The following is a 144,179-nucleotide window of genomic DNA, read 5'->3' as shown; positions in this document are numbered from 1 at the left end:
CCCTCTTATGGTAGACAGAGCTTTATTTCTCTAGCACTTTAATTTTGCTTCTCATTTTTTTTAAAAAAATGGGGGCACAATCTGCATACAGTCAGATGCACTGACCTTAAAGTACAGTTTGACAAGTTTGCACAAACACAATATGCTCCAGGAAGTCACCCAGTCAGGACACAGCACATTTGCATCAGCCCAGAGAATTCTGCCCTTCCAAGCTGTCTTGCTCCTGCTTAGATTCTGTCTCCTCTGGTTTTTCTTTTGAGGCATATGAACACCCACTGCCTTCACTTTGGAAAGAGGGAACACAAATATGATGATACCCATCATATGGACAAGAGAACTGAGGCTCAGAGACCGCAAAAGTTTCCAAGTTTGGAAAGCTTGGTAGTGGTAGAGCTGGAACCATCCAGATGCTGATCACGAAGCTTCTTCTCCATCTCAAGCCATCTGCTGAACTGAATACCTCGATTGGGCTTCATGCTCAGGCCATAAGCAGGGAGGGTCCACCCATCTTTAAGTCCTCCCAGAGAAAAGCCATTGTGTGGCTTTCTGGGCTGGGCCACCCCAGCAGACAGGACCTTCTGCTCCTCAGGCCTCTGTCCATCCCTGTGGCAGCAGCCCGGCTCAGGGGGCGCCAGTCCCCCGTCTCCAGCCTGCCTGTGTGTGGCTGTCTGCCGGTCTCTGGCTGCTTGTGTGTAGACAAACTGCATCTGACCCCCGAGACACAGCGCCTGTCTCCCTGAGCTGCAGAGCAAGAGAACATTGACCAGGTTCCCAGGCTGGGTTTCCTGGGGAAACATTTTCCAGAGCCTACAACAATGTTGTATTTGATTTGATTTTTCCCCCCTTTACAGGCGATTGTGTGGTTTGGGGTGTTTTGCTGCTAGTTATAATCCAATAAAGAGCAGCTGCTGAGATTTTTCCAAGAGGGCCGCTTTCAACCGCCCTCGTTGAAAATGCTCTAATTTATTTCAGTCGCTTGTGGGGAACCAGCCTGAGCTCAAAACAAAGGCGTCCTGTGCTGATGTAATTGCCCCATGAGTTTCTCCCCAGCTCAGGGCCTGCTGATACTCTGGGGGAGGCCCAGGAAGAAGCCTCCTTGCTCAGTGCCTGAGGCTATCCAGAGCCATCTTGCTGCCCTCTAAGCCTCCCAGGACAGGAACCAAGATGTTCTTCATGGCTGGCCCAGTTCCGCTGACTCACAGGGCTGGGACATCAGTCAATCACACCTGAGTGTGAATTAATTGGATCATTCTTCTCTGTAACATGTAGTGGAGCCCTGCCCACCAGGGGGCTGGGAATTTGGATGAAAGGGTTGATGGAGACAGAATTTCAGCTAAATGGACCTTCAGTGGGTGCAGGCTTGATGGAACCTCTAATCGGTCTGGGTTCTTTGGGGATGGGGGGAAGGGAAGACACTCTAGGGAGAGAGAGGTATGGTAAGAACTGGAGTCAATATGCTCTTGATAATCCCAGTTCACCTATTCCGTCTCCCACTGTGTCATGAAGCCCCTCCAGCAGGGACTGAAATGGTTAAAGGTGCTTAGGCATCTTTGATTCGCCTCAGCACCTTTCTTCTTGGTAGCACAAGGGCCTCCTGGACTCTAAATTCCGAAATGGTGGCCCCATGGCACAGGATTTGTGAAGAGTTCTTGCTACTTGTCAGCTCACAGATACGCCTCTGATGGGATCACACCGACACACCACCTGTGTGGCTATAACTGTGTTTCCAGGTGAGGGACTCCAAGGGCCCACTGAGCAGTCCTCCCCAACACCATTTTCCATTTCATTTGCAAAGTGATTTCCCTAGAGCCATGGGGATCTATTTCTTTCCAAGTCAGAGGAAGTCACATGCCAGGGAACATTTGCCTGGGAGATATCCTGAGGTGCCACAGCTTCCCCTCCATCCCGAGTCCCACCTCTGCTTAGAACCACCTGGAAGAACAAAGGAGTCAGTGGGCAGAGTCTTACTGGGCGGAAGCGGGGTCTCTTGGGTCTTTCTCTGGGCAGTTATGCACCCTGGCACAGTGTGCATGCAGAAGGGTTCCAGGCTCTGAAAATCCAGATTTTTGGGGTTCACAGCTTTCCAAGATTCTACCTTAGTTCTTCTGATGTGGGACTCAAGCGTCTTCATTTTTATTTCAAAAAATCTTTAGTATGAATGCTTATGTGGACAATTTAAGGAAATACCAAGCACAGTGTCCTATTGGCAGTTCCAGAGTCCACTGAGCATTTTTGCACCTTTCCCTCCTGTATTTATTTTGTGTGCATTTCCATTTGGGCCAGAACTACATACCTAGTGTTGTGTTTTTTTTCTTTTTTGAATATCATGCATATTTCCCCATGACTTTTTTTTCTTTTTTTTTTTTAAGAGGCTATTTATTTTTTAGTTTCAGGTAGACACAATATTTTTTATTTCTATGTAGTTCTGAGAATCGAACCCAGTGCCTTATGCATGCTAGGTGAGCGCTCTAGCACTGAGCCACAACCCCAGCCCTCCCCATGACTTTCATGACTTTTTGAGCGAATGGTCTGTATGGGCTGTGCATGGGGGAATCTCTGCACTTCTGATTACTTCCTTGAGATGGGTTCCCGTGTGTGTGAGAAACCCCACAGTAGACTTTTAAATGCTTAGTTTATGTCTTGGGCTGGGTTCCACCTCTGCAGTGCACCTACCTCCTGTTTTCTGCTAATAGGGAGAATTTGCCATTTTTTCCCTTAGTTTTAAAATTACAGAAGCAGCGTATGCTCAAGGGGGACCAATCAAGTCACACAAAGGTGCGTGAAACCAAGGCACACAGTTGTCTCTTTCCACCTCCATGTCCACCGCTCCCCTCCCAAGGAACCATTCTTTTGGGGTGTATCCTTGCATACTGTTCTCTTCAGTCTTGTTTGTATTTTTAATAAACTCCCCAGGTGCTGCATGGGAAGATTGGGAATGACTGGTACAGGGTAAAAGGACTGGGAATCAGAGACCCTGAAGCCCCGAGAGCCAGTCGACTCACCAGCTCTGGGAAGTGAGCACAGTAAACCCCGAGGCCTCTCTCCTGGCTGCAGAATATGGATAATGATATCTTTATTGCATGTTCCTAAGATTGTTCTGAGATTAGATTAGCCTAAAACAAACAAACAAATGATGTAAAACTAAACAGGATGCCTAGTTAAATTTGAATTTCAGATAAACAATGAATAATTTCAGCTGGGGCCATAATTCAGTGGTAGAGCACTTGCCTAGCACATGCAAGGATCTGGGTTCCAGCCCCAGGACCACAAAAGAAACCCCCAAAGAGCAGATTTAAGAAAACAATGAATACTTTTATCGTTTTGATTTCATTTGATCTGGCAGCCTACATGAGCAGGGACATGGGGAACTGACTGTGAAATGGGCCCCCGTTGACCCTCCTCTTAGGCAGAGAGGGCTTTAGGGGAGATCAGGGTTTATCCATCCCTGGACTTGAGGCAGCCCCCAAGCACTGACAAGTGGCAGGAAACAGGAGTCCCTGAAGCAGCAGGAGTCAGGTGGTGTTTATTGAGCACCTGCTGTGTGCCAGGCCTTTGGTGAACACCCAAGTCTCTGTGCTTGTCCTGCTTGCTGGTGCTGACCCTGCCCTGACTCCCTTGCCTTCCCAGTCCTTTGCCCAGGTTCCATTTCCAATTTCTGCTTCATCTGGCAGCATATTTGGAAATGCTTCTTGGACTTGAGCCCTTAACTTTCTATATAGGTCCTGGAGTGACCTGACACAGAGGCCCTGGGCAAAGAGTGAGTTCCCCCCCAAAATCCTGTCCTTTCAGTAGGACTGGCCCATCTGACCTCCTCTTGGGTTCCTCTGCCTTCTCTCAAGTTTTTCATTTGGGTGTGAGTGGGTGGCATGGGTGGTACATTTGGGGAATCCTGGGACCCCTCCTCTGGCCTCCCTGTTATAGTTTGGGTCTTAATGTCTCCCAAGGCCTGTGTGTTGAAGACTTAGATCCCAACTTGGAACTGTTGAGAAGTGGTAAAACCTTAAGAGGTGGGACCTAGCAGGAGCTTTTCTGGACACCGGGCGCATGTCCTTGAAGTGGGTAGTGGGACTCTGGCCGCTTTTCTTTTTCTTTCTCCTCCTGGCCATGAGAAGTTCGCTTCCCCATGGGCTCTCCACCATGATGTTCTGCCTCCCTGCCGGCCCAGGAGAGTCAGGGTCAATTGACCATGGACTGAAAGCTCCAAAACTGTGAGCCAAAAAATAAACCTTTTCTCCTCATACATGATCTCAGGAACTTGTCACAGTAACAGAAAGCTCACACGCTCCCTTTCCTTGAAAGGGAAAATAAGCTCTGTGATTACACAGAGCTTATTTTGGGGTATCACTGGACAGAGGCAGAGAGGTAGAGAGGTCTGGCTGTTACCCTTCATTTCCTGGGGATACTTCATTTCCTGGGGCTGCCCATCATCGTGCTCTCCTTGCAGTGCCCTTGACCCTTTGGCAAGTCTCACATGGTGTCCCCACCCCACCAGGTCCTCCACCAGCTACTGGATCCCCACAAGACAGAAAAATATTCTGCTCAAGACAACTGAGCTCAGTACAATCTTGTTCTAAATAGTATGCCATTTCAATCTGTATTGGACTAGAGACCAGTGGCATTTCACCAGAGACAGAAGCCCACTAGAGGGGATGCTGATGTTGGAAAACGTTCTCCCCTCCATGAGCCGTGTCACTGGAACAGCCACCCTCCTCCTTCTAGGAGCTGAGTTTAAGAACCTTCTGGGCCTCATGCTGTCCTCTGGTCTCCACTGTCTCGGTCCTGGGAGATTAGAAATGCAAACTTTTGGAGGTGTTATTTCTCACAGATCAAATCACTAGCACTATGATGTCTATTTACAAATAATGGTAGTAATAATATCTCAAACAGCATGTACATTTTTCAATTTTAATAAGATTTCAAACAACACTGAGAAGACAACACCCTCTTCCCAATTCATCTCTTCATCTCCCAATTTGCCACGATGAGCAGTTTGGGTCATAACCTTCTAGACTTTTCTATACATGAATTTCTTTCTTTTTTGTTTCTTTTTCTTTTCTTTTTTTAGGGGACGTACGCTACACATGTTGTTCTGTAATCACACTTTTTTATACTCAGCCATATGTCATAAGCAGACCACTTTCGCTGATCCTTTGAATTGTGATGACCTGTGGTTGGTTCCAGTCCTCATGGCCTCTACTCCTGATTGACAACTCATTCCTACCTGATATTTGATGTGAGTAGGTCCATCCACTTTAAGGCTGAGCACAGCTGGGCAAAAGGCTGCTGTGTCCACACAGCTAGGAAGGAGCAGAGCCACTTGCTCTTGAGGCCTGACTCAGGTCTTCTCCACTTCCTCACCACCACCTCCTCCAGGGGCGGAGTGCTTCAGAGCCACACTTTGCAGTATGTCCATGTGAACCCAGTGCCCTGAGGATGGTGTTAACTGCAGACTCTGGGTGGGCCTGAGGCTGCCTTCTTAACAAGCTCCCAGGGGATGCTCATGCTATTGGTCTGGACCCCACTTTGAGCAGTGAAGCTTTAGTTAAAATGCAAAGTGTCCAGAGGCTTTTTAAGGAGTAAGGGGCAAGTTAAGGGGGAGACATTTGTGGTGTGTGTGTGCTTTCACTGACCTCCTATCTGATGGTCTCTTGGATCACAAACACCGTAAGCATCTGGGTTAGATGAGCCCCCAGACCCCACAGTGCTAGAGCTGAAGGGCCACAAGGGACTGGCTGGTCAGAAGCCTGGGCCCATCCAGGAGCCTGACTTGCCCCAGGCCTCTGGGAGGCACGGCTGAGCCCAATGACGTGACAACAGAAACTAGCCAGAACTTTCTACCTGGGCAAGCTCAAGGGCGCTGGGAACTGGATATTACACATGGGCATTAGCGGCTCCTGTTCCCCATCCTCATCCAAGGTCCTGCTTCCTGTGCCTCATCATTAGGGTTGCAGAGCTGCACTTGAAGAGCTGACTGGGATGATGGAGTGTGTGGTTTTCTGTGTGGAAATGCTGTGTCCAGCTTTAGCCCTTTGGCAGTGCCCCACTCTCTGGCTCCATCCACAGGAAGGGGCCACTCATGGGGCTCAGCAATCAAAGTCCTTTATCCCCTGCCTTCCAGCACACCTCTGTCGCCTGTTAGCCATGGAATATCCATTCATTCATCTTCCACTCAACGAAATGTCTGTGTATCTCTTACCAGGTGCCAGGAATAGCCCTCGAGGCTGTGGCAGGATTGAATGGTAAGTGAACCAGGGTCCTTGCCCTGAAGAGGGAGAGGACTTTGCTAACCCAAAGTCCTGGCTTTGGGTTAACAGTCTTGAATGGCTCAGTTAAAGGTCAGTCCCTCCCTAAGCTGGTGGTTCTCCAGTAATGTCCCAGATGTGTTTTGAGGGTTATGCATGAAGGTCTTAGCAGGTGCCAGGCAACCGGGTGTTGTGAAGATTCTGTGGACTGTTGGGGGGGGGGAGGCTGCTGACGTGATGCGTGGGAGTGTTGGTCATGGGTGGTGCCTGCCCCCAAGATGTAGGTTGGTAAAGGCAGTGGCAAGAACGGGTACACTGAGGCAAGCCTTGCCCCCCTCGCTGGTGCTACCCACTGTCTTTGCATGTGTGGTGGAAGTTTGGCTGTGTTGGTGGGAGCCAGTGGAGGGCGGAGTGATTTATTGCTGTAGGCGTCCCACCTCTCCAAACTTCTCTGGGAGCCAGAGGTGATGTCGCAGTGGGTAAGACCAGCTAAGTACCTGGTAGATCCCAGACGTGCTCTTTAGCCCTGAGTCTAAGCTGCGAGGTGGGGTGCAGGGTCCTGGCTTGGCCCAGGTGGCTCCTGCTCCCTGGAGGAAGGCCAGGCAGAGCTTCTGGTCCTACTCACTGTTTAATGAAAATCAGCACATGGTGGCCCCAGGGTTTCTCCCACGCCTCTGAGCCTGGCACCTTGGACGCCTGGAGTTGCTGGGGCTCCCAGCAATACTAACACTTGGAAAACAATCCGGGTCTTCTCTCTCCTCCTTAGTATGGGTAATAGTCCTTTATCGAGCACCTACTGGATCTCCACTGGTGCACACTGCTAAGGCCTTCACATACCTGCCCAGACTTGAATCTCCTTGTTTTATAGGCAAGGAAGACAAAGCTGAGGGGCCCAGAACCTGCCCCTGTTCACACAGCTGAGATGCCCACAGGGACTCTCCAAGTCAGCTCACACAGCTCATGCTCTCCTGCCTTGTTTTGTTTTTAAATATATATTTTTTAGTTGTTGATGGACCTTTATTTATTTATTTGTATGTGGTGCTGAGAATTGAACCCAGAGCCTCATGCATGCTAGGCAATCAGTCTTCTACTGAGCTGAAACCCCAGCCTCCTCCCCTTGATTTAACTTGCAGGATTTAGGTTAGATGATGAAAAAAAAAATGTCCCCAAATCCACGTGTCTGGCTCAGTGCTGTCATCTGCTGCTTTTTGGGTGTGTAAAGATCAGATCCTGTTTGGGCCAAGGAGGGGAAAGGGGAATGGAGGAAGGAGAAAGGAAGAAGGCGGGGGAGGCTTCGTTCTTCTCCTGCCCCTCCGTGGCTTGCTTCCCTAAGCCTCAGGCTCCTTGGAGGGAGAAAACAGGAACTATAAAAGTGACCCCCTCCTCCTGCTTGTTAGCACTAGGGACAACTGGGGCCCTGAGATGATCCCCCCTCCCCCCCAGCAGCTTCGTTTGAGAAGATCTAGCTCCAGGTTAGTCCTGTCTGACTGACTTGCTGGTTGGGCGAACTTTGTGTAGGACCTAAATGTGGTGGTAGTAGGAGGCAGGGCCTCTGGGGGTGATTAGGTCATGACAGTGGGGCCCTCAAGGATGAGATTAGCGTCCAGCTCTCTTTCTACCACATGAGGACCCAATGGGAAGTGGGTAGTACACAGCAGAAGAGGGTCTCTCCAGAACTCGACCTCGCTGGCCCCTGATCTTGGTCTTTTAGCTTCAGAGCTGTGAGAAATATACTTCTGCTATTTATGAGCCACCGTGTCTTTGACAATTTGTTACAGCAGTCTAAACTGCTATACCCTGATGGCCTGAAGAAGGGTATATTTTGCTGTGTCCAATAAGCATGTCCAAAACATAAATGTGTGTGTGCTATTAGATTGTCTGAATGCCTGTAACTTAGATGCACTGGGAGGACAGGGATGGTGGGTGGGGCTCCTGCAGAGGTGATTTGCAAAGAAAGGAATCCTTTGGCACTGGGGGTGGAAGTTGGATACACCTTCTCCAAAGTGACCTCTAAAGGAGACTTTCAAAAAGGGGTTAGCATTCTGGGTGTGGTGGCACATGCATGTAATCCCAGAGGCTCAGGGGGGCAGAGGCAGGAGGATCACAAGTTCAAGGCCAGCCTCAGCAATTTAGCAAGGTTCTAAGCAATTTAGTAAGACCCTGTCTCAAAAGAAAAAGAACTTGGGATGTGGCTCAGGGGTTAAGAACCCTTGGGTTCAATTCCTGGTACCAAAACAAACAAACAAACAAACAAACAAATAAATAATATAAAGAAAGAAAATAAAAATAAAAAAATAAAAAAGGTGTTATCTTAACATGGGGGTCTCCTAGACAATAAGAGGGTCTCTTGTAATTAGGGAGACATGGACTACTATGAACCAGAGGTCCTGGGTTTGGTATCGGACCTCTTCCTGGGTTGACTCATGTCACTCTGGGCCTCAGACAGCTCCTCTGAAGTGGGGCAGGGAGGCCAGCCCTTCCCAGCTTTTACTTACTGTGCACACGGATGGCCAGGGGACCTTGAAAAAATGCAGGTTTTGTCTTGGTGGATCTGAGGAGGGGCTTGAAATACCGTATTTTTAGCCAGTGCCCGGTGATGCCGGTCTGCTGGTTACAGACCCCACGGGGAGCAGTGATGCTCTAGAGAATGTCCGAGAAGCCCTTCCATCCTGAACATCCCGGACTGCGGTTTTGAGGTGGGAAGACAGAAACTGGGTTCCTCATGTTGGAGGGTTTCCTGAGGAAACCCAGTTCTGGCCTCGAGGTCTCTCTCTCTCTCTCTCTCTCTCTCTCTCTCTCTCTCTCTCTCTCTCACACACACACACACACACACACACACACACTCCTCTAGGGGAGAGGAGGTAGAGAGAAGGAAAAACCAGGCTGGGGGCTGACACAAAGTGGGCTGCAGAGGAGGGGAAATGACAGGAAGAGAGACTCCAGGGTGGACAGACAGGGAGACAGGGAGACAGAAGGAGGAAGACAGAGGGGGCGAGCAGACGTGGAGAGGGGAGAGGAATGGGGGAACAAAGGAAGAAAGAGAGGCCCCCAGCTCTGCTGCAGCCCAGGGCAGGCGTGTGGATGGCAGCCTTGCCTGAGCACCCGGGGTCCAGCTTTAATCAGCTCTGCTCAGCCCTGAGGGGTCCCATTAGTTTACTTCTCAGGTTCATATTTGAAAAAAAGCACCCCCCCCCACCAGACTCTATCCACCACCCCAGGCCTGAAGGGGAAGGAAGAAGCCCCCGCCCCCATCAGAGCAGAGGCGCGTAATGGCGGTGAGCGAGGGCGCTGGAGCTACTGTCTGATTGAACATTAGTCATGCTGCACGTTACATTCTCTAATGAGAAAATTATTCCAGATTGCCTCTAGGGATGGTTGTGATTAAACTATTTGCCTTGACTTCCTCTGCTAAATTGAACATGTATGAGTGTGTGCGTACACACACACACACACACACACACACACCATCATCCCCACCAAATCTGCTCACCCAAGGGCTTGGAACAGCCTCTAGAGGGTTTGGTACAGCCTCTGAATTCCAGAGGGTTCAGCTCCCAACCTGTTCACAGCATGTCTTTTCTATCTGCAACTCAAAGATGGCCAGGCCCCCAGATGGAAGAGGAGAGCCCTTAGTGGGGTCATGTCAAGTCCTGTCAATCAGCCCCTCCTCCTGGAAGATCCTCACTGCCCACATTCAGATTATATGGATGTGTTTCTCCAGGACATTAGATGTCTGTCTCTTAAAGAGAAGCATTTTTTTTTTCTTCTTTTTCAGGAACTAATCTGGAGCTATTTCCAGATCCCTCTTTATTTTCTCTGGTGTGAAACTCCAATTTTATTTGGATCTCCTATGCGTAAGCTGGGCCAAGCCATTAATATTCAGCCCCTATTTGCCATTACAGGTTTTTGAAGTATATTTCAAAAGAGAACCAAGCATACTATTAAAGGAGTATTCTTAGGAACTAAAAAGTTCTTATGCAGAATTTATAAAAAAAGGAACCTAAAAATACATGGTCTTGATTATTAGGGTATTAACCTACTGTCTCCCCAATTGCCTTCTCTTTAAGACCCAGCCACACTTCAAAGTCTTGTACAGATGATTCCTCCTCTGGAGTCCCTCTCTGACCATCACCTCAGTCATAATTCACCCCTCCAATTCTGGGCTTTTACCACTTTTTCTTGAGTGTCTACAGTTTCGCAAGAGTGTAATGAGTCATCAGTCAGCCTTTGCTTGGTTGTGCTGTGTTAACAAACAGCCCCAACAACTCAATAGCTGTGATACTGCCTAATCTTTCTGGAATCCAGCAGCTCCCATCGGGAACATGCCATTCTCAAGGCAGAGGGAACAAGAATAATCATGGAACCATGTGTGTCTCTAAAATCCCTGCTTAGATGCAGTATATTTCACTTCCCTCCACATCCTACTGCCTACTGCAGATCACATGGCCATGCCTGATGTCAGTGGGGTGGGAAAAATAATCCTCTGACTAGAGACTCTACCATAAGCATCTCCATTTGCCAATGTGATGTGTCTTGGGTATTCACAGATAAGTTCAGTATCTTCAGGCTCATTATTTGGTACAATTTGATGTCTATTCTTAGCACTGAATCAAAAATTTCTTCCTGTGTTCATTAGGGCCTTTCACCTATCCTTTACCTTCATTGGGGAATCTCTTTTGCATTGGGGAATCTCTTCTCTTGAATTGATTTCAACTTCTGATTCTATCTCTAGGACCATAAATTTGTTTTCTCTGCTGAAACTCATCTTCCACTCATGTAGCAGATTAAATATGGCTACACTTTCTTTGAAATGCTTCCTATTAAGAAGTGGAATCTATTTCCTCTCTCTCTGAATCTGGGCTGCCCTTGTGACTTGCTGTGACCAATGGGATGTGACCGAAGTGGCATTGTGAGTTCTGGAGCCCAGGTCTTAGAGAAGCTAGCCCTGGTGTGGTGAATCTGGTGGCGATGAGCTTCAGTGCCTAGGGAACAGCCAGGCCATCTCCTGGCTCAAGGGTGAAACTGGCTTGGACCTTCTATCCCAGGATCCTCCACCTACAGGCAGACAAATGAGGGGTTCAGGCAAAGTCAGCAGAAGCCCTACCTGCTAACTCTGAATAATGAGCAATAAAAAATATTTGTTGGCTTAAGATACTAGGTTTTGGAGTGGAGTGATTTGTTATGGGAAAAAGGTAAATGAAGTATCCTCTATCCCCCAAAGTAGTTAATAGCATTCTCCCTATCAAGTTTTCCAATCTCTGAAACTGTCAGTCACCTCATCTTCTCCCTCTGCCTCAATCCCACACATAGTAGGTCTATAAGACCTATCAAAGCAATCTAAGGGTAAATGGGGAATTATTTAATGGGTATAGAATTGCTGTTTAACAGGATGAAAAATTTGTGGAAATTGGTTGCATAGCAATGTGAGCATACCTAGGGAGCAGGCTTGCGTTTTTCAGCAGCTAGAGAAAGGCCTGGGGGTGGGGTGGGGGAGCCTCCCTCTGTCTGCTCCAGGTAGGGGCCTGGGTGTTAAGGCCTGTGCACACACATGCCCACAGACACCTTTCTGATCTACCTACAGCTTGAAGGCTGGTTGCAACTGCAAACCTTCCTAATAAATCCCTGTGAACTCGGATGGAAGGAAAGCTTTTAAAGTGACCCTCCATTTAAGCCCCGAGTCAAAGCCTTGTGTGTTTTCTTTCCTTTTCTTAACTGGAAGGTTATGTGTTTCTTAGCTACTGGTCAGACTGGATGAGACTGCCAAAAAGCTTTCAGGGAATTTCCTCACCATGTAACAAATTTATGAGTCATATGAAAAACTGGGAAACGCTTCAACCAGCTGCCTCTCCTTGACTTGGGGCCTTTTTTACAACACCTTGGTGCTGGGGCCTTGGATGGAGCCAGCCAAAGGGTTTATTATGACTGCAAATGGCCACTGTTGCCTGGGCAGGAGCTGTCCTAATCCCTCCTTATCTCCGTTCTCCTGTCCTCCCCTGCAGAAAGCTATAAAATTTTCTGAAGCTGTTCAGCCACTGAATGGGCAACTGGCAGATGGGTGGGTGGACAAAGTAGATGTTGGGCTGTTTTTTCCATTTCTGTCTAGATGCCCAATGGCACCTCAAACCTAACACACCTAAACCTGAGCTCTGCTCTCCCCCAACTTGCTCTACACTGTCGCTCCCACCTTAGCATCCATCCATGCCTAATGGCAAAGACACCACAGTAGTATCCCTCGTCCCCCACACTTCTCTGTAATGTGGACTTACCACTTCCCCATCAAGAGGCAGGGTTATCTTTCCAGAACCTTGAAATAGGCCCAGGCCCTATGACCATCTGGAGCAATGGACCGTGGTAGACGGGACACCGTGCCATTTGGAGGCACGGTCCTTAACTAGTCTGGTGGCTTTTACTTCCTGCCTCATGGAGCCATCTGCCATGTAAGAAGTGTGACAACTGAAGGACCCCCCAGGCTATGAGAAGCCCCAGCCCACGCGGATGGTCCCTGTAGGACGCGACACAGACAACTAGGATGCTGAGAAGCACAGAGGCGCTGACTGTGAGTGGACGAGCCACCCTGGAAGCACAGCCTTGCTTGCCAGCCTTCCAGATTGATGTTGGATGGAGATGAGACAAATGATCTGCCCAGCTTGTTCCTAATTCCTGACCCGCAAAACCTGAGTAAATCAAATGATCCTTTGAAGCATTAGGTTTTAGGGGAGTTTGTTACGCAGCAGTTGGTAACACAGACACCTTCTTCCCAGTCGCCAGACCGAAAACTTCCCCGAGTCGCCCTGACTTTTCTCTTCCTCTCGCAATCACATTCAGTCTGTGAATCCTGTGCAATTCATCCTGACACAGCATCCACCCTCTGACCACTTGTCACTCTCACTGCCATTGCTCCTGGTGGAGCTTCCACCTTCCTCTCTCAGCCTCTTCAACTGCTGCCTTTTGTCTGCCTGGGGGTCCTGCTAATGCCCCGGGACCCCCTGTCAAACCTCTGCTCAGAACTCTCCAAAGGCCCCGACTGCCCTTGGCTGTGTTACCTCTGCAGTGTCACTTCCTGTTTCCTTCCTCTTGCTCACTTTACCCCAGGCTCCCGGGCTTCCTGTTGCTCCTCTGTGAAACCTCAGCCCTACCTTTGTGCTGTGGAGTCTTTTTGCTGAAACACTCTTCCCCAGATGGCCGTGTGGCTCACACTCTGGTATCTGTATGATCTTGAGTCAGTGGGCACCATGGTGGAACCCTGCTTTTGGCCCCACCTGTCCTGTCACATCCTTAACACTCTTCTTTGCGTTTGCAAAGAGGCTGCTATTCTTCATAGCTTTTGTCAGCCAATGCGCCACCAGTTCCAGTTATTCAGATCTTATCTCTCTCCTCTGTCAGAACATTGGATCCACGGGGAAGAGGGCTCAGACATTTCCCCAGAGCCTAGAACAGGGCCAGGCACGTAATAGGAGCTCAGAAAACATTCACTCGATGTCTGGGTCTTTTTCGGGCCTCACCTTCTGACCTCAAAAATGAGGAAAATTATAGTTGCTTTCAGGGAATTGTGAAAATTCCACGTAAAATTTATGTATAGCACAGGGCATCAAGCCTGATGCTCACTACAGCTGAGGTCCTCTGTCCACACCCCGACTCTCAACAGCCAGCTGCTTTAAGAATCTATTCTGAAAATGTGAGAAGAAATTACATACGATATATAAAAATTATGTATTTACGTAACTATCAACATAAAATATTAATATTCCTAAAATATGCTAAAACATATTATATATATTTGTCACGTATCTATAAAAAGGCATGGGTAAAAAATAAATTCATTTCGAATAAATAGTTGGTGGATGTGTCTAACTTGTTTGTTCTGCATTATGTTATGGGTCTCTCCCATCTTTTGGAGTTAACCACTGATTAAAGTTCAAAGCCTACTTGATAGAGAGTTGGACAGGCTCTGTCAGGCACCATCAGACTCAGCTGAGATTCTGGATGGAGCATCTGATTGGTCCAGCTTGTGTCAGTTGTCCACTCCTGGTTCAATCAGTCATAGCAGGGGGCGGGAGAGAGGGATGTAAGCACAAACCAGCCCTCTGAGCCTCATCTCCAGCAGAGGTTATGAGGAGGGGCAATTCCCAGAGAAGGGGGCTGGGACAAGGAGGGACCCCAAGTTGTGACATTTATATGATGATTCCTCACGTTTGTCACAGGCCTGTGCTACGCTGAGGGGCCATTTTCTCCTGATTGCATATTCCAAGGTCTGGGGAGCAAGTCTGTGACCTTTCAGATCAGTGCATTTTGGTGGTGAGACCTCGAGTTGTCACCCCTTCTCCTCCCTCAGGGAGGCTCATGTGTTTATTTGGCCTCTGACGTACCTGGCCATTCCCTCAGTCCCAGTTGAGAGTTGAGGTTGGTGTTTTCTTGGGGGGAGGTGAAGGGCTTGTGCCTGGCCAGGGCTTGTGTGGGCTGAACTGAGACTGGTCCTAGCACAAGAGCAGAGAGGGCACTAGGTACTGGCACCTGGACAGAGAGTCATCTGGAGAAGCAGTGGATGCAGGCACAGGGAGGCAAGCAGGTGACCAGGCCCCCAGTCTCACGCTCTCCTTTCTTGTGCTGGGGTCTCCCATTGGCTGAGCTGAAACAGAAGCCAGAGGACAAGCGGGTCATTGGCAGAGCCCATGGTGGGCTTCCCATGCTGGATCAGGGAAAGGTGCAGAGGGGATGGGCGTTACCAGTGACGTTTGCCCAACTGCCAGCCTCGGCACCTCCTCCAGCTCTTTTAACCACAAAGTCCTGCCCGGAACCCTGCATTCCAGCCCTGATGGTCCCCTGGGGGCTAGGATCAGCAGATGGTCTAATTTCCAGTACTCCTTTAATAATGTCTCACTTTTAGGGCAAAGAACATATTTCTCATTACCATTAGGAATTATTGAGTCATACTGATGATTGATCAGTTGATCCCTGCTGCCTAGGGATCAAGTGACATGGACAGTTGTGGAGAGTGGGGCTTGGGAGGCTTCTCTTCCTTTTTTGCCTCATTTAATTGTTGGCTCATACAATCTGGTAGTTATTGGGCGATAGCTACGTGTCACACACAGTGAAGACTGGCTCAGTTCCAGGTTGTGGCAGTCATTACCGGAACTCACACACATTGAGCTCTTTTCTCTGCTGTGCTCATAGAAGACTCATGGATACAGACCCCAGATCTAGCTCAGTCACCAACTTGCCATGTGTCTCTGAGCAGGTCACTTTCCTTCTCTGTGCTTCACAAAGGGATTAGGTAGGAATCATCTCTGAGGTTCTAAAATTTGACGTTTCAGCTCAGTGAGTTCATCTCCTGAGATCTGGGTTGATGCTTCTTGCCCCAGTTGGTGCTGGGCCTTCTCCTGGGAGTCATCCCAGCCTGCATGACCTTGGTGGATGAGGGCTGATTGCACCTGGGCAGAAAGCAAAGAGAGAGAAATAGTTGCTATCCAGGCTTCTGACTTCCAAAACAATAGTCACAAAAGCCAAAACAGATTTGCTGTCTGGGTTTTGTGGAGAAAAGGCTTTTCAAAACCATTTAGAGGGGCTGGGGATCTAGCTCAGTTGGTAGAGTGCTTGCCTCGCATGCACAAGGCCCTGGGTTCAATCCCCAGCACCACAAGCACAAATATATATACCTGGAAGGTTCAGGAAACTTCCCCTTCCCTTTTCCCCTCTGTTCTTCTTCCTCACACCCTCTACCCAGGGAAGTAATGGCACTCCCCTGCTGGTTGAGTTGAATGAAGAACCTGGCTTCTGAGAGCCTCAGATTCCTCCTGAGCAAGATGGGACCATGGAGCCGTCTTCACTGCTGGGCACAGGTTTTGGGGTGGGGAATGGGTGGGCAGCACCTGCGTGGGCATGCTCCATCATGGACACTGCCTGCCTCAGTGGGACCTCTGCTCCCAGCCTTTCCTGCTGTTCCTGTAGCACCCAACTTCCAGCTCAGCCTCTCCTGGGAGGGACACACTCCTCTTCTGGAGTTTGGCCTCTGTCATAGCTTTTCCCAGGCCTCAGACCCCAGCTCAGCTCCACTTACCAGCCCCTACCTTCTCTCACACGGACCAGAGGTAGCTGTTGTGTGGACCTAGCAAGGAGCACCTTCTTGGATTTTGCTTTGTAGGTACCTCTCTTGCCTCCCACGACTCCTGGCCTGTCTTACAACCCTGTGTGGCTGGTTTTCCTGAAGAGGGACAGTCTTCAAGGTGGAGGTTCCCATCCTTTTCTGGGCTTCAGGAGCCCCTGGAGGGGGGCTTGTTAAAACACAAATTGCCAGTGGGAACCCCAGTATCACCAAGTCAGAAGGTCTGGTGCAGGGTCCAGGGGTTTACATTTCCAGCAAGTTCTTGGTTGATGCTGACGATGCTGGTCTGGGGTCCACCCTTTGAGAACCATTTTCCTGGAGAATCACAGAGTGGTCTGGACCTTTCTTGAGGATGGCTGAGGGAAATTCAGGGGTCAGCTACTCTCATCCCCCAAGGCCAGGCTGGCCTGGCATTGATCCTTTCTGTTTTGGGGTCTCTGTTGCTCTGGTTGCCTATGCGGCTCCTTGTGAGGGGCTCCTGAGCCCAAAGATGTTTGCCTAATTTATGGGACTTGGCAGACCCTCAGAATCTGAGCAGGACAGAACCTTCTAACGTGCAGCACACTGACATTTTGGGGTTTTTTATTGCTCATTGGGGAGAATATACACGTAGAGGCCAGTTCCCTTTCTTGCTATAAAGTTTGGTAATGGAGAGAAACAGATTAGACAGCATCCAGACTCTTGCCCACCCTGGAGCAGTGAGAAAGGGTCTCCCTGAAGATACTGGGGCTGGCCCTCAATGGCAGCTGGCTGGGATTTGTGTGCACGGTGGGCTGTTCAGTGCCATTGTGAACAGATTTCTCCCTGCTCTGCCCATTTGGGTGGTCCATGCAAGGAATTGCCATTTGGGTCACATATGGGTGCTGATTGACTCATGGGGCCTGACTCTTCATCTGACAGGTGCTGTAGACATCCCAGGTCCAGCTCCTTTCTCTATCTAGCTTGATAAAGACCTCTCTAGGTGCTGAATGGTGAGAGCCACTCTTCACTTGTCACCTGCTGCTCATCTCAGCTCCTTCTATCCCCAGTGAGGAACCAGGAGGCCCTCGCTCAAGTGTGGGCTCAGCCATTTTTTTTTTTTATTACTGGGGATTGAACTCAGGGGCACTCGGCCACAGAGCCATATCCCCAGCCCTATTTTGTTTTATTAGAGACAGGGTCTCACTGAGTTGCTTAGTGCCTTGCTTTTGCTGAGGCTGGCTTTGAACTCGTGATCCTCCTGCCTCAGCCTCCGAGCCCCTGGGATTACAAGCGTGTGCCAGACTGTGCCTGGCCCGTTTTTTGTTGGTTAGGGAAAGTGACCATCCCGAAGCTGAACTTGCTCTCTTCCAAGTCCAAACTACTCCGGCAGGTTTTTTTTACCCAATGCCAACAGTTACCCAAGCCAGGATCCCAGGATCCTGCCTGCAGGTGTGGCTGAGGGTGAGCAGGAAAACTAAGAATGTTGTAGGGACAAAGGAGGCAAGGCACAGAAGATAGCAGGAAACAGCTTTATTTGGCTGCAGCCAGGTTCAGAGGGCACAGCTTTTGCTTTAATCAATTAATCCCCTGAACCCTGAGTTCAGGGAGTTTCAGAATTTTATACCCAGCATGTAACGGGAGGGGCTCAGAAGTTCACAGTCTGCAGAAGTTCACATAAAAGCAGCTTTTTCTTTCACTGTTTTGGGCAAATTAACTCTTCAAGGAAAACACCTGAGAAGGGGAGAGCTTCTTCCCCCTCTCTTTCCTCCCCCTGCCAGCTGTTACCATGGAGTCCCATTGTAACATCTTAAAAATGTAGACATCTTTGTGAAACCCCAGCTCAAGGCCAGAGGCCTTGTTTGCACATTTCTACAAATTACTATACTGGATACATGTTTGTGAAAAACTAGTAAGGGGGGGTTCAGCACCTGGAGTGCTGGTATCTTCTCGGCCAGTGGCCAAGTAAACAGGGCGACATGAAAATAGGAAGTTTGTCTACAATGGACTCTTTTGGTGACAGTCCTGAAATCAGCCATGGTGAAGAGGGCCTTTCTGTGGAGAAAGGGGGTGCCACTTCAAGAAGATAAATGACCAGGCCGTCAGCTATGTGTCCCTCTGCAGGGGTGGAGGTGGTGGTGGTGGTACCTCCTCCCACTCTGCAGAGAGCTGCAGAGCCCACCAGCATGCCTCTTGCTGGGAGTTGGAGTTGTGACTTGGTTGGGGCTGATAATTTTCTCTTTCATAAAACAAGCACAAGACAGTTTGGAAACCAACTCCCAAGAGGCCAAGGAGGAACAGGTGGGGACTGTCCCCTTTCCCTGTCTTTGGGCTTTCCTAAGTCTCAGCACTGAGTCACACTGCCAACTGCCCTCTTTCACATTCCAGACACAGCATGGGGTTGGGGGAAGGACACTTTTCAGTTTCCTACTCAGTAGGAACCTTTTGGACCTTTCTGAAGGAACTTTAGAGATAAAGTCAATCTCTTTGCAGCACAGTGAAAAAATAGCAGTCAGCACTAACAGGTGCTCTCTTCAGCTTTTCACCTCTACAAACTCATCTAACCCTCCTAAAAGCCTAAGATGGAGATGCTTTATTTATTTCCATTTTGTAGATGAGGAAACTGAGGCTCAGAGAGGTTAGATGGGTATGCCAAGTTTACACAGGTAGAAAGTGGGGAGTCGGGATTTGAACTCAGGCAGTTTGGCTCCTGTCAAGTTCAGCCCATCTGTTCCTCCACTTTCATCTTCCTGCTCTTCTCCCAACTTCTCTAGAATCTAAATCTAGGATTTCTTTCCATTTTCTGAAGATGCCAGGCGTTTCTAGGCTTTCTGACCTTTGCACATCTTGGATTCTGTGCTGGCGTGGCCTGTTTGCCTGAGTCCCTCCTTGCCAAGTGGCCTCCATACCTATTTAGGACCAGTAGAACTAGGTCCTTTGGGGACAAACTTCTTGACCCTGGTGAGTGTTGGCCACCTGTCCTCTGTGCTTCTAGAGGCTTTCCACCCACTTGGGGTACATCTAGTAGTAGTGACAGTGACTGTCTCCTTCAGTGGCCTGTGAGACTTGAGGGAAGAGACTTAGGCTGGCTGGCAGCCTGATCCCTGGGCCTGGGGTTTTGTACCAGCATTTGGTTCTCTTCTCTCCAGTAGCCACGTGGCCTTGGTGGTAGTGATGGCTCCATATTCCCCATTATCCATTCCTACCTTCTTCCATTCCCTGTTATCCATTCCTACCTTCTTCCATTCCCTGTTATCCATTCCTGCCTTCTTCCTGGGTAACACAGTTCATTGTCACAGAACTTTTGGCTGGACTCGTGGCACCCAGACTAGAGATTCAATTTCCCAGCTTTCCTTGTAGCCAGGCACATCCACATGGTCAAGTTCTGCCCATGGAATGTGGGGAGAAGGGATGTGTACAATTTCCGGGTCATGCCCTTAGAAGGAGCCAGGGTGTGTCTCTCCCTGTCCCCTGTGGGTTGGATTACAGATGTGGTGGAGAGCTTTCTGGACCATGTGAGTGGAGGTGACATTCTATAGATGGTAACAGAACAAGATGGGAGCAGGTTGGACCCACAATCGCTTTCCCAGCTCAGATTGCTTACTTCAGAGAGAAATGAAGGTCACCCATGTTTAAGCTACTATTAGGTGAGGCTTCTGTCAATCCTGCCTAAGTCCATATGTAAAATGAAGGCCCCTTAAGGAGCATTGGCTTATTTGGGGAGCTGGTTTTCAATCCCTCTGAGCAATTGGAAGTCAGATGAAGTTCATCTCCTTCCTGCTCTGAGGATCCTCTGCCATCTGAAAAGTGCAGTCTTATTATGACCAGAGTGAGAGCCGCAGGTCCTAAACCTGGTCATGCATCATCAACACACAGAAGATTGGGCCCACCCAGTGTCTGAACCTGACAGGGTTAGATTCTTTGTGTAGGAAACCCAAATTGGTGCTTTTAATGACTCCCCAGGTGACATGGCTCCTGGGGTTTAGGAAACAGTTTGTTAAGTCCGTTTATGCTTTAGTTCCTCCACAAACAAATATTTGTTTCATTCAAAAAAACATTGCTGCTGGAGATACAGGCAACATCCCTCTTGCATGGATCTTACTTTCTAATGGGGGAGACAGTCAAGGAGCAGCTGAACCCAGCAGGTGCCATGACAGGTGGGGTAGGTCTTTGAAATGAAGGGACGCAGGGCAGTGTGCTGAAATCTTCCTTGAGCAAGTGACATCTGAGATGGATGAAGTCTGGATGATGTGAGGGGATGGGCAGTGGAGGTTGTGTGAGTTATAGATCCTCAATATCACCAGGCTTAGAGAAGAAGATGCTTATTAATCTCTCTTGTGATCCTTCAGAGTGGCGAAGTGGGCTGGTGGGATGGCTGTCTTCTGCATAGATATCCAGGGACCCAGCTGATAGCTGCTCCATCCTCTTCAAAGGTAACCACCAAGGTCACCTTGGCTGGAAGGGAAAGGAGCTTGGAGGAACATTCTGGGTGTTTCCTATGGGTCAGATATCACTTGTGTTCATGTTCCATTGCAGTGAATTTGGTGACATGGTCACATCACCTACAAGAGAGTCTGGGTAACAAAGTTCAGTTGGGTGCCCCAAATTTTGGTGGACTCTTTGTGGTCTCTACCAGAGGCAGAGGTGGGTTGGGTGTGCTCAAGCATCAGTGAGGAGGCCAGTGGCTGGGGTAGAGTGAGACTGGGGAGGAGGGGTGGCGGGTAAAGATGGAGAGGGAGGCAAGGTCCATAGCCCAAGGAGTTCTCCCCCTTCTGCCCACCTTCATAAAGATTGAGCAATTGTAATCTTTTTGAGTAGAAAATTTCCCCAATGTTATAGAATAACATGATAATCTCCTGGATACCCATCAGTTTATCACTGCTTCACCAAATCAATTATAATTTTAAAAACAATGTGCAAATCTGTCAAGTGACAAGAAGAGGGTTAAGCCTCTCACAGGTCCCTACTGACCTGGCAAGTCTCTCAGGGAAAATTATGAGAGATATTTGAAAGCATTTTTGACTTTTAGAGGAAAAAGTAGCATAACAATCCTATGATTAGTATTACCTTTGTAAGAGATTCTAATATTATATCATGTAATCTTTTTAGAGATGATGTTAGTTATCTTTTGCTATGTAACAAATTACCCTAAAGCTAAGTTGTTGTAGGGACAAACGAGGCAAGGCACCGAAGATAGCAGGAAACAGTTTTATTTGGCTGCAGCCAGGTTCAGAGGGCACAGTTTTTGCTGTAATCCCCTGAACCCCAAGTTCAGGGAGTTTCAGAGTTTTATACCCAGCGTGTAAGAGGAGGGGCTCAGAAGTTCACAGTCTGCAGAAGTTCACATAAAAGCAGCCTTTTCTTTCACTGTTTTGGGTAAGTTAACCCCTCAAGGACAACACCTGAGAAGGGGAGAGCTTCTTCTCCCCTTTCTTTCCTCCCCCTGCCAGCTGTTACCATGGAGCCCATTTGTAACTTATCTTAAAAATGTACACATCTCTGTGAAGCCCAGCTTAAGGCCAGAGGCCTTGTTTGTGCATTTCCTTCAAAGCACTATACTGGATTTGTTTGTGAAAAACTAGTAAGGGGGTGTCCAGCACCTGGAGTGCTGGTATCTTCTTGGCCAGTGGCCAAGTAAAACAGGGTGACACGAAAATAGGAAGTCTTTCAACACTGAACTCTTTTGCAGAGACTCTTTTGCTGACAATCCTAAAATCAGACTGGGTGAAGATTTCTGGAGAAGCCCAGTTAAGTCTTTTCTGTGGAGAAAGGGGTGCCTTCAAAGTGGCTTAAACTGACAAAAATATTTATTATTGTTCATAGTCTCTGTGGCTCAGGAATGTGAGCTGGGTGGTTCTGGCTTGGAGTCTTTCATGAGGATGTGGTCATGGTATTGAGCAGGGCTATGATCATCTGAGTCTCTGCTTCCAAGGTGGCTCACTCATGAGTTGACAATTGTGCTGGTCAGAAGCAGGAGACCACAGTCCTTCCTTCATAGGAAACTTTCCTCGGTGCTGCATGAGCATCCTTACAACATGGCCGCTGACATTGTTTGGAGTGAGTGATCCAAGAGGCCAAGGAGGAATCCACACTGCTTTTTATAACCTAGCTTCTGAAGCCACACACCATCATTTCTACAGTATTCTGTTGGCCACACACATGGGTCCTGATTCAGTATAAGAACTTTGTGAGGGTGGGTATGTCGCTGTGGAGACTGGCAACCACAGAGTCCTCTGCTAGGCTTGTTATGATAATCTTTTTGAGGGCTGGGGATGTAGCTCAGTGGTAGAACACTTGCCTTGTATGTGTGAGGCACTGGGTTCAATTCCCAGCACCAAAACAAAAACAAAAATCTGTTTGAGATGTAACCCACTCAGTAAGCTCTGTAGTATCTTTAGGTCTAGGAACTGGTGCCCAAACATGAATAAACAGAGATTTCTAATGGCTGGATAATAGAATTGGGGGATTTTATAGTTATGGGGGAAAAAAGAAGTAATTTATTTCCATACTTCCATTTTATAGTGGAGGAAATTGCTTCCAGAGAGACAAAGTATCTTGTTTGCAGCTGAATAAAGATTAAAGATCAAATCCTTTAGCTCTTGGTTCTGTGGTGCAGAAAAGAACCCAGGATCTGGAGTCTGGAGATCTGGCCATGGGTCTCTGAAGAGGTGACCATTTCCCCCTGAGATGGATCATCTTCTGGATAAAAATGTCATCCTTTTGGAGTGGTGTTTATGTATACTAGTAAATATTCTCTATAAAACTCAACATGTCTTTAAAATGCTCAATTGATGGTGTGTTATAGCCTTGTTCATTTAATTAAATAATTTCCCCCCAGTAAATAGGAGTGTGAGATATAAAGCCACATGATTCTACTTAGCTCAACTCTATGGACCTCTCAGATATGCTATCCATGGAGCAGCAACCTGGGCACACCAGAATTTTCCTAATCAGTTAAGGGGTTTTGTTGATTTTGTTTTGAGTGCTGGCAACAGAAGCCTGTTGATTAGCTGAGGCGAAGAAAAAAGTAATTTGTTTGAGAGTCCATGGGATACTTCATAAGTCAAAGGAAAGCTTGAGCCCAAGGTTTGGAATGAAGTGAGGCACGAGTCCACCTGGAGTCCCATAGACACGACCCAGCCCTAAAGATTCCCATCTCCTAAGTGTCACTGTCACTGTCTAATTCCTGGAAAGAAGAATGTGCCCAACCCATGTGAAGCCAAGCATCCTCCTGTGGTAAGTCACCTGTGGCCAGTGGTGACATCCTGTAGCAGAGACATGAACTTTGGCCTACCTTGATATGTCTGGCTGTGTCCAACACTGAAGGGAGAAGTCCAGTGAGCTACCCAAGAGGTATCTACAATACCCTTTGAACTTCCACCACATCATGAGTCTTATCCTTGGAGAGTATACAAAGTCATTCCTACTGCCTTGCTATGCAGGAAACCAGCATCCTCAACACCATATGAACTCACTTGTTTTCACTAATTTTAAGCCCAGACCTTTGGGATTCTGGCCAAGACACCGTCCTCCTTGGATTTAGCTTCCTATGTATATACGGAGAGGGTTAGTCCTGCTGATCTTTATGGTCCCTTCAGGTCAATAGAACATGACAACTGTGGTAGCCCAGTAGCCTCCTCCCTTACCCTGCTGTTGAAGACCCCCTGGCTGGGGGTGTGAACACACACAAGTATGCGTGTATGAATATAGTCTCCAAGAGCACAGCACACAGGCCTGGGTTCTTGAGTACCTTTGAAACTTCAATGGCAGTTGGTCTAGACCACTGCCTCTGTACTGAACAGATCACATGATGAGTAGGAATCATCTGAATGGATTGTTAAATATTTCAAAGAGGAAATCCAATGACTGCTGCATCTCTCTTCATGCTGTGCAATTATTGGTAAAAATTTAGGCTAGAAGTGGAATCAGGTCCTTCCAGGATTTGACTGACAAATTTGGAGCCACAGCAATAAACGGGGCATGGGGGAAGGTGGGTGTGGGTAAGTAACAGTGAGACTTTGTCAAGCCTCACAGAGGTTCCTTCATGGTAAACAGGTTCAGAGACTTTAGAAAAATTAAATCTGTGGGAGGCTTGTAGGAACCATCCAATCTCCACCACTGTGAAAACTCAAATCTCCCTTATGATTTATCTAGGGCTAAAGGGTAAGGAATGTGTCAATGAAAAACCCCTGTTACCAGATTCCCCAACATGGCCCCAACATGGTCCATTCACAATGTGAAGCCCACCTCAGAGATGGGTCCTGAACCATTCCAACTCTTCTAGGATCTCACACATTAGATAGTCATGATCAGACCAGCCCTCAGAGATAACACGGTTTCATCCTGACATGTCCTTCCCTAAGCAGAACTCATGTCTCACTTTGGAAGGTGCACACAGGCAGATGACATTCCTCTTGGTGGCTCCTGGTTTTGCATCTCGTTGGCTGCCACAGAGGCAAGCATTTCACTCTCATCTTATCTCTCTCCAAGACCCATCTTTTTACCATGGAAGAGAATCTTTCCCAGAAAATCCCAATAGACCTCTCCTTGGGTCTTTCTAGTCAAACACCAGCTCAAACCAACTACTGTCCAGGAGCATTGGCCATCATACCCGGCTTAGGCTCATCTTGCTTTATCCCGTGGGGCAATGGCCAGACAGCCAATCCATGACCTCTAGGAGGCCTACCAGGTGTGTATACAGCAGTGTGGTGGCTGGATGTGTGCAAGATGGGGACAACTGCTTGGAGAGTTGCCTCACTTCTTGGCCATCTCATTCATCCTTGAGCTCTTGAGTGGCTGCCAATAAGCAAGTCCTGTAGAGTTTTTAAGCATGTGGGCCAGCATGCATGCGTGTGTGTGTGTGTGTGTGTGTGTGTGCTTGCACACGCGCACGCGCACATGTGACCAGCACAGAAAGAGTTATGACCCAAGGCCTTAAATGTTCTTTCCTTAATGAGATTTGCGGAAATGCACTATTTTTGCTTTAAAAGAAGCATAATGAAGATGGATTATAGTTAGGGTCTGATTGGAAAGAGCCAGGAACTAAGATTAATTAGCAGCAGCATGTGGTTTATTTTCAAGGTCGTTTTTTACTCGGCTTCCAGAAATCCTGGCACAATATCTTCAAACTCTCTCTGAACTTTTCATATGAAACGGGGTAGAGGATTTTGCGTTCTTGCCTGATGGGGAGAGGCTGGGCAGCCAGCCCCTGTCACTTGCCAAGTTGGGGAAGGCTGTGCAGGGCCACCCTAAGCTAAACCAGCCCCGCCTACTTCCCCCGGGTGTGGCTTCAATACGGATCCAGCTGACATTTATCAGGAGGCGTGTGGGCGTTGGATTTGAGGGTGGTTTTTAATCCTGCAAGCCGGTTAAAATTAAAATCTCCTAAAATTCCTCGGCATCCTTTCTTTTTATTAAAGCTTAACATTTCCAAGGATTTTCCAGAAAACAGGGAGAGCTTTGATATAGCCCAATCACTGCAGTTCCTGAGTTCCCAGAGGGTCTTAGCGACCTTGTGGATAATTCCCCTTGATCAGCACTCAAGAGACAGCCCGCTTGGTTTTTCAGCCTTTTCTTTTCTTCAGGGACACCTTGCCTCCTTTCTACCCAAGGACTAGCTCTCACCTCACTGGCAAATCTGTCAGTAGGGTCCCACTGCCCTTGGGCTACAAGATGAACTCCTCCCACAGTCCCATGCTCTGCCTGCCAGTCCTGGCTCTCACCCCTTCTCCCTGGGCTCCAAGCACACTAGCTTTCTGTGGGCTCCTTAAGTAAGTGACTCCTTTTCCTGCTTCAAAGCTCTTACATGGTTCCTTGTGCATGGAACATGTTCTCCATTTAGTCATGGGCTGAGTCCTTCTCATTTTCCCGGTCTCTGTTTAACTGTGACCTCCATGACTCTTTCAACTGTCTTAAATATCCACCACAGCATCCTGATTGGGTCCTCCCGAGCAATTAACAATCTGTATTGTTTATGTAGGAGTGTAGACTCATTCAGCCTGTCTCCCCTACTAGGCAGAGGGCAGGGTCTTGCCAGTGTGCCCACCATTGCATCCTCAGAGCAGAGCTCCGTGGGCTCTGGGTCAGAGCTGGCTGATCAGTGAGTCCTGCCCGCCCAAGAAGCTTTCCTGGAGCCACTCCTCTGGGGCCACTCCTCTTGCAGGAATGGCTCCTTCCCTGCCTGGTTTCTGAGGACCAAGTTAGATGTGAGGCTCCTGCCTCTGCAGAACCTTCAATAAACAGTCACTGATTGATTAATTAAAATAACTATTTCCAAGGAAGAATATTCCGTTTCAGCCCAACTGAACATTATGAAATGAAGTACAAGGTCCTAGTCAAAGGGACATGAATCAATTAGGATGCATTTACCTGTAAGAACAGAGATCTTAATTGTTGCTGTTTTAAATATTTAATGATTATTAACAGTGGACTCTTATGTAGTTTCTGCTCTCTGCCAGCCTGTGTTTCTTATATATTCATACACTTTCTATATAGTCATACATTTGGTCCTAGCATCATCTCTGTGATGGAGGAGAGTTAGGGTCTCCATGCTACAGGTATAGAAACTGAGCCTCAGAAGGGGAAGCACCTTGACCAAGTTCAAGTGAGTGATAGAGCTAGCACCTTAGTACCAAGGTGCTCGGGTCCCAGGTCTACATCCTTCTGCTGTTTGTCAGGGCAGGTCTTAGGTGCGCATTCTGGGTTTGACAGGCACTCAGTGACCTCAGGGTGCACAGTCAGTGTGTCTGTGAATCCCTGGGCCTTCCTCTCCAGTCTCCACTTCTCTCTCTACTGAACTAGAGCAGGAAACTCTTCTCATACCCCTCACCTTTTATCAAGGGGAAGAATTTTTTTTTTCAGAAATATTCTGAGAGTTCCCTTTACAAGTTATGGACCAGAGCAGGGTCAGGTGGCATGCCCACCCAACCCTGGCAAAGGAAAGTGGGGTGGCCATGAACAAATGATTTTAGTTGGATCAATTTTTGTCTCTGGGGACTGAACATGTTTATGTGCATAAAAATGGGTTTTGCCATGTATGAGAAAGGAGGATGGATGGTGGGTGGAAGGCACCTGGGCCATCATGTGTGTCCTGTCCATGAGGGACTCTGAGGACTCAAGCTCAGGATCCATACTGTGGGAGGCACAGCCTGATGCTTGGGTGGCACACACGGATCCCAGTTTCCTTTGACTCTTAGTCCCAAGCAAATCCTGTAGACAGGTATTTGTGGGTGTGTGAGTGTGTGGATATGTACAGGAGGTTCAGGGTCAGGTAAGGACCGTGGCTGGAGGTGGGGGAAAGGGCCCAGCATGTTCTTTCTCCTTCTAATCTCTGCTGGATGTGCAGTTTATCCTGGGATTTTAGGCTTCCCTCACAGGTAAGGTCCACCTGTGGGGTGGAGGGCAGTAAGTTCCTGCCCAGTGCAGGCCTTTAGCTCTGGCTTGAGAGATCTGAGAATGCGTACTGCTGTGTGTTATGCTTGGTAGTAGGTTCTTATAACTTTATCTCAGTTCATCTTCACAAGTGCCCTGTGAGATATATAGTCATCTGCATTTTTTCTTTTTATCATTTTCTAGCTGTGTGACTTGGGGCAAGTTACTTAATCTTTCTGTGCTTCATTTTAACTTACTTTCCTCATATAAAGAACTTAAGAATGATGCCTGAAACATAGTGATCGGTGAAGAAACAAACTTGCAATCCTTTTGCCTCAGCCCCGAGAGTCGCTGGCATTGCAGGTGTGTGCCACAGCACCTGGCTATTTAGCTGTTAATTTTCAGATGAGGAAACTGAGACTTGGTCAGCAAGGCACAGGCTCTCGATCACAGGCTAACACGGACTGAGTCAGGCTCACCTACTGTTGAGTCATGGTGGTGTTGCTGATGAAGAGCAAGGAGGAGGGGAAGGTGGAGCAGGAGGAGAAGGAGAAGATAATGTCAGTGATGCGATGTATCCGTGGTGAGAGCCAGCAGTTACCTGAGCACTTGCCGTGGACCAGGTGGTTTGCCAAGTGTCCGTCCCTGGCGATGTAGAGAGGAAAGCACAACCAGGGAGTGAGTGTGGAGCAGGACTCACACCTGGCCCAGTACCACAGCCTTGCTCCAAACTACATGTGGCTCCATCTTGGGGACAGTCTGCAGGGAGGCTCAAGAGAGTTGTGGATCCCCTGGCCATGAATCAGAATCACCTAAGGAGCTTTTCAAAGACACCTGAGCCCCAGCCTGAGAGATTCAGAAGCTATTGGTCTTGGGTGGAGTTGGGGTGTCGGGATGTTTTTTATCCAGGTGATTTTTGAACACCCCACTGTCCAGATGTCACTAAGGGTTACCCAGAGCTGATAGTTCAGGTATCTCTGATCTGGCTGCTGAGGAGGCTGCAGGGAGGGAAGTTTGGAGGGTGGAAGTGGAGCCAGAAGTTTCCATTGAACTGAGCTCCGGGGAAGCTAAGCTGGGGACGAAGAAAGGCTGAGACCAGGATGCCTGCAAGAACATGTCAATGGTGCCTAGGGACGGTCACCATTTTCTTCAACTTTTTGGTGATCTCTGCTGATTGTGGGATATCTTAGAGATTAAAAAAAAATAATAATCTCATTGCCCCTCAAAAGGCACGCGTGGTCCTGGGAGTGGATTTAGAAAGCATAGTTTTTTTCTATTCTGAAACAGACACAACCCTGGAACTTGTTTCAGCCAAGCTTTTTATCATAAAGAAGAAACTGAGACCCAGAGAGGGACAGTGGTGTGCCCGAGGTCCTGAGGCCAACACACTCATTTCTCACCCAGGGAGGGCCGAGCTGCTGCTGCTGTGGATGAGAGCACCCGCTCTGCACTTCTCACTATGAAGACTTTATAAAATAATCCAGTCAATAGACTTAATGCAATTTTTGTTCATCTCTTTGAAAGATGTGATGTGGCAGTTAAGTCCACTGTCAATATTTTTATGAACCCTGTGGAAAATATGATGTTAAAGGCTTTTGGTAACCACTTCATTAAGTTTAGTTTTTTCTAGGTCACCACATAAAGTAAATAAACCCTAATGAGTAATACGTCCAGACTGAGATCCTGTAAGCTATCCAAAGAGTCAGTGCCTCAAACACACTCATCCCCCCACCCCAAGCCCTGGGGGAGTCTGAGAAAGGTGATCCTAGCTAGCACCAAGACCTTCAGACAAAGACTTATTAACCCGCAAATTAGATACTAACTAAATAAAGCCAGAATTTCCATAGACTGAACAGAATTGCACAACATCAGTAATTCTGGACCGTTAAGCACATGGCCAGTTGGCCTCCCATCAAAGCAGAGCTCCCTGGTAACCAGTACATGGAGATTAATGGAACCGCTGGGCTTAACAATGACCCCAGGTCTTATTCTTTCATTCCTTCCACAGATTTTATGCGAGGTGTTGGGGATTCAGGAGTGATTAAGACAAAGTTCCAGCACTCAAGAGCTCATTGTCTTTTGGGGAGGAACTGCGGTCCAAGAGCACAGACCAATAATCTGGGGGTGCAGTGGGGACTGGTAAGAGTGACTGCCCCATATTGGGGAGATGGATCAGGAATACTTCCTTGGAAGGACTTGTACAGTTGAAAGAAAGAGGTCATTTTTTAAATAAGAGGGCTTGAGTGTGTTTACCAGATGAAGTCAGGTGGAGGCATGAGCATGAGCCTTAGAAGGAAGGAGATTCCCTGTGCAACAGGTGAGGAAGAGACCAGGGCGAATGCAGGTGTGGATGCACTGGTGGACGAGGGGCCAGAGGGGGAGATGGGGAGAGGTGGCTGCGTCAGGGCTGTTCTGGGTGAAGTGGGAGGAATGAGCCGCATCTGAGAGCATGGGCGCTGGTGGAGCAGCAAAGAGATTCACAAGAGGGAAAGTAGCAAAGTCCTGGGAGGAACTAGCATGGACTGATTGTGTCACTGGGGTGTCTGCCCACTGGTCATCATGGACTAAGAAAGAAGAGTAACACCAAAATGAGTGGGGGAGTGGGTTTTCCTACAAGTACTTAGCAGTGTGAACAGGGCAAAGAAGACTGACTCCATCGAGGATAAGTTTTTCTCAGACAGATATAAGGGAAAGAAAATGGGGCATAGGAGTTAAGAGCTTTGGCAAAGCAAGGTTGAAGTGATGGGGTATAAAGAAGGGAGTGGAGACAGTGGGCACATAAAGATAGGCGGGGGCACAGGCAGTAGCCACGGGTCTGGAGGTCTTGGTAAGGTTAACCACAGATGCTCAGAGATTACTGGGGGGAGAGTGGTAGAAGGACAGGTGATCTCTGAGAGAGAATGGACAATTAGAGCTTTGGTTCCTGGTCAACTGAGCTAGGTTGCTTGGACTAACCTGGCCACTGAAAACAACCAAGAATGCTGCATAGAACATAGAAACATCTTTTCAAAAGTAACCAGAGCTGCTAGCGTGGTGGTGCATGCCTGTAATCCCAGTGGCTGGGGAGGCTGAGGCAGGGGGATTGAGAATTCAAAGCCAGCCTCAACAACGGTGAGAGACCAAGCAACTCAATGAGGCCCTGTCTCTAAATAAAATACAAAACAGGCTGGGGATGGCACTCAGTGGTTGTGTGGTCCTGAGTTCAATCCCTAGTACCCCCCCCCCCAAAAAAAAGTACCCAGGGCTGACAAAACGGGAAGGAATTACTAGGTCAATATTAAAGGGCAAAGAAGAAGCTGGACAGGCATAAAGTCTGCTTCTACCCTGAGGGAGTCTGACATCTAGCAAATCTGAACTTTTGTTTTGCCTACCAAAATCAAAGTCAAAGACTAGCACAAACCATAGAGTCTAGCCGGAGGCTGTCGCCACCATAAACTGGGCTTCCTAAGACTGTTTCCTTAAAGCCAGGGGTGAACTGAATTAAACCAATTCTTACATGGTTTTGAAGTTCAGATTTGTACTATCTGGGTGGTCCCCAGAAACTCTGACCTTGATTTTTGGATTGAGGTGGGTTCTAAACTAAGGCTTCCAGACACATACCCTCTATAAATAATTTTCCAAGTATAATATTCAGCACACAGTCAAAGATAACTAAATACACATGGAAATAAGATACCATTAGGGACCCACAGATGTAACAAACTCCTTGATTTCAGATACTATATTATCAGACACAGACCATGAAAAAACTGTGTTTACTATGTTTCAAGAAATAAAGACCAACTTAGAAATATCTGCAGGGAACAGGAAACTTGAAAGATGACACAAAAGATTTGAAAATCAACTAGAATTCTTAGAATTGAAAAACAGAATAATCAAAGTAGAGAATGATGTTTGTTTTTTGAGGTTTCTAAGATAGAGTAGTTACTGGTGCTCATATTGACTAAAGTATGGAAAAGGGAGTGTTTTAGTCAGCTTTTTCAGGGCTGTGACTAAAAGACCCGACTGGAACAACTGTATAGGAGGAAAAGTTTATCTGAGTGGCTCGCAGTTCAGAGGTCTCAGTCCATAGAAGGCTGGCTCCGTTCCTCAGGGCTTGAGGTGAGTCAGAACATCATGGCAGAAGAGTGTGGCGGAAGGAAGTAGCTTACATGATGATCAGGAAGCAGGAAGACTCCACTTGCCAGATACAAAATTTATACACCTAAAGGCACACCCCCAGTGACCCACCTCCTGCAGCCATAACCTACCTGTTTTCAGTTACCCCTCAGTTAATTCCATCAGGGGACGAATTCACTGCTTGGATTAAGGCCCTCACAACCCAGTCCTTCCACCTCTGAATGTTCTTGCATTGTCTCACACGTGAGCTTTTGGGGGACACCTCACATCCAAACCATAATAGGGAGTTTGTGGCTGAGTCGCAGTGGAGGAGTCAACATGAAGAGTTGAAATGAAGGAACAGACAGGTCAGGAAGTTGCTTTGGCCTGTGAAGTTGTTCAAAATTGCAGCAGTTCTCGGGCCGGCAGTCAGGTGACTAAGCTATGGCTGCAAGACGGGGAAGGTTAGCAGATAACCAAGGTGAAGAGAGCTGAAGAGTGATTTTGCATGTGAGATCAAAATGTAGTGATAATCCAAGAAGTGATCTGCAAATAGCACTGGGGACTCAGAAGGAGGGATCGCATCTCTCTGTCAATAACTGTGAAGGGTCTGGGATTTGGCTTCACTTACAAGTGACCAACTGAGCCTTCCACAGCTCCATGGATGCTGGCAGAAGACTGGAGACTCTTGGGCCAGAGTCAAAGGGACAATTTGTTACTCACAGCAAGAGCAGGAACCAGAGTATTTACATTTGTATTGATTTTTTTTTTTTTTGGTACAGGATTTGGACCCAGGAGCTTTTAACTACTGAGTCACATCCCCTTCCCTTCCCACTGTATTGATTTTTTTGAGGCCCGGTTCCAACAATGAAGTGCAACCAAGGTGAAATGATGCCTGTCTATAAAGCAGGTCATGTTTCAGGGGAGAAATCCTGATATATGAGTCTCTAAATCTTTTACAATGGGAGATAAACTAGCCTTCCCTTTGCTCTGGAGGAGTCATTATCTTTATTACCCTGGTCAGTAGACATAACTGTCTTTTGTTCCTGGGGGAGACAATGCCTCTGTCTTCCAAGCCTGATCACTGTATAGCCATCTTGAAAGGACAGTCCAGAATGAAGGTAGTCAATACCTCTGCAGGCGAGATGTGCCGAAGTGTGAAGGATCCATGCAGAACTGTCAGCACTTTCAAGCCCAAGTCCACTGGACACGAGGATGAGTGGTTCTTATTGCCAGAGTTCAAAGGAAGTGATGTTCTCTGAGGCCAGCAGGACTTTGGCAGAGTGAACAGGTGAAGGATTTATTCTTTTAGGAAGGCAAGAATAAAGGGAATTTATTCCTACCTACTAAAACCAGAAATGCTTATTGGATCATTGAAAAATAAGATTCTGTACCAAAACTACTTTTGATACAACATAATACAATTCAGCCAGGTGTGCTTATTGGGCCTTATTGAGGCCCTAAACAACTCAGAAAGACCCTGTCTCTAGATAAAAATATTTAAAAAAGGGCTGGGGATGTGGCTTAGTGATTGAGTGTCCCTGAGTTCAATCCCAATGCTGCTGATGATAATGATGATGATGATGATGATGATGATAATAATAATAATAATAATACAATTCTACATTGTACTGTACATTCTAGCAAAGGCAGAGAGGGGAGGGTGCTGGACACAGGCCAGGAATGGGGGAACCTGGAAGGTAGTCCAGTTTCCAACAATGGTGCTCTCTTCCTGGTCATCATTTCCTCATCTGTAAAATGAAAAGGATGGAGACATTGAATTTATTAGTTTTGAGGGTTTTTTTTTTCACTCCAACAATCTATGATTTCCATGTTTAAAAATCAATTATCTACATATACTACCTCTAGAAAGTCTCTAGTAGTCAGAAAACCCTACTTTCAAGGACAGGGTATATTAAAATAGATGATGAAGAAGGTGGTGATGGAGGTGGTGATAGGAAACAGAAGAAGGAGAACATGGCTCCTGGCTTCATCTGCTTTTGGATGCCAGAAATACTGTATTCATGGGTATTATTATTACCGAGGCAGGAAATTTGTTCTAACTTTCTGAAGAGCTGACTGACCAGACCTGGTTTCCAACAGCTCAAGTAGACACTTGAGTCTCAGAGAGGCTGCATGTGGCTGAGCGTGCATGTGGGCTTTGGAGCTCCACAGGACCAGGCACGAGTCCAGGTTCTTCTATTTCCTGGTGATGAAACTAGAGTATGTTGCTATTTTGTGGTCGGTCCCACACCCCTATCTTTTCGGAGCTGCACACCCCTTTTCTGCAGATTGCTCATGCTCCTCCTCTGTACATGTGCCCACTGTGGGAAGTTGCATATTCTCACATGATCACATCCTGGGGCCACTGGCCACAGTTGATTGGTTAAGGGGTGGTTATTGGACCCAAGCTGAACCAATCAGAGCATTTCTGAAAGTAGAACTGAGGGGTGGTGTCGTTGTAGGACAGACTCCTGCATGAAGCCCATCTCCAGTGAGAGCAAGGACCAAAGGTGCAGATAGAGGCCTGGTGGCATCTGAGTCCCTGCTTCTGGTGGCTCTGAGGCTTGGCTGCTTCTTGATTTGCGCACATGTGGTTTGGTTCTTAAACACTTTGTTGTATTTTCTGAACCATCAAGGTTGTCCAAGTTGACTTTGGTCATTTGACTCATTTAGAAATCCTGGGCAGGTTGCCCTCACAGATCCTCAGTTTCTGAAATTATAAAATGGTAAAAATTGGGCTAAAAGTATAGAATATAGTTTTAGGTGCAGCTGAACAGATCGAGTGACATAGCATACGTGGAACCTGGCATGATACCTTGCCAGGAAAGGAGCTCAAGAAATATTTTTCTTCCTTTTTTGTCTTCAGGGCATCCATCCAGGGTACTATTTTTTCAAGCTAATTTTTTAAAAAACTTATTTGGAGGCTGGCATGGTGCTTGGTGCTTAGAAGGCATAATCTCAATTAGCCCAGCAATAATCTGAAGAGGCAACTACTCTTGTCTCCATTTTACAGACAGAAGCATTTGTGGATAGGGGAAGAGTGAATGTGTTTACTGGGGATAAGGGCCTCAGAGTCCTCTCCAAACCCTGCACTCCTTGAGCCTCAGGAGGTTCTGGACAATTAAAACCCAGATTTGAGAAGAGATGTTGGGAACCTACTGCTTTGACAAGAGACTTAGGCTGAAAACAGGAATATTGTCATCCCTTTGGATCTGTGGGTTCTTCACCCACAGATTCAACCAACTATGGATAGAAAATTTTCTGTACTGGACACGTGTAGGCTTTGTCCTTGTCTTTTTCTGTGAACAACATAGCTATTTATGTAGCATTTACTTTATTTTAGGGGTTATAAGTAATCTAGAAATGACTTAATGTGTGCTCACGTGACAGAAGTGAAAGGGCAAAATGGACAAGAAGACTCGTCTAGGTTCTGTGAAATATTATACCACTCTGTCAGAGTCTTGAGCATCCTTCAGATATTGGTATCCACAGGAGTCCTGGAACCGACCCTGCTTGGATCCCTAGGCGGACAGTAGTTCTGAGATGGCTTGGGTGAGATGACAATAAATGGCTGCAAGGGGTTGTTAGGGGTCACACCCTTTGAACTTGAGCTCACCTAATGGAATCCCTGAGGTCCCTCTTGGGGATGGAGTCCTGTCCTAGGAGGGCTGAGGGCAGCCCAGAGTGGGAAGGAGGGAGGTGCTATGGTTTGAGTGTTTGTGTCCCTCCAAAATCCATGTATCGGCACTAATAACCAACGTGGGAGAATTAAGAGGCGTGCCCTTCATGGAAGAGGTCCCTTTTGCCCTTTCACTTCTGTCATGTGAGCACACATCATTTGGCCCTTCCTCCACGTCAGGATGCAGCAAGAGGCCTCATCTTAGAAGCAGAGAGGAGCCTTTCACCAGACTCCAAGTCACTGGTACCTGGATCTTGGTTTCCCAGCCTTACAGAACTGGAAGTAATATTATTTCTTACTGTCCAGTCTGAGGTGCTTTGTTAGAGCAAACCAAGTAGACCAGGCTAGGAAGGGAGTGCACTGGGTGACCACTGGTGCTCCCATGATGCCGGGCCTCAGGGACAGCCACCCAGCTTAGGTGTGGTTCAAGGGGTGGTGGAGGGGAGCTGGGAAGGAAGGAGGTAAATTGGGGAGGCAGCAGGAGTGGTGGTAGTAAGGGTGGATGGGATGAGAACCATTTCTGAAGATTTGTCTGGATTAGGAGACAAGCTGGACATGGCGGGTGAGAAAGTGGGACTTTGAGCTTTGAGATGAAGCTGTTTGTTGGACAGACTGTGGGGGTGGTGGTGGGTGAATTTTTACTAATGTTAGGAAGGAAGGAAGGAAGGAAGGAATAAAGAAGTCCTGAAAAACTCAAACATCAAATTGCCGTCATCCATCTGTCATGGTCCCATCATTTGTTAAATCACTTTTTTTCTTTATGTGTTGCAAGTGCTCTACCAATGAACTATACCCACCCCGTCATTTGCATTCACAGCTGCTGTGTAGTTCTCACATGCCCCAGGAACAAAGTGTCATGTATGACTTTTTGGTGGCGGGGTTTGGAGGTTGAGTGGTAGAAACAGGAGTGGTGGGTGCTGGGGCAGTGAGCCCTGGCCTTGTACTTGGTGCTTCTTACTAAAGGCCTGTGTGATCAACTGGCTGCTTCTCTCTGAGCTATGCAGTCAGGAAGATTTCAGACACTTCTCCTCATGGCTACCTGAGTGGGTAAGGAGCCCCCCTTCACCTCTCTTCAAGTGGATCTCACCTTCTCTCTGTTTTATACCCTGGGGTCTGGAAGTAACATTTCCTTTTTTTGGGGGGGGTCCTCGACCACTGAGCCACCTCCCCAGCCCTATTTTGTATTTTTTTAAGAGACAGAATCTCACTGAGTTGCTTAGGGCCTCTCTGTTGCTGATGCTTGCTTTGAACTCGTGATCCTCCTGCCTCAGCCTCCCAAGCTGCTGGGATTATAGGCATGCACCACTGCACCTGGCTACATTTCCATTTTTTAAAGCAAGGCCTTTTCTTTAATTATTTTACAATCAGTTTTATTGTATATATTTAAAGTATACAACATGATATTATAGGAGATGAACAGTTTGTCAGCTTTTCATCTCTGTGAGCAAAACATCTGAGAAGAACAATTAGAGGAGGAAAAGTTCATTTTGGCTTATGGTTTCAGAGGTTCAGTTATGGTCAACTGAGTCCTTTGCTCTGGGCCCAAGGTGAGCAGAACATCATGACAGGAGGGCGGGTGGAGGAAGCCCCCTCGCCGCCCCCCCCCATGGCAGCCAGGAAGTGGGGAGGAGGGGGAGAGGGGTCACAGGGAAGATGAGCGATTCCAGGGCACACATCCAGTGACCCACCTCCCTACAGTTACCACCCCTTCAGTCCATTCAAACGAGGATGAATTGATTAGGGCACAGTTCTCATGATCCAATCATTTCACCTCTGATATTCCTGAATTAACAGACGAAATTCGGGGGACACCTTATATCCAATCCATAACAGATAGTGAAACAAATTAGCATATCCATCCGGTATCTCATAAAGTCCTGCCCCTGTTTTTCTTCTGGTGTATCTATCCAAAGGTGGTTATTTTCTTATTGTTTTTGTGGTGCTGGGGATTGAACCCAGGTGCCATTCATGTGGGCAAGAGCTCTGCCTCTGAGCTACATTCCTGGATCTACCCAAACCTCTTTCAGTGTTCTCACTAGCAGATTAAGACCACATCAGGGCCTAAAGGACATTGGCAGGAGCCACATGGCTTAACTGTGCCAACCTGGTGCTCCTCATGGCCAACATTCCCCTTGTGAATCAGAACCCTGGGTCGTGCAGGGGTGGGTAGTGCAGATGGCCTGGGATGCAGTGTCAGGCAGGAGAGATCGGTAATCATGACCTCAAGGGTTCTGGGCTCCCTGGCTCCCCTCATCCCAGGCTTCCCTGCTATCACCCCCTCCTTTCACCCAACATGCCATGTTACTCCTTTGTGAGAGCTGATGTCTTTCTGGGATGGCTTCCTCCTCTTCCTCCTGTGACACCCAGTGGGGCCAGCAGCCCTCTCAGGAAGCCATGGGCAGCTGCTCCGGTCAGAATTGGAGGTGACCCTTTGTCCCTTAAAAATTCACTGCAAAAAATGGCTTTGTTAGTGCCTTCTGCTACAAGGCTGGTTATGGGGACATATTCATCCCTTGTACCTGATACATAAATGGAAATGATAGGGTCTGGGGTGGTGGCTCAGTGGTAGAGCACTTGCCTAGCATGTGTGAGGCCCTGGGTTCGACACTCAGCACCACATAATAAAAAAAAAAAAGAAAAAGAAAAAAAGAAATAATATCTGCCCCACCTTGATGGACAGCTTCCCAGGGACAGTCCACGTCCCTACTTTTTTATGCTCCCTGAAGGCACCTGCTCACCCAGAGCAGATGGGGGCCCAGAAAGTTCCCCTTGACTCAGGATCCTTTTGACAAAGAGGAGTTGGGGTCGAGCAGGTTTTAAGGGGAGGCGGGCTCCAGAGAATGAAGACCAGAATCTCTGGAGCAGGAATTTGGGGTCAGGGGAAGAAGCAGTAGAAAAACGTGCAAGTCATAAAGCAGCAGGGAGCCCTGCAAGCCATTAGCTAATTAACCAAAGCGGAAAATCAGAAGGCCGGCTTGGGCGGCCATTACGGCCTACAGCTGCTTTTGGAGTTTGATTGAATCAAGTGTTTTTATTAACTTCACATTTTACCTCACATTTCCCCCCTTGTTCTTTCTTATTCTGGGGCCCTCGTCGTCCTGGGCTCCCAGACAACAGTGCTAAGTAGTGGCAGGAGAGCTTTCCCCTCCCTAATCCCTGACAGGCTTGTCTCAGCCCCTCTCTGCCCTGGCGGGCTTCACCTCTCTGGAAACATGGACCCACACCTCTTCCCATCTCCGCACCTTTTGGTCTAGAGGTCAGACCAGGAAGGCCTGACTGTTCTCCTACCAAACTCTTCTGGACTCTGACCTCAGCCCCAGGCAGAGGGTCCAGGTGGAGCGTGATAGGGGTGGTTGGGCCAGGAGCCTGGATATTCAGTCTACACTCTGTCAGAGTCATCTTGGCTGTACGGGGGCTCCTGTTCTCTTCGTTGGTAGCCTGCGATGACAAAATCTCATTGTATAAGAAAGAAGACATGAGAAGTGTTAGCATCTCCTGAATGCCAGGCATTTTTGCACATATTATGGAGTTCGTGCTGAGAGGGAGGCAGGTACTGAAGATGGAAAGAATGTAGGATCAGAGAGCTTATAAGATGCCCAAGTGTGCAGAACCATTAAAAGGGGCAAGGCTGGGGCCCCCACCCAGGCTCCTGTTTCTCAAATCTGCCAATCAGTACTGTCAATCTGAAATACCATAAAGCAGCTTCCTCCCTATTGCTGTAGTAGAGGAGAAAAATAATATCTTTTCTTCACTCATCGTAAGTAGCTGGGATTACAGGCGTGCGCCATTGCACCCAGCACTGTGGAGCTGCTTTGGCCTGAGGTGGCTCTTCCCAGTATTGCTCAGTCATTGGATGTGGCCTGTAACAAAGGGCAGATTAACAAGAGAAAACCTTGCAAGTTTATTTAATGTAGGTTTTACGGCACAGGGGCCTTCAGAAACGAAGACCCAGAGACACAGGGAAATCTGTATATTTTTATGGACGAAAGGGTCTGATCTAAGGGGAAATACCTGGGGGGAATGCAAATCTATCTGTTCAGCTTCTTTTCTTTCCCTGTGTCTTTGTTATTTCCTTCCAGGTATAGGAAGACAGAGGGTGTTATGAGCCAACTTACAGCAAGGCAGAGAATTCTCTTACAACTTGCTCTGCAGGGGTGGTGGTGGTGCGGGGGAGAAGGCAGGTCAGGAGGCCTTCCTGTTCCTGTTGTTCTTCTCAAAAATTTTCAGCTTAAAAGACTCAGTATGGAGGGTCTCCCACTTATGATGGTTTGATTTACAATTTTCAACTTTACGATGGTGCGAAAGCCATATGAATTCAGTAGAAACTGCATTTGGAATTTTGATTATTTTTTAGGCTAGCAAGAGTCAATAACATACTCTCTGCAGCAGTGAGCCACAGTTCCCAGTCAGCCCCATGACCATGACCATGAAGGAAACAAGGGAGACTCCGTGGTGTTGCTGAGCTCTGATGTTCAGTAGGTGAGGTATATTAAATGCATTTTCCACTTATAATTTATTTCCCGGTCCTGGGATTGAACCCAGGGGCCCTTTACTACACTGAGCTATTTATTTTTTATTTTTTAATTTTTAGACAGGGTCTCCCTAAGTTGCCCAGGTGGCTGGCCTTGAATTTGTGATTCCCCTGCTTCTGGTTTCTGATTTGCTGGGATTACAGACATGTGCCATCATACCTGGCCCACTTTTAACTTATGATGGGTTTCTTGGGACATAAACCCATTGGAGTCAATAAGCACATGGACTCCAAGTAGCTTATTCTGAGTTCCAGCACATTCTTAGCCCACCCTTGTTCTCCCCCTGACCCTCTGAGTTCTCAGCTCTCTATCTCTGCTGCCCTATTTTCTCAGAAAATAAAACTGAGGATGATATTCCCTTGCTTTAAAACCCCTTAAAAGCCTCCTTTTTGTCCAAAAAGAAGAAAAAGTTAAAAAATGAAAATCCAAACCAGTCGTAGTATTCTGGTCTTTGTCTGCCTTTATGGGAATGTCGCCCTGAACCAGTCTTTCCTGAACCAATCTCTTTCCTCCCTGCCTCTGGGACCTGGTGAATACTCCGGGCTCCATCCTACACATCTCTCCTCTGCCCTGGCCTCTGTGCAGCCCTTCCAAGCCAACATCTACCACCATGGAAGCTGTCCCACAGCCCTTTGGGTGAGTTCACCCCTTGGAGCTCCCCAGGAGGCATTTCCACCCTGGCCGCCCACTGACTGCAGCTCTGTGACTGTGGGGACAGCCCCGAGCTCAGCACAGGAATGCAGATGCTCCTGGAGCAAGCGCGACCTTGCCTTCTGTCTTGGCCCTGCACATGCTGCTGCCTCGTTGGGTTGGGTTCCCAGAAGATGAGCTGATGTGCAGGGTGCTTAGTAAGGGGGGTGAGGCTGCTGGGGCTGGGAGGGCAGCAGGCGTGAGCAGAGGGAGAAGCCAAGTTGTAGCACAGGCTCAGCCACAGCCCTGGTGACCCCCCAGGAGCTGTGGAGTTGGCATGGCCCACTCACAGCGGACCTGGTTTTTGCTTTGTGTGTGTGTGTGTGTGTGTGTGTGTGTGTGTGGTGGGGGGATACTGGGCATTGAACCCAGGCTCTACCCCTGAGCCATACCTCCAGCCCTTTATATATATATTGCTGAGGCTGGCCTTGAACTTGCAGTCCTCCTGCCTCAGCCTCCAAAGTAGCTGGGATTAGACGTGTGCCATTGCACGCAGCACTGTGGAGCTGCTTTTGCCTGAGGTGTCTCTTCCCAGTATCCCGGTATTGCTCAGTCATTGGATGTGTCCTTCCTGGGAAAGGGTGCGACCTTGAGTGAGCCAGCTCTCTGCAGCTGAGGCCAGGGTTGAGGGGGCCATAGCTGAGGACTATCTGCTGCCACCTCACAGCAGATGCAGTGTCCACCACAGAGGCGTCCCAGCCCACGGGAGCACAGACTGCCCTCCCGCGCTCACTGGTCTTTGTTCTGCTCACATTAAAGCATTTGAGGCACAGGCTAGTGACTGGGTCTGCCAGCCAAGGCCAGGTGGGAGACCATGATGGCACAGGTGAATAGCTCTAGCACGGAGCACAGAGGCTGACTGGGTAGTTGTGCGGTGTCCATCTAGGCGCCCCACAGGCCTGCAGCGTGTGCCAAGCACCTTCCCTATGAAGCCCCATGGTGTCCCCTCAACCCCCACGGATCCAGCTCTTCCTTGGGGATCCGTCCACTGTGGGGCTGGTGACTGCCCAGCCAGGCCTTGTGGGATTCGCGTTTTGCTGGGTGAGCTGGGGCAGCGCAGGTCACTCAGGGCTGAGCTCCTCCAGGGGTGGCTGTGTCCTTACAGACAAGCAGTGGAAACAGGGGATGGTGACACCAGCACCTCATCACAGGGAGCCCTGACCAACCTGCTCCCCACGTCCTGGAGGAGCCGGGGGTGGGGGCTGCAGGCCTGGCTGAGCCTGGGCAGCTCTGTCCCTGGTCCCCCTGCCTTCCCTGCCCCCTGGCTGTTTTGGGGGATCTTGGTCATGTGCCTGCCTCATGTCCTCCCTGGGTCTCTGTGTACCTGACTGTTCATTTTTCTTCCCTCTTCCAGACTGTATACTACTCACCTTGAATCCTCAAGACTGGAGAGCAGAGGCTCATGTTTTTGTATCCTCCCCCACCCCCTCCCCGGATTCTCTCTGTCCCACAAGCATCCTCAGCCCTTTCCTGCCTCTGCAGTTTCGTTCACACATTGTATGCCCCCTGCTTCCTCCCTTTTTTCCAGGCCTCAAAATCTGCCCTCCAAGGCTTGGCTGGAATGCCTGAGGCCCCCTCAGCCACCTGCCGCAGCCAGCCTGCACTAACTCTGGCGAACTCCAGTAGGCTGGAGAGCCTGATTTGCCTTTGCTTCAAAGCACGATCACTTTTTTTTGCTCAGAGATCATGACCCTTCATGGTGAGAGAACATGATAATGAAGATAAGAATAGCCATCTGAGGCTCAGGTAGGTTGAGTAACTTGCTTTAGAGTTGCACAGCTGAGCTGAGGCTGGATTGGAGCTGCCTGACTCTGAAAACTGCTGTGTTTTCTCCCTGGGTCTCCGGTACTCCATGATGTCCTTGAGAGGAACTGCCCTTCAGGTTGTTCAGGTTGGAGAGATCAAATCTCAGCTTCTCACATCCGGTCAGAACTTTACGTTTTTCTTTCTCCTTCCTTCCTCCCTCCCTCCCTTCCCTCCTTCCTTCCTTTTCTTTCTGTGTCCCAAGAACTTGGTCTATTTCTTGTTCTCAGCTCAGGAGCTCCTCCAGCTCTCTCAACAACCTACTGCTTCACATGAAACCTCATCCAGGTAATTTTCCACTTCACACTGTAAAGAATAATAGCCAGGGGGCTCTTTTTATAGAGAAAGCTCCTCGAAGCTGAGCAGCTCTGTACTTCTGGGCAGACAGCAGAAGTCTGCAGGGTAGCCTTGGCTGGAGGAGCTGGAAAAAATTAACTCTGCGTATAGATTTCCACTCATCCCTGGCTGCTCCTTGCCGGGCTGTTTCAGTATTTCCTGACCATCTGAATCCACTTCTGTCTCTTTAATCACAGGGCCCTGGTGTCTTTGGGCCCCTGCTGCCTCTCCAGGAATGCAGGAATTCTTGAGCCTCTCCTGGCCCTTTGGAGAGATTCAACTCCTGCTCCACGGAGTCTTCTATTTGTTCCCCACTGACAAGGAGGGCAGCCATGACTGTGAGCACCAGCCTAGGGTCCCAGGCTGGGCGTTTTCAGTTCCTAAAGTGTGGTTGTCACATTCTGCAGCAGGTTGGCTTCTCAAATGCTGAGATGGAGTGTGGAGCACAAGATGTTCATGGGTTAACACGGGGAAGACATGGGGAGGGAGTGGGACGTATAGAGAGACACTGAACTGTAACACAAGCCGCTACACAGTCAGGGTCACCCCCGCAGAGAGCGAAGAGCGAGAACTGCCCATCAGAGTGACCAAGTCGGGTCAAAATGACTGGGCCTCTGTACCCTCCTCTGGCTTCCAAATTGAATGAAGTCTTGTCCTGGGAAGGGCGTGGCCTTGGAGGAGGAGCAGCTCTGTCCAGTGGAGCCAGATCCCAAAGGAGACAACAAGCTGGATTGCACCCTGATTGCACCCCCCAAACAGGGGCAGCAAAGCATCCTTGAGGGCTGTTGTCAACTTCTGTCACTGTGACAAACGCCTGGGAAAATCACCTTATAAAGAAAAAAGGTTTATTTTGTCTCGTGGCTTTAGAAGGTTCAGTCCATGGTCAGCTGGACTCATTGCTTTGGGTCTGTGGTGGTGTGGCATCATGGTGGGGGGGGTGGGACACCGCGGAGCAAAGCCACCCATCTGAGGGCCAAGAATTGAGTGAGAAGAAGGGGCTGGGGTTTCACGATCCCCCTCAAGGCCCTCCCTCTCAGAGTTTCCGCCTCCCAAGCTGGAGGGGAGCCGGAGAGGCCTCCAGTGCACAGGCATCTGGGGGACAGGAGAGCTAAAGCACAGGGGGCTTGGGAGGTGCATCAATGTCCACAATGAAGAGGCGGCCTCCTATCCTCATTTTGTACATGAGGCTCCTATGGGCGTCACACCCCTTGGTGTCATAGCTAGGAAGTGGCAGAGGCTGGATTTGGACCAGGGCTGTCTGGATTTGAACCTCTTGCGTTTCTGGTGAGGCAGGGCCACAGGGTCTCAGGAGGAGTAGGGAGGACGTAGTGGCGCGTGACCCTGGTTTCTGGAGTTGGTCGTCAGTGCATTTCCTGTGCAGCTGAGGGAAATGTGTTCTGACGAGCAGCATCGTGACAGTATGGGACAGTGAGGAGGCGTAAATGTCTAGTGCAGAGTTCAAGGGTCAGAGGCTGGCGTGGTCACAGAGGAGGAAGGCGCTGCCCTCGACATTGTGCTGTGCCTACACCAGGCAGAGGAAGGGCAGTCCAAGCAGCAGATATAGCATGAGCCACAGCCAGGGGAAAGTGAGCAGAGGGGCCTGGCTTAAGGGAGGCAGCCAAATAAATGAAATGAGAATGGGGAATGTGGAACCCTATTTCATCGCACAAGCTTTTCTTGAGCATCTACTATATGCCAGGCAACTGTCATTCCAGAAGGTCCCTGAGAGTGCCTAGTGGACAAGAAGCTTACTGTCCCAACAACAAAGTCTCAACTGGAGCTTGGAGGCCCAAGCCAGGCTGGGGGATGGGCCCTGTCTGAGTCTAAACCCTGCTGGGGTTGGGATGTGTCAGGGCGTGACCTTGTGGGGATGTGACAAGAGACTCCCCCACACTTGGGTTCTAACCTTCATTTTCTGCTGTGTGGAGGGCAAGACCACTAATGTCCCAGGCTTCCTCGGGAGGACAGAGTGAGGCAGGAGTCAGCCCTCACCCCACAGCCCTCCTGATGAGGCTGGGTTCCAGCCCAGGTTGCAGTGAGGAGCTGGTACAGTGGGGAAATGTCCCCTGCGATGGCTTCCTGGTGGTGAGACTTTACTCACCTATAAAAACAACAACCAAAATAAAAGCAAACCAACATCTTGATTTGGCTTAAGGGATACTGACTTTCTTTTTTGTCTAGTAAGAAAATTATATATAAAAAAATTCCACCGTTATGGCCCCACTAAATGCCTGGTACCTGTGAATGTGACCTTATTTGGAACTAGGGTCATTGCAGATGTAATTGGTTAAGATGAGGTCATGCTGGAGTAGAGTGGGCCCCTGATCCAATATGACTGGTGACATAAAAAGGGTACACTTGGACTAGAAGAAAGATGAAGACCTAGGCACAGGGGAGAAGGCCACGTGACAGTGGGCAGGATAGAGGAGTGACACAGCTCAGAGTCCAGGGATATGGGATTTCTAGCTCCCCCAGGAGCTAGGGGGAGTCAAGGGAGGCCTCAGAGGACTCAATCAAGGGAGGCCTAGGAGGGAGCACAGTCCACTCAGTACTTGGAGCTTGGACTTCTTCTTCCAGAACTTGAGACCATAAATTTCTGTTGCTTTAAGCCACTCAACTTGTGGCACATTGTTATGACTGCCCTAGGAAATGCATTCCATCTAGAGTCAGCTTTATTTAAGGATGTTTTAACTCCTAAAGTAGGAATTACAACCTCAGAATTCTCTTTGAGATTCAACATTTAGCTTTATGAAACAAAACAAAACAAAACACAAAAACTCCTCTGAGGCCCCATTTCTCTCCTTCTATCTTGGATCAAGAAAACACCACCCTTGCTGGGTGCAGTGGCTCATGCCTGTAATCCCAGGGGTTCAAGAGGCTGAGGCAGGAGGATGGCGAGTTCAAAGCCAGCCTCAGCAACTTAGCGAGGCCCTAAGCAACTCAGCGAGACCCTGCTCTAGATAAAATATATATATATATATATATATAAAAGGGCTGGGGATGTGGCTCAGTGGTTGAGTGCCCCTGGGTTCAATCCCCAGTACCCCAAACAAACAACATACAACAAAAAAAGAAAAGAAAGGAAAAGAAAACACTATCCTCCATCAGCCCAATTCTTGGGGTTGGACTGTGAAATCTCCCTCCTCCGAGGCAGGGACTCTGCACTTGGGGAAGGCTGTGTGGGAGCTCAGGCACCAGTGAAATGTTCCTAAGTTATTTGCCCATGAAAATGAATATCCAGAGCAGTGGGATGTTCTCAAGCTTGGGAAGGGGAAACCGCATATATTGAGCGCAGCATTAATAATGCATCTGTAAGGCAGCCAGAGGACACTCCATGAGTACATGAAATGCTCTCCTAACCATGACGTTATCTCCTGGGGGTATTTTCTAGAGAATACTCTCTGGCGACCACTCTTCTAGAAACCTGGGTTCTGAAGTCTTCTGTGCAGAATCCAGCACAGCCCTCTGTGCAACTGCATGGTTTCCGTTTCCTGCTGATGTTAGTGGTCAGGACGGCGTCAGAGTCAATGCTGGCGGTGAACATGAGCATAGCAGTTATGGTGGTGACATCGTTGATAAGGCCACTGGAATGCAGGTGGGTAATCTGGGATAACTTTAGTGACCCTCTAAGGAGGAAGAACTCCTTCTGCTTATTGGTGACACTGGGAGTCTAGACTGAGTTAATGACCTGGGCTAGCAGCAAGCAGAGGGCACCCGAGAAGCTGTCTTTGGAATGGTCCATTCTCAGGTCCGTCACACAGGAAAAGGCAAGATGAGTTAAGACCCCGCAAAGGGACTTTGGTGGTGGTGAGGGCAGCAGCGAAGCTGCTGATGGAGGTTTTGATGGTGGTGGCGATGACATTGGCAATGGCTGACGGAGGCTGACAGAGAGGATGGTGAGGGTGGTGGCTGGTCACAGCACAATGTTGATGGCAACAAGGGTGGCTTTGGGAGTGACAGAGCAGTGATGGAGATGTTTCAAGTTGTATCATTGGCATCAGTGATGGGGTTATGCTGATGAGCGCTGTGCACAATGAGACCCTAACGCAACCTCACCCCCATTTCTCCTTTCTTGTAGCAAATCAGATTTCGTGAGATGGACGCTGGCCTGATAAGAACAGACCCTTTGGGTGGCATTCGGTTGTCTTCTCTAGAGAAAGGTGGCCCTTTGCTTTCTCCTTAAATCAGGTCTGTAAATGTTCCTCTTTGCAATTTGCAGGTAGTCGGCCCCATAAGCCGCTCTGCCCGGATAAATCACACTCATTATTCACATCAGCAGCGATGTCATCATTGCTCAGGAGTCCAGACCTAGGCCGACCCACCCAGGGGACCCGGGCCGCCCACCTCAGTATTGTTCAAGCCAGGCAGGCCATGATTCAACACGGAATTTTTAGACAGAGGCTCTTATATCAAAGTGACATGACTTAATAGCACTCTCCTCTCTCCCTGGAGCAGGGCCTCGGCAGGGGTGGCAGACATACAGCTTCTCTGGGAGAGTGGGAGTGATTCTCAGAGGCGGGCTCGGATCTCTTCCCTACAAGACCACAGTCGGGTCCTCAGCCTATAATTCATGTGGCCAGGCCTGACATGTTGTTGCTATATATAGCAGGCCAGCCCTCTCCCCTCCTGCTCTCTTTAGCAGGACTCAGCACTAGCCTAAGCCAGGTGGTCCCTGGTCCCTGAGAGCTGGTGAGATGGGCCATGGCCATCTCTGGATGAATTTTTAGCACCTTGTGTGACACATTCTATCAAGGGCTGCCACATACCTCCCGCAGGCCTGCTCTTGGTGGATTCTTGCCATTCCTGTGTGGAACCCTTGGCCTAGGCCTCCCTGACCTTTTCGTGGGTAACCCTTCACAGGCAGCCACAGCCTTCTTGGCATGGACTGGAAATCATGGTGGTCTGGTTATTCAATGGGGCAAAATCTTGTTGTTCTTTTTGCTCTTTTCTAGGAAGCATTATTAATTTTCTTTTCTTCCCTTCCTTCTTCCCTCCCTTCTTTCTTTTTCTCGGAATGAAATGGAATGAAATAACATCCCAGCAGCCTCTGGGAGAACCAGAGCTAGTCAGGAGGGTGTTAAAGCAGGCATGTCATTCATAGAGATATCAAGTATTTTCCTCTGACCATAAATGCTTGCCAGGGCCTTTTGGAATTCCAGTTAGCTGGGGCATGGTGGGGAACAGCGTGGGTCCTGTTTTGAAGTTCTAGAAATGCAAGTCTCGAGGGAAATCTTTTTTGGTTTAGTGAATTAAAAGCGCTGGAATTTATTTGACTTGATACTTTTGGTTTGGAATGTAAGTATGTCATATAGGGAGAATATATGTTTTGGGTCATTTTAGTGTAATTTTGACGGGCAGAGCCTCTGTGTGTTTGGGATCACAGCGTAAAGGGATTACTCACAACAGTTTCAATTATATCATGAAGACCAGGTGACACATGATGTACACCAGTGTTCTTCGTGTTTAATTTACAATTTGGCTTTGGTTTGAAATGTTTCAAAACACAGTACACTGGAAGGTGAAGATGTGATATGACAGTTTTTGTAAGTTGCGGTTGTAGGAACCGTGGTTGACACCCCAACATCCAGTACACCCAGGTGACTGACCAGCCTAGCTCAGTCCTGCTGACTCAGTCCCTGTTGCCAGGGGTTGGCGCCGTGCCAGGCTGGCATAAGCTATCTTGGGTCAATGAAAGACAAGGGGAGGGTTGCTCTGGGCTTTTAGGAAAGAGAAGCCAGTCCCACCTGCTCTTCTTCTCCCACCTCGCTGGATGTACACAAGGAAGCAGTTGATCCAGGTGCCGTCTTGGGCACATGAGCAGAACCTGAGTGGAGAGGCTGAGCCCTGCCAGTGCTGCCCCCTGCCCTACCTCTGGGCTTACTGTTCTGTGAAACAATAAATGCCACGATGATTTGAGTCTGAGAGCGTTTCTATTGTGTGAAGCAAAAAACATCCTAACATGACTCTTTAATCGTTAAGGATTTGCCAGGTTTGGCCTGTGAGCTGTAGTTTGTTGACTCCTAATGTAGGGGTTTATAAAAAGGAGATATCTGTAGGAACTGGGGTCATGAGAGGATTCCTGGGTGGTGTGGATACTGGACAGAGTGGACATAAATCAGCTGCACTTCTAGGTGCCATTCCTCTCTTTGATGTGACTACAGAAGAGAAAAGTTCAGGTTGCATATCATAAACACGCTGGATGGTCTCCCCGGAGATCAAGACAATTCTGCAGACCCTCCTTCCTCATTCCCCATCTACTAAATGAAAAGCTCAATAACAGGAAACCATGCACAGAAAGGACTCTCACTAGGTCTGCCTCCTACCTGAGGAGCCAAAGGTGGGTCTGGGGAGACTCATGGCAGGTGGCCCAAGGTCTATAGACAGGAGGCTCTTCAATTTGGGGTGCTGAGATCAGTGTCCACTTATACTTGTGGGTCTCACATGAGGTGAGCTCTGGATTTCCCAAAACTCAGAAAGTTTCCCGGGACTTGCCTCTACTGGGCAATGTTTTGGGAGCACTTGGGCCACAATGGCTGAGAGAGCTGCCTCCTAAGAGTGACCTCAAGAAAGGGTAGGATTTGAGTAAGAGGCAGGTAAACATGGGTAGAGGAGAACAATGCTGCCTTCGTCTGTTTGTGTGGCTACAACAAAATTTCATGGTTGGGGTAACTTAAAAGTTTTGATATTTATTTCTCACAGTTTTAGAGGCTGGGAAGTCCAAGATCAAGGTCCCAGCCTCTGGTGAGTGCCACTGTCTGATTCCAGGATGTGCTTGGAACTCTGGGTCCTCTGGAAGGGAGGAACACTTGTGTCCTCATGTGGCAGAAGGGCACAAGGGACCAAACATGCTCCCCATCAAGCTCTTTTATAACAGTATATCCAGTATATATCCAATCACAAGTGGGAAGGGGCACCCTCTCGATCTCAGCACCTCTGACACTTGCACTGGGAACTTGTAACACATACATTTTGGGAGATGCATTCAGACCACAGCAAATGTAACCAGCAGAGGCTGGGAAGGTCCTACCAGAGTGTGTGAGTGGAAGCCTGAGGATGACGCCCCCACAGGCTGCGCTGGGGCCTGCTGCTCCTTGACACCTTGAGACAAGAGTCTGACATTTTCATCTGAGGAAGTACCTAGGCCGATACTATCTGTCAGTCATGACCTACAGGCACAGAGTCTGGGAACCATTAGACAAATCTTAACAATGTTGATGGAGTCTCCAGGGCTATTATGAGGTGGTTGGAAGCAAAATAAATCTAAATATGGAGCCGGAACCAGTTAGTAGTAACCATAGTAACCCCAGTGGGTAGAACAGTGACTGGGAGGGAAGAGAAGGGCCCTGGGAAAGAGGGAGGGTGGCTGGTCCTTTAGACCAGGGAACAGGGCCATCAGATGCACTGCTTCATACTTCAAGGAATGGGAAGGGTCCAGGTCACATGGTGGGCAAGAGCTCCAGAGGAAGCTTCATTCCTTCCTTTATTTTTCTGGTGGCTGGAATCCCAGGCCTCGAGCACGCTATGCAAGTGCTCCATCACTGAGCTACAACCTCAGCCGTTTTTATTTTATTTTGCCACAGGCTTTTGCTAAGTTTCCTGGACTGCCCTCCAACTTGTGATCCTCCTGCCTCAGCCTCCTGAGTCTCTGGGATTTCAGGCATATGCCACCACACCTGGCAAGAGATAACATCCTGCCAGTGGTGAGAACCAACATGTCCCCACCCCTGCCCCTCCAAAGCCACCACGTAGGGACTTAAACATTTCCACCCCTGTTTTCTTACTTTGATATGTAAACACAAGGCATTCTTGATGGAGAGAGGAAGAAAGGAAACCAAATGCTGAGTAATATCCCTTTGAAAAGAAATACACATACTCCAAAAGACTGAAACAACTTGTGGACTTTGGGAAGGGTGTTTTTCTTATTTTTAAAAGTTCCAGGGTTTGGGCAAAAATCAGCGGTGTTTTCTCAGGCTTCAAAACAGATTAATACATGGGCAGCTTCAACTCGTGACTCAGAGAGACAAAGAAAACCACAAAAAATAACTTTCTAATAATTGTCCCCAAACCTGTCTGTGGAGGGCTGATGGGGGCCAGGTCCCCCTTACTAATCAAAACTCCAGCTATGGCCCCAGCACCCCCTGCCCCATCCCATCTCCCCGCAGTTCTCGCATTTTCTGGGTTCCTGGCTGAGCTGGGGACAGAGCCACAGCTACCCTGCAGCCTTCATCTGCTTCCCCTGCCAGCTCCGGCTGGGGTTTAGCAGACCTTGCATCTGGTTTCTCTTTGCTTCTTTCCCCTTTGTTTACTTTCACAAGGAGACAGACGGTTGTTTTATTAACCCCCCCCCCCCCCCCTGCTTTTTTTCCTTTTCAGTTTTCAGTTGTTTTAATCTTCTGTTCAAATCATCCAGGTCCCTCCGTTTACCTTCCCCTCTGTGGTACTGTCTGGGAACTGGTTCCAATCAGGCACTGTGGCCGTTCCTCTGCAGCTGGGCCTGTGGCCTTCCTGACTTTGCTCAGTGGCTGCTTGGAGCACGGCTGTGGCCCTCAGAGCTTCTACTCAGTGTGAGAGTTTTGCTTTATCCTCCTCTCTCCTCTGTGTGTGTGTGTGTGTGTGTGTGTGTCCATGCAGGGACGGTGGGTGTTTATAAACTTTTCAGGAGAGCTTACTTTTGAAATGAGAGAATTGCTTCTGAATTCCTTGGACTGCACGCTGAGATATATTATCTGTGAAATTCCTGTTTTAATGACTGGCAGATTTCTGAAGCATACCGTGGTATTTCTGAACCTGGCCGCCTCGAAGTTGTTGTGTCACCACTGCGTGTGCTTCTCTCTAGAGCAGAACTAGAAATGGAACAAGGATCACTTCATCTGTACAACACCTTTTCCCCTCATACCTCTTCCTTTCAACCTAGTAAGGAAATAACACAAAAAGATCAAAACATTGAAAAATCAAAAATTGTCAACTTTGTTACAGTTCTTTACCAAATCATTAATATTGCAGGTATGTGATACGGATGAAGAAACGTGATCTGCTCTTAGTCCTTATTACTAATTCTCTAAATATTTGCTACTCAAAGTGTGGTCCCTGGACCGGCAACATCAGCATTCCCAGAGAGCTGATTAGAAATGTGCATTTGGGCTCCATCCCAGCCCCACTAAATTAGAATTTGCATTTTTCAAAGATACCCAGGTGATTAGCGTACATGTTAAAGTTTGAGAAGCCAGGCCTTTGTAATTATAAAAACATTAAATACAGGGTAATACCAAGTGAAAAACAGCCAAATACTCAAATGATCCAATAGGCCAGCATGAAACTGTGGCCAGAATATCTATGTTTTACTCTGCTCAGAGGTAAGTCCTCGCCTTTGATTGCTTGCCGTTTTGATGTGCCAGGCAGGAAGAGAATGTCTGTCTTCTCCAGCAATCAAGTTGGGAGATAGGATTTCTTTTTTCTGGTCAAACAAAACAAATAGGTCATGCACTTTGTAAAGCACCCTAAAATGTTAGTGATCACAGTTTGCATACTCCTTCGTTCTAATTCAGGGCATCTGGGTTCTGCCTGGCCAGAGTTAGCCTAATGCAGACAGAAACCAGAAAAGTCTCCACAGCCATGATGCCTCAGCAACAGGCAATCTCCCAACACCTCATCTGTAAAGAGGGGTAATGCTAATTCCTTCTCTGGAAGGTTTTTACCTTTGCTGGCATTTGAAATTCCTGCCGACAATTGGGGAACTTCTCCCTCTCTGGGTCTTGATGGTGGCTGAGGCTGCTTCATAGTTAAGAAAGAAAGCCTAAAATGTGGACCCTTGCTTCTCCCTGCTGGGCTACACCACCTCACCCCCATCTGCTGGCCCAGGCTCAGTGCAGTCCACTCCTCTACCCAGGACTCTGAATGTGGGGCATGATGCAGGGACATGTGGTGGATGGTGGAGAATTTATTGAGTGGCAGCGGCTGCAGTGTTGGTAGAATCAACACCAGGCATCAGCCATGCGCAGTGAGGGCACTGGTTTCTTATGCTTCGAAATCAGGTCCTGGCTTCCTCCAGCTCTGGCACATTTTCTGGACATCCCATGACTCTCTGAGATGCTCAATACCCTCTGGGTAAATTGCTTTTCTGCTGAAACCACCCAGAATTGGTTTCTATCACTTGCCACTGAGAAGCCTGAGTGATAGCTTCATCTGCCTTACTGGTTGGAGAATGGCACTTAGGAAAAAACCCCTTCATAGCAGCAAAAGCAAATAATGCATCTCCTTTTGTTTGAACTTGATAAAGCTCCATTCTTTCATCCTTGAATTAAGAGCTGTCACTCCTACTGCTTCATCAATATCTGCTCTCTTGACATCCCCAGAGTAAGGAGCCCCAGTCCTGGATGCACTTCCTCTACCCTTGGTCAGAGGCCAGGGTTGTTCCTGATCTTTAGGGTCAGCACTGCGGACCTTCCAACTCTTCTTTCTTGTCAACAAAGCAAAGGTGACAGGCTCCCCGACTTCTCCCAACAGGCCATGAGCCATCCTCTCCAAAACCTTTCAGGACCATCCATTTCTATTTTGACCCACCAGGACCTCTACTACCCTAAGACACTGAAAATAAATCAAGTTTCATCAAAGCCACAGTAGAAGGAGCCTGCCAGGAACCTGGTAGGATAAATTATGTGATTAACGTTATTTCTTAGTTAGTCAATGTCAGAATCTGTCATTGATAGCCTCATTTCTCCTGCTTCATTTCTTTCCTTCCAGGGTCATATGCTGGTAATTACCAATCTTTGGGGAGTTGAAATACCTTGTCATTATTTCTTTGATTCCAAGACATGCTCCCTCTAGCAAAAAAGGGAAAAGATCATAGCATGGCACTTATTTGTTTTCAAATGGAAATGAACCTTGTATGGAAATCTTCTGAGGATTTGGATTGTTTTTTGTAATGGTGATATTGTGACACCAGGAAAAACTGCCTTAAAAACTCCAAATTATATAAAAGAAATGGTTCCCTAGGTTTAAAAAAATATTTATTTATTTTGGACTTATTTGTCCTCAGTTGAACCTGTACTTTGTGCTTTGTTGAAGAAGAGCAATTTTTTTTTTTTTAATATCAGGGATTGAACCTAGGGGAGCTTAACGACTGGGCACCATCCCCAGCCTCCTTTTTATGTTTTATTTTGAGACAGGGTCTCACTAAGTTGCTCAAGACCTCACTAAGTTGCTGAGGCTGGCTTTAAACTCACGATCCTCCTGCCTCAGCCTCCCAAGTCACTGGGATTCCAGGTGTGCACCACTGCACCTGGCTAGCACAGAGTTTTGACCTCGTTGCACCCTGGTATCAGCTTTCTGTCATTTGTCTTTATTTTTTGTAATCTTGTGCCCAAACTTTCCTTTGAAATGGAAAAGTACCAACCCTTCCCACCCTTGGCTGCTTCCTTTTCTTCCCCTTCTCCTTAAAACATTTAACTTTAGAAACCTGAGCAAGCTGTGCCCTAGAAACACTACTGTGCATCTGTCCCTGGAGACCTGTGTCTAAAGGTATTGTTCCAGATAGCAAAAGACGGGGGTCTCCTGTGTCCCTTGATAGGAGAATGGATACTATGGTTTAGATGTGGTGTCCCCCAAAAGCTCACATATGATAAAGCAAGAAGGTTTGGAGGAGAAGTGGTTAGGTTACTGTCTTAACCTAATCAAGGCATGGGGGTTATGGATAGAGGAAGTGGCCATGGGGTATATATTTTGCTTTCTGATTACTATGTGAGCTGCTTTCCTCTGCCATACTCTTTTGCCATGATATTCTGTCTCAAGTTGAGCCCCAAGGAATGGAGCTGCCATCTATTGGACTAAGACCTCTGACACTGTGAGCCCTCAAACTTTTCCTCCCCTACAATTGTTCTGGTCAGAACTTTTAGTCACAGCAGTGAAATAGCTGACCAAAAAATAAAAAATGGTGTATCATGAATGAGGTGTATCATTCATACAATGGAGTATTATATAACTGTGAACATGAACAAAATATAGCATGGAGACATCTTAGAGACATGCTGGGGAATGAGAAAAAGCAGGATGCAGAGGACTGCCCCAGCATGATGACCATTATGTTTCTCAGTGAAACTCAAAAACAAAAAGTCAACGTAGTCCTGTTCTGACTAAAGATGTTTCTGGCAATGTACCCCACACAGGACACACGTGTGATGGTGGTCCTGTAGGATTATGCGGCTTAGTGACAGCATAGTCATCTTAGTTTGTGTAAGTGCACTCTATGATGTCTGCACCGAGTCAAAATCCCCTAACAATGTATTTCTCAGAACATATTTCCATCATGAATTGATGCGTGACTGTAATATGTTGCTTGGGGAAAATCTGGAGGTGCTTTCCACGGCTCACCCACACCTGGATTCCTCTCCTTGGGCCCCTGGGAGGATCACGCTTCTCCCCACCTGCAGGGGAGTAAGGCTGGGTGTCTAGTTCTGGCCCGTGGGCTAAGAAGGTATGGGGCACGTGTCACTCCTGTGCTGAGGCACTGAATTGAGGCCACCTCCTATTAAGGTGGTGGCCTAGTATGATCAAAGCAAGCTGGACTGTGGAGGACAGTCACCTGGAAGGTGAGCTGGACTCGCAGTCGATTTTGCTCAGGTAAGAACACACCTTTGCTGAGGTGTGAAGCGGTGGAGACGTCAGGGCACTTTGGTCACTGCAGCCTGCCTGGAGGCGGCAGGAAACAGCCATCAGAAGTTGAGGACATAGTGACAGTGCACACTTCAGCATATGCCACTCCCGGAGATGGCCAGGGGGTGGAATGGAGCTGCAGGCTGAAGGGGATGCTTGACTCCAAGGAGTCCCTTAGTAACTGGGCTTTTCCATCTACACGTGCTAATAGGCGTCAACTGTGATGTCGTAGAACAGAAGCTTAAAACGCTTTCGAAGAGTTTAAAACCTGAACAGCATGAAAGGCAGAATCTATGTGGGAGGTAATTGAGTGGTCACTGGAAGTCTTTCAACTTTGCTGAATGTTTCGAAGTTTTCATAATAAAATGTCAGATAAAAAAATTCTGAGAAACTGATAATTACATTAATAACTTTCTGAATATAATTACCCCAGCACAGCAACTATTTTGATTTTTTTTTGAGTCTTTATCTCTAAAACACAAAATTTTCTTAGTCATTTATGGCTTGCTTTTCTTAGTGAGACAGGGTCTCACTAAGTTGCTAAGGTTGGCCTCCAACTTATGATCCTCCTGCCTCAGTCTCTCAAGTCCTGGGGATTATAGGTGTGCACCACCACATCATTTTATGTTTTTTTTTTATTAATCCTTTTATCCTCAACATTTCCCTGATATTCATGCCTCGGGGGGGCATGCATTCATGTTTGGGGAATTCCTTCCTTCCTAGGCAAGCGTGGGCAACCCCTTCAACCTCAATCATGCTCTGAAAGCCAAAGACACTTCTTAATCAGTATCAAGAATGAACAGTCTAATGCACAGATCCTTCCAAAGCTTCCTTCAGAGATGCAGCCTCTATCTGCCAACCACTGTTTTCTGAAGATAAAGGGGAACTCTGTGTTTAAGACATGCTGGGCAAGCACTAGCATTTCCCTGTCATGATTGCCCTCCTGTTACGTCCTTCTCCACTTTTCTCCTTCAGCCTCCTCCCTTCTCTTATTTCTGTCTCGCTACCATCTCCAAGCAGTATTGTATTCAAATCCCAGGGGCTATCAACTTACAAGCTGCTTACAAAACTCACATATGTTTATAAGTATACATCACTGCTTTTTTTTTCCTTGGATATAAAAATATTCATGTGCATGGTAGGTAATTTAAAAAATACACAGAAATAAAATTTGCCTGTCATTCCATCAGGACTAGATGGTTGCTAAATATTTGAGTCTCTTAAAGAGATGTGTGCCTTTTAACAGTCTCCTGGCCTGAAGCTAAAGTGTTAAACACAGGATATTTTGTTGTTCGGGGTCTACCCTATCCCTGCACGTCCACGGCCCAGATGAATTTAACACCAGTGCCGTTTGGCTCAGGCTTTTTATCCATGCGGTAGCTGTAACAAGAAGTCCTCCCAGCCATCATTAAGGGATGATTTAACATGTCGTCAAGTATATGAAAGACTGCTCCGCTCAGAATAGCAAACAGCTGTTCACCATCTCCAGTGAGCCCCAGAGCCAGAGGAGCAAGACCAAGGCTTGGGGGCTCCAGGCAACTTCTGGCCCTATGTGGGGAGGGTGAACAGTTGTTCCTGCAGGGTCCTGGGGCAAAACCCATGGCCTGTGTCATTTAGCTGAACTGGGATATTTTGATTTAAAATTTCAGGACAATTCCTTCCTTCCATCTTCATTCTCTCTGTCTCTTTGGCTCTTTGGGACAGCATGGTTTGTAGTTTACAATGGCAAGGCCAGACATTGTCCAGTTCTTTGTAGGCCTTAAAAAATGACCTGTGTTCTCTGAAGGGCTCAAGCATAGTATTGCCAAAAAGTATTGGGTGGATTTTTGTGACTTCTCTATATGTCTATCCTGTAAGCACATGGTGCACAAATGACGGAGGCAGGACATGGGAAGCAAACCTCAGAAGAAAGTTTTTCTTTATTCTGTAGCGAAGTCCATTGATCAGACACGGGAGGGCTCATTTTCTGGATATGGAAATGGCTTGCGGGTAACAGAAGGAGTCTGGGCTTTATAGTTTACAGTGAGGGTGAATTAATCATTGGAGGCTGCGGACTTGCTGTTTGGACCATCAGGGACCTAGTTTGGCAGGTTAAAAATTTAACTCAGGAAGGCAGTTGTAAAGTTTGAAACTCATTGTCACTGGGAAAAGTCACAACTCGGTTGTCAATGCTTATCTTCTTCCTCTAGCGCCCATTATTTCCCAGAGCTTCACCATTTGCTTTTCTCCTTCCAGGACTCATCTGCAATGGGAGGGGAAAAGTTCAGGGCCCAGTTTGAGTATCTGCCTCCCTCCTTCAGGATCCATTGCGGGTGGGAAGGGGTAAATATTTGCTTTTGGTAGAGATGCTAGGGATGAACCAGGAAGGGATGAAAGTTTGCTTTTCCCCTCAGGGCCCATTGCTACTGGGAAAGGATGTACTGGGAGACGTTTAATATTTGGCTAATTTCCCTTCCTTGTAGGAATATTATTTTCCATAACCCTTCATATCTGAATATCATTTCTGTCCTTAGATTTCTTTCCCTGAATCCAGTGCTCCTCTGTTCATCTTCCGATGGCCACCATCTTGCCTGCCACCCATCTCTTGTCCCACCAGTTGGAGCAGTAGAAAGACCTCTGGCTTGGAACAGCACATGTATGTGTCTTCTGTTTAGTCCACCAGCCTTGGGGAATGCCTACCACATGCTCCACTTATATCCAAGAATTTGGGGTGGTGACTGACAGCATAAAAATCACGAAGTGGGGCAACCCTCCTGATATTACAGGATGAGGAAGCCAAGGCCAGAGAGGGCAAGTAACTAGCCCAAAGCCACAATAAAAGAGAAATATAAGAAAAGATGCTGCCCTGAAGAATTTCAGAGTCTGAATCCACATTATGCGTGTCTCAGTAGGTCACACTACATACTTATCTGGAGCTGAAAGACTTCAGAAGACTACAAGATGGAGCTCAAGGTGACCAAGAAGCCAAGCTAAAATACTTTTGAAAAGAAGGAATTCCATGTGAGGGGAATAGCAGGTGCTGCAGGTACTGATCTATACCTCTTGCTCCACACTTCAGGAAGTGCTGAGAGTATCCCATGACCTTGTGATCAAGACACCTACAACTGAGAGCCTGAGGCTTTATCTTAGCCTTTCTACAAAGCTGATAAGAAGTTCCCAGGAGTTCATATGTTCAGGAGTAACCCTTAACCAATGATAGATGGAAGGGTAAATACCCCAGCTCCTTCATCCCTAAGGGGGGTAATCCCGATGTAGTCTTCCAGAATGCCCCTGAGGGACTGAGCTACCCATTTGCTCCCCAGCTGCCCCCAGTGGTAATCTGCTCTCATTGGTTTCCTTCCTTTCCTGGCCTCCTTTCCCTGTCTCCTTCTGGTCTTTTCCCCATCAACTCTGCACACCCTCAACCTAGTTGAGTGTTTGCCTGAGACGGTGCCTCCATAAGAAAGGTGGGTGATAACACAAAAAGTAAAAACCTACAGAAAATGGTTTTGGGTTTCTACTCTGAGCCAAAAAACCAGGGCAGGTGCCCACGTTCTTCTGTGGGTGTATGACCTCAACCCCTTGTCCCTGCAAAGAGGCAAGGTTAGGGAGGTAAGGGGGTGTTCGCTGAGTACCCACCATTCTCTGCATGATCTTATTAAGTACTTACACAAACCCTGGGAAGTAGATACCCCACATAACTCCCATTTTACAGATCAGAAAAGTGAGGCTAAGCAATTTGCTGAATATGGTAAGTGGTTGGGCCTAGATCTGGATGCACCACAATCTGATGCCAAATGTGGTGCTTTTCCATGTTCTTAAGCTGTGCTCTGAGACTGAACAAAATGCCCAGCAGCCATGGCCCTTGGCCTATTGACAGTGGCGCCGCTCACAACCACATCCTCAGCCCATACACTTGCTGCTCCCCCTTCCAACACAAATTCCGTCAGTGACAAGCCTCTGCTCTCCTTCCACACCCCTGAACTTTTGTGCTTCATTTCGTGGCTCTTTACCTTACTTAAACTTCATGGGTCCTGTGTACCAATCTCCCAAAACAGGAAATGAGGAGGGATGGAGGAGAGGGGCCACAAGCTCTCCAGGGAGAGATCCAGCCTTCAGCTGCCTCCAACAACGTCTGTGGTTTGACCATGGGGTAGGCCGGGGAGTGTGGCTGGGTTGGTCAGTGGGTAGGGTCAGCGGCAGAACCGACCCCTTGGATAACCCAATTCAACTCTTCTCCTATCTCCCCTACACCCACATTTGCCTTGCTTTGTGGCAATGTCAACCGGAGTCTCATTTCCCTTCAAGTTCCCTGAGGACTTGGTGCTACCAAAGAATCTAGAACATTCTATTAGCAGTAACAGTCATCTACTGAATAAAGATTTTTTTTTTCACTATTTGCTATGAATATGTTCAAACTAACAGAGAAGTACAATGAGTCCTTTTGCACTGATGAATAGTGTATTGAATGACCTCATGTCCATCACCTAGAGTTAAGGAAATGCGTTTGCCGTATTTGGTGCTGCAAACGCATTTCCTTAACCCCAGTTTCTTATCTGCTCCAGTTGCAATGATGACACCTCCCGTCGTACAGGGACATTGTATGTGGCACTTCACAGACCTTCTCTGTGAAGGAACTAAGCCTCAGGACCTTCAAAGTTGAGCCTTAACCCAATATCTCAGAGCCTTAACGAAAAGCCGTGCCACGTGGAGGGCACTCAGTGACAAAGATTAGGACGGTCTCATCCCACCCTAGAGGCATTGACCCCAGGTACCTGAGAATAGAAATGTAAACAGCTGATTGCATTGCAATGCTTGGAGCCCGTGTTCCATTTTATAGCCCCACAAACTGAGAGCCTGAGAAGGCTTCGGTCCACTCTCTACTGTTCTCTATGTGACTAGATCCAAGTTGGAAAGCCATGACTGTGTCCAGGGTCCCAAGTACCAGCTCTGCTGTCACATGGTTGTGTGACCTTTAACAAGTTATTGCCAGTCTCGGCTCACATTTTCTCATCTGGAAATTAAGGGGTCAGCCTGGAATATATTCAAGATCCCCTTCAAGGTGAAGCCTCCCTGACCCCCTCTGCTTCTCTGCCTTTGGCCTCCGCTGTGAGTCCAGGCCTGTGGAAATCTCCAGGCCTGCCTGGCTTCCATGACAGGTTCTAATCCATCCATGGTAGCGCATGCCAGGGACAATCCTCCCAGTCAGGAATTCCTTTTGTGGTGCTACCCCCATCCCTATTTCTGCAGTTTCCATTAATTTCCTTTGACCTGTCCTGTGGGGGAAACTCATGATTACTGATAATTCTAGTTAATCCTTTAACTAGAAAAAGGAAACTAACCATCTAATAGGCAGAGTGAGGGAACGACTGGGCATGCCATCTGCAAAATATAAACCTAAAATATTCCAGAGTGTTCTCTGGGAGGCCGCAGCTATTAACGCCTGGAGAGCCAGCTACTGTGAGGCCTTGTCTTCTGTGGTGGGCAGACGTCTGGGCCCAGCCAGGAGTGGCCACTGTCCCACTCTGCGTGTTTGCGGCATAACCATTTTACTTGCTAAGGCGGAACATCTCCAACTCTGTAAAAAGCTTTCTGACATCTCTCTGAGCAGCTGGCCTTCCCCCATTTCAGAAGATGTCATGGTTTATTAATTCCTTGCAGAAGCAATAAGAACTGGGTATTGGCTTAATTTGGGGCCAATTTACTGTTATGGTAGAAAAATTGGCTCTGTCTCCTTTTATTCAACACGAGGGCCTAGGGTTCCTCCTCAGCCCCTCCTGTGTGGGGCTCTCCCCAACTACTTGGGCCAGTTATTTTAACCTTTTTTATGCCTCATTTTCTTCAATATAAAACGAGGATAATCATAGTACCTATTTCATAGGATTGAGTGACTATTAAGTTATTGAATTAATTTGGGGTCCCTCTCTACCAAATGCTTCAAATGAACACACTTTAAAAAAATCTGGAAATTTCACTTCATGAAAATCCAAATGTTTGGCTACTCATGAGTGACCGGAAACCGTGACAATGGCAGGTTCATATTCCTGAGCAGAACGATGATGTGAAGCTGTAAAGATGTGGGGGTGGAGGAACCCTTTAGAAGGGACATTTTGTACCCTCCCAGGTCTCTGGGCCTTTCTTCATGTCCTGGCTTCCCTGAGGCCCAGAGTCTGAGGTCTGGAATTCCCTGTTTCTTGGTTCAGCCAAAGATCCACATAACCAAATTCTCTTTAAGAGCTCCAAAATGTCCTTTTTGCTTCACATGCACTGATGGTAGCAGGCAGCTGGGCATTTTAGGAAAGAAAATCCAAATGAAGCCCATGCAGTTTGTCCTGGAGCGATTGAAGGTAAGATGTTAGTTTGGAGACAGAAGAAAAAAAAATGGTAGCCTCATCTCCATTTTCTCATCCAAATACTCCCACTGAATGCCACCTGGACACATGTTCCATGTACCTCCCATTGAAACCACCTGATACTGTCATTTCAGAAGGTATTGTTGTTCCTACTTTACAGATGAGAAGAGTGAGGCTCAGAGATGTTGAGTAATTTGTACAAGGTCACAGAATCAGCTAGTGTGGAGGGCAGGATTGGGTGAAGTCCCTGTGGGCTGGGCTGGGTGGAGCAGTGGAGTCTAGGGGCCTTGAGCATTCCTGTGATCCCCTGTAAGCTAAGCCAGCAAACGCCAGTGCTTCCTGCTTTGTGGGGAGGGTGGGGGAAATGCCAGGGAGGCTTGTAGGGGTGCCCAGAGAGCCTCCTGAGCAGTGGTTCATCCCCCAGGGCACATTTGCCAATGGAGACATTTTTAATTGTCACAGCTTGGGGATGGGAGGTTGTTACTGCATGTAAAAGGCAGAGGCCAGGGAGGCTGCTAAACACCCTCCAATGCACAAAGCGGCCCCCACGACAGCCCCCTACCCCTAAACCTCTTTTGATTTTTGGAGACTGATTTTACAATAGACTTGAGGGTTGCCAGAAAACCCTCTGCCTTGAAATATCTTCTGTAATGATCTTGATTCCCTTGTCATTGAGGCTTCCATGGAAATGTGTATGTCTTCTGGAAGAGGATTTATGAACACACAGTTGGCACTTCATCGGAGAATGTCAGGCCTGGAAGGGATCTTAAACCAAGTCATGTCAGCCCATCCTCCACTGTACTGAGGAAGAAGCTGAGGACCAGAGGAGAAAGTGCCTGGCTGGGAGCACAGAGTTAGCCCAACTTCAGGGTCTGACAGCTGATTCGCACAGCAGTGAGGTATAGTTCGCCAAGAGGTAGGTGACTTAGGGTAGAGCGACACTGCCATTGGCCCTCGGCTTCTCCGTCTGTGATATAAGGTAGAGGAAGCACAGGTTAGGTCATTTTTAGTTCATTTCTAACATTTTATAATCTTGAGTAGGTGTTTCTGTCCCCTGGAGGGTTTGTTAAAATACAGATTGCTGGGCCCTACCCCTGAGTTCCCAATAAGGGGGGCCTGAGAAGTTCTTGGGTGCTGCTGGGCTGGACCACACTTGGAGAGCCACTAGGAAGTGGGGACAGGTAACTTTGAGAGACACCTCCTCCTGGGAAGGAGATGAAATGTTGGCTCAGGTTAAGGAGCAGCAAAGTAAGTGGCGAGAGCCAGAGGATCCAAAGTTTACTCATATTTTGGTCTAGAATGGATTTGAACTTGGTGTATTAGAGCCTAACTCCTGCTCCCAGAAAGGCCGCTCTGCATCATGGGTAGAGTCGCCATTTAATTGTCTTCCAAATGGGTCAAATCTGGGTGTGAGAGGAGGCAGTGCTAATAATTATATGGAGACCAAAGGCACATCCCAGGCCTGTCCAGCAAACTGAACTGTGGGAAGTTAACGGTGCAGCCAGGCCTCTGGGAAATGACTGGGCCCACAAAGAATCTTAAGTCACCCTCGCCAGCTTTTTGATGTGGCCAAGAGATTTCCACTGGGATCAGAGGGAGGAGTAATGCTGGCTGCCCCAGGGGCTTTCAGGGAGGCTTACAAAATACGCATAGTAAAATCCAGCAGAGCCTTGAGCCTTTCCATCGCGGGGCCCAGGTGTGCCCATCAGCACCTGGAGGCTAGAGGGGGCCATTGTTCCATGCCCTGAGGAAGCCGGGTGACCAGAGCCAGCCTCACCTCAGTGTTGCCCTGTGTGTCCAGCAGCCAGGGCTGGAAAACTCTTGGAGGTCTATGCAGGGTGAATATGTGGTCCTCCCTTAATGTGCAAAAGGAGAATCTGAGGCCCCAAGATGATGGGGATGTGTTCTTGGTCACCTGGGTGGCCAGTAGAGAGACCTGAGCCAGGTCTTCCAGGATGGGGATCTTTCCTCTCACACTAACATTAGCTGTATTGGATTAAGCAGGGCTATGAATTCAAAGGGAGCACTCTGCTAAATATTATGGGGTATAACATCTAACCTCAGAGCAGGCATCTTTTATTTCTCATTCAGACATAGAGAATGGGAGCATACAGCTGCTTGACACTGCAGACCCTTTCCCCACAATTCAGAAGAACTCCTGCGTCATTTTAGGGCCCCCCTCCTCCTCTGCCTTTGATTCATGTTTCCTTTAAAGTGGGGATGTTTGGGGGTCTTCTTTATATTCTTTTTCACCTGGAGTCTTTCTCCTGTCTTCTTTCTGCATAGTGGGTTGGAGAGAGGAAGAGGACTGGGGAAATACAGGGCCACCCCTCACCTTCCAGAAAAGTCCTATATTCTGGACCTAGACTGAGTCCATGTCAGGACAGCCAGCCACGCTACCCAGGTCTCTGGTGTGCACAAGCTTTGTGGGCTGTTAGGGTGGCCCCAGATCTAGTCAGCATATGACAGAGGTGTGGAGGACTACAGGGCCACAGTTGGGCAAGAGGAGGTTTGGACCACAGTACCCCCTGGCTGGAGGTACCTAAGGAATTCTAAAGGCCAATCCTTTGTGCAGATGGGATAACTGAGGCTCAGAGAGGGAAAGGGATTATCCCAAAGTCACAGAGAGCTAGGTGCATGAACTCTCTCCCCACTACCTTGGTAGGACTCTTCCTGATTTTTTCCTTGGCCAGGCAGGAATTTGATTCCCCATATTCTAGAGGTAAAATGTACAAAGAGCATGTGTGGCTTCATTTGAAGCTGTGTGGTGGTGTCAGGAGAAAGGATATGCTCATCTCTGCATCCCAGCCCTCAGCTCAGGACCTGACATACGTGAGACATCCTTCCATTGTTCATTGAACCGTGGAACTGAGATCCTTCACGAGGATTTGCCTTATAAACAGAGTTTAATCTACCTTATTGTGCACCTGAGTAACTTTGACAAGGAAAGCATTAGGAGTTTTCTGTGCCCTGACTGTGAATCTTCTTGTAAAAACATTCTATTATTTCAGGCATTACACAAGTCATGCATACTTATTATAGCAAAAAAACAGATAAGAAAAAAATTTTGACATGTGATAGAACCACAGGTCCAAGGAGAGCATGCTTAGGGGCTGGAATATTCTGGATATTCAACGTCTTTCCTACAGCACCAGAAACTCACTTGTGTGTCCTGATCTCCACTATCTATATCCTTGGTGCTGTCATCCTTGAAGGAAGGAGCCCCATGAACAACCCGGTCCCAGCGTTCAAACTTGTTTCTCCACAGGTTTAGCCTGGGGTAGGGCTGAGCCTGCTAGTTGTTAGCAATTTCCCATTTTCTGGAAGAATGGTTACAGCGTGTGCTGAGAGCCACCTCCAGACCCAGGCCTTTCACAGATGCTGTCTGTCATCCTCACAACACTGTCCACCAAATGGAACCTTGGGCTTGGAAGGACAAGGCAGGGTGAGAGTGTGCCTGACCATTGCAGAGACCACAGTCACTGCCTTGGATCACCCTATGTCACCAGCACTGGAGCTGCAGATGCCATGTGTTTGTCATGTGACATGACGTCTGACAGCACCACTCAGGAGCAGTCCTAAGATGAAACAGGAGGCTCCCCCTAGTTTTTTTTTTTTTTACTTTTAGTACAGGGATTGAACTCAGGGGCACTCTATCACTGAGCACATCCCCAGCTCTTTTTTGTATTTTATTTAGAGACGGGGTCTCACTGAGTTGCTTAGCACCTCACTGTTGCTGAAGCTGGCTTTGAACTCGCAATCCTCCTACCTCACCTCCTGAGCTGCTGGGATTAAAGCCATGTGCCACTGGCCCCTATTTATCCCCTCAATCTTTCTCAGCTGTAACCCCCTGGGTGCTGCCTACCCTGGTGGACCCAACGTGATAAGAGCCTGGAAGAGCTGGTCTGAGGACTGGACTTTCCGCCTCTGGCATGGTGACCTACGTGGGACAGGTCACTTCACCTTCCCTTCTGCAGCATGCTGCAACAGGCCCGACTTGTCCTGTTTGCTGGGACATTGTGTTGTGGGACCCATGCCTCAGTGGGAGTGGACTATACTGTGGAGGCAAATGCCCTATGAGAGCATTCCCCTTGCACAGGAGCAAAAGCTTGCCATGGCTTGCATTGCTCTGGGCTGACTGCTCTCCCTCCCGTGTGTTTGCTGGCTCCCCAGCAGCCCTCCCTTCAACTGCTAACACTCATTTCTGTGGAAAATGATAGGTGACAAGTTGCTGCCTGAGATACCCACCATCAGATAAGCCAGGAGGGGAAACGAGCTCTTCTGGAAAAGAAACAGGCCGGGCTATGGAAATTAAATATTCCTTCGAGGAGAGCAGGAAACTTTAGCTTCCAGCCACGGGTTCTGAGGAAGCCTCAGCAGGGAAACTGGGGCACCCCTGGGAGGAGGGCTGGAAGGATACAAGCTGTGCTCTTGACATCTGCAACTGTCATCTGGGGCCTGAGTCTGCCCCCTCCCAACACAGGCCTCGGGATCAAAGTCCCAGCCCCGCTTCCATTCAAACTGGGGTCCTGATGCTGATTTGCAAATTGGATGGAAGGAGCAGCCTCATCATCGCCATTCCCCATATGGGGAAACTGAGGCACGGAGGTCTGAGGTGGGTGATGGTGCGAGGGAACAGAGCTCCCCACGCACTCTTCTCTGCCAACCCTGAATATGCACCCACACTCGCGCATGCGCACACGCACATGCTGCCTTTTATAGCTCTCTAAAATTTATGAGGAAAGTCGAGTACCCGGAGATCTCTTAATTAAGCGGCCTTCCCCTCGGAGAAAGGAAATGGGTTTCCATATTCTTAACACCGACGTCAGATTGTACGATTTACTACCCAAGCCTCGCATTGCTCCCCAAATCAACTCCCCTCTAGTACAAACATCTATCACTTTGAAGGCTGTTTGAACGCCACCCTCCCCTCCTGCTCCCCCTCCCCAGTGCCCTCCAGGCCCCCAGCATTTCCTCTGATCTGCCTCCTTGCCCTACAGGTTCAGGGTCAGGCGGCAGCCCTGAACAGATCCCCTGTTGTAACCCTGCTTGTGAGAGAAGGGACGTCCAGCCTGCCCAAGGCTGGCACTGAAGGCTGCTCCCATTCTTTCAGGAATATGTGTGTGTGGGCGGGGCGGGGTCTGGGGGAGTCTGGTGCCCAGTCCCTCCTTGTAGCCCACTGTGGCTGCTGATGTTTGCCCTGAAGATATATGGATTTAATCAGGGCCCTGACAGGTAAAGACCCTAACAACCAGGACAGTCTGTTCTCCCAAACTGTTGAGGATCTAAGCCCAATGTTTACTTTGGAATTGAATGAATAACATTGTTCTGGGAAAGGAAATTTTAAAAAGCAGGCTTGTAATTTGCAGTCCAGAGGAGAACAGATCTGGAGGTCCTGCCCCCCCCTCCCCTGCCCCAGGCACAGCCCCGCTCCTGCAAACCCTCACTCTGTCTTTTTGCTGTTTTAAACTTCTAAACACACCACAACCAACCAGCTCATCTTCTCAGCCCTGCCAGTAAAGATCTCAACGTTGCCAGACTCCAGAGAGCAACAGAGAGAAGTCATTGCTTCAGGCAGAAGTTTTTTTTTTTTTTTTTTTTTTTTTTTTAAATCAAAACCAAATGCCACTGAAATTCCAAATGCTGCAAGACCCATTCAAAATGTAGAGTGAAGGGTGATTATAGCAGCAGGGGCAGAGTTCACCTGTCCCCCATTCCCCACCATTGCAGGACACAGAGACTATTTATCAAAAATCAAAGGGGCAAGCCCAACAAACCCTCAAAAGCCAAACTTAACAAAATGTGTCCTTCTTCTGAGGTTGAAGGATCCCCTTACTGAGGACTGTCTAGGCAGTTTTAAATTCTTGGGGTGGGAGAGAGGGACAGCTCCTTTGTAAGCAGCCTCAGGCTGTGCTGAGGGGGGTGGGAGGGGAGGCCCCGGGAAGGGGCATCCTGGCTGACCGGGGGTGCTAGTGCCCAGCCCCATCCTCCACGCAGAAGTTGCTCTGACTGGTAGAGCCACTCATAGCCTTGAGAATTCCAAAAACCCTTCACCCACCTTCCTCTCTGGATTTGTCCCTAGATGTCAGCCAGGAGAAAGGTGCCCATTCATAGGGCTGCTGGGGGGCCTTATGAGGTGCCCCAGGATGGCCACAGGCCGGAGCACCACCCTCATGGGCCTTCAACCTCTTTGGCCAGGGGCACCTACCTCGGCCATCTTTTCCATCAACTCCTGCCGGCTCGCTGCCCAACTGCCTACCTTCCTTGGATGCCTGGGATTAGCTAATTGAGGAGGAGGCCACTTTGAACATTCCAAGGTCTGGTCAGGGGCCAAGTCTCATTATTTAGCTTCAAAGTCCAAAACTCCATAAAAATTTCATTGATGGAGTTGATTGTTCCAGATTGTCTCAGCGGAACTGAACCCACCATGGCATCCCGGGCCCCCTGTTTTCATGTGGGGCATGAACACGTGTGTGGTACCTGCCAGAGGGGAGGGAGTGGGGGTCAGGATCCGCGTCACATTTTTGCTTTTCAACTACTTCAAAATGACACAAAAACTATGATTTGGAAAACAGAAGAGAAAAGGAAAATACTCCAGAAGCCAACCACTTACTATGACAGTGATACTTCTTTCTAGGCATTTTCCTTATGCATACTTTTAATATACTACTTATGAACATATACATGTAAAAATGGCCTTCTTTTTATTTGGGTTTTATGTTTGTTTGTTTTGGTAATGGGGATCAAACCCAGGGGCACTTAACCACTGAGCCACATCTCCAGACCTTTTTACTTTTTATTCTGAGACAAGGTCTTGCTAAATTACTTAGGGTCTTGCTAAGTTGCTGAGGCTGGTCTTGAACTTGTGATCCTCCTGCCTCAGCCTCCCAAGCTGCTGGGATTACAAGTGCGCACCACCACTCCTAATCCTTTTTAACATTTTTCTTTTATTTTGAAACAAGGTCTCACTATGTTGCCTTGGCTGGCCTTGACCTTGTGATTCTCCTGCTTCAGTCTTAAGCCACCACTGGGCCCCGATGCTTTATTTTTTTAAACTCAGCATTAAATCAAATACCTAAAATATCTTGATGACTGTGTGGTATCTTGTTTCAGAAATGTGGACTAATTGCTGCATATTTAGGTCTTTTACAGTTCCATGTTTTTATAAATAATATGAACCTATTCATATTTTCCTGTGGATCCATTCTCATTTTTTTCTTTTCTTTTTAAAAGTAATATTTTTATGATTATAAAAGTAACACATTTTTGTTAAAGTGGGAAAAGTATGGGAAGTATAAAGAAAGTAATAAAAATCACCTGTGATTGTTCCAGAATCAATTTTAACCTTTGGATGTCTCTCTCTCTCTCTCTCTCTCTCTCTCTCTCTCTCTCTCTCACACACACACACACACACACACACACACACACACCCCATAACGGGTCCATAGGGTTGGGAGAATAAACTTGGCAGAGGAAAATACTCTTTCCTGGAGATCTTCAAAGTGTGATGCGCATGGATTTGAAACTGGGTGACATTTTCATCCAGAACGTGCAACAGCATGGGTGTCGCGGTGGCTGCGCCCTGCGCTTTGGCCTCGCTCAGTGACCCGCTCCTGGTCACCAGCAAGGCCCCTGCAGGCTCTCGAGCAAACGCACGTTCCTCATTCTTCTGACAAGTGCTGCGGAGCCCCTGATTTATGGCCACACTTCACGGGACACTAGTAAACGTCCCACAGTATATTTTGTAAGAGTAATGAAGTCTCGGAAACCCCCGCCCGCCGCAGCCTCTGCTAATAAATTTCCTTCTGCGAGGGGCGCGCCTGCCGCTGCCATCGGAGCCCGCCCGGCGCCCCGCAGCCCCCGCCCACCCCCGCCCCCTAAGCAGGGTTGCTGGGCCCCTCCAGCCGCCCCGAGGTGCAGACCCATCCAGCCCTCAAAAGATGGACAAGGATGACCGGGTGCAAAGGCGGGAGAAGGGGAGAAACCCCAGTCCGACTGCTGCTCTCCTGCTGCAGCTCAGGTTACGGCCAGGGCCAGGGGCGCCGGCAGCTTCTTTTCTGCTACCGTTTCCCTGGAGCTGGAAGATGAAGTGCCGTCTGAAAGAGGGGCAAGTGACATGAGCCAAGCAGGGTGGGGTTGTGTGGGGCCACCCGGACCAGGAGTGGGGGAGCCTGGTCTCCCCAGCATCTAGAAGTGGTTGGGAGGGGCTGAAGATATCGACCTACCCACCCCCAATGCCATCCAAGGATTGGGGTCAGGGAATGTATTTGTCATTCCACAGAAGAGCTGTCCCCCTTTGGCCCTCCCCTTCCTATATTTGGTTCAAAGGTGGATGTTTCTACAGTCATTATTTAAATTCCGCTCTCATCCCGGGCTGTCCAGGCTCTGTACCAGGTGCTTAGGGTGTGAAGGTAAGACCGTACATTCTTGCCTCAAGGAAGCTCCTTCTGTGCTGTCCAAGTAACCCAAGCACCATCAGAGACCACATTCCACAGGCACTGTCCAATGAACTTAACTGCATCAATTCATTTATTCTTCACAACCCAAAGGAGTCATCTTATTTTCACCATCTCAGTGTAGGCACCAAGAGGTTAAGTGACTCACTCAAGGTCTCTCTGGTTCTCCAGTCCCTACGAACTCAAAGCTGGCAGGCTACCTCGACTCCATCTCCAACAAGCAGGTTGTTCTATAAATCGGGAAACTCAGGCTCAGAGAAAGATAGTAATTTGTTCAATACTACACAGCATAGTGGCCAAGCTAGAGCTAGAGCCCAGGCACTCACTGAAGTGCACAGCGGCCCTTGGTAGCCATCTGGATCCCCTTCACGTGTCTTCTATGAAATCAGTAAGTGAGAGAACCCTTTCCTGACATCTGGATTGTTTGCAATGAACTACTCTGAGAACCCAAGAGGAACATAAAGAGGGTTTAAGGAGAGAAATAAGATGAACTCCAAAGGAGCAAGCCTCAGTATCCGCGGGGTGGGGAGTGGGTTTCTCCAAGTTGAAAATCTCTTTTAGTAACCAGAAATTTCACGTTATCATATGGAGTTTATCAATTTTCAAAGAATCAGACATTGGTAGAGATCACCACATCCGACACTGGTGGGGCTAGCCAGAGCATGGACTGTGCACTCTGGGTAGTGTGGGAGCCCTCTGAGCAGAGGCCTCAGATTCTACCCACACTTGCAGCCTGGGGCACGATTGCCTGGATCAGAACCCGTGTGAACGCCAGAAACAAGCAGACACCGTGTGCATGAGAAACACGGGAGACCCATCGCTGGGCCGAACCACCTTGCACAGGGAGCATGATCCTGGGTTATTCTGGTGTCCTAGCAAAAGTTCCCAAGCCCTGAAAACAATTGCACACGCCTGCAACAGACATTGTGGAGAGGCAAACCTCTCAATCTGAGGTTTGAAATAAACTATCTGACCTAATTCCATGGTGCTTGCTTTCCTAGTTGGTGTGTGTGTGTGTGTGTGTGTGTGCGCTTGTGCTCTGAAGCCTCAGGACTGTTTCTTGTTGGAATTCCCCTTGCTCTTGAAGGATAAACCCAGCTAATTGCAGGCCAGTCCCCTGCACAGCTGGGGAAGGGCTCTTAGCTGGGAGTCAGGGAATTTGATGTCACCAACCAGCAACAACACATCACATCTCTGTGATTCAGATGCAAAACAAGGCTAAGGAGATACAGCCTAGGGGGTGGGGTAGGGGTCCCACCTGGTGCCTGTGTTCTTGAGCCTGGACTCACTGGTCCTCCCTGTAACCCTGGGGAGCACATGTGGTTACAGCATTTTACAGCTGGGTACATTAGGGGCAGGGCCCGTAATAGTACTTGGTGGTGGTGCTGGTGGTTTGGGTGTGAGATGATTCAGAGGTACAGACCATTGGGCACACTGTGAGCAGATCGCCTGCTGGGCTCCCTCTCTTGTCCTCTTTCCCCCTCCAGGCTGGGGACAGTTGAAGGCGCTGTGTGCTGTGCTGGCCAGGACACTGGCTTGTAGGGAGCTGGGATCTGTTCTTGGCCCCAGCATTGACATAGCAGACAACTCCTTCTCTGCTCTGGGCCTCCTTCCCCCAGAAATTGGAGGCCTCTAGCAAGGCCCTGCTTCCAGACCCACGGGAAGAAAGCCCAGGCCGGGTCCTTGTCTGCAGAGCACAGAGGCTGCTTGCCGAATGAGGTTGGCTCCCATCCTACCCGCTCAGGATCAAATTAAAGCAGGAGGATGACAGCGATTCCCTAATGGCACTGGAGGGTTATTTGTCTCCCTTGCCAGGAGAAGGGCAAGGAAAGAAAACCTCACCCCCACTCCCCTGCACCGCTTCATGAGGACGCGTGGCCCCGGGGAGCGTGGCTTGGGCAGAAACAGGCCTATTCGTGAGATTTCTGTCCTTCCACCCAGGCCTCCTTCAGATGAGCGTTAAAAGATCTTGCGCCCATTCTTGATGCTTTTTGAAATTTCAAATGAAATAGTGACTTAAAAAAAAAATCAATGGTAATTTTAGAACATACTTTCCCCAAGCTTTTCATGTCCCCTGGAGAATCTGGTCAACACAAGGCAGGCACTGAAAAAGGCTGTTTTTCACTCCTGGCAGGTGTGGGAATTGAGTTGGTCAGAGTTTGCCTGGGTTTGGGCAAGAAAGAGTGGGCGGCTCCTCTCCCTGAGATTTCAGGGTCCAGCGGACCCAGTGTGGCCCAGACGTGCCCCAATCAGCACCACTTACTGTGATGGAGAGGCTCTGTGACAAAATAGTGTCTAGGTGACATTTGTTTCTTGCTATTGTTAATAATGTTACTATAATTATCAATGATTCTGTGTTTTTCCATTAGGTCCACACTTTTTTTTTTTCTTTTTAAGTTTTGGCTTTGACTTCTCAGTGAACAAGCTGTCGGCCATGAAGGAGGTGTCTCTTTGCTCATCATTTATTCCTCAGGGTTTGGGCTTCATCTGTTCCCTTTTCTGGGGCTAACCTAATTTAGGCCAACATTTCCTGGATGCCCAGAACAAGAGGAAGCTTGGAACGAGCCCCTGCCCCCAAGGAGCTAGAGACTGGCCTGGAGGGAGCCGGGCGGGGACTCAGGGTGGGTAAATGATTAGGTGTCTTCTATGGTCTATGGTCGAGTGCCTCCAAACTTGGAATTTCTGTCCAAGGTAATTATTTTTTCAACTTTCTCTTCCATTCTCTGGGGCCAGAACAAATCTGGCTTTAATGATGGACATGGGCAAATCAGCTGGTCACTTTGAACATCAGTTGACTGGAATCCAGGGTTGGGCAAGATGGTTTAAAAGCCTTTATTGTTCTAGACAAGGGGGTCTGAGAGACTCGTGTCAGCACAGGAGAGGGGCCACCACCCTGGAGGTCTGAATGTCCCTTGTCACAAATCCCTGTACCCCCAGCTTAGCCACCACCCTGTCTGGCTCCTCATGTTAGCTCCTCTTTGAGGCACTACCTGGCTTCTGGACTCTTCCCAGTCCCTGGCCATTTTCCTTCTGTTTTTAGGGAAAAATAGAAAATAGAAGGGCTGGCGTTTCACGGACCTTGTGGGTGGCCTGTAAGGGGGGTGATGAGTTAGAAGGCTGGGAGGAGGGGCTCTCTGTTGACTCATGGGTCACCAAGAGATGATCGCCACTCCATGTGGACTTGCTGACCCCATTTCCAGCACCCACAGGAGGTCCCTTGGGAGCCCACAGCCAACCAGCTGCATGAGTGCAAAGAAGTGCAGGTGACTCTGCAGAGGACCTTGAAGACCTTGAAGACCACTGGGCAGATGGTGGGGTGCCCAACAGAGGCTGTGATTCTCACCAGTTTCAGGCAACTGACCCCTAAAGCCCCCATTTCTCCAAGTCTACTTGCCCAGACTTGCAGACTGAGCAGCCCACCCTGAACCCCACCAGCCACATCCTGGCACATTCTGGGGACTTTGTGTCAATAGCTGCTTAAGCATGTGGTCAGCAGGTGGCCAGTGACATTCAGCTTAAAGAATGGCTACTTCAGGACCACAACAGTAAGCTAAAAGCCATTAAATGAATAGCAACTGGCAAAGCACTTTTACATGCCACTTATTTTCTTATTAAGATGTATTTTTTCCTGTCTAGCTGTCCTTGTTTTGAAGACCCATGGAGAAAGAGGAACACTTGAACTGGCAACCTAGGGACCCTGGGACAAGGCACTTGGCCTCTGTTGCCTCAAATGTCCAGTAGTAGTGTCAGTGACAATAGAATGCATTCTCTGCAGCTTTGCTGGATAGGTCAACACCACTGGTGCACGGGAAGGGCTGCCATTAAAATATGGTTTGTCCTCACCAAAACTCATGTGCAGGCTTGGTCCCCAAAGCCCAGCATTATGAGGTGTTGGGTTTTGTAAAGGGTGATGGTTTCAGTCAGAGGGATTACTGCTCTTGGGAGTGGGTTCTCATTCTGGAGGGACTGGATTGGTTTCCCTCTCTCAAGAGGGGGTTGGTGTAAAGCAAGCCTGGCATCTCCTTTCTTACATGAGTTACCTCCTTTGCATGTGCCCACTTGCCCTTCTGCTTTTCTACCAGGTATGGGGCAGCAGGAAGCTGAGCAGATGCTGGCAATGTACTTTGGGACCTTCAGAACTGTGAGCCAAAATGAACCTCTTGCCTTTATAAATTGTCTGTCCTCGGGTATTTTGTTACAATAACAGACAATGGACTAAGAGAGGAAGCATCTGGGGCAATTAAAGGGCAGTGACAGGTGTGAGGAACTGTTATCAAGATGCTCCACACCTGCAAGAAGAATGTCCCCTTTGTCTCTGGTCAGGCCCCAGGTCTATAGTCATCACACAGCAAAGCTTTCACTCCACTAATACTATGAATCCTGCTGCAGGTGATGTGACTCAAATCCCCCAAAGCTGTCCAAGATGGCGTGTTCCATGGTTTTCTTCTAGGATCTCTGCTTAAGCAGCTCCCATCAGGAAGCCATTTTGCAGGGACTGGAGTAAACCTTGCAAACACAGTAGATGCAGGAAGAGAATTCCAGGCAGAGAGCAAGCAAGGGACTCTGACCGGGGCTGAGTGAGAGGGAAGAATGGGAAAGACAGGTGGATAGAGGGTGGTGGAGGCCAGATCACACGGGGCTTTGAAGGGCATGGCGAGAACTTTGAACTTTGTTCTAAATGAAGCTGGAAGTCATTGGTGGGTTTTGAGCGGGGTGGTAACATGAATTGGCTGTCACGAGGAGAGTAGTCCTGGGGAGGGATGGAAAGGTGAGGGTGGGATTTGCGGGCTGGTGAGGGTTGGTTAGGAGAACAATAGCAACAGCTGGGTTTGGCTTGAGGAGTCTGATGAATGGGCAGCCTGGGCTCTGGCACCCAAATCCTGCCAACTCTACCTCCTCATCTCTCCCACTTCTTCCCCTGTCCCTTCTACCACTGCCTTGTCCAGGCTCCCGTCACTCCTTGCTGGAATTCCTGCAGAGGCCCCTCATTGTCCATCAACACAATTGCTAAAAAACAGATTTGATTATTTCACTCTCATGCTTGACAACGCTGATGTATTAGTTATCTATTGCTGGGTAACCAGTTGCCCCTGAACTCAGGAACTTAAAACAGCAAGCATTTTTCTTACAATTTCTGCGGACCATTGAATCTAGAGACATCTTAGCTAGAGCCTTCGTCTCGAGTCACATAAAGCTGTGATCAAGGTGGCAGCCTGGCCATGTGTCCCTCTGAAGGATCAACTGGGGGAAGACATAATTCCATACTCACTCATGTGGCTGTTGGCAGGCTGGTGGACTGAGTTTCTCAGGTCCTGCTGTCTGTTGACCAGAGACACTAACTCCTTGACATACAGAACCCTCCATGGGGCAGATCACAGCATGGAACCAACTTCCATCAGAGTGAGCTAGTAAGAGGGCAAGAAAGAATGTTCTAGAAGGAAGACATATAGAATTTTTGCACTCTGGTCTTGGAAGTGACACCCATCACTTCAGCCATGCCTGCCAAGTCTGGCTGGGCACAAATAACTGAGCCTCCACAAGGCACTTGTATGTTCAAACAGGAACTACTTTATTGCCCGAACTCTCACCAGCACTCCAGGCGCTCTCTCCGCCCTCAACAGGCTCCACGAGCACCCAACCGGAACTCAATGGGAATTCCGAGAACTCAAAAGTAGTGGGCACCCGAGGCAGCAGGAGCTGCCCTATTGCCAGACAGCAGGGGTCTATATACAACTGAATACAACTGAATACACAGCCTGTTTCAATCCAGCATCATCCAGTCACAGCAGTTATACACAGCTTAACTTAATTATCATCATCCTAATGGCTCGCTGGCCTCACCGTTCAACCACTCCTTCTGGCAATGCCAGGCACCATCCCGACTCTGCTGTGGTTCTCAACACATGCCCATTTGTTAAAAGTGAGTGCCTGGGGACAGTTCATGCTCAAGGGTGGGGACCAAGACTGATTTCCACATCTTGTCTCTTTCTTGCATCTTTTGGCCCTTCTCTTCACTCCAGTCATGTCACCTGACTTGCTGGTCCTAAATAAGCTCTCTATTTTCTATCGCATTGCCTTTGTCTGGTCACGGTGCACTTTCTGCCTTGACCCCCCCCCCCCCCAGGTTTTCTTCTGTTTATTGCCTCAGGTCTGAGAGTGAAGCCCCTGGCTAGAATCCTCCCTCCACTAGCTTAGGTCAGAGTTCCCGGTCCATGCATTGGCTCCTCCCACTTCAGATTTGTGCTCTGTGACAGTCAGGATTAGGTCTCATTCATCTGTGGGTCCCCATCATCAAATATGGTGTGTGGCACATAGTAGACCATTAAATCTTTGTTCATATGAATGGATGAGTTTTAGTCACATTGAAAGAAAAATTCAGCAAGGCAAACCCTTCATAGGATGGATTCCAAAGTCCATGAACGCTTTGAAGATGGTCTGTTTTGGGTCATTTGTGCCAAGCTTTCCTTCTACTGGGAATTCCTGAAGAAGCTGCTCAAATGTTTTTGTAGGAATACAGATTGCCCCAAACTGGATCTCTCAGAAATCCTGGGAGACAGGAACAGGAGGAATCTCTGTACCCATTTTATAGAGGCAGAGTGAGCCCCAGGGAGGTTAAGTATCCTGACCACAGCCAGAAGGCTTGTACCTCGTAGAACCTGGCTTAGCTGATCTGTTTAGAACATGTTTACTGATGCTTCTTATATTTTGGGGACTGTACTTTCACCCATAAAAGTGAGATACAGTTCCTGTCCTCGAGGGGCTCACAGTCTCATGGTGGAGCTTGGCGTGTGGGGAAAAGCCCTCTCCCTTCTCCTACCCACTGAGTTTCCTCTGGATGATTCAAGCACTGAAACTCCGACAGCAAAGAGCCAGAATGGTGGTCTCCTAACCTGATTGATCTTTGGAACCATCTAGATAGCTTTTAAAAATTCACAGTCTGATTTATAAATCTAGAATGGGACCCAGGACACCATTATTATAAAAACAGTACACTATGTATTATAAAGAAGGTGCACTGATGAGCAGGCATGTGTGAGACCCTTTATTCCAGAGGGTTTGGTCTTAGAGCAGTCAACAGACCTGAACCTTTCTTAGGCAAGAGGAAGAGAGAGGTTCTCATGGGCTCAGTCCACCAAACCTCCCCAGGTACCTACCCTGGTGGGCTGTGCCACCCTTGGAACGGGCCCCTGGCCCACCTACTCTGTTTTCCTGTGTTCCAGTCACATATTTTTTTCATGGTCTCCCAAGCTCAAGTCCTCCTTGTCTTAAGACATCTCACTCAAATTTCAGGCAATGAGAGCTTTCAGGCGCACCCCCCACCCCCGCCACTGGTTGCAAGAGATTAGGCTCATTGCCCACTCTGAGCACCCACCCACTCTCTGCCTGGTACTGCACGCAGCACTTGCTGTGTTATAGCCATCCAGGAACGGGCCTGCTGTCCTTCAGAGAAGTAAACTCTGGAAAGCAAGTCACTTTGGGGTTTAGGCTTTGACCCTTCACCTCTTTCAAACTTTTGGTTCCAATGCCACCTTCTTGGCAAGTCCCTCCCCAGTGGCCTACTTTAGACTCACTCCTGCCTGCTACACTTCTACCCCCTGAATTCCACCCAGGTCCCCCCAGGGCTACCTGATCACCTTCTAATTCACCATATTACTGCCGACTTATTCTGTTTCTCTTCTCTCTCCAGGAGGCAGGGCTTTCTATTTTTTCTGTCTATGGATGTGTCCCTACGTCCTAGTACAATGCCTGACACATAGTAGGTGCTTCTGAAAAATGTGTTAAGTGCCTAAGTTTTGAGCAATGCTCTCGTGCATGCAGAGGTGCTCTCTAAATGCTGCTTTGTTGGTTGACAAAGCCAGTGGAAAAATAAGAGCAAGCCCATCTCCTCCTCTTCCAGAAGATGCCTGAGAGCATTGAGACAGGAGGCTGGAGACTCCTTCCTGAGGGTGGGTAGAGTGGGCCTTGTCTGACTGTCGCGGCTTTCCCAGCTGAGCTGAAAAATGCTGTTGGAATCAGATGCTGGGGAGGCGGTGGGCCGGCTCCAAGACTTCCCAAGGAGCCGGAGTCAGGGCTGGCTCCGTATCCCGTTTGTCAGGCCTCGCACACAGACGAGAGGCCTTCGGCTGCCAAGGACTTTGTTTTATTGTCATTGCAGTTGGCTCCCCTTTGGGCCAGCGCTGCCAGGGCATCAGCCATCAAGCCCTGGACGCTGGGCTGGGGTAATAATAGCAATTCCATAATTCTCACCCCAGCCGCGGCTGAAAGGAGGGCCGCTGGGGGTGGCTGAGAAAACAGGGGCCCCCACAGCAGCAGCAACAGCAGGAGGAGCCGGTACTGGCTGTTCCCTCTCACTTCCTCACGGACCTGGCCTTGGACGTGGCTCAAGGAGCTTCTTCCAGCTCAGTCTCACTTCAGTTTTTCCAAAGCTTGTCACAGAAAGAGGTCTGGGGTGTTATTCTTAAGTCCTGGGAACACAGCAGAGGATTCTCAGGTAGGAAATTCTGATATCATCTTGTAGATCCTGCCACACACGGCCTGCATGGTGGGCAAGAGGGATTGCTGCTTGGGAGGCATTTGAAATGTCACTTTGGTTACATGTGTCACCCAGACCTCTAAAAGAGGAGCCACCAGATTGATAAATTACTTCAGGCCTCACCGCCTGGGCTGGGAAGCTTCTGGGGTGGGGGAGGTGGACCATGAGCCTTTGCACCAATCTCTCATCTGATGTACCTACTCTTGGATCTGGCCTTATGGTAGGTGGGGCTGTTAACACCACATGGCTGTCTGGGGATAGCCGGGCAGGTGCCGTACATCCCTGTTGCTTACTTAGAAGAAATAATCAATGCCCTAAAATCTGCCTTGTCAAAGAGCCTCCTGTGGCACCTGGATGTAAGGCCAGTGGAATCAAAAGCCCAGAGGATTGTCCAACCAAAGTATCTATCCACGTGGCTGAGCAGGGAGGTGAAGACAGACAGACCAACATCCACCATCGCTCGTGAAAACTATGTGATTGCATGCTGTCCGTCCTTCAAACCCCTAGTTAAAGCCTGAATAACACTCCAGCCCCTAAACCTGACATCTGTCTCTACCAACCTTCCCTGAAACTGTACCCTTGCACATGAAGTCCCTAAGATGCTTCACAAAAATAGGCTTCTAAATCCAAAATCTTTGAGGAAGCATTGCCTGCTTTCTTGGAGATTCCCGGCAGGTGTTAACCTATTCAAGCCTCTGATAAGTTCCGCATTAAAGTAATCTGTCTTGTTCTGGTCAATCCAGTATTTCCTACATTCAATCCCTTATCCTTTATTGACTTTTAATACCCCTTAGTATTGGGGTTCCCAAGTAAACCATTGGGAAACACACTGAAGATGGGTTGTTGGACCTCTCGGCACCTTCCATCCTGAACCCTGTGTGGTTTCATTCATGCCAGCGTGGCCTCCTGGAAGCCCACTACTCAGGTGGACACCATCAGATAGTTCAAGGTCACTATGAGGGCCAGGAGCGAAGGCTTGGTGTTGGGCTGATTAAGTCTCTTCTCCAAGCTGTTTCAGGGACAGAGTGTGTCTGTCACCTAGTCATCACAGATGAGCCTTAACAAAGTTAAAACTGTAGACAGGTTTGGCTTGAGGATCCGTCCCCAATCCCTCACTCTGGCCACACTATCTGATGCCGCCATCTGCTTACCCTACCAAGGCAAAGCAGTGACCAGGACCACCATCTTTGTTTTCCCTTCTTCCATCACAAGGGTCTTCTTTGCCTGAAAGGAACCAGCTTGTCAAAGCTTCCAGCCCTGATAATTTGACATTTCCCTCCTAGTGGCCTCATCCTGTAGCTCGGTGAAGATAATAAGCGCAATAATTAACATTTCCTACACTGAAATTATTGCAGAGACTTTCCTGTATGTTGTTTATTCAATAGACTGTCTACAACTGACTCTATCTATAGTGATCAGGCTCTTTACCGGGCACAGATAGCACTATAGCTTGAGAAAGACTCACAAGAAGCTAGCTGTGGTGTCCATGACATGCTGATGGTTGTGGGGTCAGCAGGAGATGAGTGGGATGGGGGTGGGGCTCTGTCTTCAGGAGGGTGAGGGTGGATGCCGATCCAGCTCACCAGTGACAAGGAGTCATGTGGGTGGCACAGGCTCATTTGGATCTCAGGCAATCCTAGGAACTTGGGAGAACTGATATTGACTTCACTGTTGCTACTAAAGAAGAGAAAGACCCAGAGAGGCGAGACTCGCTTGAATTCATTTTGATTATCAGAACCAGGCAGGGAGCTGAGCTCAACTCCCCTGAGCTCATGCCACTTTCTCAACTGCCCTGGGACACCAAGGCTGTTCTCCTAGGCCAAGGTGACTGGCTTTTGTGGTGGCCACGTCTTAGTATGTTTCTATGCATCTGCAAGCACTACAAGTCTGTTTGGCCCACATCTTTGATAGCTCTCTAGCAGGTTCCTTCACCTTGTGAATTTTGGGAAGTTAGTAGTTGGAACTGGAGCTTGACCACATTCAGGTTTGAGTTTTCCCCTTAGATAATAGGGGACCGTGTGCTCTTTTCTCTGGAGCCATGGAATGTCTAGTTGTTTCTCTTTTTGTGATGTTTAGCTATTGATCTAGATCGATGAATGCTCCAGGGCCTGGTATCTGGCTTCACCTCTGCGCTCAGTCCTCTGGAGTGAGAGGGCTGTTTTTGTGACTCTCTGGTGCCCATGCTCTCAGACTCCACAGCAAACCCCAGTTTCCTGTATCCAGACCAGGCTCTCTGGACCTCTTCCTGATTTATTAAGGAGCTTCAAGATTTGTGAAATGCTTGTTGATAGCCTTGAGCTGTATGGAAAGGAAGGATCCTGCCTAGACTGACCTCACTTAGCAATCTGGTCACACTTGGAGGGCAGGTGCCTAGGAAGGACTTTCTGAGCTCAGAGGAAGGAACATCCTAAGACAGTTTGGAAGTATCACAAAGACTTTGTCATAACATGATGGTTGAATTTTGCATCTTCAGAGTTGTATACAGAGATGCTGTGTATTCACCAAAGTACATTTCCCTTTTCTCCTCATCACAGGACCTTCCCCACCTTTGGAGATAGGTGTGTCCATGTGATTCACCATGTTGCCCAGTTCTAGCCTCCAAACACCAGCTGAATCATTCTCAGTCTTTCCTTCCCATCTGCTGGCTTCATGGAAAGAATCCACTAGAGAACTTAAGAGTCCTAAGAATATAGAAGAGATACAAGATAAAGACCCTGGGTCACTGAACGACTGCATGGAAGGCTGCTTAGTGGCTAGGAACATTTGCATTGGACTTTATAGGACAGATAAGTGATCCTTTATTGAATTAAACTGTTGAAATTTTGGGGATTGCTTGTTATAGCAACCAGTGTTACTTATCCTGACTTCTGTAAGATTTTTGGGGGTGTGGATAAGGAGGTATCTCATGAAAGTAGAGGAAAGGAAAGCAACCCTTACAGGGGCTCTTCAAGGAAGAGTAATTGGGGATTGACTACTTGACTACACTTGTTTTGACCACATATTGTTTTCTTAAATATGACATCTTTCTTTCTCAAAGTAATAGTTTCTGAAAGTCATGGCTTTCTGAGTTACCTGAGCACCTCTCAAGTATAAGGTGCTTTCTATGGAGAAGAAGAAATAAATCACTAACCGGATAATGATAGGGCCCCTTCTAAAGCTTAAAAATAATGTTTGTGGAAGGGTCAGGGTAACAAAATAATGGTCTGTCCACTATAGGAGTAGCTAGGAGTTGGGGACCATGAGTCACCAATGGGGCAGAGTCTAGCCTAATGGGCAAGAAGTTTATATTAACAGTTGTGACAAAGAAAGGAATAGCCCTAAGATCTCTGAGGAAGGATGGATCACTGGTCTGAAACTTTAATCTTACCATTGGCCGACTTTACCTGACTTTATATGTCCACTCAAATGTGTCTTTGGCAGAAAACACTAGATCTCATCCGTGAGATGACCAGAGGACATCTGCTTGTTTAGCAGTATCTTCTCCTCACAGAGTTCTCTCCCTTTTTCCTGTGAGAATTTTGTTTTTCAAGCTTTCCAAGACCCTCATCTCCTTTCCAATAGTGTGTTCCAACCTTTGGAGGGCAGATGGGAAATCTAGCCTTGGTATTATTGTCCTTTAGACTTTAGGTCTCTCTCTCTCTCTCTCTCTCTCTCTCTCTCTCTCTCTCTCTCACACACACACACACACACACACACACACACACACTGGCATTCATCCCCCAAGATCATCAAGACAAGCAGTGGAGTGTAGTAGTCAAGAGAGACCTCTGAGGGGCCAAGACCATTCAGTGGAGAAGGGATAATCTTTCAACAAATGGTGCTGCAACAGTTGGCTGTCTACAGAAGAGTCAAGTTGATCCTCTAACCAACACCATCTCAAAAATTAACTCAAAAAAGATTATAGACTCAAATAAATATCAAACATAATATCCTAAACTTCAAAAATTTTAGAGAAAAACAGTTGCAAATCTTCATGGTCCTGGGTTGGGCAAAGCCTTCTCAGATACAATGCCAAGTGCATGATCAACAACAACACAATAGACATACTGGACCTCACAAAATGTAGAACTTTTATGCTTCAAAGGACACCATCAAGAAAGGGACCAAGGGCTGGGGTTGTAGCTCCAGGGGTAGAGCTTACCTAGCACATGTGAGGCATTGGGTTCAATCCTCAACACCAAATAAAAATAAATAAATAAATAAATAAATAAATAAATGTATTATGTCCATATACAACAAAAATAAAAGAAGAGAAAGAGACTAATAAGGGACATATATCCTGAAATATGTATATATTTATAATTATATATATATATATACACATACATACACACACATACTTTTTTAAACTCAACATTAACAAGAAAAAACAATGATTTTTTAATGGGCAAAGTATTTGAATAGACATTTCTCCAAAGAAAAAATATATGTATGGGCAATAAACACATGAAAAGACACTCAATGTCATTAGTCATTATGGAAATACAAATCAAAACCACAGTGAGATATTACTTCACATCTACTATGATGGCTATAATCAAAACAATAAAAAATAATGTGTTGAGCACGTGGAGAAATCAGACTCCTCATGGATTGCTGGTGGGAATGCAAACTGATGCAGCATTTTTGAAAAATAGTTTGGCATTTCCTCCAAAAGTTCAACAAAGAGTTAACAGGTGTCTAGTAATTTCACTCCTAGGTATACATCCAAGAGAAAGGGAACGTATGTCTACACAAAAACCTGTATAAGCATGTATGTTCATAGCAGCACTAAACATTATGGGCACAATCCAAATGCCCATCAACTGGTGAATGGATCAACAAAATATGGTACTCCACAAAATGGGACCTTTTGTGGCCATAAAAAGAATGAAGTATTGATGCTGCTGTAAGATGGAGGAACCTTGAAAACATGCTAAATGAAATAAGCCAGACACAAAATATCGCCTATTACATGCTTTCATTTATATGAAATGCCCAGAACAGGTAAATTTCCAGAGATGGTAGATTGACAGCAGATAGACAGTAGGATTGACAGTGAGCACCAGGAGCCGGGAGAAGGGGGAATTGGGAATGCAGTAACTGTGTACAGGGTTTCTTTTCTATTTTTTTTTCAGGGTTTCTTTTAAAGGGTGAGGAAATGTTCTGGAATTAGTGATGTTAATTGTACAACTATGAATATACTAAAAACGTCTGTTGTATACTTTAGATGGTGTATACTTTAAGAGGGTGAATCTTACAGTATGTGAATGATATATCAATAAATCTGTTTCAAAATGAGATGGGGGTTTCAGGAGCCAGACTTCTTGAGTTTAAACTCAAGCTCTTCTGATATCTATAGGCGTGATCTTATATTAGTCACTTACACACTTGGTACCTTGGTTTCTTGATGTTACACATGAAGAAAAACAGTAGTACCTGTGTCCTTAGGTTATTGTGAGGCCTGTATGAATTAATGGAACAGCTCTTGGCCCAGGGCAAACCCTTCATACGACTTAGCTGCTGCTCTTACTGTTAATGACCGATGTCATGATGTACAATGATCCCAGCCATCTGTACATAAATCTAGGGCCCAAGAAGACTTATGGTAGCTTGTCGGCAGGGAGGGCTCGGTGTGAAGTGATGTCCTCAAGCAGGACCATGACTTGGAGATCTGGGCAGCTCCCAATGTTGAAAAAAACTCCTCTTGAAAACCATAGAGCACTTAGTACATCCAAACACACATAAATACTGAGTCTGGCTCGGGATCTTTGGCTGGAGTCCACTGAGAGTTATGAATCCCTCTTTGAACAATGGCAGCTATTATTAAAATCTAGAGACTGTGCGTTGGATGCTTTCTCCAGCCCAGACACTGATTCAGAGCTGCAGCATTCTAAACAGCAAGGCTAGAAATGGATGCTGGTTTCGAGCTGATTTATTGAGAGGTTTCTTGATTTGGGTCAGGTTCCTGCAACATTTGGAAAGTGATGACTATAGCATCATTATTTCCCCCAAATGACCAAAATTATAGCTGGTAACTTGAGGCCAGTAAATTTCTCTGCAGCAGATGTTAAACTCTTTTAAGAGGTGATTAACAATGGGAGCCACCAATGGGCTGGTGTTGCTAAAGTCGACGTGTGAGGTGAGGGGGCACATCCAGACCCCATGGGGTGGTGGGGATCTCAGGTTGGGGGGTTGTAAAAGCTCACAGGTTGGGGTGTAAATCAAACCATGGTCCTGGGTGGTTGCATTTGTGGTGCTGCGACAAGAGACCTGGGCCGGGTGTTGGGACACCTAGGCCTGATGCTTGCTTCAGCCAGCAGGGTGACTCAGGGCAAACTATTTTCCTTCCCTGGAACACAGTTTTCCCATCCTTTAAAATAAGGAGCAACTACATTGGGTGAACTCTAAGGTATTTTATAAGTTTTACATTGATTTATTTTATTAAGAAGAATGCAAATAAATCATCTATTCACCTCCAAAGAATTTGTGAACTTTCAATCTAGTAACCGCAAAGGAATCAAGATGGGTTGTATGATGATAATGACTCTCACTTCAGGTCACCTCCTGAAAATGCACGAGGACGGGTCTAAGGATACCACGCCTGGGGAAACCAACCCAGGCCTCTGGAACCCAACATAGACATTTGCTGGGTGAGAACATGGCTCCTTTGAAGTCCCCTAGAGAAACGCTGTGCAGTTTTACTCATCCTTCTAGCAGTTCTTCTTTTCTACCTGTCTATCCTCCTCCTCTTTCCTGAGGGGTGATCATCTACCCAGGAAACCCATGGGTCAGTATTTAAGGTGGATACCTAAACACATTTGCATGTGCACACAATTGCCAGGCAGAGCTGAATGGTGCCGAATGGACTTATCCAGTGACGGTGTCTTGGGAATCCTTCCCCATCTATTGGATACCTACCTCTCCAACCCCGATCCCAGCTTAAGGAAGGTCTCTTGAGAGAACTGGCTCAATGGACAGAATCATTGAAGTTCTTTGGAAGAGTCACAGAAGGTCTTTGCTTTTTGTGTCCCTCTACCTTTTCCCATCACATGACAGGTAAGTGGGCCAGATCCTGCAGCGCATAGCCCTTCACCATGGGGACCTGGGGAGAACTCCAAGTCTTTGGAACCCTCTCTATCCTACATGAGGTTCAACACGGAATCCTCCTTAGAGGAAATCCCCATGCATTCACTTAATAAAGATTTACTGAGCCCTTATAAGTGTCAGGTTCTCTGTTAGCCCTGCTGAACAAATAGTTAGGAAAGAGCTTTGAATGTTCCTAGAGATGACAGAAGGCCAGACTGAGGAACAGTGCCAGGGAGTGGGGAAAGAGTGATCCAGGAAGTGTCTGGAAAGAGAGGTGGAGATCACGTTAAGCAGGATGATCTGAGGGGTCAGTTTATGCACCCCCTGTCCTGAGAGATCTGGAACACAGAGACGTGGCTGGGGGAGGCCACAAGGAGTTGGGGCATCCCAGGGACATTTCTCAGATCTATCAGACCTAATTCTTAAGTCAGATTTAAACACAATGAAAAAAAAAATTATGCTTTCATGAAAAGTCATCAAATGCCTGGAGCTGAGGAAAGAGTCAGCTTTGGATTCAGACTTGAATTTGAATCTGGGCCCTCTAAAATTCTGTAAGACAGCTTAACATCTGTGACTTGAATTTCTACGGTGTGCGTGGTGAAGGCAGCATGTCTCTCTCACAGGCTTCTTGGACGATCCACAAGGCCATGTCTGTACCATCTGCAGTTCTTGGTCTGAGATAGATACTTCTTCCCCACCCACCTCCATTCTACTCTATATTACAGTTTTCAGTTGCAAGCAACAGAATTGACTCTGGCTCACTTAAGCAGAAGATGTATTGAGAGATATCTGCTAACCCTTAGACTTCTCGGAGGAGTAGAAGAAAATGACTCAGGACCAAGCTTCCAGGAACACTTCTAGTACCACGCTGTTCAACCAACCCAATCTGGAATCTGCTTCCCTGACAGATGACCTAAAACCACTTGATCTGTCATTACCCAGGGTAGTAAATTGGAAATCCCCGAGCCACAGAAGTTTCAGCTAGTGACCCATTTATCCCAGGCAGGGTGGGGGGGAGGCGGACAGGCCTAAAGAGACCAATAAGATTCGCTAGAAGAGAGGCCCTTCATGTGTTTGTCACAACAGAGTACCTATGCACTAAAGGACTAGAAGCCTCTTGCTGTTTCTGGCCACACTGACTTGAGCCACCCTGATAGCTCTTTTTAAGATGAGTCATTTGATTCTTCTCAAGCTTAGTTTGGGGTTGCACATTTTAAAACCAAAAAGTTCAGTTTGAAAACCAAAAAAATTATCATCTCACCTTTCTAACTTATAGCAGGGAACGAAGAATAATTGTGCCATTTTTTAAAAAGCAGCTGTTCATCTCTTCCCTCCCTTTCTTCCGTTTTCTGTTTCTCACTTGTGATTTCTCTTCCTCTTCCTTTGCTTTAAAACCAAATAAAATCACAAATATTTCTTGATAAGCCCTTGCGATCATGGAGGTCAGCTCCATATCTAACTCAGAACAGGGCTGAGGCTTGTCAGATCACACAATCCCACAAAGCCCCTAGTGACCTGAGGAAGCTCTGGGTTCTTGTTTCAGCCCAGTCACTAACAAGGTGGGGACCCCTGGCAGGGCACTTCCTATACTAGACAGGACTCCTGCCTGTAAGTGACAGGAACCTAGCTAGAACCAGCCTTGGCCAACTGGAAAGGAAAAGGGATGGGATGTCGGGATGTGGGGAGTGTGAGATCATTAGAAGTCTCTCTGTGGCTTTGCTCCACTTCCTCCTCCCTGGGGTGGGATTTTTCTCCACCAAGGAGCCATGGTTCTGCTTGCTCTTGACTCTCCCAGATCCAACCCTGGGAAGAAAGGGGCTTCTCTCCTCAGCCCCAGCTGGAAAACCCAGGTGAGGTCTTGGGTCATGCCACTCACCCTCTGGACCGGTCACTAAGGCCAGCTAACGGTGATTGGCTGAGTTGATACGTTACCAAGGCCAGGTGAGGGAGGTCTGAAGGGGGAGGTAGCAGGTAGCAGGAGTCCTGGCTGGACCTCACGGCGCCGCTGAGAGCCAGGCTTTCCACGATTTGTGTGGCCTCCACTTTCTCTAGTTTACTCTGCTCTTCTTCCTGTGGGGACACATGGGGCAGGGGGTGGGGTGGGGGGCGGATAGGCCTAAAGAGACCAATAAGATTCACTTGAAGAGAGGCCCCTGCATGTGTTTGTCACAACATACTCCATGGGCATGGCCAATTCAGTCCTCTGAGAGGGATCAGAATCCTGAGAGAATGAGACCCAAGGATGGTCAATTTCATGGTGAACAAAAAATCAGAGTGGTGGTCTTAGAACTGTTGGAGAGCATGGGGCTGTTTCCTCTCGCCAGCAGCATCAACACACAACTCTACTCTTGGTCTTTGAATTTTTTTCCCTTTTGCTCAAACACAAAAAACGATTGAGCTAAGTTCTAGCTCAATAACAGGTTCTTCTAGGAAATAATACCATTGCTGTAGACTGGAGGCACTAGATTTTGGCCAAGAATTGTTACCATTATTATTAAAGTTTGCTAATGTAAGCACAGCTTCAGGACCCCAAAGTGACTTTACTGCACTATGTCAACCTCATCATGAGTTGTTCCTTTTAGCTTTAAGGAAAGGGCTTTGGTATGATTCTGAAAAACGGGTGACTAAGAAGAAACTTCTTTTTGTTTTGAATCTTCAGGATGCAAATCCTGATGAACTTATCAGACTCTATCCCTGTCTCAGTAAGAAGAGCGTGACGAAGGGAGGCCACTCTGGAAGCAGCAAGGCCTCAGGCAAAAATCAGGTGGAAAGTTGTTAGCCGTCTTTGAAATTCATCTTTTGTGTATTTTTAAAAAATAGAACCTCGTTTACACCATGACTGCCTTTTCCATCTTCTCTAACACTTCTTGACGCAATCAAAGGTAAGATTTTATTATTTTGACACTAGTCACAGGAATTCTCTTTTTCTGTTATCTAGACTGCTTCTAAGTGCTTCTCACTGTGGCTCTGGCTGTCCTCTGGAAGTGTTTCCAGGCCTGTCTAGAAACTGGAGACTCTGGAGATGGACATAGTGGCGCACACCTGTAATCCCAGCAGCTCAGGAGGCTGAGGCACGAGTTCAAAGCCAGCTTCAGCAACTTAATGAGGCCCTAAGCAACTCAGTGAGTCCCTGTCTCTAAATAAAATACAAAATAGAGCTGGGGATGTGGCTCAGTGGTCGAGTGCCCTGGGTTCAATCTCTAGTACCAAAAAAAGAAAGAAAGAAAGAAAAAGAAACTGGAGACTTGGGTGTGAACAGCAGAGGCACAGGGGAGTCATGAGTTCCACTTCCTACCTGAAATCTGCTGTGACACAATAGGGCAAATGTCAGTCATCTTCATTCCTTTGAGTGGGTGACTGGTGGGATGACAGTTCCAGAAGGAAAATATAGGTTGTGTTTTTAACTGTCTTTGTCATCGTGTAGGGAAGTTTTAAATTAATCAAAGCAAATAGCCTAGAATGGTTTCATAGATTTGCACTTGGACATTACCCCAAACCCAATGTATCTCCATGAAAGAAGATAAAAATGTAAGGATAACTGTCACACCCTCTCCTTGCAAACCTGCCTTGTCGATGACATGGAGGATGTTGCACAAGTGGCTATGCAGTCCCTTCCTGTGCTAGGGAAGTCGGGAGACTGAGGCCTGAGGTTGACGGTGACCTTCTCTATCCATGATCCTTCCTCACATTGTGGCTGCTGTGGCTTTTGAGAGTGAACATAATGGATTCTTTGTTTAAACCGTTACTCAGAGATAGAATTCGGAATATAAATAATCACTAAAAGGTATTGTTGGATTTGGGCTGAATACAAACTGATCCCAGTGTTTATTCCAAAAGCTGAGCTTTCAAAGAAAATGAAAATGATTTCTCTCTGAGCATATAGACACTGTGTGATCTCAAGTTCTGGTTACCCCAGGATTTACTGGATTTGTAGAAGTTGGAACAGGTGAAGCAGATGGAATTTGGAGCCGGCTGTGATGAACGCAGGAGCAAAGGCAAAAGCCAGGCATAGATCTGACTAAGACTGAGGAACTCAGCTCTCTCCCTGACAGCCCTCTCTTGATGGCATAAGGGAGATGTTGCATTTCAGGAGAATTTCCTAAACCATCCATCCGAATCCTGTTCACTCACCAAATAGAACCTCCTTTTGAGAAACTAAATAGAAAGTGCCCTTATATCCGATTCACAGCATATAAGCCCCAGTGGCAGCCCTGTCATCAGCTAGGAGGAACCTGTCCAAGGGCTGGGTATTCAACAAAGCCAGGCTTTCATTTCTCCATCTGCAGAGGGCGGTGGCCTCATGTAAGTGAGCTCAGGCTCCGTGTGTATTCTGGCAGCTGTTGCGTTGCTAATCTGTAGTGCTCTTTGGGAGGACATTTTTATGTTTTTGTATTGTTGGAAGAGCCCAAATGTGCCATCAAGTGTCTAGACTTCTCCCCATGGCATGGATCTATTTAGTTCTTCCCATTCAGATTGACCTCACTGCTTATCTGAACAATAAGGGGGTCCTACCTCCACCATGAGTCTTCCTGTACTCCTCAGGTCCTCAAGTTTATTTTGTCCAATATTAAGTTTGCCTTCCCATCATTCTTCTGATTAGTTATTGGATTGCTGTATTTTTTCCCATTATTTCTAACTTTCAACCTTTCCATGTCTTTATGTTTTTGATATGTCTTTTATAAGTAGCATATAGTTAGAATTTTTAAAAAAATTGCAACTTTATAATCTCTGTCTTTTAAGTGATGCATTTAGTACTTTTATACTTATTGTGATTACAGTCATATTTGGACCTGTTTTGATAGTTGTCTTGCACTTTATATTATTCCTGCTTTTTCTATTATTTTTTTTTTACTCCTTTCTTGCTCTTCTTTTTTGTTTTCTTATCCCCCTTGCAAACTGACTAGGATGTTATACATACATACTTTCTGGCCTTTCATTGACATTTATGATGCATATTAAATAAATGCTAATTAATATCTCATCCATTTTTCCAAGTAATACAAGAATTTGTAGAATAGTAACCCTTTGTGCATACTTTTCAGACTTGGATGATTTATGCTCAGTCTTTAGTTCTGTGTTTTTAAAAAATAGATATTGTTATAACTTTATATCAAAAATATTTGTTTGGATTTATATATAGGATTATTAATCTCGCTGTTTCTCAATCTTTCTTGTATCCTACATGCAAAAATGATCTAATGGGATCTAATGGGATCATTTTTTTTCCCCTAAAGCATAGTTTTAGAAGTTTTATTTTTCACAATGGCTCATTTTTGTCTATCAGAAAATATCTGTTGAGAGCCACAGCTGCCAGCAAACTTCCAGCTGCCCAGCTGATGATTGGCTCACAGCGGCCCCAGCAAACTTCTAGCTGCCAACTGATTGGCTCCTCTGCGGTGATGCTCATTGGGCTGTTTCCCCGCCCTTTCAGACCACGGATCTGCTCATTGGGGGACTTTTTTTGGCTCTGCCCACATGACCCAGCCAATCAGCCTCAAGTGCAGGAGGAGTGGGGGAGGTTGAGAGGCTTGTGGGAAGCCGGTGGTGGCAGTTGGGCTCTGAAGGTTTTTCCTGAGGAGCTGTGTGGTTTGGTGTGTGTGTTCTAAAAATAAAGTTCGTTTCTTTTGACAAGTGGCTCCTGAATTGTGCCCAGCCAGACTGCGGCATTTGGTGGCCCGTACGGGGAACGAACCCGCGACCTTGGCGTTATCAGCACCAAGCTCTGATGAATCCAAATTTAAAAAAGTTTAGAGTAAAAAGAGTTATTTTAAGTTTATCTTTGGGGAATATATACCCCTTCCCAATTCCCTCTTTTTGCTTTAATAAGTACATTTTAATAGTTTGATGAGCTCTTTCAACTATGCCTTGTCCCTGTAGATTGTATGGGATTCCTTTATGTGAGTAATGCCAAATGATGAGCAAAATTGTTTAAAAGAGGTAGAAGTATAACCAGGGGCATAACTGTTTTGGAACGCCCACAGTGGCAAAATTTTGTAAGCAATGAGCTATAATATCTTTAGTTTTTTCTCTGGCATGAAGGGAGCCCATCAAAAATCCAGAAGAAGTATCAACTGTAACATGCAAATATTTTAATTTCCAAATTCTGGCAAGTGTGTGACGTCCATCTGCCAAATATGGTTAGGTATCAGTCCTCTAGGATTGACTCCAAGATTAACTTGTGGTAAAAAGGTCACACAATTTTGACATTGTTTTATTATTTGTCTAGCTTGTTCCTTAGTTATTTGTATTGGTGCTGCTATACCTTGTTCCTGTTTTTCTAATCTTTTATCCTCAGAGAAATTTGGATATGTTGTTAGGAAAGGGACCTTATGAGGATCAGCAGCAACAAATTGCATATGATCCTGGTGTATACGCACAAATTGCTGCAGATGCGGTTAGGGCATGGAAGACTTTACAAGGACATGGAGGTTTACAAGGTCAATTATCTAAGGTAATACAAGGAGCTAATGAATCTTACGTTGAATTTGTAGATAGGCTTATTCAAACAGCTACCAGAGTTTTTGGGAATACAGAACAAGCAATGCCATTAATAAAACAACTGGCTTATGAGCAAGCAAATCATTGGTGCAGAGAAGTCATTAGACCATGGAAACATGAAGATTTAAACACATATATTAAATTATGTAGAGACATTAATGAACAAGAGCAAGTCGTGGCAGCTGCAGTAAAACAGGCTTTAGAACAAGGGCAAGTCTTGGCAGCTGCAGTACAACAGGTTTTAGATGCCAGGCCAAGAACATGCTACAATTGTGAACAAACAGGACATTTTAAAAGGAATTGCCCCATAGGAGGAGGGTTTAACAAAACTAGGTATCAAAGGAGTAGAATACCGGGTATTTGCCCATGATGCTGTAGAGGGAGACATTGGGCTAATGAATGTCGCAGTCTGGCTGGGCACAATTCAGGAGCCACTTGTCAAAAGAAACGAACTTTATTTTTAGAACACACACACCAAACCACACAGCTCCTCAGGAAAAACCTTCAGAGCCCAACTGCCACCACCGGCTTCCCACAAGCCTCTCAACCTCCCCCACTCCTCCTGCTCTTGAGGCTGATTGGCTGGGTCATGTGGGCAGAGCCAAAAAAAGTCCCCCAATGAGCAGCTCCGTGGTCTGAAAGGGCGGGGAAACAGCCCAATGAGCATCACCGCAGAGGAGCCAATCAGTTGGCAGCTAGAAGTTTGCTGGGGCCGCTGTGAGCCAATAATCAGCTGGCAGCTGGAAGTTTGCTGGGGCCCCTTTGGCTGTGGCCAAATATCTTTATCTTACCCAAAATCTTAAAGATAAATTTTTTTTAAAGTACATAAATCTAGGTAGACAATGATCTTCTCCAAGTATTTTGAAGATGGTTTCTATATTTGCTCCCTAATTGTTAAAGCCTTTTTTATTTTTCTTTTCTCTCTCTGGCTACTTTAATATTGTGTCTTTATTGTCAGTGTTCTATGGCTCATTATCATGTGTCTGGGTGAGAAAGAGACCTGATTGATATAGTGTATGCTTCTTCTATCTGTGGGTCCAATTCTCTTGTCCAATTCTCTCTTCCTAGAGAAAGCAAAGCCACTATCTCATTGACAATTACATCTCCTCCATCTTCTTTCCTCTTTTCTTCTAGAACTCTGATTAGAAACATCAGCCTCCTCCTTCTGCCTCCCATCTCTTAACTACTCTGATTTGAGAGTCTTCTGGTCTGATACCTGCATAACTTCTAGTTTACATTATGACACTGAGCACAGACTTCATTTCTCCTGCCATTTAATATTTTATCCTTGTCTCCCTAACTGGACTGAAAGTCCTTGAACACAGCACCCAGCCTTATGTGCCACTTATATTCCTAAGGCTATTGGTTCAGAGTCTGATATAGTAAGTGCTCAATAAATACCTCATTATTCTATGCTACCAAACTGCACCCTGGCTTGAACGTTGCAACATGACCCCTTAGGAGCCAGATGAATGCTTTGGGCCTGACACATCCATTATCTCTCTACCAGCCCTATGGCTCCATGCCACGGGCCTCAGGTGACTTCCTTGGATTGCACCCTTCACCTTTGTGATCCTTCCAGCTCTGGGGGTGGGGATGGGGGTGGGGTGGGGGCTTACCTGAGTCATGTGACTCACCTCCTGTCCTTTCTATTTGAACCTTAAAAGCAGTCCAGTTTGTCTGTCACCCTTAGCCCAGAAATTCAATTCCGAGGGCAGACCTTGGAACACTTCGGGTGTGAGAGCTGCTTCTGAACGGCAGTTTGGAGTTTGAGATCTACCTCTTTTGGCTAAATGGGCATGGACACTGAGCCTTCATTTGCTTATCTGTTAAATGGATATAATATGGCTGTGACAATTAGTTGAGACAGTGAATGCAAAAGTACTTAACAAACTAGTGTTCCCCAGGTATTCTGCAAGCTCTCCCATTTTGCAGATGGAGAAATTGAATCACAGGAAGCAACTTTCCTACAGAGTTGACCCAGAAGTAGAGTTGCTCTCCTTCTTGCTCTAAATTACCACCCACAGATGGTGCCACTTGACTCTATGGGTGGAAATGTGAGTCATTCCGATTCTTGCTCTGGGAGTCAGGGCACCGGGGTTCAATTTCCAGCGTTGATGTAAACTAGTTGAGTGACTCTGGCCAAGATACTTTCCTTCTCTTAACCACTTTCTCATCTATAACATTGGAGAAATGGTAGTTGCTTCAAAGTTTCCCAAGAAAATATAACATGATTGAATTGAGTTCAACACCCGCATGGACAATGCATTCAGTAAATACTAGTTGAACTTGAATCTTTCTAGGCCTTCATTTTCTAGTCTTTTAAACAGCCTTCTTTCTAGATAGCACTGCTAAACATCTCAAACGAGATTGTGTAAGATTACTCTGAGGAGTAATGTTAAGATGCTTTGCAATTATAAGAACTAGAACTGTGTGGAAGTTGTGAACATTCGTTTAGTGGGATCCTAGGCATGAACCGGATTTTACTCATGCCCCTTTCACAGCATAAGAAATGATCAGTCCCACTTTTCTGAAGAGCCATCGAGGAGTGATTTGCTGGCATCAACCCAGGCTGCAGAAGTGGGATCAGCTGTGGAAGTTGGCATCCTACTAGAAGATTAGGAGTGCCCGCAGAGGTGCAGCAGGCAAGAGAGGTCATATTCTCCCCTGACCAGGAGGGTTTGCAGAGGGATGGGGTCTATGTGGGCTCTTGAAAGGTGGGCAATGTTTGGACCCATGGAAATGGGGTGGGGGGTGATTTCAGGCTCCAGAAATACAGTGGGCACAGGCAAGGGGCTGGGGAAGATTTAGGGAACTATGGTTAAGTAATGAGTCCCCTCATTTGGCAGGAGCAAGGGGTTGGGGAATTGACAAGTCATTGGAAACCACTCAGACCCAGAGTTCAGGTTCCAAAGGGATGGACTGGAGCGTTTTGGAGAGTGACAAGAAAGAGTCCACCCAACACTGGTGGTGAGGACAGGAAGCCAGTCTCAGGATTTGCTCTTAAAAGAAAGTAACTTCAAAGTTTCAGGAGGTATTTTATACAGCTAAGGGTGAGAGGATGTCTCTTTGGTTTAGCAAAATGTGCTGATTTTTTTCCCTGTAATTATTATTTTTAATGAAAAGTTAGATTTGGAAAATAATTAGATCTAATAATATATCCAATAATAATTGTTGCTAATATTTATTGAACACTTACTATGTGCCAGGGACTGTTTGAGTCATCTATTCATTTCTCAGGGCTGCCATATCAAATTACCACAAATTGGGTGTCTTAAACAATGGACATGGGGCTGGGGTTGTGGCTCAGTGGTGAGCACTTGCCTAGCGTGTGTGAGTCACTGGGTTTGACCCTCAGCGCTGCATATAAATAAATGAATAAATAAAGTGATGTCCATCTACAACTAAAAATATCTTTCAAAAAAACAAAAAAACAAAACCAGACATTTGTTCTCCATGGTTCTGCAGGTCAGAAGGCTGCACTCAAGGTGTCAGCAGGCTCTCAGGGGACAACTCTCCCACCTGCACTTTGCTCCAGAAAGACAGCAGCCACAAGAGGGTGACCCTGAGAACAGGCACCTCCCTGGAGTCTCCAGACTTGGGGGTGAAGCTGCATCTCCCATGTTCCTGTTGGGGGAAATCGGAGCCACTTCACATGGCTGTGAGAAGAAAGGGGGTCTCCAGATGTGGGTTCGGAAGGTGACTGGAATATGGGGCAGGAGGGCACTGCTCCCACAGGCAGTGGCAGAAACTGCTGCTTGCCCAGGACAGTCTGCAGGAGGAAGCAGCCCCTTGCAGCTGCCCACCCGGGGCAGCCAGAAGCTGCAGAGCCCAGGCAGGGGGTGTGTGCCTGCCCCACCCATTCCCTTCCTGTCCACCCAGGCTATTCTGGGAAGGAGGGGATGTGAGGACTGGAGCTGGGGTGGGGTCAGAGGGGGGTGCGGGAAGGGATGTGCCTTAGTTCCCTCCACTTGATCTCCCTGACACATGGGTGACTTGTTTTTCACCCTCATTGCCACAGTGGCCTCAGAATGTAAAAGTGACCTTGACAGAGAAAGGCCTTCCCCTTCCCCAAACCTCCCCAGGCTCCCCTGGCTGGGTTCTCACTAAAGGCCACAGGACTCTGCCCCTACTGGGACTCCCTTGGGGTTTTGTGGATAAAAGAAAGTGACATAATTATATGATGGCCCCATGTGGACTATTAGCACATGGTCCCACGTAAGCACCGAGTGATCATAGCCACCACAGGCAAGGAAGTCGGAGGTCAGAGGTCAGAGAGACCAGCGTCTTCTTCCTGCCCTGGTCACCACCGTGTTGTTCCTATTGCCTCTGGTTCTTGATGGCACACACCTGTCTGCTTGGGTTCCTCTGGTGGTGGCTTACCCCAGGTGGAACAGTGGGAGGGCTGGAGGGCTGGGCAAGGGATGAGCTGGGGTTTGCACATGCGGTCAGGGGATGGGGACGAGGACCTTCTCCATCTTTAGTATCTTGTGCCACCACTGCGCCCAGACCCAGAACAGCAAAGATAGGCAGGAATTTCCTGGATGGCAAGGTGGGCAGCAGCTGGAGCTGACCCGGTGAGGGTCCTGGGGAGCCAAGGACAGCGTCCTGTCTAGAGCAAAGGTGGAGCCCAGGCTCCTTCTGGTCAAGGGTCACTCGTGGGTTGAGGCATTAAAGCCAGAGCCCCTTTTACATCCTGTCCTCTGCAGTCCCTGGTTACCCTGAAGAGCACGAGGTCCCCACAGCTTCACTGCAAAATAAGGGAAGGCTGTCCAACCTGGGCCCATTTCTCACCAAGTGAGCACGAGGCCTGAATCCTGCTGAATCTCTGAGACGTGGAGGTTTGTTGTGCTTTTGTAGCATGGACTCCTGGATTACCTCAACCCCTTGCACCAGTGTCTCTCCAGGAGTTGTGGAGAGACACAACTTTCATAACCACCCTAGGAGCTGGGCATGGTGGCCACACACACCTGTAATCCCAGCTGCTTGGTAGGCTGAGGCAGGAGGATCTTGAGTTCAAAGACAGCCCCAGCAACTTAGACAGGCCCTAAGCAATTTAGGGAGACCTGTCTCTAAATAAAATATAAAAAGGGCTGGGGATGTGGCTCAGTGGCTAAGTACTCCTGGGTTCAATCCCTGGTACCAACCAACCAACCAACCAACCAACAAATAAATAATCACCCTAGGAAAGCAATGATGTTCTATTTTACCATTTTATGGAGGAGTGAACTGTAGCAGGGAGTCGCCCAGGGTCATGCAGGTAGAATATAACTGATGGGACTATTGAATATCAAGCAAAAGTTCAGAGGTGGCAATAGGGAGGAAGAAGGGACCACCCAACTTGGTTTAGAGAGTGAGGTCAGCAAGTGAGTGGAACTGGCAGCAGAAGGAGAGAAAGAAGAGAGCACTTTTTTTTGGTCCTGGGGAATGAACCCAGGGGAACTTAACCACGGAGCCCAGCCCTTTTAAAATTTTTGATTTAGAGACAGAGTTTCACGAAGTTACCTAGGCCTTGCTAAGTTGCTGAAGCTGGATTTAAACTCTGGATCCTCCTGCCTCAGCCTCCCTAGCAGCTGGGATTACAGGAGCGTACCACCTTGCCCCACAAGAAGGAAGCACTTTAAGGGCAGCCTCAATTCTGTCCCTCCATAGCTCTAGCCTCAGGGTGGATTTGAGACCTTCTGGAGTTAAGAGGTGCCCTGTGTAAGGCCCCCAGCACCAGGGCTGAATCACACAGCGTATCTGTGGAGCCTCACGGGCCTGGTCCCAGGTGTGCTCTGGACTGGAGCAAAGAAACAGCCGATCTTTGGGTAGTAGTCACGGCAGCAGAATGGAGAACAGCCCCAAGCCTCCCCTTTCCAGCCAGGCTGCATTGCTCAAGCTGGTTTGGGGCTCCTCTTTGGGACTTGCCTATTTACCAGCCACATCCTTTATGGTTAAGCCACTTAACTGCCGTTTCTCTTTTTCTCTTTCTGTGCTGTTTTAAATAGATTATATACACATACATATATATATATGGTTGAAACATTAAAAAGTATTTAAAGGTATATACATGCTCCCCTATCTGTTCACTTCTCATTTCGCCTTACAAGCAACTATTAACATTAGTGTATTATTTTCATTTAGATTCTATTTGTAAATTTGCAGGATAACTGAGATATGCAGTATTTTTTTTCTTGCTTTTCTTTTGGGGCGGGGGTGGGGTGTACTGGAGATTAGATCCGGACGCACTTTACCAGTGAACTCCATCTCCAGTCTTGTCTTCTCTTCTTCTCTTTCTTTCTTTCTCTCACTCTCTCTCTTTTTCAATTTCGAGAAAGGATTTTTCTAAGTTGTCCAGGTTGGCCTAGAACTTGTGATTCTCCTGCTTCAGCCTCCTGAGTTGCTTGGACTACAGGCATGCACCACTATGCCTGGATATCTTTGTTTTTCTTATAAAGACTGCCACAGTATACTGCATCTTGCTTTTTTCATTGACTACATCTTGGTAGTATTTTTGTACAATAACAAAGAACATAAATATCATTCTCTCTCTTTTAATAGATGTATGATTTTCTATCACCATATAAGCATATACCATGAGGTATTTAACTAGTTTCCTGCTGATAGATATTTAGGTTGTCTCCAACATTTTGCTAATATAAATAATAATACAATGAACATCCATATATGCCATTTTGCATATATCCAAATATATCTGAAGGATAAATTCCTAATAGTGAAATTGCTGAGTCAGAGATTCATTTTTACATTTTTTTTTTCCCCTGGTACTGGGAATTGAACCCAGGGCACTCTACCACTGAGCTACATCCTCAGTCCTGTTTATTTTATTTAAATTTTAAACAGTGTCTTGCTAAGTTGCCCAGGCTAGCCTTGAACTTGTGATCCTCCTACCTCATTCTCTCGAGTAGCTGAAGTGCCACCGGGCCCAGCTGCATTTTACAATTTTTTTTTTTTTTTGGTACTAAGAGATTGAACTCAGGAGCACTTGACCACTGAGCCACAACTCCAGCTCTACTTTGTATTTTATTTAGAAACAAGGTCTCTAAATAAAAGCATTGTATGTATTTCAATTTTCAATTTTCTAATAGAGTGAGTTGCTCAATGCCTCACTATTGCTGAGGCTGGCTTTGAAATTGCAGTCCTCCTGCCTCAGCCTTCCTCTGGGATTACTGGCATGCACACTGGCACCCAGCTGCATTTTACATTTTTTGATAGATACAAAATTGCCCTCTCTGGGAGTTTATTGTGCCAATTTTTATTCCTCTAGCCCTGTATTAGAGCACCATTTTTCTGTAGTTTTATCAAAAAAATGGGTTGGTGTTCAAATTTTCAGACTTGACATTTTGACAGGAGAAAATGGAGTAGTTTTTATTCACATATTTTACATCATAAGTAAGGTTGTATGTATTTTCATATGCTTAAGAAATATTTTTATAGTTCTCTTTTGATATCAATTATCCATGCCATCCTTGGTCTGTCTCTGTAGTGTTATTAATCTTTTTCCTATGAATTTGTAGGGATCTTTCAATTTATTCTGGAGATCATCTCTTTGTCAAGAGACAAGCTGCAAAACATTCTTCTCATTGACATGTTCATGTGATTTTTAAGAATATTTTCCTTAGGGTGTTTTTTGTTGTCTCTCGTATTGACGTGCACAAGTTTTTGATTTTCACAGATCAAGTCAGATTTATAATTTGGATGTTCTGTTATAGTTAGACCTTATCTAAGCTGAGGTCTTAAAAGAATTCTCCCACATCTTTTCCTAGTCACTTTTATAGTTTTATTTTATCTAAGTCTTTGATAAATTTTGAATCTTCTAATAGAGTGAGTCCACATTTTATTTTGTTTCCTACCAAGATATTCCAGTATCATCTATGGAATAACATTTTTTTAACCAATGATTGGAAATTCCATGTGCATTTCTATCTTTCTATCTTTCCACCATGTGCCATCTGCTCACTTGTCTATGTTCTAGTGTCGTCAGTCCTTACAACAGTGAGAATGTTTCTTTTCAATATCTGGCAGGGTCGGTCCCCTCATTTCTCTATTCTTTTCAGAGTTGTCTAGACTATGATTTATTTTTCCATATGAAATTTAGAATCAGATAATCTAGTTCAAAAACACGTTAGCCTTTTATTGAAATGTCATTAAATCAAAACCTGAATCAAGAAAAGAGTGACATCTTTTCTTTCCTTTCTTCTGTTCTAATGTTGAGTCTTCCTAGCCAAGATTCAGGGCAACTTGACTTTGACTTTTCCATTGGCTGGAGGCTTCTATTTGCTTTTCCATCAGTTTTCATCCTGTCTCGGTGTGGAAAGCTGTTGTCAGGTGATGGGGAACATTTCCAAATCCAGAGTAAGTTTAGCTATTCATAATGACATGAACAACTAGGGACCCTGCCCCGTCTCCCCCATCTCCCTCCGAGCAGAAGCTCACTCTCCTCCACATTGACTTGGCATAGCATTTGGGTTGGGGTTTGGGGAACGAGAAGGTCTGTCACTAACACCTAGAAAAAGAGACCAGGGAAGGGGCCTTGGAGGTGGGGAGAGGGGACACCATGTGAATATCCAGAACAGAAAGTTAGCAACCTCAGACAAAGATAGAAAGAAGAAGGGGGCCTTCGGAGGGCTGAGGGTTTGTGGGGAGGCCTGTGGGCAGGAGGGGAGGAAGAGAAACTAGGAGGGGAGCGAGGCAGGTGGGATGGAGCAGCAGCAGGAGAGGTCATCTGCATGTTCCCAGGCCCAGGAGCAGGTGCAGCAGGGGCGGGACAGGGCAAGATGAGTGGGCTTCTCCACGTGGTCTCTTTCCATCCTGCGTCACCTCCTGCTCCCTGCAGAGACAGCCTGGGCTGCTGTCTTGGGTTTTGGGTATTCTTTTTATTGCAAGAAATGACATAAACATAGAAAAGCATAAACATGCATAAGAGAACATTTACCAGGACCCCAGAGGCTCTCCTTGTGGCTCTCGCAGAGGGGGTCTATGTCCTGGTTTTTTATGATCAGAAGACAAGTGCTGTCATAATGAAGAAAAAAAATGTTGAAAAATTCAAAGCCAGGACTGAACTGCACAGAAAAGGGGGTAGAACTCGGGCTGGTGTTGGAGACCTGGGAGCCCATCAGGAGAGGGAGGCAGAGTACAGGCCTGCAGACAGGGCCCTGCAGCAGGGGTCTGGGGGAAGGGAGCTGCTGTGCTGGGATGCGTCTCTGCCCCTGAAAGCCCCCAGCTGCCTGGCTCAGAGTGGCAGCCCAAGCCAGCCCCACAGCTGGGGCAGCAGCTCAGGGGATACACCCTTGGGCCTTGGGCACCAACCCAACCCTGAGCAGATTATCAGGGAATAGAAGCCCACTTAAAGAAGCCATGTGACGGTCTTTGAGGTGGCATCTCAGCACTGAGGCCAGGCAGTGAAGCCCAGTTTGCTGTGGGTCTTTTAGGGCAACTGAGAGGTCATTAGATTGCCATCACTCTCTGTGGCTGCTGGACGCCCACCCATGCTCCTCTCTGTTCCCTTCCTCTCTTGCTTTTTCAGAGACCTTCTCCTCTTACCCAAGGACTAAGAGAATCCTTCTTCCTACTCCAGGACATTGTGTTTTCAGCTCCTGGTCCCTAGCTGTCTTCCATGGCTTAGCCCCTTCCCAAGATTAGAAATCTGAGATTCCCCCCCAACGTTGGGACCCACCAGGCCCTTGAGTGGCACCCTGGGCTCAGACAGCCTGCCTGATCCATGGGGAGGGGACTGTGAGTAGAGCTTTGGGAAATTTTTGGACCCAGAAGGCACAGGCAGGAGGCCTCCGCTTGGCCAGCCCTTGGTGTTCTGGGTAGAGCCTAAGGAGTTCCTAACTTTGGTCATTCCCAGAAGTAACTAGGAATAAGGAAATCAGTTGAGACTCAAGTTTGAGACACTGTTGTGTGGGGCTTGGGGGCGGGTGGGTTGTATGCAAGGAGTGCACCCTGTTCTCCCCTTGTGGGTGCACCTCAGTACTTTGTTTTGGGTGAAAAGAGAACTTCAAGAGAGTGTGAAGATAGAAGCTCAGGATTCTTGGTGCCTGGGGTCTCTGAAGACACTTTCTGGAGTTTGGCTATCTGTGAGTGTCAAGGGTACCTTTTTGGTTATCAGAGTGTTAGACTCAAAGGGTTTTCAAAGTTAATAGTGAAGTTTTGAGAATAGGAGAGTGGGGACAAAAGCCCACTCTCACAAGGGCCATCTGGGCGACCAGAAAGATCCCTTTTTGTGTTTGGGTCATGGAGATTAAATGTGATGGTGGTTGGCAGAGTGTCTAGGACCTCTAGGTGCTCAACAAATGTTAGCTCTCCCTGTAAAAAAGGTCTGAGCGATGGAACAGTGTCCAGGAAGTCCCCTGGCTCTGGGGGAAGGGATGAGGCGGGAAAGAGGAGGCACTCAGAGATGGGCTGAGTGGGTCTTGTGCCAGGGGGGCAGGGCGGTCCTCCCAGGGTCTGGGAACGAGAGCTCTTGGGAGGGCCAGGGACAGGAACTACCTGGTCCTGGATGCATCAACTCAAGCAGAGAGATGGAGGTCCTCAGTGCACCTGTGCTGGGCACGGGGCTCTGCAGTCCACCTGGGCAAGTGGTCACCACGTCTTCCTTGCTGTGTAGCTAATGGGATGAAGTCCCCTCATTAGAGAGAGAGAAAGTCCTGTTTGAAGCCTCAAACTGAGACTTGAATTCCAATCAGCATTCTAATTCCAGTACACTGGACAAAACAAAAACAGCTGTGAGGAAAGCCAATGAAAACAAGAAGAGTCCCCCCCACCCGCCAGCCTCCAGCTTTGGGAGACACTTGGCCATTTCCGCTGCTTCTCCTCTCCCCTCTCCTTTTTAGACTTCCCAGGGAACATGATACCTGCAAACAGCCATGTGCTCCAATCCCCCATCTCCCCAGGAGACCCTCCAGGTCCCTGACTGGTGTCTGTCCCTTGTGCGGCTCCGTGCTGTGTGCAGATGGGCTCTGTGGTGGGAACAACCACACAGACCAGCCACAGGGATCACAGTGGGTCCATTTTCAAGACTCTGGGCTGTGAGCAAGTCACAGACAAAACCAAGGAACACGACTCAGTGTCCCAGAGCACCACTTTTCAGCTACCGATGGGTTTGGCGTCTCTCCTCACAGTTTTTGTGGCTCAGCGGAGAAGTGTCCACTTATATAGGATGTAATTTTAAGAGTTTCAAAATGCCCAACTACCCTTTGGCCTGAAATAGAAGCTCTCCTTGTAGGAGACATGTGTTAGGGACAAGAAGGCTCCTGTCAAAAAAGAAATGACCGAAGAGATAGGGCCAAGCTACTGTAGCCATCGGCAGCCACGGAAACCCAGGCAGGCTTTTGCTAGGAGGATCATGGTGAAGGGAGGGTCATACAGGACAGGAGTCTTTAATATGGAGGCAGGTACAGGAAAATATCTACAGCTTTGACTGGGAGAGAAGACCCAGTGGAGGAAGTGTCTACAGGACGGAGTGTGGAGAAACTGTTGAGTTCAGAGAGGTAGAAAGGCCTGGATTCCACCAACTTCACTGTCTTGCCCAACTGATTCAAGGGTGTGCACTGGTCCCAGACTGCGTGGGACAGATCTTCCACTTACCCTTCTGCCAGTGACCTCCTGTTATTCCACCAGGTTTTAAAGGAAGTGGAAATCCTGCTCCCACCTCCCCCGACACAACCCAACATCAGGAACAAGGCCTAGCAGCACTCCACAAGCCCTCCAAGTGGAGGGGGAAGGGGGCATTTGGCTCCCCACTTTCTAACGTTCTGTGAGGGATAAAGGAATGAACAACATGGCTTTTCTGTTTACCAGGAAAATTAACCCAATACTGAGAGACCCTAAGGAGGCAGCTTCCTTCTTTGGTGCTGAAAAGTAGGACACTCTCCAAGTGTCTCTGTGCTTGATTCAGTCAACAAAGGGAAGTGAATCCATCGGCTACGAGAACATTTAACATTCTCCACAGTTCTCAACAGGGCTTACGTATAAAGTTTTGTGCTGGGTCCAGAGAGGGAACAGAAAGAACTTAAATGGGGAGCCACAGGCCCTACTTGTCTGGGGCAGTCCTGACTCCCACCTGGTGTCCTGGAGCAACTCCTAATAGTGCCTCCTTTTAATTTCAGGAGCACCTTGGTTCAGACAACAAATATGTTCATCCTCAGTGTAATAATGCTACGGGAGAACAATCTAGTAGGAGAAAATAAGCATCTCGCATTTTTAGAATGAGAGAAGTAAGATAAAGCTGGCTACAGCTATGGGGTGAACTAACATTCTTTTCTCCTTTGCTGTTTAGGTTTCTGTAGAATAACGTGGGCTCTCGCAGTATCTCCAGGAGGCATATGTGGGGCATTATATGCATCCATTCTATGTTGGTGGCACCCTCTGGGGACACCCCTAAAGTTCATGGTGTTGTGCAGTGAAGCACCCTGGGTGTCAAGTTTGGAATGGCCGAGAGATCATTTTCTTATTCCAGTAGATCACTCTAGGTGGCCCTCAGAGGGCCACAGTCATGCCTTGTTCCTCTTCACAAGCCTTTGTTCAAGTTTTTGCAACAGTGAGTCTGCTAACAGATGCTAGTTTAACTGAGCAATATTTAACCATTGACTCCTCACGCCAGCCCCTCAAAAACCTGTAATGAAGATGGTCTGGCCCAGTGGTTCTCAAACATGCCTGGAGGTGGCAAGAAGATTTATGTGCCTGAGCCCCTCCTAGGGCTAAGCATCTGTGTCTCTGGAGGAGTTGGGCCTGTGTGGGATTCTGGGTTGTGGGTTGAGGTTGGAACCTCTGATCGCTCCTCTCCTGGACTTGTAGATCCTGTGGTGACAAGGGACCTGCTAAAGGGTCAGCTCCATGTTGGATGGCCCTCTCTGCCTGTGGTTTGCTGATTTCCATTCACTGGGTTCTCCTCGGAGGTGCTGACTGGGTCCTGAGAATAAACGCAAGCTATGGGCCATCTGCTGGGGGCAGGCTGCCATGCTGGGGGTTGCCGATAACAGAGGAGGGGGTCTCTCTTTGGGAAAAGGGGTGACTGAGAGCAGAAAAGGGAATGGGATGTGGCTACATTGTTCCCTTCAAAGCCTGCCTGCAGGCCACCATCGCCTAATTAAAATGACCTACCAGGCATTCCAGCAGGGCTAAGGATAGGCAAGGTGTGAGACCTCTGCAGAGGGCAGGTGCTCAAATTTGGCCTTGCACTAGGGCTTCTGGGAGTTGGTTGTAGAGGGGTGAACTTAGGGACTGGTAGGTGTCATTCATCAGTGGAGAAAGAGAAGTGTGAACAGGGGGGCAGGGGTGATGAACCAAGGAAGAAGAGGAGAAGTGCACACCTGCTCCCGGGAAAGCTCTTGGGGATACTAACAGAAGGAGGTTACTCACACAACTCACAAGTGGAATTTGATCAAGTGGCCCTACAGACTCAGGTTTCTGCCCAAGGATTTACAGGGTGGGGTCAGAGCAGGGCAGAGAGAAGGAGACACAGGGTGGACAGGGCAGGGCAGGCCCAGCTCCTGAGGACAGAAGAGGCATATTTGGGAGCCAGAGTCCTCGCCCCAGCCATGAGAATGAGGCTTTCAGAAAGCCCCCGTGAGGCAGCGATGTGGCCAGGCTAGGAGGAAAATCTGAGAACCTGCCTGATGTTTCAATCCATCTTTGACCAGCTTTAAAAAAAATTATTGTTTTAATCCCAAAGTGCTGGGGAGTTGTCTCTCTGTATCATTTTACCGGTAGAGAGGCAAGAAACAGATGGTGGAAGCAGATGAACTTGGACGGAGGGATTCTGGTTTCCACTGACCTCCCGAGAGTGACCGTAAAATCTTGTGCCCTAGCTTCTGCTGCTGATGCCAGACCCCTGGAGGTCCGATCCCTGCCCAGTCTCTTTCCACCTAGACGGCCTTGGGCAAGTCATCCTGCTTCCCTGAGCCTCCGTCTCTGTGGTCAGATGGTGGAGCTGTGTGAGGATTGAAGACGACGGTTGTACCCGACTCTGTACTGGTCACGTTGTCAGTGCTTCCAAAAAGGTGGCTGTTAACTTTGGTTTGAGTGACAGTGGTAAGCGGTTCCTCAGTTTTCACCAGGAGTCAGGAGTCCTGCTAAGCAATTTATACCCCACATCCCATCAATCCCATTAGCCCATTTCACAGTTGAGGGAAGTGACCTGCAAAGTAGCAGAGCACAGAGAGGTTTGCTGTCTTGCTAGTATGTGGCAGAGCTGGGATTTGGTCCGGGGACAGGCTCAGACTGCACGCTTGCTATACAGCCTCTCTCCACAGATAGAATTGGGAAATTCTATCTCTCCACAGATAGCCTGGAAACAAACCCTCTCCATGGAGACCTGGTCCCCACTCCCTGGACTGTCCTTTTATATGTGTACAGATGTCCAGAGCCCTTCAGCTCCTCCGTGTTTCTGCCCCTCAGCTCCTGCGTGCATGGCGTGGTTCGAGGCACTCTGATTACCTCTTCACCTCGAATCCTCCTGGCAGTTCTAGGAGAACAATAATCTTTTCCCATTTGCAGATGGAAACAGTGCTCTTTGGATCACCCAACATGGCCCTTTTCCTCAAGGATCCTGTTTCCTGGGGAGATCATTCTGCGTGAAGGAGCATTGTGGGCAGTCGAATGTCTGAGTTGGGGTGTGATGAGAGGGGCTGGGGAAGGGTCGAGGCCTGGATTAAACTGTCATTGCTCAGTCTAAGCGTGTGGGGTTGTGGTGATCCCTGTGAGTCCCCACACCACCCTCACAACTCCTGCTCTGTTTACAAAACCTTCTCATTTAGCTCTGGGTTGGGTCAGGGAGACCAGCAGTCCCATGAGTGGGGGAAGTACGTCCAGCCCTTTCCTCTGGACAACTATGGGGTACCATTTGGCCTTTTGTGACTGTTTCTCCCAGCTATAAATTAGGTGTAAGTGCAGCTAAGAATATGAGAAGGACTTTTTGTTGTTTTTCTTGTTTTAATTTTTTTCTTTTTAGTTGTAGATGGACACAATACCTTTATTTTATCTATTTTTTATGTGGTGCTGAGGGTTGAACCCAGTACCTCACATGTGGAAAACAAGTGCTTTACCACTGAGCTACAACCCCAGCCCATGAGAAGGGCTTTTTGAGAGAGAGGTGTGCAGGGAACTTCCAGGAGGAGACTTGGCTTCACAGGACAATATGGAGGTGGCTCAGAGACGTACTGAAGCAGAAGAGGGCTTGTCTCCAAAGAGGAAGAGGACACTGGCAGAGCAAGGGAAGTGTCCATGCTCCCTCCTCACTCTACACACAGGGTCAGCAAGCTGAGAAAATCCCAACCAGCAGGCCATTCCAGCCAGTTGCACTGGATTCTGTGGGTTTCCTTCCCTACCCTTGAGAGAACCCTGGTCTGGGTGTCAAACTTGAATCCAAATGGTAATTTTGATGTTCTAGTCTCTGATTCTCAGAACCTTTGCCTCAGTGAGACAGAGTCTCATCTTCTAGACCTAAGTTTTCCAGGTTTCTGATTGCTAACGTTTTGTTCTGAGGCAACAAAAGTCTGTAGGTTCTGTAATGTCTCAAATGCCTTCAGCTACCCGGCATCTTCTTGGACTTAAATGAACATGAGAGGGGGAGGCAGAGGCCCCGCTCCTGTGCCTGGGCTGGGAGGAGCCCACATTCTCTGGCCAGAGGCACCCTGGGGTGGCCACTCTGTATCCCAGAATTTCCAGGAAAGTCTTTATTTCAAACACCCTGCTGTGTTGGGAGACCACGTGTCAGGCTAGTGCCAGACAAATGTGTCCTGATTTTTCTTTCAGAAAATATGGTCAGCATAACTGGGGAAAGAAAAATTGGAAAGGACAGTAATTGGAGCCTGGTCCTGGGTATGAGAAGGAAGCCACAGGGAGGCTTATTTCAGTTTGTGTAAGCAACAGTAGCTATCGCAGCCATCGGGGCGGAAGGGCTGCCAAGGGCTGCTTCAGCCTCAGTCTTTCCATAAACATGTCTTGGCCATCCAGCGGCTTTGAGAGCTGGCTTGAAGTCAGACAGATTCAGGTTTGAATCCCAGCCATTCACTTCCTATCAGTGACCTTGGGCAAGTGGCTTAACTTCAATCTCCATGATTTGTAAACCTGAAAAAATAATGGTACTGATGTCGCCCTGGTTCTTTTTAGGGTTAAATAAGCAAGTGAATGGAAACCAGTTAGTTCATTGGGAAGATTTTTACCATCCGCCATGCTGGGTGTGGGGACATCAGAGCGAACCAGACATAGTCTCAGCCTGTGGAACACTCAGCTCTTTCCCCACTGTGTATCCAAATCCATATCCCTCCTCCTTCCCTTTCTCCTTTCATCTCCCCATAAAACATGGTTTACTTAGTATCCTTCTAAAACCTACATATCTCCCCCCACCCTTTTTGTGGCTGGTAGAAATGATCATGAGGTATGGTTTGGGCCAATAAGATGCAGGTGGACGTCATTGGGTTGGATCTAGCAAGACCCTCTACAAGAAAAGGATGCTAGAGGTGGAGTAGCCTCCTGTACCAATGACAGGACAAGAATAACGGAAGCCATGGGCGAAGGCAGAGTGGGACGAGCAAGAGGAGTCTTTCATGGTAGGAGTCAGCAAAACAGGACCCAGACAGGTCAGATACAGCTTGACATCTGTTTTTTGTCAATAAAGTTTTATCGGAACACAATCATGCCCAATTCTTTATGTATTATCTCTTTCTACTTTGTACTTCAACAACAGATGGATTAGTTGTAACAGAGGTGATGCAGTCCCCAAAACCTCCGCTATTTGCAATCTGGCCTTTTCAGAGAAAGTTTGCCAATACTCTTAATGGGATCAGTGTGTCTTATACCAATTCTGGATTGCTTATCCCCAAGTACCTTAGTGATAGCAATATAAATCCAGCTTAAGTTATCTAACTTAGTGTTTTGCTGTCTGATTATCCAATGCAATACTAAGATATATATTGTGCTGCAATCAGATTGCTTCCAGTTCCACCAAGAGGTTTTTGGTATCTGCTTAAAGATTCAAGTAGGCAGGCTTGTAGGTTGCAAGCAACAGAAACCTCCTCTAACTGATCTAAGCAGAAAGGGAGTTTTGTTCTGTTTTTATTTTTGGAAAGACAAAAGAAAGACTTAGAACTGGTCTGAGAAAGGGCAAGAACTGGGTGGTTCAATGGGATCAATGGAGTCAGTCTGTCCCTGAGGCTGGAGTTAGAGTGAATGATAGCACTCTTGGCTGTGGAAGAGCCTGTTGATAGATCCACCAGAAGGTTCCATGGGATAAAGTTTTGATCCTCAGAACGAAATCATCTAAAGAAATTTAGCTATTGAAGTGCTAAAGGAGTACAGATCCCTCAGAGAGGAAAATCCCCACCTCCGAAATCACCCAGCCACCGCTGCAGAGCCAGCCGGTTGCCCCCAGTCTGTTCTCCCTTCCTCTCCCAGGGTAATAGAACCTCCAAGTTTTGATTAAGTTTCAAAGCCCCCCAGAATAAACGTTTCCCAGTTTCCTTGGCAGCCAGGTGAGGGCGTGACTTAGTTCTTGTGGTTGGGATGAAAGCAGAAGGGATACGTGCAGTTACTGGGATGTGAACTTATAGGCTGTCCCTCTTTCCCTGCTGCAGGCTTGCATGTGGATGTGCTGTTGCTCCAGCGTGGACCACGAGGATGACACCGTCAATCTCCTGGAGGCAGCTCACGAGGGAGAAGGAGCCCAGATCCATGACATCATGGGGCTATCAAAACAGCCCTGAATGATCCCCTCCAGAAGGCATTGGCCACAACAGAAGATGCTCATCTTTTAAGCCACCGTTCATTGGGCTCTGATATTCACAGTTCAATCTAGTCTTAACTGACATAATCCAGAAAGCAATTACTGATACTGAACTGAGTGCTGGGCTCTAGTAGCTTCCATCCAGTTGCTGCTCAATGTTTCTAAGTCTTCTTCCCAAAGACAGTCCATCTGGTATTTCCCAATAAGCATGGCAGCTCCCAGCCACATGCTTCTGGTTTCTCCACTGTTCTGTGTGGAACACGCCACTCTCCTTCACATCTGTGCTCCATCTGTTTGTCTTTGTCCTCTGCAGGCCTCACACCATGTGTATACTCCAGCCAAGCAGACTGGACACAGAGAGACTGTCGCCTACTCCACTTTGGACTTTCCACTTCAAAGTTTCTCAATCAGCTTTTACAAATGATCGATATGCACCTCAAATGCCGTGGACTTAATCTTTAGACCCAACACAACTGATAAGATATTGTATCAGCTTTCTATAGCTGCTGTAACGAACTTCTACAAGCATAGTGGCTTGAAACAACCCCAAGTTATCACATTATGGTTCTGGAGGTCAGAAGTCTGAAATGGGTCTCACTGAACTACAATCAAGGGGACAGCAGGATTGCATTCCTTTCTGGTGGCTCTAAAGAAAAATTCATCTTTGCCTCTTCCAGTTTCCAGAGGCCACCCATCATCCGTGACTCATGGCTCTCTTCTTCCATCTTCAAAGCCAACAAAGCTGGGCCAAGTCTTCTCACGCCACCATCCCTCTGGTTTTGACTCTTCTTCTGCAGGGTCCTGTGATTACACAAGGAGCTAACTCCAGATCAGCTCCTATTTTAAGGTGTTGATTCACAACTTTGTTTCCATCTGAAAACTTCATTGCCTTGTGGCTTGACATAGTCGTAGGTTCTGCGGGCATCTTTGGGGTTAATTATTCTCTCTCCCACACATTTTGATGGTGGGGATTATAATGGCCATTTCTGAGACTTTTTGAGCTAAGAGATTTATTTACAATGTCTATTTAACATCACAGTAACCCTAAGGTATAGGCAATGGTATCTCCATGGTAGGCAGAATTCCAACACGCCTTAATGAATCAACCCTTTCTCTTGAATATGTGGACAGGACCTATTCATATGCTGGAACACCACTCCAGTGATTAGGTGAGGTCATAAGGCAAAGGGGACAGGATAGTTGTTCCCATGGTTAGGTGAGATACAGGACTTCCTCTTTCTCCTGCTGGCCTGAAGAAGTCAGCTGCAGTGTTGAGGAGTGCCCACGGAAGGAACCATATGGCAAGGTGCTAAGGGCATCCTTGGAAGCTGAGTGCCATCCAATCCAATAGCCAGAGAGAAAATGAAGACCCCGGCCTACCCCTGCTAGGAGCTGAATGGAGCTTGGAAAGCAGATTCTTCCTCAGGGCCCGAGAGGACACAGACTGGCCCACGCCTTGACTTCAGCCTTGTGAATCCTGAGCAGAGGACCCCGCCTGGATTTTGTCCTACAGAAACTGTGAGATAATAAATGGGTTTGCTCAAGGCTGTGGCTTGTGGTAACTTGTTATGCAGAAAACGAGCATCTCTACTTGAGAGAACTGGGACTTAGATGATGGCCAAGGTCAGAGAGCTGGGATGCGCATGAGTTCTCTCTTCAAATCTGACTAGTTGCAATCATGACAATCTGGGGCTTCCCAAATGGACTTGATTTTTTTTTTATTGTTAGTGCTTCATTTGTGCCTAACAAACAATTTTTTTTCTGACTTTTGGAAATGATATTATCTTTCTCTTTTATCTGTGATGGGATAGCTTACCTGTTTTTTACCATTCAGGATATTAATTTCAAGCATTTCTGAACTGCTGGGCTGCTTATTGTAAAGGGATGCTCGGGTTTAGTTTAGGAAAGAGAAGGCAGGAGAAGGGCACCAAAATTAAATTCGAAAACAAGTTGGGTGTGTGACTAGACTTAAGGTAGAAACTTTTATCGTTCAACCAAACCTCTAATTGACAAAGACCTACAATTCAGTACAGTGAGTTGACAAGGTGACTCTAATATAAGCCAGCTGATGTCTTGATTGAGACCAGAGAAATATTGATATTGGGCTTAGGTACGTGACAGATGTGGGTCCTGTTGATTAAAAACGATACTGATTTTTAAAATTGTTTTTCATCTTTAAGAATTTTCTTCTTCACTGATGTGAAAAACGTAACTACCATTAACTACTTGTGCATTAAAGGGAGGTCCTTGATCTTCAGAGCTGGGAGTCCCTCTTTCTCAGGGGTGGTCTGAGCTCACCTCTTCCCCCATGGACAGTTTCTATTCAGAAAAGGTCTGACAATCCTGGCTCCTTTGCTCTATGACATGCACTTTTTTTTTCTCAGGCTGCTCCTGTGTACCTTCCCGATGCCACCGTCCTCACTGTCCTTCAGGAGGGGTTCTGAATGAAGTTTCTAGGTCATCCTGAGGAGTTGTTGGGGTGATTAAGGAATTTGTGGTAGATCAAAGCTGCTCGGGCCCTAACTGTTAAGCCTTATTAGGCACCTCATGGGCGCTCTGGGGAATGGTTAATTGGTAGTTTTCCACTAAGTCTCCTGTGGCTGAGGAGGGAGAGAGCTCAGAACCAGAGCTGGGTTAGGTGGAGTCTTCTGTTCCCAGGCTCAGCAGGCTAAATGCCCCAGCGGAGCATCCCCCTCTGCTGGGTGACTAGTCCTCCGTCAGAAGGTTCCAGGATCCTTAGCAGAGACAGAGACTCACACCACCCCAAACAGGGAGCTCCTCCAGTGTTGACAAATCACTGAGCAAGAAGGTGGGAAAGGGGGATTCTCATCCTGGCTGTGACACCGGCAAGCTGTGTGGCTTCAGGTGAAGTCATTCTGCCCCGAGTGCAGCCTTCTGGTGGACAGGTGGTTGATATCTTCTCCACAACCCTGTGGGGAGAATCTTGCAAAGATTAAGTGCTGCATTCATTTTCTATCGCTGCATAATAAATCACCATGCACTTATCATCTCAGTTTCTGTGGCTCAGGGGTCTGGGGCTGGCTGAGTAGGTTCTCCACAATGTCTCTCAAGGCTGTAATCAAGAATGTTAACGGGGGCTTGGTCTCATTCGAGGCTCATCCGGGGAAGGTTGCTTTCACCAGTGCAGTTCGGTTCCTTGCAGCTGTAGCAGGGCCAGTTGCTGTTTCCTGCTGGCTGTCCGTGGACTCCGCCCTCAGTTCCTAGGGCCACCCTGGGCTCCTTGCTCCATGGGCCTTCCAGTGAGGCAGCCCACAGCATGGCAGCTTGCTTCTCTGAAGCCAGGGAAGCAGGTGGTGCGACAGTCTTACGCAGTGGAATCGTGTACCACATACGTGGAATCACAACTCCTGCCATGTTCATCATGTTCTACTGGTTAGAAGCAAGTTGCAGGTCCCACACTCAAGGGGTGGGGTCACACAAGGATGTGAACAACAACCAGGAGGAGACAGTCACACAGGCCACCTCAAACACCTTCAAAGAAGAAAGTTTGCTCAAACATGGAAAATTCTTCCTGTTGAAATCAGAGCCTGAGTCTCCTCGTCACCAGATCCTCTAGGGACTTGCCCAAAAGTTAACCACGATCCATTCCCTTCTTCATTCACTCACTCAGTGACCAGAGGAGCACCTACTGTGTGACTGGTCAGAAGGGGGCACCATCTAAAACCCCTTCTCCTGCTTTCTCTTTCCTAAACTAAATGCCACTTTAAGAGTTGAGCGGCATGTAGGTCCAAGAACTTAGGGACAAGATGAGAAATGTTCTTTTTGGAAATACAAGACAACACACATGTGACAGTCCATCTTGAAAGCTTTCTCAAGACTCCACTCTCAGATATAAATCAGAAATTAGAACCACTTTAGAATGTTGGAAGTAGACACACGTGTGATTATTTTAAGAGAAACTATAGCTTATCTCATTTAATTAAATAGGCTCAGATGAAATGAGGATTTTAAAAAATTTGTTCTTTTTAGATATACATGACAGCATATTTATTTTGACATACACGGAGTATAACTTCCTATTCCTGTGGCTGTACATGGTGTGAAGTTACATTGGTCATTTATTCATATATGAACTTAGGAAAGTTCTGTTCAATTCATTCCATTGTCTTTCCTATTCCCATCCCCCCTCACTTCCTTTCATTCCCTTTTGTCTAATCTAGTGAACTTCTATTCTTCCCTTTCCCCCACCCCTTATTGTGTGTTGACATCCACATATCAGAGAGAACATTCAGACTTTGGTTTTTTGGGATTGGCTTATTTCACTTAGCATAATAATCTCCAATTCCATGCATTTACTAGCAGATGCCATAATTTCATTCTTTTTTATGGCTGAGTAATATTCCATTGTTTATATATACCACATTTTCTTTATCCATTCATCTTTTGAAGGGCACCTAGGTTGGTTTCATAACTTTAGTTATTGCTAATTGAATTGCTATAAACATTAATGTGGCTGTATCATTGTAGTATACTGATTTTAAGTCCTTTGGGTATAAACTGAGGAGTGGGATAAATGCCACTCCTCAGTGGCCACTGCAATTTTTCCTCTGCTATAAGCACAGTGTGTCCCAGGTGGAACTACTCCTTTATCCTGGGCTCAAATGGTGGTTCCATTCCAAGTTTTCTTAGGAATCTCCATACTGTTTTCCAGAGTAGTTGCACCAATTTGTAGTTCCACCAGCAATGTATGAGTATACTTCCCTCCCCACATCTTTGCCAACATTTACTGTTACTTGTATTCTTGATAATTGCCAATCTGACTGGAGTGAGATGAACTCTCAGTGTAGTTTTAATTTGCATTTCTCTAATTGCTAGGGATGTTGAACATTTTTTTCATACATTTGTTGACCATTTATATTTCTTCTTCTGTGAAATGCCTGTTCAGTTCCTTTGCCCATTTATTGATTGGGTTATTTATTTATTTGGGGTGTTAAGTTTTTTTGAGTTCTTTATAAATAATGCTCTATCTGAGGTGCAGGTAGCAAAAATTTTCTCCCACTCTGCAGGCTCTCTCTTCATATCCTTGATTGTTTCCTTCGCTGTGAAAAAGCTTTTTAGTTTGATGCCATCCCATTTATTGATTCTTGATTTTACTTCTTGCTCTTTAGGAGTGTTGTTGAAAAATGATGATTCCTTTTGGAAATTATTAAAAGATTACTTGTGGTAAATGATCTTATTGTTCCCAACTGTTTGCCACTTGTCTGTAGGAGGACTGTACATCCCTACCTGTGTCGTGAGGCACACAGTGAGGTGGGAACTTACTTCCTGGCTCCATTCCTGGATGATTTAATTCAGCCAATGGAATATAGTGGGAAGTGGTGCACATTCTGCCTGAGTCAAAACCTTCAAAAGCCATTTCCCAGCTTGATTGCTGCAATCTTCCCTCTGCTGCAGGTACAGCGTGTCCCAGATGAAACTACTCCTTTATCCTGGGCTCTCGTGAATAAAGCCACATGGAGTGGAGCCAGACCAACAGGCACATAAACTGTAAGTAAGAACTGAGTCTCGATGCTTCATGCTGCTGAGATTTTAGGTCATTACCACACATAGTTTAGTGCAAGATGACAAAACATGACACTGAACCCTTGGTGCTTTCGCTGCATGTGAGAGAGAGCTCGATCATGCTATCCCTGTTGTTTTTGAGTTTCTGCTGAGACTCCAAGTTAGATGGGAGGGGAGACAGCAGCTTGAAAAGATGAGGCATTGGTTCTTCGACGTAGATTGTACTGGACTTTTAGCAATCCATCGTGATGCTGTTCTACTTTCTAAATGGGACAAGAGAAGCTCTCATCTAGGGTCTGAGAGCCTGTACAGAAGAGAGCAGCAGTGATGGACACGGAACTCAGAGCTGACCCATTTCGTACACCTGTCACCTCATTTCACACGTGTCTCCCTCCTTAGAGAGGATGTAGAATACCCAATGAGTGGGCGTCTGGTTCCAGAGGAAGGTGCTAGTTTTCTTAGAACAGAAACTTGAGCCTTTTCACCACTGAGGATGCAGCAAGAAGGAGAGAGAGAGAGAGAGAGAGAGAGAGAGAGAGAGAGAGAGAGAGAGAGAGAGAAAACCAACTTGTTAACCTAACCCTAACCCTAACTCTAACCCTAACTCTAACCTTAACCCTAACCCTCTGCTTACTCAAGAACCTGGGGATTTGATTTCTGAGTAGACCTACCCCCTGGGAAGAAGTGGCCAAGCCAGCTGCCCTACCATGCGAGGGCACATTGGCATTCCCTTTGATCTGTCCTAACCTGACCTGACTCCTCATACACCCATGGCGAACTGACAGAATCCAGGTGTGAACCTGAACTTGTGGGCTACCCTGGAAAGCTGCCTGCAGCATACTGACCAGCACTCTGAGTCCTGGGCCTTCAGCCATCTCCAAGCTCTTAATCATTTAGCTGCTACATTTGATCTGCTACATCTGATCTTCTCTGCTCTACTTTCCTTGGTTGCTTGGTGTTCCTGAAGGATGCTGAAGTAGAAGTGGGAGACACCTGCCTTTGGGAGGACCCCCTAGGTCTCCACTTCTAGGGGTCAGGGAGAACCTGGTGGAAGACCACATCATATCACCTGCACAGCTGCCCCCTGTCATCTCCTCCCAGCCAGCGCTGGAGTCGCAGTGCTCTCCACCCCCGCCAGCACCTCCAAGGAGTCTGCAGCTTCCTTCAGGTCAAATCAAACTCACCGGGACTGAGAATTAGAATGTTAGTGGCTGTGGAATCCTCTGGAGAGCATGTCCTCCATGGCTATATTTCATGGGTTCACTAAAGATTTGATCATCTTGGGGATAAATTCTGACAGCTATGAGTTGGACAAGGACTGTCAGCCGCTGCCTAGGGAACTTTCTCTCTCACATCTGTGCTGGCCCGTTCTGTAGCCCCATCCTGCAGGACTGGGCTTGGTGCTGCACACTGTGTATGGCTTAGTCCTTGGGCAAAGTGAAGGTGAACAAAGTGAAAAGAGAATGTCAATGAAGCACCTTCAATGGGGGGAAGACCTTCTCCTTTGGGACCGGGGCACATTAACCATAAGGAAGGGCCCAACCCAGCTGATGGCTCTGCTTTTGGTTCCTCTGTTTTGAAATGCTGTGTTTTTGGCTTCAGATAGACCCAGAGTTTTAGGCCAAAAAGATAGGCAATTTGGCCAGGTTTCAAACCCACTTATAACTCCAGCTCTAAATGTAGCTGCGATCCGATAACAACTGAGTTTCAATTCCCCTTGACTTGGACAAAGCCTGAATCTCAATTTACTGCACATTTATGTTTTCATCTTCTCAACTTCCCCAAACCTCCTCCTTCCTTCTCCAAACTCATCACCTGGCTCTAGTGTCTTGCATTTGGTCGTTGCCATGACTTCTCAGGCACTCCCACCCGTTGTCATTATGTAGACCTTGTACAGTGTGGCACCCTTCTATATTGTCCTTTGGGCTGGACTTCAGGTCCTTGTGGTCAGGGTCATCCGTCCTCAGGCCTCTTTGCCCCCCTCTCAGGGAGCCTTGCCCTGAGCCTGGTATTCTTGGGTCATAGTTGGAGCTCAAATCATAAGGCTAGAAACTGGAGAAGGAGTGTTCCAGCCAGATTTCCAGAGCCTTGGCTTCTGATTTGGTCAATTATCCCTGGGAAATAAACAACCAAATAAGCAGTGGGTTGATTTCAGAAGCAGTGTCCAAAATTTAAGAAAAGACTGATGGAAACCAAGGCATGAGCTGGGCCAAATCAGTCCATGCATGCTGGCTTTCCTACTGTGACCAAGCTGGTGCTGCCTGCCTTGTATGTCCCTATTCTGCAGGGGACCAAAGGAGTTAGGGGTTGGAATGTGGCACATGGGGCAGAGGGAGAGTTCAGCTCACATGCATCTTTTCACATTTTCATACTTCTTTCACAGGAAGAGAGTGTTTTTGTTTGGGCTGCTGTAACAGTACCACAAGCTGGGAGGGCTTCAACAGCAGAAGTGTGTGGTCTCACAGTTCTGCAGCCTAGAGGGCCAAGGTCAAGGTGTTGCAGGTTTGGCTCCTTCTGAGGGCTGTGAGGAGAAACCATTCCTCACCTCTCTTCTCGCTGCTGATGGTTTGTTGGCAATCATGGGTGTTTATTTGTGTATAGATCTCTGCCTTCACCTTCATATGGCATTGTGTGTGTGTAAATTTCCCCTTTTTATAAGGACATCAGTCATATTGATTAGGAGTTCACCTATTCTAGTATGACCTCATCTTAACTGATCATGTCTACAATGAACCTATTGCCAAATCGAATGATAGTTTGGAAGTTTTGAGGGTTAGGCTTTTAGTATATTTGGGGGAGGGGAATACAACTCAACTCCTAATAGAACATATATTCTTGTCTGAATGTATTGTTCTCTAAGTCAGTGTGTATCTGGGTGACAGTCTGTGACACCTCTGAAGGGAAAAATAAATATCTAGAAGAAGCTAAGGGCAAGGGTCCTTTTCTCTCCCCACTCCATTCAGTGTTCAGTCTGTCCGACCATCCATCCATCTACCCCTCCATCTACCCACTAACCTGTCTAGTTCTTGTTACACACACACACACACACACACACACACACACACACATAAGGCTAGAAACTAGAGAAGGAGTGTTCCAGCCAGATTTCCAGAGCCTTGGCTTCTGATTTGGTCAATTATACTTATATACGTGGGACTCTGGGGGTTCCTCATTGGAAGCCATATTACTCCAGGGACACTACTGAAGTCCTCCTTGTCTGTGTCCCATAAGCCACCCCATAAGTGCTATAAGGACTCCACACCTGCACCTACTACCTCTGTGACCTCAATTCTCCTTCCTCTTTGAGCCTTGGGTTCTTTGTTTGTAATGTCAGCAAAGTCTGACACTCAATACGTCCTTAAGATGGATGGCATTACTGTTGAGTGAGACTTGGAGAGGGACACAGTAGAAATGTCACCTATCTGCCAACTTCCAGAAGGTCAACACCAAACATTTCCCCAGATGGAAATCCAAAGCTCTCTTACAGGGATCACCTCACCTGACCATCCCCAGACAATCCTGAAGCTATGGTTCTTAACTCTTTTGAAAACGGAATCCCTCTGAAAATCTGATAAAAATCATGGATTCTTCCCAAATGGTGCATATGTGTATGGACAGTCCTCACAGATTGGGCTGATTGTTGTGGGTTTTCTGCTCTCTTCAGCCCAGCCGTTGAAGCTAAGGCTGCTCTTCTTGAGAGAGAGCAATCTGGGAAGTCATTCATTCATTCAATGAACAGGTATTGTGTGGCTCTCACACACTAGGTGCCACCTGAGGCACCTAGGAGTTGGGGACAATCAAACAGGAGGACTTTTCCCAAACTGCCCACAGGGACCCATAACACCATGAGGAGTAGAAGTGATTCAAGGTTGTAGAGGTGTCCGGCTGTACTTCCATGCCAGAAATGTTTCCATGGTGGGAGGGTGTGGAATAATCAAGGGGGTTCAGTGGACATTTGAGTTGGGAAATAAAAGATGAATTGTAATGAAGACCTCAAATTATTTGTTGGCATTTCGGGGACACCCATCCTGAGAGCTAACACAATCTGCTGGTGTATGCCTTCTCCTGACATAACTAGTTGGTAAATTCCTAAAATGCCGCCCCTCTGATAAGAAGCAAGATATGTAACATTCCTGCTGTTTTCTTTAAATCTAGTCTTCCTAATTCAATGCCCCTTTTATAACACAGAGCACAGTTTAACAATCAACACAACACAAGACCCTGACTGTCTCAGTCTTTACTTTTGTCACAAGGGACACTTTGGTATCACTGACTTGTAGGGGTCAATGCTATGGAGGCTGGGTGGGACATGGTGGGCTATTGTGTCACCCCACACTCAGAAGTCCCAGATATGCCCTCCTGGGAATCCAACAGGGGGCACATCCATAGGGATTTAACCCTAACTTCCACCTCCTACCAGGGGAGGGGCTTCTTTTGAGACCACTCCCTGTGTTTTTTACCCACGTCACACTGACAGCCAAGAGCCAAAGCTCCCCTGAGTCAGAACATTGTGACCCGTGGTCCTGTTTTGCTCCAGCTGCATTGGAATTGTGTCGTGTTGAATCTGCTTCTCAATGCTTCACCAGGACTTTTTCTGAAAGACTTCAGTTCCTTTTGTGGTTCAACAAAAGATCATCATTTGGGTTAGGTGTAGATTAGGGTTAACCCAGGGTTGAGGTCCCTTCTGATTTGGGTTTTACAGGGTGGTTGTTCTTAAGACCCTTATCTCAACCCATCCCAGAGAGAAAGGGCGGGGGACAACGTGGCCTGGGAACCCACAACAGGGAGAATTTTCAATATCTGATGTGGGAAGCACATGGCATTTTTCTCTGTGGGCGGTGGCATCAAGCGGCCTTTGGAAGATGAACGGAGCCTTATCTCTGTGCGGTGGCTTTGAAATGAGTTTGATCTAGTGTGAAGTGCTTTCTGGTTTGGCTTCAGCCACAGACATACAGCTTAGTCCTGGGTAAATCCCTGGGTAAAATCCCATTCCCTTCTCTGGGACTCAATGTCAAGCAAGAAAATTGGACCAGAACCAGATGACGGTGGAGGTACCTTTCAGAGGTAAATGTCAAGACACTGTGAAAACAGCTTTATTTCAAATGAACTCTGCCTCGCAGGAAGAGCCACACAGGTTTTCCTCCCCAGAGCACGCCCAGTTCTTCCTCATTAGCGCCCACCCCTCCCACGCTCTGCTCCCTTAACACCTGCTCATTCCAGACTGACCATTTGGGGCTTCCCAGAGGCCCTGGATGCCAGTGTGTGAGGCAGCCTCAGCAACTGAGGCTGTGCCTGGAGTTGTGGCCCAGGTCATAGAACCTTCCTCCTCTGTCCCCTCTCTCTTTTGCCCTACTCTCTCTTTTCCTCCCTCCCTTCTCTTTTCTTTCCAATGGACTTTGTTGACACAACAGGACAACATAAAGCATGACCCATGACAGGACATTAGGGTCCAGAAGGAAGTGCCAGAGGCAGGGCCTGTCCAGTCATTGGGGCCTCCCTGGCTGAAGCATTGAGGTCTGAAGAATCAAACAGGGTTTCCTCATTTTCTCATCACCAGCCCCATCAGGTGTGCTAGCAAGGTCACTTTTTCTCATACCTGAAACATCCCTCCAAATAACGTTTTCATTCACTTTATTTTAAATAAGAATATGTCCCCTTTTTATTTCTTGCTCCATGCCTTCTCAGCTAGGTGCCATGAAAGAGGCAACCCTGGGCCCTGTAGCAAATCCCCTATTCTGCCGCAGGTCTTCATGGGTAAACTGAGGAAAGGCCACCTCCCTCAGGCGTCCTATGAGGCCCAGTGATTCTGTAAGTAAAGCACTGGTCTGGAAAGAAGTAGATGCTTAATTAACAGTAGCTTTTCTCTTGTCAGTGGATTATATGGTGAGATATTCAACAAGAACAATTGGCCTTCCAGGAAATGGCCCCTGGACAGTGAGGCATTCTTGTCCTTGGGCATGAACTCAGTGGTTTCTCTTCCTCTCCCTTGCCGCCAGTTGCACGGTGGCTTGCACCTGACTCGGGTGAACCTCTGCCTCCCCCTTTTCTTGCTCTCTCTTCCTCTTTCCTGATTTCTCTAAATTTTTAAAGTTCATTGGGAGCTTTTCATTAGAGAAAGCCCATTGATAGAAAATAGGGGGGAAAAGGAAAGAAATAACGATAAAGTGGAGAATGAAACCGCCCAGGGCATCTTGAGACCCCTGAGTTTTGGCATATTCTCACTTTACCTCTCCATAAGTTTTGACTGTTGTTTGTTTTAAATGAAGTTATGCCATAAACACAGTTTTGTATTCTGTTTACTTTTAGCTATCATTGTAAGTTATTTCCCTATGCTGATTTTAAATTCATCACCAACATCAATATTTGCTGCAAAAATTGTTGGACACAGCACGATGGTTTAACTCACACAGCCCTTTAAGCTTAATGGTCATTTCGTTCTAATTTGCTGCTTCTAGGACCCTGCACCTGGGAAATCACCACCGAGTTTGTTAGAACTAGGTAAAGTTAGAGTCAATGGGGCCCTGGGAGCTTGCGGGAAGCCTGAGAGGCTTTCCTGGGAGCCTTTGAAAATGAACTCTGTGAACTCTACTTTGGCTTTTCACGAGCCCCTTTTACGTACATGTTCATTTCTTGGTTGAAGTCTGCATGACTGAGATTATCAAATAGCTGACTTCTTGAGAAGTAAGATACTACTTAGTAAAAATGATAAAACGTACTTTTCAACTGGAGAAAATTTCTCACAAGAAAAGGAGAACAGTGCCATTTTTAGGAGCTGTCTGCATTCAAATCCTGACTCTCCCACTTCTTAGCTGGGTGACGTCGGGCAAGTTTCCACCTCTCTGTGCTTCCATGGATCATAATAGTGTCTGCCTCACGGGGTGGTTGTGAGTGGATGGATTAATCTGTGCTCAGGCCAGTGCCTGGAACTTGGTAAATGTAGAAGAACATTTTAAATTTTGTTTTAGAGGCTGGAGGTGTGGCTCAGGGGTAGAATGTTTGCCTAGCATGCATGAGGCCCTGGCTCCAACACTTTAAAAAAAAAAATCTTTTAAACATTTTTTACCTGCTCTTTAGACTCCCTCCACCCCCCCCCCAAAAAAAAAAAAAAAAAAAGAGAGACTCAAGAACAGAAGGAGGAGGCACATTAGAGGCAGGAAGAGCCAGAAGCATGAAAGTGGGGAAGTGGGACAGCGGAGGAGGGAGGTTGCCTCAATCCACGAGGCCAGGAAGAGCAGCTAGTCTTGGAAAGAGCCAGGTCTGGGGCCTGGTGGGCACTGGCCAACCTGGGCCAGGACTCCGAGGAGGGGGCTGAAGGTTCCTCCTCCCCAAGATCACAGTTTAGGAGGTAGGCAGTGGAGTTTGCAAATATAGCCCCAAGTTTCCAAGGGGGGGCAGGGAGTCTAACTATAGAATTGACAGTTTTCCTTTTAAGAGGTACAGCCCAGTTGCATTCTGGTAACAGGAGCAAAATTAAAAATATGAGCAGGAAATAAAATTAATTTAAAAATCTCTGAAAACATGTATTCTGTGGCTACATCCAACTGGCCAGGGTTGGCTGGCGTGTTTTTTTTTCCCTCGGACTGACTGATTAATAGGACAGAACTGAGGAGGTGTGAATTTATTTTGGACCTGGGTGGGGAGCCAGGAGAGGTTGGCATCCACCCACTCCAGCTAAATCTGCATTTTAAAGTCCATCAGGGTGACCACCTACTGAATAGCCCAGAGGGTGGGGAGTTGGAAGGGGGAGGGGCATTTCAGACTGAAGACCTTCTCAGCAAGCTTCTAAAAGTAGTTTATTTCCCACCACCACCCCCTTTTTTTTTTTTTTTTTGCAAGTACAGAGATCCAGACCCAGAGACAGCCCTGTGACCAGGGGAGACTCTGGGCCTTTCGCTAAAGCCAAGGACCGGGAGCAGGCGGGAGGGCAGACAGCAAAGCTGGTTGTCGGGCCCCAGGTGCTCCCGGGGGAGAGGTGGGAGGACAAGGTCGGCGCTGGGAGAAATCGAATCAAACCTGCGGGGCCATTTTCCTCCCTAAGTGTGGAGAATCGTTTAGCGGCGTGAAAGGTGGCTAAGAAGCAATAAATAATCTTCAAATGGGGGAAGGCCGCCATCTGGGAGGCAGAGAGAAGGCTGCGATGCCGAGCATTTCATCTGAGCTTAAAACTCGAGAGAGAGGCTGACTTCATTGTCGTCCAAGACACGGATAATTAAAAACAAGACATCTCTAAGACAGATCTAAGGCGTCCTGCCAGTCCCCCGCCCTCGCCCTACAAATCCCCATCTCCACCCCATCCTCTTTTCCGGGAAAAGGCCGGGATGCTCTTAAAAGTGAAATCACCCTAATGAGAGAAGACGTGTTCTTGAAGAAATTTTGACTTATAGTTTACAGCTTTATAAGCATTTCAGTAAAAAGATGCCCGTGGCTCAGGCCCTAAGTCAAGGACGCCTAGCTTTGATGCTAGCTTGGGCTTCTGTGTAATTATTTTTACATTTGCAATGAAATGCAGATCTTCTGCTGCTTGATTGAAGCTGGACGAGAGGACTTGGAGCTGCTGGATGTCTGGGCACCCGTGTGCACACCGGCTCAGACCTACGCAGCCGCTCACACAAGTAGAAAGTGCCTGTGAACCGTCCAGGACCCTGCAAGGAGCTGCCTTTCCCCCAAACTTGGTCATTGGAAACAGATCTGCTCTGCTTCTGTGTTACTTCTTTGTGATGATTGAAATTTTCCTTAACCCAAAGTGTAGGGATACTAACTTTTTTTTTCAAGCTGGGAATCAAACACAGGGCCTGATGTGTGCTAGACAAGCATTCTGTCACCAAGCTACAGCCTCAGACCTTCACCTTTTAAAAATATTCCAGAAATCTATAAGAAAATATGATTATATGTGTATATATATATATATATATTTTATCTTGAAAAGAACTCATTGTGTGTGTGTGTGTGTGTGAGCACACACGTGTGTCAGGACGGTGGGGATCCTGGGAGGAAAAAGGGAAGGGGACTCTGAGGAGCTGAGAACTACTGGGGGATCTGATAGAAGGCAGGAGGAAGTGCTCCAACCACCCTGTGAGCTTGGGCATTTGGAGTTTTTCCAGAAAATTCTATATTGCTTTTTCTCCTAGAATGGCCAATGCAACTATCCTGCATTGATTGGGTGCAACCTGCAACAAGAAGATAGGTTGAATTTGAGGCCTGCAATGATCCACCCTGCCCATTTCTGCCTGCTGTGGACTGGACACTGTTATTTGCCACCCTAGGTAGGTTTCAGAGACAATAAGGAGTCAAAGCCCCATGTTAGGTCAGAGACCACCTCCCACCACGCCTCTTTCAGTCCATTGTTGGAAAGGGACATGGCAGAAGGCTTTGTTCCCTTTCAGAAAACCTCTCCAGTCCCTGTTCCCAGGGTCCTCTCCCGCCCTCCCTCAGCTCTTGGGGCTGCAGTTTGTCACTCTGACCCAGGAAACAACTGCAGCAAGTTTTCAGTCAGGGAGGAGGAAGAGTGAAGGGCACTAAGGGAGGAGGTGGTGGCCAGGCAGAACCAGTGCTGGGTAAGTGGCGGTCACCCACCAGCCAAATAGTGAGCTCCGGAGTCTTTGTCCCTCAGCAGCCCCTGGGGAGCCCCTCTGCATCTTCTGGTGCATTCAGCCCATTTTTCTTTGACCCTGTCTTTGCCCTGAGCAGCCCCTATGTGAATAGCTTGGTCTTTTAAGGCAGCGTCCTCCATTCCCTCCAGGGGCTGCCTCTTGGCATCTTGCCCAACTTCTCTTGGAACCCCTGGGCAGCTGCACCGTGCATGGCCACACCAGCCCAGGAGAAGGAAGCCAGGAGTAAGAACCAGCACCTGGTACTCAGGTGGGGTCTGTGGAGTTGATGTTGTTGACCCTGAAGTTGAAAGCTCGACCTTGGGATGTTGACAGTTAGTCCATGGTCAAGTATTTTCAGCCCATCTTTCTTTTCAGAAAAATAATTGGATGTTGAACATTCCACCCACCCCCTCACCAGAACTTCTCTCAAGTCGGGCTTTTGACGTTGATTTTCCCAGCTCAGAATCAAGTATAGCTTCCCCAAAGATCAGCAAGCTGCTATTTAGACATTTTAAAGATGCAATTTGACTTCCAGGCGGGGGAAAGGGGTGGATAAAAGAGATTATATGATAATGATATGGCTGTGGCAAGCCTGTCAAATAAAGTACATTTTCTCTGGTGGGAAGGCTATTTCTGGAACTGTTCATGGGTCCCTCCACAGAGGGATGTGTTTATCCTAATGGGAAGCAGGACCAAGCTAGGCCACAGTGCCCTGCACAGTTTTTAAAGTCTTAAGACATCACAAAAGACACTTGTGGTGGCCAGAAGAGGCATTCAGTCTGCCCTGGCCCTTTCAGTGTGGGCTGACTTGGCTTTGACAGGGGCTGGAGGAAGACAAGGAGACGTCCAACAGCAGAAGTAGAGGAAAGCATGTCCATCCAGATGGGCTTCCGAGGATGCTTTGGATACAAAGAGAAAAGTCAATGCATGCTGACCTAACTGGGAAGAAGTGTAGAGTCTCTTTTTGCTTCATAGTAACCCAGAGTCGGGTCTTGGGGTGGGTGTGTGACCAGGGTGTGGACTCTGGTTTCCTACGGTCTTGCTCACTCTGCTCTCTGCTAGTTCTTTGTGGTTCAGCTGACTTCCCTCACGGTAGCACCTTCTAGCACTTGCTGGTGGACATGTTTAAGGAGAAAGAGGAAGTGTCTTCCCCTCCAGTCTGAATGGGAAAAATTTAAGCCACCACCTGGACAAATAGCCGCCTCTAGACTACCACCTGGGGCTGCCTGGCCTACTCAAGATTCTGAACCCAACACAAACAAGAAGTTTTGAGTCACCTTAACTATTGGGATTGGATTCCCCCGAGACACAGGTGTTGCATAGCAGGGCCAGACCATGACTGGACTCTGCTAGGAGGGTTAGGAAGGAAAGCAGTTAAACAAGCAACAACGGTCCCAGCCAAAAAACTCAGGAGCCAAGTTCTAGTAGAGCTCTATTATGGGGCCGAGGGACTGAAGGTCTAGCCTTTCTACCTCAGAGCTTATAGGGATGAAGAAAGATAATGGAGCCGAGGGAGCGTAGCTCAGTGGGTGCCTAGCATGCACAAGGCCTTGGGTGGGATCCTTAGTAACACACACACACACACACACACACACGCACACAAAAGAAAAGTAAAAATGCAAATTAGATGTAAATAGTATACATATTCAGATAAATACATGTAAGTATAAAATATCGGTGTATTGGTACTGCACACCTCAGACTTCTGTCCTGTAAAATGGACCCGGTGATACTGACATCCTTCCCAATGAGCATAGACATTTCACCTGTGAACTCTGATGCTTCCAGAGACCCACTAGGCTACCCAACTTGGGGCTGTCTTCCCCACTATGGAGTAGGGACAACTGCAGCCTCTTGGTACTCTCTCCCTGTCCTCCCATCCCACCCCGGCCCATGTCAGGTTGTCAATTCCCTCTGGAGAGTGTGAAAGGCACTCCTGCCTGGAGTTGTCAACGGCTGCCCTGTTTAGCACCCTGGAGCATGAGCCTCCTGATCCACAAGGCAGCACTGGATCATGAGCAGGAACCCACCTTAGACTTGGGTCCCAGGCATCTCCAGGAGCCGTGGGGCAGATGATTATGACGGTAGCAGGGGTAAAGCCTGGCTTTGTGCCGGAGACAGCAGAGACCAGGGTGAAGATGGAACAGGGTTGGGAGAAGAGGGCATGAATGAGAGGGGGTAATCCAGAAGAAGTGGGGTTGGCTGAGGTGCCCAGAGAGACACAGGCAGGCTTCTGTGACCTGCAGTGGGACACTCTGTTTCTGCCATCAATGGCGACACAAATCTCACCCAGACTTGAAACACTGACCACGAGGGCTGCAGACTGTGGTCCTACGGACAGCCCAGGAGCAGACTGATGTTTTTCTCCAGCTCAGTCTCACTTTTCATGGAAGAGAAGCCACAATGCAGTTTCCCCAGAGGCCAACAGGCCCAGGAGCTTTTCTGTCCCCTCTCTCCCACATCAGGTCTTTTTTTTTTAATATTTATATTTTAGTTGTAACTGGACACAATATATTTATTTTATTTATTTATTTTTATGTGGTGCTGAGGATCGAACCCAGGGCCTCGCACATGCTAGATGAGCGCTCTACTACCGAGCCACAACCCCAGCCCTCCAACATCAGGTCTTATCCAAGCCTGTCTCTTCTTGTATGAAAAAGACATTGAAACATGCATACCCAGAAACACACACGTCTCAAACACAACACACATATACACCCCAGACATCCTCTCTCCCACTGGGCCCTCTCCCAGGTCTGGTCTGCATGGTACCTATGGTCTCCACATATAGAGAGTCCTCCATCTTTACATATGGCACAATAGGCATTGTCCTCTTAGGTTCCCTTGCTTACCAAGGTAAACTGAGTGGAAATTCTCTAAGGACAATATGGACAGAGGAGCTTACCCACAGGCCGTCTGATGCAGCACTGCACCAGCCCTGCAGAATGTCAGGCATTCTGAGGGAAAAGTTGCTTCTGTAACCCCTGCCCTCCCTCTCCTGGGGCCTTATACAAAACAGTGACCTCACCACTCATTTGTAAAAGATGGAAGGGACTGAGAGGTTTCTGAGGTGCGACCTGGACAAGACTGAAGTGGCAAGACCAAGGGCCCAGAGTGCAAGAAGGATTCTCCCCCAGCCACAAGGCCAGTCTCCCATGGAACCCAGCCCACGCCTTGTCCAGGGCACCTCCCAGTGGAGGTGTCTGGCAGACGAAGCCCTGGGGAAGGATTGATTGTGTTTGGAGCCTGTTACTCTACAGCAGCCTGGAAGAGGCAGCCAGAGCTCCGAGGCTCACCTCTGCTGACCACAAGATGGCAACAGAGCTTTGCACGAGCCCCAAGCTCAAGGGCGGGACCTTGTCCGCTCTCTGAGGACTGGACTCAGGTCCTTCACCCTGACAGTGTGAGAATTCCCTCAGTAGCTTCAGATTGAGTTGGAAGTTAATCAAACATGGTCCTGGGTGTGTCTCACCTTCCTCACCTTCCTGCTTCATCGAACTCAGTTTGAACCTGCTTCTGTTGAATTATTCTGACTGTCCCACTGTCCCTTTCAGCCATTTTAAGAGTCTTTCAGGAGGATGGGTGACAGGAGGACATGGTTCTATTCACAGGACTCTTAAAAGTCAGTAGGAAGACAAGCCTAAGATGCCAAGGCCCATGAGCCAATAGGCAAACATATATAATTCAGTGCTACGTGGTGCTGACCTTACACTTTACATTTTAGGGCAAGATTGTTCAGTGGCTTTCCACCTAGAAATCATATTTCCTGAACGGTGGGGCCCTCTCTCCTGCTCCCTTCGTCGGTCACTCTTTGGTGCTCTTTCCCATGGGGCCTTGTGTGCCTGTCTGTGGGGTGCTGGGTGAGCCGCTCTGAGAGGAGGCGGGCAGCTGGGTGGGGGAGCGGGGGCTATGCAGCACGTACCCAGAATTCCTCTTCCAACTGCTCACTCCTCTGCCAGGACTCTCCAGAGAAATGTCCAATTGGGGTGTCCATCCAGGCACTCATTCCCATCATAGAACGTAGCTGTGGTGACACCAACTTGGCCATAGAAGGTGGTACCCAGGGAGGGACGAACAAAACAGAGCAAGACACTGTACCTCTCAAATTGTCCCAGTGAAGGTTTGTGGAGAGGGTGCAAGAAAAGAGCGAAGGCATCAGTTGCGAATGAATCCTGTGAGTGAATAAATGAAGGAAAGGAAGCCCAAGTGAGGACAAGCCTGCTCTCCGCCATGTGCCTCAGGTGGACATCTGATGGTGTCCGTGCTGCCCCACAGAGGCCATGTGGCTTTGCCAGTCCCCAGGAAGCAGTTGTTCATAGACGCCCAAGAAGCCAACTGCTCAACAAGAACAGGGGCTGTGAGGATGTGCCGGCACGTTCTCTGCTGTGCTGCGGTCTCTGCCTTGTAGGAGGCCATTGATACACATAAAATCAATGCACAGATATGGTCTGTTATGGTTTGGATACAAGTTGGCTCTGAAATCTCATGTGTGAGATAGTGTAAGAATGTTCAGAGGAGATGATTGGATTATGAGAGCTGTGACCTAACTAGTCCATCCTAGGGTCTGGGTGGTAACTGTAGACAGGTGGGGCATGACTGGAGGAGGTGGGTCACTGGAAGCTTGCCCTGGTGCCCCTTCTTTCTCTCTCCTTCCTGATCCTGCCATGAGTTGAGAAGCCTTTCTCCACTGGGCCCTTCCGCCATGATGTGTTGCCTCACTTGGACCCAGAGCAATGGAGTTGGCTGTCTATGGACTGAGACCTCTGAAATGGTGAACCCCAAATAAACTTTCCCTCCCCAAAGTTGTTTTTACCAGGCATTTTGGTCACAGCAATGAAAAAACTAACTAAAACACATGATATATAAATATATGTTTATGTGTGTATATATTACACACACACACACACACACACACTTGATCTCATTATTTGGCAATTCTGTATTTGTGAGTTTGCACCTCACTAAATTTTATTTGCTCCTCCCAGTCAATGTGGACATTTTGACACCCATGCTCAGACGTGGGCAGAGTGGTGAAAATTTGAGTCACCCAGTGGGCATTTTTCCAGTAAGGACAAACAAGATGACAACTCTCTTCTGCTCCAGCTCTTACACTGTAAACAAGGGTAAACTGTGGTCTATTTAGTGCCACATTTTTCACATTTTTGTGCTTTTAGTTGGTGATTTCACTGTTTAAAATGGCCCCCAAGCATCATGCCAGAGAGCTCTTTAGTGTTCTTAGCCAAAGAAGAGTGTGATGTGCCTGACAGAGAAAAAGAAGCTGTCTTTGTACAGAATCGCACTACAGCAAGGATACCTGCTGATCAGTTAACAAACATGTGACCAGAGGCTCACAGCTGCCTAACCTTGCGTTTCCCTGGAAGGAAGAATTCAGTATTTTCTATTCCAGTGTTTGCAGAGTTTACAGAATGTGCTCGCCACAAATAACAAGAAGCGGCTGTGTGTGTGTGTGTGTGTATGTGTGTTTGTGTGTATTCTGCTTTTTATCACTTAGATTGGGGGCAGCAAACTTTCTTTTCTCCTTCTCCTTTTCCTTCTCCTTCTCCTTCTCCTTCTTCTTCTTGGCTTATAAACAACAGAAATTTATTTCTCCCAGTTTGGAGGCTGGAAGTCTGCGGTCAGGTGCCAGCATGGCTGGGCTCTGGTCTAGGCCCTCTTCTGGTTTTATCCTCACATGGTGGAAACCAAAGAGACCAGTGAGCTTTCTCTGTAAAAGGCCAGATATCAAGCAGTTTGGGTTTGTGAAAGGTGTGGTCTCTGTCACATCTACTGAACTCAGCTGATGTAGGGGTGTAGACCACACTTGAGCCACAGGCACAGCTGCGTTCTAACAAAACTTTTCCTTTGCATGAATTAGCTCAGTTTTTACAACCATTCCCTTATTAATGAACAGAATATCTTGTGCACACATCTCTATTCATAGGTATGAGCATTTCTTTGGAGTAGGATTCTAAAATTGGAATTGCCAGGTGGAAGGATTAAAGGGCATACACAGTTTGAATATTGATACATTTTGAGAAGGCAAATAACAGTGAGTATGTGGCAGAGGCCCCTAGTCTTCCTCTGTCCATAGAGCTGGGCTGCTTATGAGAAGTAAGTGGACCATGCTTTCCTACTCTGTCCCAGAACAGGGCATCAGCATGTAAAATTCTCTTAAATAAAACCCACTGAAGTTCTTCTCCCCTACTGACCCATATCCCTTATCAAGGGTCGTCCTGGCTAGAGGGACCAACAGCAGCCAATACTAAAGAGAGTCTGGGTGAGAAGAGGTCTGGAAATGGGCCTGGTTTTGTGAAAATGGAACCAGGGAGCCGTTGGCGCACCAACCATAGGGCAGAGCGCCCAGCTCCTGTTCTCAGAGGACCCAGTTGACCCTGCTATGGGCCCATGGAAAGAGACTGGGCCAGATGTTCACCCCAGGGCAGCAGAAGGCTGAGAAGGAAGGGCTGGAGTGAAGGAGCCGAGTGAAAGAGCAGGGACTCCTGCCCAGCTTCTGGCCAAGGACAAGGTGAGGCCAGAATTGGGAGGACTGCTCAGTGAGAGGCCAAGGTGGACGCAGAGGAAACTGGGGGTCAGGATGGACAGATCAGGTCCAAGTCTGAGCTGAAGGAGGGCAGCATAAGCTGCACCCAGCAAGGCTGCAGATGCACGCAGGCTGGATGGCCGGAAGCAAGAGTGAACCAGAGGAAATGCAGAAGGTGAAGCTGGCGTGTGTCATGACAAAGGAATAATATGGCAGTTACCAGGAAGGACAGCCAGGGAGAGGACATTTATTTTAACTTCTGTCTAGTCTGAAGGGAGTGACTATCAGAGAAGAATACAAGCATTCAGGAGAGAGCAGAAAGGGTGTCTGGCCCCCGTAGGAGAGGGGTAACACTGATCATGCCAGGATGCCCTGGGCTCTGGGCTGTAGGAATGAGTAGGCCTCCATCCCTGCTCGCTGGACTCCTAGAGCACCAGAAGACACCAGCCCCCCAGCCTGGAGGCTTAACACGTTGCTACAGGGGCTCTGGCAGATCAAGGCTCAGGGCAGAGGAACCAGAAAAGAGTCAGAGTGGGCCATCCTAGGGGAGAGACTGGGACAAGTACCCGGAGAAATGTCCAGTCCCTTGGTTTGTTTTGTTTATTGAAGTAGACTTTATTTTCTAGGGGAGTTTTAAGGTCACAGAAAAACTGACAGCGAAGTATGGAGAGTTTCCATACCCCATCCCAGGTCCCCTCCCATCACAGTCTTCCCCACTATCCGCATCTGGCACTAGAGGGGTCCGTTTGTTACAACAAGGAACCCATGTGGACGTCATTATTACCCAAAGTTCATAGTTGACATTAGAGATCATTGTGGGTGTAGTACATTTCTGTGGGTTTTGACAAATGTATAATGACAGGTGTCCCCCATTATAATATTATACAAATTTGTTCCCTGCCCTAAAAATCCTCTGTGATCTGCCTATTCATTCTCCTCTTCCTCCAACTCCTGAAAACCACTGGTCTTACTGTGTCTATATGTTTTCTTAGAACATCATATAATTGGAATTGTAGTGTGTAGCCCTTTCAGATGGGCTTCTCTCACTAGTGATGTGCAATTAAAGTGCCTCCATGTCTTTTCAGAACTTGAAAGCTCATTTACTTTTAGTGCTGAATACTATTATTCCATCATCTGGATATGCCAGTTTATTGATCCATTCACCTATTGAAGATACACCTTGGTTGCTTCCAAGTCCTGCCAATTATGAATGAAGCTGTTATTGTGTGTGAGGGCTGGGGATGGAGCTCAGTGGTAGTGCACTTGTGTAGCATGCACAAGACCTTGCTTATATCCCCAGCACCATACACACACACACACACACACACACACATCCACATGCAGGTTATTGTGTGGCCATAACTTTTCAACTCACTGGAGTGGATAAAGATTTTTTAGAGGAGATAAAAGCCAAGCTGTCCTTGAAATAAGAATACTGCATATGTTGGCGGTGGCGGGGCGGGGGGAGGATCAAAAAGACAGAGAAGACTCTACAAGCAGAGAAACAGCATGAGCAAAGTCTCTAGGTATAGGGGACTGTAGGAGGTCTATAGCCAGAGGCAGGAGTTGGCACATAAACCATGCATGGCCTGGTCAGCTAGCCTGAGGAAGCAGCACTTCATCTTTATCTATCGAGGAGCCATTTGTGGGTATAGAGTAACAAGCTGTTCTGGCTTTCCCAGGGTCTTTCTTGGATTTAAGAGTAAAAACCCCACATCCCAGGTAATCTTTCCACCTTAGGGCAAATCAGATGAGTGGTCACCCTAATTTTAAGCAGGAGAGTGATATGGTCAGATTTGCTGCTTTAAAAAAAATTTATTCTGGAATAAGGTTAGATTGCAAGAAAAGTTGCAAAGATAGTACAGAGAGCTCCAGCATACCTGCATTGGTCTAAAGGAGTCCCCTTGAGTTCATGTGTTGGATACTTAATCCCTAATGCATCAGTGTTGGGAGGTGGGGCCCAATGTCAGGTGTTCAGGTGATGAGGGCTCTGGCCACATGGATGGATTCATGCACTATTAGGAGGGCCAGCAGGAGTGGGCTCACCTTGTCCTGCTCTTCTGTCACATGGGAGCAGAGTTGTTCTCTTGTCCTTCTGCTTTCCACCATGTGAGGAAGCAGTAAGAAGGCCCAGGTCAGATACTAGCATCTTGATTTTGGACTTTCCATACTCCAGAACTATGAAAGAATAAGTGCCTATTTTTAATAAATTATCCAGTCTCATGTGGTACAGTCACAAACCCCATAATCCCAGTGACTTGGGAGGTGGAGGCAGGAGTACTGCAAGTTCAAGGCCAGCCTGGGCAATTTAGTGAGCCCTGTCTCAAAATAAAATAAAAAGGACTGAGGATATAGCTTAGTGGTAGAGAGCCCCAGGGTTCAATCCCTACTACTGAAATTAATCAATTAATGAATTGATGACCCAGTCTTGGGTGTTCTGTTATAGTAGCACAAAATAAACCAAGACAACACCCTTTACTAATTTCCTCCACTGTGAACATCTTACACAAAGATGGCACATTTGGAAGCAGTAAAATGTGAATACAGATACGTTGTTATTAAGTAGGCTTCAGAATTTTTAAATTTTCCTAGTTTTGATACTGATGTTGTCTGTCTTTTCTAGGGTCCAATCCAGGATGATACATATAGCAGATTTGTTTTCAGAAAGATGAATGGTGCCCAGGGCGTGGAGAATGGACTGGAGGCTGGTGACCTGAGCAGAAGTTGTCACAGAAGCCTGGTTGGGAGCTGCTGAGGGCAGGACTTAGAACTTTTGTGGAAGGGGAGAGAAGGGGGAGAACAGTGGGTTGGAAAGGCGAAGGAGGTAGACTCAAGGAACGCAAGACCAATACTCGATGACGAAACTGTCAATCAAGTGAAGTCCAAGTGTTAGGAAGCCTGGCTTTCTCCTGCATTTTATCCAACCATCTTTGCAACAAATAATAATGGAGCAGCTCCCAGGCGGCAGGACTGATGTTCCCAGGACACATGGCTGTGGGTTCCACCTGCCACCCTCGGACATCCCCATCGCCAGCCTGGTTTTCCCATTACACAGCCCCCACCGGCTGGCGCTGCCTGTGAATATGCTAAAACAAACCGCCACTCCGGAACCGCCCAACACTAAAAGAATTTTCACAGCCTGTTCTGATTGCTGCCAAGAATATATATTACCAATTTCCAGTGGAAGCTCGAATGTCCATTTGTAATAACCTGGCTCCTGAGCACGAATCCAAGGGGGTCACCAGTCGGGACTCCACCTAGATGGGCTGATTGCCTGGCTGCCCGCTGGGAGGTGTGCAGGGGTAAGGGCCCTAGAGCCTGAGACCCACCGGGTCTAGATGTGCACTCCTTGGGTTGCAGCCCAGGGCTAAGGAAAAAAAAAAATTCAGAGAAACCCTGGTTGGCATGTTCCTAGCCCAGATGGAAGAGAAATAGGACAAACTCCGAAAGGGCTCCAAAACCAACACACGAGAAGCACTTGTTGCCAGCAAATCCGAGGTATGTTGGCATGTGCGGCAGAAGAGAAATGCATTCACCCTGTTGGAAAGGGGAAAGACAAGACGACGACGGCTGCTGAGAGCGAGCGGGGTGCTCCCTGCCAACTGCGAACCGCCAGCTCTGTGAAGCAGGCGGCTTCCAAAAGACCAAGTGGGGTTGGCACGAGCCAGGAGGAAGGGGCGCAGACAGCCAGGCGACAGGCATCTTGCAATGTAGGGCTCGTGGCACGTTGGCCTGCCTCCCCTCTTCCCGCCCTCAGCCATTCAGCCTGCCTTTAGGGGAGTCGCTCTGTTCCCCAGCCCTTCTTGCTCCCCATCTTACCCACCCCATTTCCCCTCACCTGAAAGAGCTTCTCCCCATCCTGCTTATTTACACCCTACCCATCATTGTGGGCCTTTGGTTGCCTAGGAGATCCATTCTGCATATCCTGCTATATGGTAGGGGCACTATTTATGGCCAATGCCAGAGTCTGGCCCTCCTGGACATTTTATGGGCTCTAAGATATACTTAATTAAACTCACCTTTTTTCTTAAATGAACCAGAATGAACTCTACTGTTTGTAAACACTCTGTCTTGGTTCAGGCTGCTATAACAAGGTGCTCTGGGCAGGATGGCTTAAACAGCAACTCATGGTTCTGGGGACTGAGAAGTCCAAGATTAGGGTGCTAGCTGAGTCAGCATCTGGGGAAGACTGGTTTTCTGATTTGTATATTAGATGGCTAGTTTCTCTTTCTACACTCAGGGAGTGGGTAGAAAAAGACCATGGCTCTCCCATCTTTATTATAAGGGCACTAATCCTCTTCAGGAGGGTCCCACCCCCATGACCTCATTACTTCCCAAAATGCCCACCTGCAAATACTATCCCACAGGGGATTAAGTTTCAACATATAACTTTTAGAAGGACACAGTCAACCAATTGTGCCATGCTTCAAGAGTGGCTGAAGAAATGACTTTGTGTCATGCTGTCCTGGGGAAACTTCAGGTTCTGCCATGTCCCCCACTTAACATTAGAGAGTCTGTTGCCTGAAAGTATCTGCAGTGCTTGGCCTCCTCTCCATGTTGGAAAATCTCCGAAGGTTACACTCTTATCTTTTCTTCTTTTTGTCTTGTTCACATCCTAGCTTTGTAGGCTTGCAGATCCCACCACTGGAAAGAGATTGAGAGTGTCTTGGCCAATTTGTTTGTTGTTTTAGATCAGAGCCTCTCATGAACTTGCAGTCAGTGTCTGTGGTTGGAGTCATCTTGAAAGCTCCTTCACCATCATGTCTGGGAGGTGAGTTGGGAAATTTGAATGGCTGGGCTCCCTCAGGTGCCTCTCCCTGACCTCTCCAGCAGGTGGCTTCACGGTAGGCTCACTCCCACACAGTGACTTAGGATCCAAAAATACGCATCCTGAGCAGGCACCAAGGCTTGCCTTGGAGGTCACACAAGGCTGCCCCGCCACACTTTGCACTTCGACTAGTTAGAAGTGAGTCACGGAGGAGGAGGAGTCATGCATGGGAAGGGAACTGGGCATCACCTCTCTATGGAACGAGGGCAAAAAACATGGGGCAGGATTTTAAATTTCAAGGCCCAAAGTTCCAGAGGGTGAAGTGATTTTCCTCAAGTTACAAGGTCAGTGGTTTAGCAGGACCAGGATTAGCATAGAATACCCATTAGTTAGTTCACTGTCATCTTCATGACTACCATTGGAGATGGAGGGGAGGGAGGGAGGGGCATGGATAAGGAATTCTGATTTGGCAGATTTTCCTTAGGGTCTTACCTAATTTTTAAGTTCTTACAAATCTTTTGGGGAAGGACTGAGAATTGCTAAAGAAATAAGCAGACAAAGACACTTTTAATGAATGACTGCTGGTAATATTGACAGTAATGTCCCTTTATGTTTGTAGAACATTCCGTACAGACACACATTGAGTAACTTGTCAAAGATCATACAGCAAATTAGGCCAGGAAAAAAAATCAAAACCAGAACCAAAGTGTCCTTTGTATTAGTCAGCTTTCTGTTGCTGTAATAAATACCTGAGATAAATCAACGAACAAAGAGAAAAGATTGTTTGGGCTCACAGTTTGGGAGGTTTCAGTCCATGTTGGTTTGGAACCATAACTTTAGGCCTCTGGGAAGGGGGCAGCACATCCCAAGGGCACATGTGGCATAACGAAATTGTTCACCTCATGGTCAGGATATGTGTGTGTGTGTGTGTGTGCACCAGAGAGAGAGAGAGAGAGAGAGAGAGAGAGAGGGAGGTGGGCAGACTGGGGTCCTATAATCCCCTTCACAGGTATGTTCCCGATAATCTAAAACCTTCTAAAACTAGATTCCACCTCTTAAAGGTTCCACCATCTCCCAACAGTTCCATGGTCTGGGGAATAAACCTTCAACACATGGGCCTTTGGGGTACACTTACATCCCAGCACAGCATCCTTATTCCTGATTCCTCTGTTCGGATGTGTTAGTATAACTTACTCCCTGGATCATTCATTTGCTCTAGGAGAATATTCCCATTTCATCTTTCAAACAGCAGTGCTGTTACCCAGGATTGGCTCCTGGGCAGGCGCAGCAGGGTGACCCAGTAGTGCAGCTTGACTCCAGCTGCTGCTGGGCCGAGCATGGCTTTGCCACTAGGAGGAACCACAGAAATCGTTGGGTGCAGCGTCCCCAGTTCACAGATGCAGAAGCTAAGGCAGGAGGGGCTGATGGGATATTGCCTAAGTCTTTGATGGGTGGCATTCCAACCAGGGCTCTTCAAATAAAATCTAGTTTTGTTTTTTTCTCCTTGCCTGGCGTCCCTGTGTGTTTCTGAAATGAAAAGCAAACTGTTTTTTATTTTTATTTTTTGGGGGGTACTAGGGATTAAACTCAGGGGCACTCAACCACTGAGCCACATCCTCAGCCCTATTTTGTATTTTATTTAGAGACAGGGTCTCGCTGAGTTGCTTAGTACCTCGCTTTTGCTGAGGCTGGCTTTGAACTCGTGATCCTCTTGTCTCAGCCTCCTGAGCTGCTGGGATTACAGGTGTGTGCCACCGTGCCTGGCTCAAACTGTTTTTGAGAAAGTGGCTTAGATTTAGTCACCCAATTGGTTTTCTCCCCACATAGGTCTATTACTTTAGGCAGCATCTCAAAACAGTCAACATACAATTATTGAGCACTGTCTATTTCCCCAGCGTTGTGCTAGATATGGATGATTTGGAATGTAAAATCCTGGTTTATGTCAAGTGAAGAGTGCAGGTTTCTGGCTTCCAATCACTTTATGAAGTATCAAACCACACAGAGTGTGCCATTTGACCAAACACAGATCACATGGATGGCACCAAGTGGCCTAATTTCAAAGAACTCGCACCTTAACCAGCACTTTCTAGGAAAAACAAATAATTAACAGTAGTGTGCTTTTATTGAAACACACACACACACACACACACACACAAGACGGCAGTGAACTTAAGCACTAGTGAGAAATCTGAAATGTGTGGGAGGTTTCTAATTAAAAATATTATTTCCTGAAAACTCAAATGGAATCTCCTTTTCTTGCTTCTCTTCTCCCCCCTCTGCCATAAAAACGAACTCTGCAAGAAATGTGAAATTTATTATGAGAACGAACAGGCTAACTTTCTAAACCTTCCAGTCTGCCCGAGGACACGTGGCAACGACAACTTGGAAAACACCTCTCTTTACACACGGATCCATTCACACGTGTCAGGCCCCGTCCATCATCTGGCCTGAGTTGAGCCTCAACAGAATCTGACAGCAGGGGGGAATGTCTGGTGAGTCAGAGCCACGTCGATTAAAATCACCGATTGGGTCTTCTGCTCCCACCACCAGACTAATCCACACTCCAGCTTTGTCTCTCATACATCCTCCACGGCTTTTCCCAGCCAAGGCTTCAATGACTCAAGTTCCACCATGTTCCCTGGAGGGGTTTTTACTGCAGCCAAATAGAACGAACTCACCATTTGGAATTTTTTGCTTTTTATTGAATCTAATTTTTCCTTTCCTTCGTTTCCTCCTGTCATGTTCTTGCCCGGATCCCTTCAGACCACCCACCGTGCCTGCTCCTCAAATGTGCAGAACACTAGTTCCCAACATTATTTGGTCTGTGACACACTTTCGAACTTCAGCCCTCAGAGCTGCAGCATCCAGACACTGGGTCCTGTCCCTTAGATCTTGATGCGTTCCAGGCTGGGCCATCTGTCTAACCACAACTTTGATCTTCTAACACACATGAACACCATCACACCTCTTTCTGCCAGGGTCCCACTGTTTCTACTCTCAAACCCACTAGGCTTTGTTTAGTACAGTGAAGTAGGAAAAATGCAGAATGTGGCAAAATGGGAAGAACATCTTCAACATGCATGCAAAAGTCAGGCTGCCTCACTTGAGAATCACTGTCAAACAAGGATCTAAAGGAAGTGAAACTTCTAACTCATTTACTTTTTTTTTCTTTTTTTATACCAGGGATTGAACTCAGGGTCACTTAACCACTGAGCCACATCCCCAGCCCCCTTTTTATGTTTTATTTAGAGACAAGGTCTTGCTGAGTTGCTTAGAACCTTGCTAAGTTGCTGAGGCTGGCTTTGAACTCACTATACTCCTGCCTCAGCCCCCTGAGCCGCTGGGATTACAGGATCATTACTTTTTCCCCCCTTAGGCAATTTTATTCTTTCTTGTTATTTATTTACTTATTGGTGCTGGGGATTGAACCCAGGACCTTGTGCATGCAAGGCAAGCACTCTACCAACTGAGCTATATCCCCAGCCCCAGTTTTATTCTTTCTTTAACCATTCTTGCTAACTCATTTTGAAATGCCATGATCATTTTCCAAGTCCTCCTTCAAAACCTTAAGTCAGAAGAAACCATGTCTAATTGTAGATGAACCAAATCCTTCAGATATTTAACTCAATCATAAAGTGGGAATAGTAGAAATTAGCCTCGTAATAATATTTGCCATTTACTGATAAATGTACCAAAATATACAACATCTCATTTAATCCCAAGAGTTAGTGTGTCCTCTGCCAGAAAAGGGAGACTGGGAGGTGCTAAATGACTCGTGAAAGTCAGAGGCCTGGAATTTATGTTCGGAGGCCCTGGGCAGCCATCGCTCTCCTGCTTTCTAAACTCAAGCTTCTTAGAATGACCCAGGTGAAGGTCAAGTGGGAGGAGGTGGGCAGGGACCGGACCTGCAGGGGCAGTTTGGCTTGCTGGCCTCCACCTGTGCTTCACCACCTCACACGTGGGAAAATGGGTGTCAGCCCTGTTTTCAGTTCCCAGTGACTGTTCCTAAATTTCCTGCTCGGGTCACTATCATGGATGTCACAAGCCGGCATGGGTGGGTTCTAAGTCATCAGGAGCCCACAGTCCAGTAATTAGGACTTTGCTGTGGGGAAGGGACAGACCTGGGTCTCCGAGGGATTGTGAGACACCCATGTTTGGGATTTGTTTCTGCTTCTAAAAACGATGGCCGTGGCTCATTGGTCACTGAGACTGGCGCATTTATGGTGGTCATCCAGAGGGGACACTCCAGGGTCCTACTAGAAGAGCTCTGATGGTGGGCTGCTGCCCACGATAGTTCTTTTCAGAACTCTGTCATCTGTGCTATGATTCCCTAATCCACTCTATGGACACATTAATGTCCCTTCTCTCCCTTTCTCAGAGGGTGTTGCCACCAAATGACAGGAACCCACCCTGCTATTCTTTCTGCTTTTCCCTGAGGCGTGGGGCGTGATATCTCCCCACCAGCAGGTATGGCGCACCCCTGCAGCACAAGCTCCCCCTCAAGCCTGGCTCTGCGGCAGGTGTGGGAGGCCAGTTCCCAGGGGCTGCCCCGCCCCAGCACTCTCCCAGGCACCTGCTTCTCACACACCTTACCCTGAGCTTCCAAATCCACACCTCCCACCTTGGTGCCTACCAAGGCACACTGGCTTTGTACATCAGCCTCAGTTATTAGTTCTGGAAAGTTCTTTGCTGCTGTACATTTCCTCCCACCCATTCCATCTTTCCTCACTTTTTGAAACACATAGTGGACCTTCTCAGACTCTCTGTCATGGCATTAATCTCTTTTGTTTTCCTCTTTGTTACCTCTCTGGGCTACATTCTGGTTCTGTCCTCAGTCCTCAGAGTCTCAGTCTCTCTCTCTCTCTCTCTTTTGTACATTTTTCTGTTAAACACATCCACTGAGCTCTTAATTTCCACTTCATTTCTAGACTTCGAATTTCTAGAAGTTCTGTTTCATTCTTTTACAAATAGGCTTACACTTTTACTCACATCTTAAAGATGCTTTTCCATTGATTGAAAACAGTTAGAGTCTACATTTGATAATTCCCAAATCAGAAGTCTTTGCCAGTGAGTTCTGCTGTCACTTTTGCTCAATTTCCACATCGGTAAAATGGGAATAACATCAACTACTTTGTAAGTTCTTGTAAGGATTAGATGTTACAAAACACCTAGTTCAGAAGCTCCATTTCTACAGGGACGTGTTTAATAAGTAGCAGTCATGATCACTGATGTTATCACTATGAGAGAATCTTATCACAAACTTTCTCCAGGGCCAGAGTCAAAAAAAAAAAAAAATAAGAATGAAAGAGAAAAAGATGAAGCTCGATGGAAACAGAGGGTCAGAATCTCTTTGCTCTCTCAATGACAGGCTGTTCCGTGAGGGACACTGTCCCACGCATCTGTCTTCGACACACTTGTGGGTTCCAAGTTGGGTGCAGTGACATCAAGTCCAACTCAGCAGGAGGCATGGAAGCCCGGTTTCCTGGAGTCAGGAAAGAATGGCTGAGACACTGGGCAGGAGCTGCAGACCCTGAACAATCTGGGGACAGGAGAGGAGGAAGGAGACAGAGCAGAGCACCTGCCTCAGTGGTCAGCGCCCACCCAGATGCTGACAGCAGGGGTTGGCAGGGCAATGACAACCTGAGACGTAAAGGTGGGAGCAAAGACCAGGACAACTGATGGACTATGGGAGTGTGACCCAGTGGAGGCTGGTTGGTTTGCCAGCTACATTGGTGGCAGTGTGAGCCAGGCCTCTGCCGTCCATCTAGAAAGCCATCTGTGGGTCGTCTTTATCTTCTTTGTCCTGCAAGCCTTGAGCCCTTCAGTTTTTCTTGTCAACAGTCCCTTGATCTCTCCGGGACTGCCTCTCAGTCTGTTGATGCCACCTTCATGGACACCAGCCTGCACCCCATGAAGGGCTGTGTGAGGCCCCAGCCCAGGATCTGGGTCCCCACACGGTGCTACTCCCCCAGGCCAGACCTGCCTCTTCAAGAAGATGCTCAGCCCACTGGGGGGCAGTGACTATGTCTCCTGGGTCCCCTAGAGCCCTGGTACAGTCTGCTGGGACAAGAATCAGCCGCCCTGCTATCTGCCTGGCCCAGAAACCCCGGCTCTCCCAGCTCCTTCTCCCCTGGGGACTGCCTCCAGGGGAAGCCCTCTCAGCCAGAGGCAGCCTGGCTGGGGTCCCTTTGTGCCTGGAGCGTCTCACTCACATGTCACACCATGGTTTCTGGGAGCTGGTCTATGGACAGTGTGTTTGCATCGCAGTCTCTTCTTGGCCTTCCTTACCTCCTCCTCCTCCTCTTTCTCTTTGATGGTCTGAGTCCAGGGATCCACATGTGGTTCGTTTTGGCATTGATTGTTTTTTTTTTTTTTCCTGGCCAGAGGGTTCCAGCTTCCAGGAAGGCTCTCCCAGCGGTGTGTGGGAGTCAGGCTGACCAGGGGGCCTGCCTGTGGTCAGGCTGTCTGCGCCCTACTCCTGGACACTGTTGGCTTTGACTCACCTCTTGTTCCAGAGTGAGTTATTCTTGCCTTGACCAGCCACACCATGTGGGAAGAAATTGTGGAGAATTCCACAGCTCCTAGTTAGCTCCAAGGACACTTCAAGGGGACTTAGGCGTGACATTGGCCGAGATCCCCTTATTTTACCAGGCCAGCCTCAGCTCCTGTCCCTTCTCTCCCCCTCCCCATGATTCTCCCACCTCTGGACCAGTGTGGGTAGAATAAGCAGAGGGACCTGAGACCCCTCCTGGGAGGCCAAGGGAAGGAGAAGACTGGACCCTGGGGGAGGGGAGCAAAGGACCAAGGTGCCATGGAGCCAGGAAGGGAGAGAGAGGCCTTTCCACAGCCCCGTGGGTTCCAGGGGGGGAAGGTGACAAGATTCAATCAGACTGCCTGACTGCCAGTCACAAGGCTGGTCCATCCCCATTAGTGTCACAGTCTGTCATTACATGTTTTCCATCCCACATTTTATCCCCAAACACTGGGGGTCTCAACATGTTGTTGATCCCCAAACAATACAAAGTCCAACAGCTCTGACCTTTTCTGTCCTGACCTCGGTCTCCCACATCGTGCCTGATTTTCCCAGATGAGAAGGGATTTGAAATTGCACTTCTAGATCCCTTGACTATGTCCTTCCCCTTGGGGCTCCCCTCTGACCTCACACAGAGGGGTCTGAAGGATTCTCTTGAGGGTCCCTGTCCAGGCTCCAAGCTTGCTAATCCCACATGGCTAATTTCTTGAGTCAACCCTTAAATCTCAGGGTGCCTGACTATTTGGTGAAGCATTATTCCAGGTGTGCCTGAGAGGGTATTTCTGGACGAGATTATCATTGGAATTGAGAAACTGAGTAAAGCCATTGCCCTCCCTAATGGGAGTGGCCTTGTTCACTCAGTTGAAGGTCTGAATAGAACAGAAGGGCTGAGGAAGAGGCTCCTCATACCTGACTGCTTAGAACTGAGACATCAGCCTTCACTGATCTCTGGACTTGAACTGAAATCCTTCCGGGGTCTCCAGCCATATCACTTTTGTATTGAAACTTACATCAGTGGCTCTCCTGGGTCTCCAGTTTGATGACTGTCAATCTTGGAATCTGCCAGTCTGTAAAAGCACATGAGCTGATTTCTTCTAATAAACCATAATCTATTCTAAAATAAATATCCATGAGTCCACATCAACATAA

Source organism: Marmota monax, unplaced genomic scaffold, assembly GCF_021218885.2.
Source record: "Marmota monax isolate L192 unplaced genomic scaffold, Marmota_monax_Labrador192_F-V1.1 WCK01_AAM20220418_F8-fsc00187, whole genome shotgun sequence".
Classification (NCBI taxonomy): domain Eukaryota; kingdom Metazoa; phylum Chordata; class Mammalia; order Rodentia; family Sciuridae; genus Marmota; species Marmota monax.
The sequence above is the reverse complement of the archived record's forward strand: the minus strand, read 5'-3'. Positions refer to the sequence as shown.